A 121,896-nucleotide genomic window follows, 5' to 3' on the forward strand; every position below is an offset into this window, starting at 1 on the left:
GACGACTTCAGGTTTGCAAGCTTGTAAATGTAAGCGCCATTCATTTCATCAACATTTTCACTTAGCATGCACGATGCGCTCCTCACGTACATCAGTCTTTATGCACGTGCTGTACGGTGATCGCTGGCCAGACCCATATAAAGACGGCCGGCCAGCCCAGCACCATAAAGCAAACACCAATAAACCTCGGTCGTAAAAGAGCGCGGCGCCAGCTCAGTGATAGCCGCTGTGTTTCGATGACATAACTCACCAAAATGACCACCGTATCGCACGGCTGATCTATCGTCCAGGCGGCCGCAATTGGTTTATTTATTTATCGGCCACCAAGTATGATTAAAGTCCAACACTACGCGACAAATTGGCAATCAAGGTTTAACGAAAACCACCAGCTTATGATATCCAGTTGACTCGGTCGCGCCTCTTGATATCCCTTTGTTAGAAGGCGCAGTGAATGTTGCTTTGAAATAGTAAGTAGGTAGCTATTTCCTAGATGCATGAGGGTAAAAAACGCTTCGGAATTTATACCACACTGCAGTGCATGCTCCTATCTATTGAGCCACTTGGATGCGTTCATGGTATAATTGTTCGACATTTCGTTGATCTTGTCAAATTATCTTATGATTAGTCACTTGGATGTATGGGAAATGTAACAATTTTACACCAAGATACTTTTGATTTTACTATCACTTAGGACTTTGCACTTCCATTGCAATCAAATGAATACCCCGTCACCGTTCAGCAACAGAGCCATCAAGTAGACGGTGCAGGCTCAGCCCTTATCTAGGGCCGCGGCACACGGCACGGTAGAGCGGCTACCGTTTGGTGTCACCCCAGCGACTCTCGTCCTGGGGATCTCTCAGAGGAACCGGGGCGCTCGGGAACCGTGAATGATGGACGGCACAGTCCCTTGGACTGACGGCGCGCCACCGGCATCGGACACACGCACAAACACTTGAGAGAGAGAACGACAGAGGGAGGGAGGGAGGAGACAAACACGCAGACACATAGACTGCAGCCTGGTCCATCATTTCTGTGACTGTGCGTGCCCCACTGTCCCCGCCCTCCATTGGTTTCCCGCACAGTCGTCCCGCGGTGCCATTATTCATTGGCGAGCAGCAGACAGCGCCCATGATGGACCGGCCGCTTTATGCAGGACATTTGTTTAGATTGAGTCGGTTGGCGAATGTGTCTTATTTCCTCTCAGATTGAATTGAACGCTGATGGATGGTATGGTAACGCAGATTGGATCAGAGACCTTCCACAATGCGCAGGTTATCTGAATGAATTGTTGGCGGCTGCTTTTATTACACATGAAATAATAAAGAAGTTATGTTTATTTCTTATCAATCAAACGATAAATGTGCTAATGCAGGGGATTACGATGATAGCTCATACATATTTTCATTTTTACGTTATATCATTGAAACCGATGTCAGCAAAATGCATTATAACTTTATCTGTCAACCTGACAACAGTCTCTGTGTCGGGTATTATCATCATAAAGGTCCCCGGGTGACCGCGACATTTCTCTTCATCCCACTACCATCGGCCGACAGTGATCGACCTTTCGACAAAGGGGAGCGACCGGCAGGGTATGACACCGATCGGCCGCCTATACATCGGCGTCACACCCCACAAAGCCGTCCGTGCATCGCGCGGCCCGAGAGCGGCGTCCAGAGCCCCAACTGACGGCCAAAAGCTACCCGGGCAATGACTCAGTGGTCTGATGGAAGGGGCGGCCTTCAGCGGGGTAAAGACGCTTTTGTGACGCTTTGTGGGAGAGAAATTGGATTAGACTAGATATTGCACACGCTGGACGGGTTTATAATTGAATTTGAAAAACACTTATATGTATTTAATCACCTTATTTAGCAAATGATTGTCTACAAGCTAGTTCAGCAGAAGCGAATCCGTTTATTTAGGTACTACTTCTTTAGGGGTCAAAATAATCCATTCATTAAATCCACTCAGCATAATTATTATGATTGCAGTGATTGAGGTAATTAGCTCCATCTAAACGAATCGTGTTCACTCAACTTCGCGCCTCATCTGGCAGCGCCTCTTCATTACGAGCACCAATAATCAAATAGCCCAGTGATATGAGCAAACTTGGAGACGGACCACGTGCCTCCAAACTGACATCTTCACGTCACCCCGGTAATATTGCAGCGGCGGACGATGTGATGATGTCTGACCTAGTCCCGCCCCGCCCTCATATCCGGCAGGGGAGGGGACGGGGCGGCAACAAAGCCGGCCCTGCGCCCCTCTCATCCACCTTTGCCGGCCGCGGACGACCTGACCACATCTGTAAGGAGTGCCTCCGGAAGCCGTAAAACGTCTGTGGCGTGTGTCAACCACGCCAGGCAGGTCCCAGCAACGGCGCGGCGCGGCGGTGGGGGCGGACCCAGGCGGGGGAGGGTGGGTTCGAGCCGACGCGGGGTTGGGCGCACTGCAGCAGGAACGGGTACAGGCTGGGTGGTGCAGGGCGCAGACTTTCCCAGCTACTGGGCATGTGGTTTTGTTGTCAGCCGACTGGCTGCAGTTTTATTATCCGGAAAACTTTCCGACTCCTGTCTCTCGCCCACAACAAGCTGTGGTGGCGGGAGCGAGGGCGGGGGCGGGGTCGGGAGCGGGGGCGGGGGGCCTGTTATGCAGGCCTGCTCGTTATCTTTGATCCCGAGCAGCCGACCAAAGCCTGACGGGTAATTAAGTGGCCAGCGAGACCCGCCAGATAAAGGAAAGCGCCATCCGAACGGAACTCGGCCTCTGTAGCGTAATGTAATTGCGCATAAACGACAGTAATGGTCTACTTCCGCGCTCATTTATCTTTGAATTCATATACTAAATGAGCACTTATGCACATCATAAAATACAAGAAGTTCAAGATGGTACTATAAGTATAGGCATACTCTGTTGTATCTTATTGATCCGTTCGGATCTTCTTGATCATGCCTATGAGTTGTGATTCCGGAGATCAGTTTCTGAATACCAGACTCGACTCGAATACAATCATTCAGAAATATATGGAAGGAAAGTACGTCCTTCTAGCCGCAAAGTTCGCAGCCGTGTCCCTCACCCTGTCTAAAAGTATCTGTCTTCAGCGACAGCGACCATACCAGCCTTTTTTGCCCACATGGTTTGACTTACGTTGTGGGTAAGGAGACGCTGTGTACAACAAATATAACTGTAAGCACCGAGTACTCAATATGTAGTCATAACTACGCATGGTATTTTAGTGATATTGATTTGCGCAAAAGCGTGTCCTTTCCACAATCAATAGGTCACTTGCAGCGGGGACATCACTACGCTTTAATGAAATACCAGCGCCCAAGTGCCCGACGCTGATCCCTAAATTAAAGTTCTGATGAAAGATGCATACATAATGCGCCGCTCTACTGGTCTATGAGTCGTAAAACTTGGCTGGCGTGTCGAGTCAGTTTCAAAACGTTATGTCCCACACGCTGTCAAGGCTGCTTCAGCGTGTTAATCCAAATAATCACATTTCTTTTGTTAAGTTGAATAATCTAAAATCCGTAACGCATGCATGCAGCAATACAATTGTTGTTATTTTCTGTTGCCTTTAGCTTTGTGAAAAGCTTAAATTGAGTCGCTGATGCTTATCCTGCGGTGTGGAGGAGAAGGATTTCAGTATCCTGAGGATAGAAACACGGATAGGTGCTTTTTTTTGCTTATTAAAGCACCTATCCGTGTTTCTATCCTCAGGATACTGAAATCCTTCTCCTCCACACCGCAGCCCCCTTCCGGGCTGGACAGGCAACTTTATCTCATGCGGGCTGCTCCCTTGGAGCGGCACCGCTGCTCCCGAGGGAGCGCACCCCGTAGCCGGGTGCAGTGAGTGCCTTGGGGCTGGGTGGCCTGTCTTCGGACGGGCTCAGCCCCGGCGACTCACTAGGGTGCCTGCCCAGACCAATGTCTCCCCCTAATTCCTATCATCCTTCCGGCTCTGCAATGGTCTTGTCGACCGAAAGGGCCTAACCCAACAAAACTTAAACTTAAACTTAACTTAAACTTAACTTAAACTTATTAAAGCTAGAGGCTGTGAAATCTTTGCATATTCTTCTACTTGAAAAGCGAAAACAGTTTAAAACAATACCTATTGTTACGACGTATACCTACTTTTAAACAGCCAAAATTTATTTATGCTGTAAAAAATATCACAAAAATTGTGTCTTTTTTCCCAGGTAGCCTCAAAGCTAAAAATACTAATACAGCAAAGAAAAAAATCGCCAAGATTAATTCACAAAAGCAGGACGAAGAATGAGGGGAGGGTGGACAGACAGCTATAGACAGACAGAGAAAAGCTTCGGCCGAGGCCGGGCGCGTAAACAATGTTAACGAGAGGCGCCAGTTAGCGCCCCAGGGCGACATCTGTCAGGTCTGATTTCAAAAGACAGTGGCGAGGGAACAGAGAGGGAGGAGAAGCAGGGAGAGAGGGAGGGAGACAGACAGACGGACAGACGACAGACAGATAAACAGACAGACAGACAGACAGACAGACAGACAGACAGACAGACAGACAGACAGACAGAAGGGAGAGAAGCGTCTGTCTGATGTCGTGGATCGGATCACAATCACGCTCGATCTAAGTGCCCACGCAAACAATCACTCGAGTGTGTTCGAGTGTGTGACCATCTCTCCGGATGGCGGGCTCTTGACGGCTGACAGGACCCGGAAGGGCTCTCTGCCCCCTCCCCCCCCCCGCCGTCCATCCCCCGTCACTGGCGCTGGGGGAGGGCGTCACTGCCCTCACCCGGGCCCGTCAGCCCGGAACCAGCAGTGAATGAAGCGCCACTGCGTGACCAGCGGGAATGAATAGGGGATAGTTGTTGGGAAACACCGCAACACTGACATGATGTAATGGAAAATTGTGTTCATGATTTATCATAAATAACTTAATCTTTTATGTGGGTAATATGGCTACATGAAGTAAACATTCGCTTATGTGCATCGTTTTTTTGTGCATGTTTAGGTACCCGAAAAAAACGTTGGAATCAAATACATAAGCATCCTATTTTTAGTTTTCATCACCCCCAAAGCACTGTATAATATTGTATGCCGCTGCAAGGCTGATACACCATCCCATCCCGTCCTGATCCGTCCTGCCGAGCCTGGGGCCGTAACCCGTGGCGTCCCAAGCCCCGAGGGCAGTGACACGGGCTCCGTCCGTCCGAACAGGCGCAGCAGGACGGTCGGCACCGGGCCTCTGTAAATACGTGCTCGCACGGACTGAATGCAGCAGAAAATCGCACGCTGTGTGCCCCAGTATAAGGGCTATGGGAGTGTAAAGAACAAGCCTCGCATTTCCGCTATTCATTGCCGTGCGTGAGGCCCTCAGACAGTGTTATGAGGCTGCCTGTCGGCGTAAATGGTAGGCACCCGGCTGAGCAGCCTGCTGTGGAGACATGTCCGTCCGTCCACAATGACGTCCATTATTGGTACGTAATTGCGTGTGTACGCGTGATGAAGCACTGTGTCTTTCACTCACGTGAGGCCGTTTTGCCAGTAAGACGGCTTTACTGTATAAGGTGACCTGCATTGGGAAGCAAAATAATATTTCAGGAAAGGAAGCATAGGTATTTTATTCAACCATCATTAACATTGGCTAAAAATCGCCGTTTTCACGACGGCCATCTGGATCACATTTGGTGCACATCTGGTGCAGATTAGGTGCAGATTTGGTCAAATTAGGTTCAGTGTGTCTCTTAGTAGCTATCAGCTAGTGTTGCAATATTTGCTTATTTGCAGCTTTGTCATATTATCAGAGAGTATCATCGATTTAAACACTGAAATAAAATCATAAAAAAGATATTTGCTGTAAAAGAGATAAGTGCAGATTCGGTCAAATTAGGGGCCCTCGCCGGATAGCCCGTCGTGAAAACGGCTAATAACTGGCTGATCGCATAAACCGAGGCTGCAAATGTATAAGAGGGAACTGTCGTATGTTGCTGCCTCGATGTCTTTCAACTGACGCTAGGTACATATCAATAGTGTGCTTCACGATAGTGTACCGACTGTCGACTGCCCATGCAGCTAGCGCTGACCTGTATTTTTAGCCTCCGGGAAGGTGGCTACCGGGTGGGGCCGTGTGTCCCGGTTTTACGGCAGACTTCCCATGAACGGCGGCGGTGTCCGCACTGTCAGGAGTTTCCGGCCAAATCTCATCTTCCCGTGAAATACGGTGACATAATTCTCAATAAGAGACAATAAGTGGCTCCTGGATGCTAGATTGGTGGCATGAATGGTGTTGTTTTACAATGAATTGTATTTATGATGCACTGAGCGGCTCTCTGACAAAAGATGGCCTTTCACGGGGAGAGTTGACTCTGCAGTACTTATGCGACAGCATCAGAAGCTGCATTGTCGGCGGCATGCATTTAGCCCAGCTTAATCCTGCCGCATGTGCAACAGTCCACATGCCTGAATGTTAACGATATAATTCATTTCCTTGCTTATCTTCATCTACGCTACCCCATATAACCACAAGCTGTAAACAGACCGAATACAGAAAGCATTGTTCTTGAAGCTAGGTAGGTATATTTTTAGTGAACCATGCGATGACTTTGGGACGCTCCACAGACATTTTTTACAGTTCTCGACATCTTTCTAAGAAGATTACTCTTTTAGTTGCCGTTTGATGAGCCTGGCCTGAAATAAAATCAATCAGTCCATATAGGTATACAGGGTGTCTCAAAAGTTCGTTGACACATTTCCCATGTCAATAAAGCATATAAGAACCGGCCAAAAATCTAAGGTTTTGGTGTCCGTGTGTACACTAGACAAATATGCATGCTTTGACAACTGATTCGGAAGGTTGGAAACCAAACCCTTTGCTGTACCTATCTCCAAAAATATTTGCCCATACCGATTTTCTTCGCTCCGTCAGCTGCCGGAGGCTGATAAAAGGTTACCAGCTTTCAAGCTCTTGTAGGGGAATCCCCTGCAGTTTCTGCGTCGGATTTAGGTTTGACGAGCTCCCCGGCAACATCCGCTTCTCCCTGAAAGCCGACAGCTTGCATCGACACCATCCGTGAGTATTTTGTAGGTCTTCTCTGGCGCTAACTCCTTCATGAATGACTGGCGCCGACCTCCCAGTCCCAAGCACCATTTTCCTTTTCAAAACAACCTTATTCCTGAACAAATGGGAAGTGCCAGGGGCAAATTTTTCGCAGCATATCGTAGCAGAATGTGTCGGCCATCTGTTTCTTAGACACATTTTGCAAATTTTGCAAATCCCGAACGCTCGTCATTCCCAATGCCAAGACCTTCGCTGGGTTCCGGAGTGTTTTCCTCAGGAGAGGTTCTGCTTTGTAAACGGCCAAAACCTGTCCATCGTGCGGTTTTGTCCGGATTTTGTGTGTAAAAGAAAGCTATTTGCTCCAGATCTGCCTCTTGAAACTTCGTTAGATAAAACTTTACATTAATTGACACTCTTGGAGGGTCACTTGTCCTCGGCATTGACGATTTTCGCATGATTTTCTCTCAAAATTTAGCGTTATAGATATTATAAACAATTTTAAATGATATTTTGTCTTTATTTTATGATGACCTGCAATTTTTGAAACTGGGTAAACTCTGTCTGTGAGCTTCTAGTCAGTTTTCAATAGTAAGGACTGCATTTCCAGCTGCTTTCCGGAGCACCAGTCTGCTGCGGTACAAGGGTCGTTCAAAACGCTGTTAGTCTCGCATGGTTTTGTCCTTCAAAAATTTTAGCCACCGTTTTTATTAGATGACCATCATGTTGTACTCATCCTCGCCGACACTTTGCCATGTGTCATTTCCGACCTAACCATTCCCATTACTCCTGAAGCAGAGAGTTTCTCAGCCGACCCGAGTATGCGACCTCCATTTTCATGCCTGATCCATGGTCAGAGGTGAACCCTTTTTGTGAGCTCATGAAGGGTCGAATGCGCTTGAAAACAAGGAAGCTGCTTGAGGAAGGTTGTTACCAATGCCCATGCAAAATTTCGACTGTTAATTTCTTGTTGATTCAGAATTATTGACAAAAAAGCATGGCCGGTACCTGTAAACGAACTTTTGAGACACCCTGTAATTTAACCCTCGCATGTGTAGGGGGGGGGGGGTCGGATGGACCCCCCCCATGGTTTTTCGCGAATAACTCGCGTAAAAAGCGGCCGATCGCGACGAAACTTTCAGTACCCTCGCATTGATCAATTTTACACCTACCCTGAAAATTTCATGACCCTGACCCAAATGACCTTTGACCTGTGACCTCTTTTCCGAGACCATGTTTGGCCGGAATCGCGATTTAGCGTATGTCGGCTCGCACTAGCCGCGTGTTTGCAAGCTTTTCGTGGTTTCAAACGTTCAAACATGTGATTTGATGTTACTCCCGTGTGTGTCAAGGTCACCTGAAGGTCAGGTCAGGTCATTGACCTTTGGTGACCTCGGGTGACCTCGGGTCACTTTTTCGAGTTTTACATGTTTCTAGGCTAGTTTTTGGAGCTGAATTCGAATTTAGCAACCATTTGAACATTTACGAAGTAGTTATGGTGACTTCGTAACATGTTACGAAGCTGTCAGAGGCGGTTGACACGTACTACGAATACCCGTCACGACGCCTACTGGTTGACCTGACCTGACCTGACCCGACCTGGTCTAAATGCTTCAAGACATCATCTGTGATCAAAACTAACACGATATTCGTGATCAGCACCCCGAAAAACCCCTTAGCAGCCACACTTTACGACTTTCTAACAGGTCCCGATTTTCCCGACTTTGGGTCATTGACCTGACCTGGAAGGTCAACCAATGACCTAGGACCTTAAAATTGGGTATCATCGGCTTCCTCTCGTCACGGGCAACACGCTCGTTTTTTCCGCGAAGCTCTAGCTCAATCAGGGGCCAAACGGCAAGGGGGGGTCCAACCGACCCCCCCCCCCCCCTACACATTAGAAGCTGGAAAACGCCGCACACATGCGAGGGTTAAACCATTTAAATTTTAAATGACAAATTGGCTACATGCGGGGACGTGGGTGTGATACGAATCGACACGAATCTATCCTGCATCTAATCCACGGCTGAGCCCTTACTAACACCGAGCAGCTGTCCGGTCGCTGACCAGTGACCGGCCCGCTACCTCTGACGATCGACTCGACTGTGTGGCGGTCACCCCCACATAGTGACCTCTGGTGGCAGGGGACAGAAACACAAGTTCCGGCCAGGGTGCAGCAGATGGGCAGAGAGCAGCACCAGCTTTGTCACAGCCAATCCAGCTCCTGACTGTGGTGACTTTGAGAGATTTGTAGCAAAATGAAGGGCCTGTCACCATTTATTTTCCTTGATATTTTTTAGCATTGCAAAGGAGAGGACACATTTCAAGTGACATCTGCATATGCCCTGACTCCCTGATATCGTACCTCATATGAAGGGACCTTTCCATGTGCTATTTAATGGTCACCACCACGCAGCTGAACAATCTTGAACCCTATGTCACCTCCTGCCAACCCAATTCCAACCTACCTTTTGATAGGGAAGAAGCATCAGGCAGTGGGATATCTAACATCGAGGGCAGCCCGACACTACCGCCGTAGCGAGTGTTGCCTGAACTACCGTAGGTGGCGCACCGGTGGCAGTCGGCACACACCACCCGGACCAGTCTCCGGCACTGAGAGACGTCACTCGGGCTAGCCAAGTCAGCGTACAGGTCTCGCGGGTTTTAGCGACAGGTTTTGCACCTATGAAATTAAGTATTCTTCAGGCTATATCTTGGTCGACTTAAGCTTTTGAGTGTTGAAGATGCGATCGACTTGTTCGTTCACAAGCCTGCCATGGTCGTAATGGCGTCATCGTAGATCGATTAGTTTCTGAGACATAGCCGGAAATGTAAAGGGCAAAACCTACTGCTCAATCTCGCGAGAGCCGTACTAAAGCCCACCGGGGTTAACCATTCGTACCGCTGTTTCCATCCTCAAGAAAATCAAATCCTTCCCCACGCCTCAGCCCCCTGTTCCGGGCTGGACGGGCAACTTTATCCCATGCGGGAAGCTCCTTAGGAGCAGGCCCGTAGCAGCCGGGTGCGGTGTCAGAGGGCTGGGTGGCCAGTCCATTGGATGGGCCACTGGGGTACCAGCCCGGACCAATGGCGCACTTGTTACTCGCAATACGTTTCTGACACTGTGTCTTATTTTACCCATAGGTACCTATTCAATACTGCGAAAACCCTGAAGCACACGAAATGGAATTATTTGAAGTCTTCATTAGGTGCAAACATTTTTTGGAGAAGTTTTGTTTTCCCATTGATAGGCTGGACCATGGTAAGAGCTTATAATATGCAGTAAAATTGTTCCATTTAACATGGAATATTACCAATGTGTGGTGTTTTGATAAATCCGAAAGACTTCAGAACCAACTCACCAGAACTCTCATTTAAACTGCTCACGAACCAATCTCGCATGGAGCACGTAGCAAATCTATCTTCAGCCTCAGTAACTCAAAATGAAACCTAATCGCTTTCCTATGCTAAATCGAGCCGATATAGCTTGCCACTTAAACGGAAACTTCGATTTCTTAAAACCAACGTTACAGACATTCGCCGCCAGCCGTACATGTATTGTACAAACAAACATAAATGCAATCGTCTGCGCCGCAGTGGCACTTGCACGAACCGAGCTCCTTTCCAGTTACTGGTCTATGGCGAGATCATGTTCCATGCGTCAACTTCCAAATCCATGAGCACCAACGCAGACTGACCCCGCCCGCGACCTCGGTCACGGGCCGGGGTCAGCCCCTGGCGGCGAATGTCGTAACTACGGTTTCTTAAAACCAACGTTACAGACATTCGCCGCCAGCCGTACATGTATTGTACAAACAAACATAAATGCAATTCCGTGGAGAGAAAAAAATCACAACGTCGCGTCGTAGCACCCATCACACATATGCACCGCCATGTCACTCGAACAGACGCTGTGTAAACGACGGATCTACGCTATTGTGAACATAATGATCCAGGAATACCGACCTGGTCTTCCATCTACCGAGACGCTGCACATCGTCTGCGTCAAACCCGAGCTGCACCGCACGGGTCGCGCCAGTTGGCCGAAAATCTTTCGGCGTGTGACCTTTGGCGAGACCAAAATCCTCCGCAAAATAAATACCCTGCTGTAAAACGGCAGCCACCGAGCTTGCAGAAACTGCAGCATATGGGCGAACTAAACTAATGAAAACAGGCTTCGAAACTGGACATCGACACGACTCTGTTCTAGCTAAATAAACACGCAGGGCATCGATAGGGTCCGCTGACTTATTGGGGCTAGGCGGGATTGCGACTTGAAACCCCGTGCGCTGAGCGTCGTTCTTTATCCCCAGAAAGGTAACCTGCAGGGTACCATCTGAACGGAACTGAAGCTGATCAGTGGACAGCACAAACGGCGACGTTACCCCCGAGCCTGCATCGAACCTCATCGACAGGGGGGGGGGGGGGGCAATATCTGAGGGCCGCAACATCAGCGCGATAGCTAGCAGACATATCGCCTTCAACCGGAGCAACTTCAACGGTAGCGACTCGTTCACAGCCCACGACTCAAACAGACGAACAAAGGCTGATACATCCATCACGGACGACCGTGTCATGGGTGCCCGTGTGCCGCTTTTCACAATGGCCTGAGACAGACGCACGAGAAGGGGATCGTGGAGTGGGTTGGCTACTCCCATCACCTCGTACAGTGCAGCCAAGGCTGCTGACAAGCAGCGTAACGTAGAGTGGGGTCTGTCAGACACACTGCACTCGCCTACCAGGAAACCAGCCACTACCGCGCCATCTACCGGTGGAAAAATCAATTCACGTATTCTACAAAATTCCTTAAACTTACAGATGTACCTGTCATAATTCGCGTGAGTGGAATGAGCCAAACACAGAGGGAACTGCTCACGTGCAGCAGGAGACCAGCCGAGCGCCTCTAACCGGGCTCTCCAGAGATCCGCCAGGCGAACAGAGTCCACCGTCTGTTGCGGTGCGGCTCTATCTGCTGGTGCGGTAGCAGTGGAATACAGGCCTGCGTCACAGGCGGCAGCCGCAGCGGCGGGCAGACGCTGAGCCGCCGCAGCCGCTCCATCCATGGCTGGCCTGGCCACATCGGGGCAATCAGCGTGGCCTCGGCACGCTGCGCCTGCACCGCGTCCAGCACACGTGCGACCAGCCGGAAGGGCGGGTTTATGAAGTTGTTGTGCTGTTGCCAATCGTTCTGACCCAGAGCGTCCACACCAGCGGTACCGGGGTCCCTGAAGCGGCTGTTGTAGACCGGTAGCAACGCCGTAGACAGGGAGGCGAACCGGTCGATCGTGTGCGGGCCGAACATGCGCTCCAACTGCTGGAACACAGCCGGATGGAGTGTCCACTCGTGACGCAGCGGAATACGTGACAGCTCATCGGGGTCTACATTTAAATATCCTGCAATGTGGTGCGCAACCAGCATGACCTGATGCTCAAAAGCAAACTCCCAAATATTCTGAGCGATGGCGTCCAGGCGACGATCAGCTGACCCAAGCTTGTTAATGAGCGCGACTACCGTGATATTATCGGACAATATCTCGACGGTTTTGCCACGAAGCGTAGAACAAAATGACAGTAAGGCAAAATAAACAGCTAGTAACTCGCGAAAATTGGACGTTTCTGCGCTCACCTCTGGCCGCCAGAAACCCGAGGCGGTTTGAGCGACCGGGGTGGAAAGTGTCGCTCCCCAGCCAGTCTCGGACGCGTCCGTGGAGAGCTGCAAGTCGCAGCTGGCCGGCGGCACCAGCAGCCGGCCGTTCCACCCGTCCAGCGATGTAAGCCACCACGCCAGATCCTCTCTGGCCTCGGGCGACCACGGCATTGCCTCGTCCCAAGACATCCTAGAATTCAACAGACGGTAAATGTTCCGCAACTTCAGCTTGGCCGGGAACACCGCTGCCATCATACTGATACACCTACCCGCGATGCGAGCCAGCAGACGCGCCGACACAGTGGGCCGCTTTAACATCCTACCTATATCCTGCTTCAGCTTCGACACTTTGCATTTAGGCACAGTAATGAACGGCAATTCACCCTCGGACGCACAGTGCACATCGAAACCCAAATAAGACACAACATTTGACGGCTCCAAACACGACTTCTCCCAGTTGACACACAATCCTAATGAAGCTAAAGTATCTAAAAATATTTTCACGTCACTGGCCATTCTATTCTTCGTTGACGTCAATAAAAAATCATCTACGTAGGCCATGACCGACAGGCGTTCGGTCCCTCTCATATACTCTATGACCACCCGAATACATTTGTGGAAATAGTACGGGCTAGCCACCAAACCAAATGGTAGAAAACACCACACATACCAGCATCCACCATACTGGAAACCCAGATACGTTCTGAACTCTTCACGGACAGGGAAATGATAAAATCCGTCCTTTAAATCTACAGTGACCGCCAGCTCACCACCTCTCATAACCTCTGGCAGGACAGAAACACCTTCTGACGAAAAATGTGGCACATCACAGTGAGAATTCACATATCTCAAGTCACAAATGAGGCGATATTTGGAATTTTTCTTTGGAACAACCTTCAAAGGGGAGACACAATGCGGCACGTCAGCTACTTTTTCTATAACACCTCTCTTTTCTAGCGCCATCAGCTCAGTTTCCAAAAACTTTTTCTCTGGTTCATTAAAACAGGGATTTTCAAAGACACGGGGCTCTGGAATGTCACGCACAGGCACCGGCACACCATTCATAATCCAGTCCAGAACTGCATCAGGCGCCCCAATGCGCACCCACTCGTCCTTATGCAGCGGCATAATTCCCCTCACAACTCACGTGATGGTTTACTCAGCTGAGAATGTCCCTGTGACGTCATCCGGCTGCTGCGCTCGGGCGGCCAGGTCACGAGGCCCGGGTGCGTACCCGAACCGCCCGCGGCGGAACCTCCAGTCAGCTGATCCGGAGCCCGAGCCCGCCGCGCCGCCGCCGGGTCGCTGACCCGCCGCGTCCAGGCGGTAGCCTCTGCCCGGACCGCCAGAAGCGAACGGGAAGAATGAGCCCCGCCCGCGGAACCTTCCAGAGCCACTGACCTGCCGGTTGTGTCGCGCTCCGGCGATGGACACGGCTCGCTGCAGATTTTCCAGCGCCCCCGGCGTGAAAGCTGCCGGGTTCTGCTGCAGCGTCTGGAACAGCCTGGTCGTCCCGTCATCAAACTGGTTCGCCACCAGCAGGTTGGTATACTCTTCTTGCAGGTACCGGAGTTGTGCGATAGCTATAGTCGATAGTTCAGAGAGGACGGGTTCTCTGCTTGTACACTGAGAGAGCAGTTTCAATACGGTCTCCTGATACCGCGCACACTTCTGAATGACCTGGAACTTCGGCCAGTCAGCCTTGCTGACGCCTGCTCTTCAATCACCGACCACCAAGTCCGGTGGTAGTCTGACCTTCGCCAGACTTTCGCGAATGCTCTTAAAGTCTGTCTGCAGATCACTGCTCGCGCCCACTTCAGACTCACCGAGCGGCTGCGGCTGAGTGTCTGCGCATTCTTGAGTGTCGACCAGCCGACGACCGGCGGTGTCGGTCTTCAAATGCTCACTGATTGCACTCCACTGAGCTTTCCAACTTGTCAAACCTCTCAAGAAGGTTGTTGAACCGTTCCTCCATGAGGAAACAAGCCGCCTCGAAATACCGGCGGCTCGCGCAACACGGAGCGTCGCGGCTCGTGCGGAGCACCAACGCAGACTGAGCCCCCGGGGTCAGCCCCTGGCGGCGAATGTCGTAACTACGGTCAACTATTTTAATTCGGGCGACGGCCGGAAGCTATCGCCAAAGCGGTCCTCCGTCTCACTGGGGGCCACTAAAAACTCTCAACTGTCCGCCGTAGCGGGGTCGACCATTAGCCGGCGGGATCCGAGGGGGGCTCGGTGGTAGCGGCGCCGGAAGTTTTCAGCCGGGGAGCAGACGGGCAGGCGACGCTCCTCAGACGAGGAGCGTCTGTCTGCTGAGGGCCAAACGGAGCAGACAGCCAGGCGACGCGCGTCGACGACGAGCTTCTGTCTGCTGGGGGCCAGACGGAGCAGACAAGCAGGCGACGCTCCTCAGACTCAGGAGCGTCTGTCTGCTGAGGGCCAGACGGACCAGACGGCCAGGCGACGCTCCTCAGGCTCAGGAGCGTCTGTCTGTGGGAGGGCCAGACGGAGTAGACGGAGCAGACGGCCAGGCGACACTTCTCAGACGGCGAGCGTCTGTACGCTGAGGGCTGGATTCGGGAGCCGCGGCGGTGCGGGAACCCGAGCACCGACACAGTCAGGGGGAGGAACAGGGACCCGAGCAATGACACACTCGAGTGTTACAGTACTGTCACACAATCAGAGGAGTCCAGCCGGTCAGGTCACCAAAGGCGTCAGGCTGAATGGGTATTTTAGGGATTTAACCATCTGGAAAGCACACTGTGGGGCAATTATGAGCCAGCTCACCCGTCACAAAATTCAAACATTGTCTACTGTATCCTATTCGCTGCATGTCATAGGCGAATACCAATACTAGTATTCTGATTTCTGAATTATATTTCTTCATTTGATGCTTTAAGCTTCTTCTTTTATCTAATACAAATAGGTACCTATGTTTTATTTATTTTCATTTGCTAAGCGTTTATAATTGTTAAAACAGGTGACAATATATAAAAGACCTAAAACATTGGAGGCTGGAGCTATGAATTAGAGGCAAACGCAGTCATTACCTACCAACCATGAATTCTGACGACTTTTTGCATAGGTATGCTAAACTGTTTTACGTATCTAAAGCGAATACCATCCACCGTCCTATGACTGGTTTCCTTGCCAAATGTCAGCGTTCCGCGGACGAAACATTTCAGCAAACGATACAAGTGATTAATGTGATCTGAAAATAACCTTTTAATAACTACAAAAAAAAAACGTTAGCCCGCACCCATTTGACAGCCTGTTAGCGTTAAAGACTAAACCATCTACAGAATGGTCCGTGCTGTTTTGCAGATTCACGCTTGAAGCATAATAGAGGCTTCCTTTAATAATTGATGAGTTATACCTCTTGTTTTCCTTTTTGCGCACCGACACCACTTCTAAGCTATTGGAAGCATAAATACCGTGAGATTAGGCCCAGGTATTTGTGTTGACATTTGACAATTACTTCAATTGATATTTATCAATGAAACACCAATACGTGCTCTTAACCCGTTTAACTAATCATGCCCCGAAACAGACCAGATTGACCAAGCGCTTAACTCGAGTCCAAAACCAAATCACAAGCATTTCCAATCTGGACAGTGAACAATCGAATATTGGCAATACCTTCCGTAAACGAGCTGAGAGCGTCCAAACATTGGCTGGGGAATGTCTCAAATCCCCAACCAGACATAAAATAAAGGAGAAACCACTGCTGAAACTTTGAGCACGGCGGGATAGGTGGTGGAGCCGTCCTCGCTCTCGGCAGGGCAGCGAGCGGGTCTGTGTCACGGTATCAGTCACAGTGGACTCTAGGCGGCGGGCAGGTCCGTGTCGCGGTATCAGTCACAGTGGACTCTAGGCGGCGGGCAGGTCCGTGTCGCTCTCCGAGCGGCGCAGGCGAGACCGTGTCGCTCTCGCAGGCGGCGTGCGGGTTCGCGCCGCTCTCAAAGGGCCCCCGGTCGCCGACGGGGCCGGGGGTGAGTTTGGTATTCCGGACGGCGTCTGTCTGTCCGTCGGCGCGCCGCGTCGACCGTCGATACCGTCGGGGATGAGAGGAGCGCGTGTCGGCGGCTGCGGACGGCGGCCGCTCTGCGGAGAGTGCCCCGTTTCCGCCCGTCCGGCAGCGGCCCGCAGAGACCCGCTGATTTGTCTGTGTCGATGGGGGTTAATGTACGGAGCGCCGTCTATGCAGCCATATGAAAGAAGTGATTGATAACAGTCCGGAAAAATGGAGCGGATCAAAGGAGAAATTAGTGCTGATGGAGCGTTCAGGTCAAGGAGGCACATATGGATGGTCAGAAAGCAGGATACCATCTGTCAGAGTCACGTGATGCTTATTTTGCCATTCAGCCGATTGATAAATGTGTTCCCAGACTCTGACTCAATGACAGCCAACTTGAAGTAGCGATGAAGCTGGAAGCAGCTTTTTGTCCTGCAACTATGAGCTAACAGCTGGTGCTTCGGGCTGCCCCGGACCAATTACTTCAGCAATCGACAAACGCTGATCAATCACCAACGTCAGCAAAAACTAATACCAGCCTCCATCAGTGGCCCCGGCTCCATGAGGCGAGCTGGCCGGACTGTGTCCACGGGGACGGCAGCCTCAGTACCTACCGGTCTCGCCGGGCCTGGGACGGTGTGCGCCGGCCGACGACCCTGTCTGCTAATACCGCCATCATTTACAGCCCCGTGCTGTCTGACCGAGCCGGCCCAGCTCGGCGGCACGCAGGGGAGCCGCCGCAGCTCGACCGCCCGGTCGTTACCGCACGCAGAGCGAACCGCAGCCCGGAGAACAGGGATTAGTGCAGAGGGCCGGCGGCTGCTGCTGGTCCGTCTGCGCTGGGTCGGGTTTTAGTCGTCTGAGAGCTGTCTGTTTCCATTGGAAACTGCAAGGCGATCTGTTTCAGCGGGGCTTTCGAGGTGACTTATTTCAACTCTAAACGGTGAAATCTACATCAGATAATCGTTAAACATCGGTCGGTTGGAGCTCAGACACTGCAAACGAGCAATCTTCTTCGGAACTCGTAAAATCCGTTATGATAATGAATCCATGCGTAGTACTACGTAGGTCGTTGCAAGCGGAAAGGTCGCCGAAGCATAACCGCATCAAAATAAATGTGGCGGCTTTGAAGCTGTCCGAAACGTCCTACAACCAACAAATATGCAAAACATGTGGGCATGTGTATTAACGGGAAAATGCAATGGTCTGAGAACAGTTTATTGTCATGCAGAGCGGCACTTTCGCTTTCCCGCGGTCTGTTGATGGGTCGTAAGTGCGGCGTCTGCCTAACGCGAGGTAGACTGCGCCGCACTACACTGGTGTGCGGCGGAACAGCTGGGTGTGGAGCGACAGGCGTCAGCGGAGAGCAGCGGTAGCCCACGGCGCCACGCAGTGAGGAGGACTTTTGGACAAATCGGAAGAATCGACGAAGTTCTATATAAAATGATGTAACTCTGAGGCTGATTTACTTTATCGGCCAACCCTCATGTCAAAGACCATGTTTTGTTGTATCAGACGTCTCGTGCCCCAGCCGGCGCCTTCCTCATGTTCTACCGACCGCCACAACACCGGTGACTTACACCCCGCCTGTGTCCCGACCTGCGGTCAGTTCCGACCGTGTGTCGTCGATCCGTCTGGCACGGCACTTCGTGAGCGTGTATCGAGCTGGCACGAGGCCTGCTCCGATCAATGACCGAATCGTTAGCGTTTGACCAATGACCATTGTCAGCGACCTTGCAGAAGTGACCCAATTCGCCCTACTCAGCGCGTTTGTGACCAGGTATTTGTGGCTTGCAGAGGCCATTGTAAATGGTGCAAACGTAATTATCGGGGTGATTGTGCAGCTAGTAACCGACAATTCGCCGAGGGCCGACACATAATCGATAAAAGAAAGCGAAAGGTTTTCGGTATGGGCTCTTCATGCAAATGCTGGACAGTACATACATATAATAAACGGTTAAGCAAACTGCTTGCAATCAATCATTTTAAGTTATTAATTTGTTTCATTGTTAAATGCAGACATGACTGAAAATGAACAAGCACATATCAAGCGATTTCAAGCAAGCAAGCGATTTATCATTTCTGCGTCCAGGCATTGAAATTTATGATATCGACATTTTGAACTATCTTGCATACCGGGACTGATAATGTTCAAGCCATCAAACACTATGCGATGCTGAATTTTCGGAGCCAAGTTTCATGTCACCTTCATCGATGCTGTCAGTCCGTTGGAGTAGTAGGTATCAACAGCGATAGTGAATTTCATCATGTAAGGAGCGGGCGGATCGAGATGACTTTCGGTGTACGATATCAACGGTATAGTGAAACGTTAAACATTACGGAATTTATCGGATTATACAAATATTTTACCAAGGACAAAAGAAACTTGTTGATCTCTTTTATTGCTAAGACCCCACGGGCCATTTTTCTTCACGAGAGTTTTTACAAGCACATTACCCAAAATACAGTTCAATATTCCTTACACAATTCACAGTCACACTGTCAGCAAATGCAAGTCAGAAGCTTATAGCGTAATCGACGTTGAATATACACTGCGATGAATAATACGTGCGATGTACCTGTACATCGCACGCGTTGTTAATTTCTCCCAAAGAGGTTTTACCTAATCAAGTTGAATAAATGCCCATTAGCCAGGTGACAGAGGTCACTATGGCTCTGCACACACTCGAGTACCCGACCAGAGCCGCGGTCAGCCACGTGGATTCCGGGGCTACTGGGCACGCCACCGCCGGGGTCAGGTGGCCCGTAACCCGTCCACTGTGACCCCGCTCGGGTCAATAACTCGCGTGGACCCACACTACGCTCGTCAGCCCCCGCCGCCGCCGACAGACCGGCTGCTCCAACGTGCAGCCGCAGCGGTGGTTCGGGACTGTGTGAACTATTTTGACATTCAGATGGTCATCCTGTCATTTCTATCCGGCAATATGTCATGCTATGACAACCTTTCTTCCACTCGGTCAGAGTGATGGCGTTTTTATTGCGGTGAAAATAACGCCATAAAACTGTCAGCGCCGCGCCCCTGGCCCCTTCCGGAGCCGTCTAATGCCCCCGGCGATTGGCTCCACTCATCATCGTCCTGACTGATCCACCGCCGACACTAACGACCGAATAGTCGTCCCTGATCAGTGATACATAGATCCGCAGCGTTACAGGATCAGTGATGCTCACTTAAATCGACCAGCTCGATATTCAGCTCATCGCCAGGATCAGGTAACTGACACGTTTCACCATAAGAGAGCACCGACTAATGTGAGCAAAAACTATAGCTTTTTATAGCTTTTGAATTTTTCCACGGTTAAAATTAATGTGCATCCGTGCATTGACTGAAGTGAGTAAACCTGTTTGCACAGTATAGAGTGACCACAATGCAGACAACAGTGCACCTCAGTGAAGGGACTACAGCCTCGCACACTGCTATGTGACGTATGTCTTCATTACGCGCCCTCCGCCGGCGGCGGTGGTGCGTGACCAGCTCTGCCCCGAACCTCATCTCATCCTACATCAACACCCTCGTCTGCCGAGCTCAGTTCGGTCAGGCAGGGGGAGCCATTCGCGCTCACCCGGCGCCTACAGATCGCTCCCAATGAGACACATCCGACATTGGAGCCGGTGTCACCGCGAGACTGGCAACCAGCCAGATCAAAGGGTATGAGAAACTGTGGAGAACAATGAACATTCACATCTTAAAATGAACTGATTATTTATACATTTACATATATCCTGTTCGCATTCAGTCAAAAAGGTACGATTTTATTTCCGTTATTGAGTTGACCACACATCAGTAACTGCAGCTATCTGTTTCAGCAGTTCACTGGTGAAAGTTTTATGACTAATTCTGCCACAGCCTGCCATGCCAGTCAGTCATATTGAAATAAAGTCAGACACACCAAAGTGAGCAATTGTTACGCTCAGGCCTAGGTGCGCAGATGTAATGCAATTACTGGATCAAAGGACGCCTGTTCCGCGAGCGACGGGCTCTGGGAAGTGGCTGCCCCCGCGTTATATTTCCCGGAACGAGGACGAGCGAGTATAACCCCGGATGTGGCGAGGTAAATCAGATTTCGTGGAGAATAAAGGGGCACAGTAACAGGCAGATCCTCATCTCCAACCTGTAATGCCTGGTTGACAGAGAAGCGGCTGTATCAGTATCTTTCCGTATGCCCAGTTCCTCTGTCTTAGATTCCCCTGAAGCTGACGTATTGCATATGCATCATGCAATCTCTTCCCGTGGGTATAAAATCAATAGTGCAATTTACCACACCATCTCTTTTCGTTGAAGAAACGTATGAGAAAACTTGCAATCAGGCTGGGGCGAGTTTATCACCCACGTCACTCAGCCACCGCCCGAGAACACGAGGGAAGTCAAAGACAAAGGATGTCGCGTTAAATCAGGTTTCTGTATCCATGAACTGATCGATGGCAGTGCAAAACTTTTCGTTCTGCTTATTACCCTGCTAAAAACGGACTCCCAAAATATGAACCCATGATATGAGCCCAAAAATGTTCGGAAAGCAATCACCAACCGGCTCAATCCGGAGGCTGAAATCTACCCGGCTATTTATATCAATCCTCAACCAGAAACTGCAAGTCGAAACTAGCTTACCAGACCTGAGCGCCACCGAAACCGTTCGCAAAACATCCCGGCCGAGTTTCACGGGCTGATCCCGCCTGTTGGCTTTGGAGACGGACCGAGCGAGCTCGATGGTGCCTGAAGTCTAGACGGATGCGCCGCTATCGATCCGGGAGCAATTCATTCAGCGGGGATGTTGTTGGAGAAATTCATCACGGCTGGGTGTGTGGCCGCCTCGATAAGTAGCCATCACCAGCCGATATATTTTACCGCGGGTATTGGGTACACACAGGAGTATGTGCTTTGTTTTGTTTGTGCTTCACTGGCGACTGCATTTTTCAGTTGCGGCTGCAAGAACGAGAGAGAGAGAGAGAGAGAGAGAGAGAGAGAGAGAGAGAGAGAGAGAGAGAGAGAGAGAGAGAGAGAGAGAGAGAGAGAGAGAGAGAGAGAGGGAGGGAGGGAGGGAGGGAGGGAGAGAGAGAGAGAGAGAGAGAGAGAGAAAGAGAGAGAGAGAGAGAGAGAGAGAGAGAGAGAGAGAGAGAGAGAGAGAGAGAGAGAGAGAGAGAGAGAGAGAGAGAGAGAGAGAGAGAGAGAGAGAGAGAGAGAGAGAGAGAAGAAGGGAGGGAGGGTAGGAGAGAAACGGTGGGGAGGAAGACAGAAGGAAAGAGAGTAAGAAAGAGAAAAAATGAAAAGAGAAAAAGAGTAATTAACAGAATATTGTCATAGGAAATTCAATTATATTTTTAGTGTTATGCAGCAGGAATGGTAGAATTTATACAACCGCATCGAGTGGGATCAATTGTACCCAACTGATGCGAACACCTTCTGAGGCATTGCTTGGTGGGCCGACATGCGTTTTTGACTGCCAGCGTTCAACAACAGGTCAATATATTGATCGGGCACAGCTGGGCGGAGGCAAGTGGCATTCACCGGTCGTGATCTAAGCTGTCAAAGGGCGAGAAATCACGCCAACTCGCACGTGCGTAGCAATTGTAGGTTGAAAGGAGCTACATCTGTGTTTTCCCTTCAAACGTCGAACAAAACACTCCAAATGCAAGGTTAGATATTGAACAATATCTATCAAATCATTCCCAAAAATATCTAAATTTTCGAGCAAAAGAAAAGGCTGAAAAATTATTTGCTCATCACAATGAATGTTGGTAATGTAATTAACATTAGAGTGGATTTATTTCGCCGTCATTCCTTTATGTTTAGTCCTATTATCGTGAAACGTTACCAAGCCATGTGACTAACAAAAATCGCACGGCATTCTTCTACGCAGCCATAATAACGCAGTTCGCATTTTCCGCTTCCTCGCCGTCCGCACGCCTGTTCGGCTCTTCGCCCGGGATTATGTTGGACGATTCCGGACGTGCCGGCCTACGTGCTGTGTCAGGTCACACCAGTTTGGAGCAGCTGTGCGTAAAGCCAGGGACTTGGCGGTCCACTTTGCCGACAGGAGAGCGGGGGAGGGTCGCCCGGCCGCGACGGTGGCCACCTCAGCCGAGTGCTCGTTTTTCAGGCGCCCGCAGCCGAAAGGGAGGTTGGGTGTTATGGCTGTGTCTCTGGTTGTCCAGTACGATACGCTGTTTTATTTGCTGAACTAGCTAGGCATAGTTCTAAGTAGCTCAATGTACTCTAAGAATATGTAACTCATATTATCGGTAAACCGCAAGCTAGATGGAGAATCAACAACATTCGAAACCATCTCACTCATACATGAACACATGAACCCGGCTTCTCAGACGACGGTTTGACTGTATTTACGGCCACTACCACCACCGTACTGACGGGCACCATCGTCATCCGACCGGCGGCCTCTAAGGCCACTAATCTGCCCCGGCACTGCCCGTCCATCTCCGGTGTCTGCCATCGCCGCTCGCTTCATCGGAGCGGACTGGCACTGAGCCGCTGCTGCCCCCCTGCCAGACTGGACATCGGAGGGTCTCGAGCGGCAGCCGGCCGTCCACCAGCCCAGAGGGTCAGACGGCAGACACTGGGGAGCCCATCCCGTACACTGAGAACACAACAGCCGCCCGCTGCCTCTCTATTTCCGGGAGCAGAGAGTCGACTTTTAGCAACCAATATCGCCGGCTCACTGCTGAAGTCGATGGGACTTGTGACCGAGGGCCGAGGGTTCTATTTCGGGGCAGAGGCGACTTTGTCGACGGATGAAGTCTGACCACACATCACAGAGTGGTCCACAACACACCGGTAAAATAATAGCCTACAAAATGATCAACACATCAGTTTGAAACTCAAGTTTCAAGAGTTTACAGGAACGAATTTCAGACTCGGCATAAAACATCACAGAATGTAAAATGTAAAGACCGCATATGAATAAATGAGACTGATAGTTGAACATGAAAAGGAACGAAGCGTCAAACAGCTAAACCATAAAAAACATGACACGTGAATACCATTTACTCATCCATAAAATATCGCCGGCAAATATCTATGTTTTCCAGACTGATTGGTTTTATAAGGATTAATGTCCTTCAGTTCTAAGTATAAGTTGCCATTTTCTGAGCCAGCTGGTTGTTCGATATTTTCTAATTAAGCTCCGGGGTGGTTAATTAATCACCTTGATAGTCAGACGAATGTTGCTCGATTAACGCCAGCAGTTACATATTTCTTTGTGTGAAAGTCGGCGACTCTTGAATGCTAGGCCTGAGGCCACTTTCACTGCAATAAAACTGGAACAAAAGACGTAAAAACAATTTAGATTTGCGAAAATATCGACCGAAACCCGACAGGCATTATCTTTATAATAAAAATGTGGAGCTATCGGTTTAGGCGGAATTTTTCTTCCATTTTATTTTACCTATCCCTCCGATGGGCTACAAGTTTTCACTACCCATCGCTCGTCCATCCTAAAGGGTATATAGGGCCTTGCTAAAGGCTGAAACAGACTCTTTCCGCGCTCAGGAAATCGCATGCGAGAGCCTATTTAAATACATTATAATTCTTCTCGCATCAATCGCTTGCGGGAGGTGCGTGCGATTGATGCCAGTGTGCTTCCATGTATTTGAATAGGCTCTCGCAAGCGATTTCCTGACTGCGGAAAGAGTCTGTTTCAGGCATAAGGCTATGGTAGAAGTCAGGGCTTAACCCGCTTCTGGTCACTGGCTGGGGTCGACAGTCCGGGGTCGGGCGACACCGATAACTGAACCCGGGTCCTCCCTCACTGAAACCTTACCTTACCGCTGTGCCCCCAATGTTATTTCATGATGCTATCTAGTTTTTTAATGTTGAATCGGTTTTGTGCATCCACACATACCGCGGGGACTTTGCATCCAGTTTCTAATTTGTCAAGACTAGTTCAGACCACTTTACCAAAACTTTTCCCAATGGACGGGCACAGGAGACAGAATACATCCCTCCGACCCGGTGCCTCACGAAGAGCTAACAACCCTGGGGATCACGCCGCCACCAATCATCACCTTCCCGTCCCGGGGATCCCGCAGTGGTCTTCTACGAACGATCGATAGGCCGTGACCACTGGAGCCGGTACAGCTGACTCTCGAGCGGCCCACCGGCGCGGGGCCGTCTGCCCGGCTGCAGCGGCCGCAAACTGCCCGACTAGCGACACCGCCGCGGCTCACCCGGCGACCCCTGCACGGAACTGCCCGCACTAAACCGTGCCCGAAATGTAATCAAACGAGCCCGTAATCGAGCCGCTCTCAGTTCTGTCCATACACCCCGCCAGTCTCTCCAGACGCCGCCGTAATAAAATTGACCGTTCGTTCGCATCTTCCCACACCGCTAATTGGCGACCGCGGAAAATGAGTGATAATTCGGCACTTGGTGGCCGGTTCGCTTTCAAAGTGCACCCTGAGATCGCCTCCTGCACACAGAGCAGGGTCAGGGGTCACGCTGGGGTCACGTGACGTCATGAACGTTCACCGACCCAGCGCGACCCGCGCGAGCCCCGGCCAGCCACGCAAAGAGGCGAACTGTGTCCGCACAGCTGGGCGGGCGGCGGCTCTGGAGTCCCGCTGGGAGCAGGGGTGGCTGAGAGCCACACTACTTCGGAGTTGAAACCATCCATCGCGGCGACCCAAGGGGAGGGGTGGGCGCGCGATGGAACGTCTGCAGGTTATGCTTCCAGCTCGGTCTGGGCACACTTTCACTTTAATATCGCTGTGTGGTGTGTAACGTGTTATGGTTGTTTCCGTCAAAACACGTGTGCATAAAGGTGCATTTTTCTTGCGTACATATTGCTGTGCTGGCTTCAGACTTCCATTCCGGCAGAAACAATGATAGATGCATAATGTCAAAGCTAAAAAAGCATTGCAGTGCAAACGCTGACACGCTCTAAAACATCGCATGCCTGAAAACATGTTAAATTTTATCCTTGCATCATCTTTGTAATCCGACCAAAGCCATGCGTTTACAACAGCTGGCCAGATATTCTTTACATCCGGAGAAACGGAACGGAACTGCATGTCTCCTTCCGGAGCGGGTCATCAGACTAATGGAGACTCCGATTCATATGTGCATCTCTCACGTCAGAGCTAAATAAATATAAAATGGCGTCTACGTCTGGTAGATTTATCAGACACGATGAGTGACCGATTCTTTCTGGTCACGTTTCCAAGTCGACGGATACACGTAATCCAGTTTCCTGTTCGCGCCCTTACCGAGATGAGATCATGAGATGTGAAATGCGAGACGTCGTTTGGCTAATTTAGTACAAATTTTTACATCTCAACCGTCGCTGGGTCTCTGCCTTCACTGGATTCGTCCCTCACCGCCGAAAGGACACATTATTTGCAATAAATTGTGTTGCATCCTACATGCATCAAATTAAACGTTGTTAAATATGAAGTCAACAAAAGAACGTGTTTTCCAATTGTCTCACTGAAATGCTAAGCACATGAACTTGTCGGTACAATGCAAGTTATACCGAGTACCGACGGCGACAACCCCATCTAACCTATTCTGTAATATGATCAAAGTAGCGATAGCCAGCTCCACGTGGAAGCACGTCTGTTACACACACACTAAAACGCCTGGAGGAAGTCAATCAAACTACAGAGAACTTTCGCAGCTGGCTCTCCGTCTGGCTTTCTCCGCGGAGTATCGCGTGGTTTAAAGGGACCCTCCCACCTTCAAAAAAGTTAATGAATTGGCATGAAAGTGATGTCGCTCGGTTCAGAAAGAGCAAAAACGAATATCTACCAAATTTCATCGAAAAATATTCACCGGTTTTCAAGATATTAGACTTTTACTTTTGTTTACTTTTTGGGATCTCCGCTGTTCCTAGCGACTTTATTTGAAAGTGCGGCATTTGTTGCGCGCAGAGCAGCATATACCACCGCGTGCTACAAAACGTTTTAGTCAAACATTTAACGGACGTTCGAAAGCCTGATGACGTCATCAGATTCCCGTAATGGTTAAGAGATAGGGACCACGCTGGTCCCACCCTGCAAGTAAAGGGAAGAAATTTCTTGAACACCATAAAGCTGCGGGGGTTGCGACCAGGATAAATGGTGGTTTCTGAGCCTGGCCGCAAACTTGGCTATCTCAACTCAAAACTAATGTTAAGGTGGGAGGGTCCCTTTAACGACCGGCCGCACTCCCAGCTCGGGACAAGTGCGAGTATCACGAGCTGTGGCCGATCGATGTGGCCGGTGTGAACCGGCTGGGTGTGTGACGTCACACGAATGTGGAGGTGGTGGACGCAACAGAGTAGAAGTAACGACAGTGCACGAGAGGAGACATGTGGTATTTCTGACGTAACTCGAACGTGCGAAGCGGTCCATGCTGGCACGGTAACTTAAATGAACACAAGGCGGCGTTCATTTGAAGTAGGTACAACATAAAACCTAACAATTCACAGAAAGCAAACAAATGTGAAGCCCATAAAAATATGTGGCAGCATGAGCGTATATTGGCTGAAATGCGCCGCCACTCCAGCTCATTATCCGCGCCCACCAAAGAGGCCGTATGATAACGTAATGATTAAATATATTCAATTTCTTTTTACCTCTCTCTTTACACGTATGCTGAAGCTGATGAAACAACACCTTCAAAGGCCCAGCAGTTTACAATCATGAACGTTCAAACGTGATCTGCTTAATTTCACAGCCAAGATAAGATTTTCTATTCACCGTATAAAACCGGGCGCATACCTAAATATAACCGTCCCAAATTGCGTTATTGCTTGGAGGTAACGATCTGTGTCGCCATAGAGGGCGCCGTTCTCGTTACTTATTTTCCATTAGGTCCGGTAATGTGAGCGGGGAGAGTCGGCGACTCTTAGCGTATAGCCGAGAGCGGGATCCCCAGGAGTTAGGCAGCTCATGGGCAAACTGCAACAGGTCCTGGTCATCAATGGAAGCAATAGCACCGGTACTTCGGCAGCACATCAAAGGTAGTTTGGTGGGACTTTGGAAACATAGGTATTAACGACCTGTCGCTGCTTCTTCCTAAAGCACATTGACGAATATAAGCAGACCTATCCCATCGACCGTGTCATTCGATCAAAACACCTCACTCTCCCCTCCCCGGAATCTCCCAGCCGTCAGTCTTCACTTCAGTTTCCACATCCCGGCGGCCGAGCGGCGGCGCCGTGATTGCCACATTTCGCGGCGCCTCTGCGGCTCGCCTCACTGCACCCGAACGGCTGCCCTGTCTGCACGCGACCTCTCCGTGGCCAGACTCCAAAAATACCCGAGTTTTTCGAGTGCGGCGATTAGAGCGGCCGTGCGGCGCTGGATGGCGCGCGGCGATTGGTGTCGTTTGTGCGCCCAAATAGCCACCGTGCGCCGCCGGCCGGAGGGAGCCGAGTGGATATTTCACATGTGACCGGATGGCCGATGGTGGCCGACCCGCGGAGATGGCGCGATCAGCCGATATGGGGCGATTTGGAGCCGTCTTGGCGGTGGAGTGATGGGTGCGACCCGCGGAGGGACGAGCCACCGGTACCGGGGCGGGGTGTGGATGAGTGGCTGAGTGAGGATAGGTGCATATGCCGAGTGCCTGGAGACGCTCGATGACTGTTACCGCCAGCACAATATCTGCACGCGTGATACACTTGGCAATCGCGGCATGAGACATATCGGGCTAGAAGAGTCTGTCATCGACCGAGGCACCAGTTGCACGCATTGCAGCATAACTCTGTCATGCTTTTCAAATGAAGAAAAGTAATCAGAGAAGGATGGCAAAGTTACGGAACCAACTTCGGAGCCAACTTTAAACTCTCGTAATTCAAACGTAGTCGCTTAGGCAGTCAATGGCACAATAGCATATTTGCATGATAGTGAGAGGATAAGGGTGAGAGTGAGGAGAGAGAGAGAGAGAGAGAGAGAGAGAGAGAGAGAGAGAGAGAGAGAGAGAGAGAGAGAGAGAGAGAGAGAGAGAGAGAGAGAGAGAGAGAGAGAGAGAGAGAGAGAGAGAGAGAGAGAGAGAGAGAGAGAGAGAGAGAGAGAGAGAGAGAGAGAGAGAGATATGAATCTTTAACCGGCACGTCTGACCCCCCATTTACTCGGCTCACAGTCGGTTTCTGGCGTCGGCCCGACGCGGCTAATTCGGTCTCAAATTGGTCCAGCCTGTTCCTCACAGCTCCAGATATAACTAAACTGTGTTCCCAGATATAACTGTGTTCAGTCTAATGTATGCCGTATGGTATTTGAGATGAGCTGGCATAAGTCCAGAGGTCACCATTGTAAGCGGAAACTTCATGTTGGTTCAAAATGTGGACCATATTTGAACGCACTGAATTTATGTAAGGGTAACGATTTGCATCCGTGACGTGCAACCGATCAGCATTTTTGATTTAAGTAAAGGCATTCATCCAACAGCATGCATTCAAGCGCGTGGTAATGAAAGTACAAAAAGTACGCATGGTTCACATAGTTCCTAGAATAGAGATAGACTCTAAAAGAAGGTAACTCATTTGCACGCACCAGTCAAGCTCAGCATTTCTAGCCCTACTGCAGTTCTCCAGCTGGACAAATTCAGGTCCCTGTCCGCCAGAAACTATTGTGGTCCCTCGCTCACACATCTGCGCTCTTCTGTCTGGCAGTGTCGGCGCGGTAATGGGCTGCTCTCCTACAGCCCGCTGTCTCACGGGGCGGTCCCGGGACCGACGACACCGACTCACGGGAAATCACATTAACACGACGACGTTTGTTTCGCGCGCCGGCCCCGACGGACGACCCGGGACGGTCGTCTGAGCCGGGAGGCGGGGCAGCGCGGCGAGACTCAGGTGGTTCCGGCCGCGTACCTGGTTCCAAACGAGAACCGGAGGGTGCGGGCGGACGGGGGATGCAGCTGCTGAGAATGTGTGCCGGTGTGGCGACTGGCGGCGGTAACTGGTGCCACAGCCGGTCACCGAGCCGGCGAAATAGACGCGTCGATAACTGACCAATTAATTGGGAGGCTTTGGGAGCCATTGGATGCCACGTTGATTGCTCACTAGGCCCACGATCTAGCCGAGTTGCATTTTCAGATATGCAGAAATCTCTTATTTCAATATAGAAACAAATAGCATGCATATAAGCCATACATTTTCGTAATAATATCGTAACAAATAATTTATATCCTTGTTTAGACGTTATGCATAGTGTTCATCTCCAATCCCCATGTATGTTGCATCCATATTCGAGTTTCCTTTCATTCACTTATGCGCTGTCGCAACACCTAATAAAGCCAGCCTCCCTTAGCCCTACGTACGCGACAGAAGTCATTTTTGCGCCAATGTGCCGTATATAACACGCATACCGGGACAGGTGTTTGCTCGACTTATGCCCTCGGTGAGCGCTCAGCTGGGATTGCGTGTGGGCGCTAATACGGCGGCCCTTACCCTACGGACATTGACTGGAAGGAGGTCTCTCCAGGGGAATAGTGCGTGTGTGTCACCAGCTAATCAATACAGAAGGAGGAACCGAGTCACAACCAGATCCAAAATAACAGGCTTTGCTTCCAGACTTTGTAGAAAGGCTGACCTGCGAGCCTGTCGCTGAAATATTTATAAAACTTGAAGGTATTCTCGGTTTGTCCAAATAAAAATGCCTTTCAGGCTTTCACGCACTGCGAAGAGGGTTGTAGTAAAGTCGGCAGGTCTTTCCTTCAAAGAGCACGCTAAAAGGTGCATCGAAATTCGAAAGGACTGAAGCGCTAAGCCTCTAGGCTCTACCTACAATCGTAAGCAAGCATCCCAACATGGGATTGAGTCATCCCGGAACGACAGGGACAAAGGAACGGGGATGGATAACGGACGTCATCGAAAGTGTCAGGGGTAATGGGGCAATTGGAAGGAAACATGTAGCCGGGCAACGAGAAATTATGGAAGCGGCGAAGAGAGAATTGGCAGCATAATCGACGTGGTGGTGCAAAAATCGGTTATTGTTCATACGTGAATTAGGTACGTTTACGTGAAGTCTACGAGTACGAAGAACCTGTTTCCAAGTTCGTCGCCGGATAATTAGACCGGTTCGCCAGCCGGGTGGCCACCGAGCAGGTATTAGATGCGACTGAGAGCGACAGGCGGTTTCAGAAACTTGGGCGGAAGTTGGCGATGAACAGCGACGTTTAGTTAGCTCGCAGATACAGATCAGTACCGGCCTATGTGAGTTTGCTGCACGGTCGCTGAACGTTGACACTTAAGGTGTCAGAGCTGCTCCAAATATAGCCGTCCATGTGATGCAGCGTTATTAAGGTCATATCTTGTGCTTCGAGATTTATTCTACACAGCTACTCCTGAAATGAGCCGTAATGACGCTAGCACGGGCTAATTGACGCCGTCAATTATGTCAGGCTCATGAAGAGACGAGTCATGATTAACTGGCTTTGCGGTACGCACATTGTCCGCGCCACCTGCTTAATTGATGGATAACTACACGCATGAATATGTTAGGTTTAAAAATGCATTTATTGTCACTGAGTAGGTACCTGCAGCGGATGTTAAAACTGAATTGAGGGTCTTGTAATGCCCTCAGAATCGAAAATCACCTACTAAGAATCAGAGCTTAAACAAGGTCATCAGATGTCAAATCCACGAGCTGATTCGGGATCAGGCTTCTGCAGCTTGGCTATAGAGACGGCAAAAAAGGCTAGACATCAGAAGCTAACGACCGTCCAGTATCTTGACGCAGGGAAACGTGATAAGAACTGAGGGCATAAGAGCATCACCATTTAGATGCGCACTCTGTGAACCTATTGGTATAATCGTAGACTTCTTTATGTGAAGTAGTATGTGGTATAGTACGTAGCGTAGTTAACTGTTAATCAATACCACTGACTAACCATGGGTCTCAGCAGCCGATGATCACTGAGCCACTGCCGGCCCCGTTCTCAGCCGCTGTCAGCCCGACCTCAGCCCCTCCTGCAGGTCAGCCCGGTCTAAGATGCAGTCAGCTCGCTCCTCGGGGCGGCACTGTAAGCGGTATGCGCTGTAAGCCCGCTCCCCATTGCGGTACTCACCGAGTTCGGGCTGCTGGGCGTGCTGGAACTGCAGCCGCTGACAGTGGTGCAGCAGCAGGCCGGTGGCCGCGTGCAGGCCGGCCAGCGCCAGCCGCGCCAGCAGCGCGCAGACGGCCACCACCCAGGCCCAGCCCGTCTCCGGGTAGTAGTGCAGGTAGATGGTCGGGAAGCGCTTGGCGTTGTTGGAGGTGGCGCTGTGCTCGCCGCTGGCCTCCTTGGTCTCCGGCAGCTCGGCCAGCTCGGGCCCGGACGCCTTCGAGTCGGCGCGGCAGGGCAGCGTGCAGTTGGACGAGAGCGTGCTGCTCTGGGCGGCCAGCGCGGCGCGGCTGCGCTCCACCGAGCCGGCCACCGAGCCGGCCGACTCGCCGCCGTCCCCGCCCGACTCGCCGCTGCCAGAGTCCACCGTCTGGAAGCGCTTGAAGAACTTGAGGCCGGGCCGGCGCAGCGTGTCCGGGACGCGCGTGTAGGTGAATATCTGCTCGAGGTCGGGCAGCGGCGCCGGGTCAGGTGGCGGCGTCATCTGGAACATGGAGCGCGTCTTGCCCACCTTGTCCAGCACCACCCTCATGCGGGCGCCGAGCGGGGGCGCCGGCGGTCGCTGAGGAGCCGCGGGCGCTGCCGGGGGCGCCGCGGGGGGCGGGGCGCGCGACGCCGCGCAGCCGTTGGGCACGGCGGGCGCCGGGGGCTGGCAGGTGCACTGTTCGGGCGGAGACGGAGGCCCGGGGGAGGTCAGCGGCCAGGACTGGGTCCGCGTGAGGCGGGGTCGGCTCCACATGACCGCGTGATGGAGAGACGGTGGTCACACAGCCGCTGATACTGTCATGGCGTCACCTTTCACTGAGTGAAACGAAATACTTGAACTATGAAGAAAGGAAGCACAACCTGTTGCTGTTCAATGTTCTTTCAACGCTACCAGTTGTTCACTATAACGGCTGCAGTGTTATTCACTCTTCAACGATTGTTTCACGGGCGTAGGAACGTCATGAAAAGTGGGTGGGCCACCCTGTCAAGGGGCCTCCTTTTTCAGGGGCCTCCTATTTTCAGGGGCCTCCAACTTTTGCCTCGTCCTGCTGGCTGCTTTCAAGTATGACCTCCAAATCTAGCTTCTGAGATCGGGGCTCGGGCAGATGTACCCAGGGGCGTAACCGCTTAAAGGGACACTCCCACCTTAACATTAGTTTTGAGTTGAGATAGCCAAATTGGTGGCCATGGCCTGCAAATACCGGTTTGGGCACTCACAACATCGACAAATGCTTTAATTCGGAGATATGGAATTTCAAACTTGCAGTTTTCGGATTCTAAGGGGCTAGTGCATTGGTATGCCCCCTTAGAATTTGTGACGTCAGTGGAGATCTAACGATTTTTAAATCTTTTACTAAAACGTTTGGTAGCACGCGGTGGTATATGCTGCTTTGCGCGCAACAAATGCCGCACTTTCAAATAAAGTCGCTAGGAACAGCGGAGATCCCAAAAAGTAAACAAAAGTAAAAGTCTAATATCTTGAAAACCGGTGAATATTTTTCGATGAAATTTGGTAGATATTCGTTTTCGCTCTTTCTGAACCGAGCGACATCACTTTCGTGCCAATTCATTAACTTTTTTGAAGGTGGGAGGGTCCCTTTAAGCGAACAGTGCGGAAAGTCCGCACCATTTTTAAAACTTATTCCCCCTCCGATTTTTTTTTTTAGAATCTATTTGCCGCAAACGGCGCATGACCCCTGAAAACCCTTACACAAATGTCTTCCTCGTTTCCCAGGTGCCCCCATTAGCTTCATAGGCGCCCTCTTTGGCATATAAGCGCCCTATGTATAGTCATCAGAGACATCCTATATGTCCCACAGTCGCCCCGTTGTCGCATACAATGTGCGCTTATCATAGGCGTCTCTCTTTTATGGACACTTGAAGGCGCCTCTCTTTGCCATGCCGGCGCCCATGTTTCTTATGAATGCACCCCCATGGCATTGATCAATGCAGACCTCTATTGCATGTGGACGCCCATATATTATGTAGGCCTCAGAGGCGCCCCTCTTGCGCATTGAGGTGCCCCTATGGGCTTCATAGGCGCCCCTCTAGATATTGCACGTAGGTGCCCTACTGTCTCAGAACCGCTCCCCTTTGGCATGCAGACGCCCATCTTTCGTACGGAGGAGCCGCTGTGGTTCTTAGAGACGGCATGTTGCTCCCAGACGCAGATGGGGCTCTCGGAGTCGACAGTGTGGGACCTTCAGTCGCTGATGGGTGCCCGCCAGATGTGGACCCTCGGAGACGCCGGTGTGGGGCCCTCAGAGATGCCGGTATGTGGCCCTTAGAGACACCGGTGTGGAACCCTCAGATACTTCAGTGTGAAGCCCTTACAATTGCTGGTGTGGAGCTATGAATGCGCTGGCTTAAATCCCTCAGAGACCGGTACATGGACATTAGAGCTCAGTGAGAACTTGTGTGGTGCCTTCAGTGGCCTTGTGGAGCCGTTAGACATCAACATGGTGCTCTCAGGAGCCGGTGAGTCCTCAGAGTCACCGGTGTGGGGCCTTCAGAGCTCCGAGATACTGGTGTGGGGCCCTCCGAGGTGTCGGTGTGGGTCCTTCAGATGTACCTATAGAGCCTTGAGATGCACAGGCGTGGTGGCCCACAGAGGCGCCGGTGTGGGGACCCCAGAGCCACCGATATAGGGCCCTAAGAGACACTAGTATGACCCTCAAAGGCGCCGCTGTGTGACGCTCATAAACACTGGTGTGGAGCCATCACAGGCGGGTGGAGCCGTTAGAGGCCGGAAAGGGCCCTTAGATGCCTGCAAGGAGCCTTCAGAAGCCGGCGTGGCACCCTTATGGGGATAAGCGTGTCTACTTAGGAGCCCTTGAGGTGCTCTCATGAGCTCTGTGGGGCCCCACCGGGCCGAAATATGGCCACGGCCAGTTGCCGCCGCATGGCTCTTCGGACTATCATTCTCAGGGGCCTCATCTGCCTAGTTTGAATAGAAGGGCCTCTCAGACAATCAGTCTCATGGGCCTCCTCTGGCTAGTATAGATAGAAGGGCCTGTTAGACCATCAATCCTACCTAGGGGCCTTTTCTGGTTAGTATAAATAAAAGAGCCTCTCAGACCATTTATATCAGGGGGCTCCTGTGGACAGTATAAATAAAAGGTCCTCTCAGACCATCAGTCTCGGGGGCCTCCCTAGAAAAGTGTAAATGTGGATAGAAGGCCCCCCTCAGATTCGTTAGGAGTGGACCTCTCTGACTATCAGTCTCAGGGGCCTCTTGTAGCCAGTATGAATATAAGAGCCTCTCACACCATCGGTCTCAGGAGCCTCTTCTGACTAGTTTGGATAGAGGGCCCTCCCAGACCACCGGTTTCAGGGGCCTCCAGTGGCCAGTTATATGAACAGAAGGGCCTCACAGCCATCAGCCTCGGGGGCCTCTTCTGACTGGTGTGAATATGAGGGCCTCTCATACCATCAATCTCAGGGGCCTCCTCTGCCTAGTGTGAATATAAGGGCTTCCCAGGCCATCAGTCTCAGGGGACTCTTCTGACTGGTGCCGGATTGAGGGCCTCCCAGACCGAAAGTTTTGGGGGTCTCCTGTGGCCAGTATGAATAGAAGGGCCTCTCAGTCCATCAGTCTCATGGGCCTCTTCTGCCTGGTGTGATTATAAGGGCCTCTCAGGTCATCAGTCTCAGGGGCCTCCTCTGACTACAGTGTAGATGGATAGGCCTCTTAGACCATCAGTCTCAGGGGCCTCTTCTGACTATTGAGGATAGAGGGGCCTCCTCTGACTAGTGAGGGTAGGGGGCCTCGGCTAGATCGCCAGTGTCAGGGGCCTATTTTGACTAGTGTGGATGGAGGGGCCTCCCAGACCACCAGTCTCAGACGTCTGACTAGTGTGGATAGAGGGGCCTCCCAGACCGCCAGTGTCAGGGGCCTCCCCAGACCAGTGTGTATATTAGGGCCTCCTCAGATCCACTAGGGCCTCTCAGGCCATCAGTCTCAGGGGCTTCGACTGACAAGATGAACAGAGGGCCTCGTTGGATCCATCACGGCCCCTTGGAGTCCGTGCGTGGGGATTCGTGGAACTTATTTTTACCGAGTTTGTTTATTCTGGAAGGTGACGACGTCCTCTCAAATCGAGACGAGGGGCCTCGAGTAAAAAGTGGGTGGGCCAAAACACATGGTTGGCCCCCCACCTCGAAAAGTGGGTGGGCACTTGCCCACCTGGCCCCCCCCCCCTGTTCCTACGCCTATGGATTGTTTCATTTTGCACTCGTTTCGCAGTCACAGCGTTGCTCCCTTCTGTCACATCACGTTTCACTCAAATCGTCTGCACCAAGGTCGCACGCTGTATCGAATCAGAGCTCGCAGACGTACGGATTAGTGTCTGCCACATCCTCAGATCCGCGACGGTTCTTCAGCCCGAAGCTGCAGGCCGACGTTTCGCCCCTGTTTCACATTTCCACCAGCACAAAGTGGCACTCGAGCACACCGTTTCTACGACGTTCCGTGTTCCTCTCGCCTCAGTGCGCGCAGCGCGCTGACCGGGCGAGCCTGTTCATCACTCCGCGTCGACAGCAGCTGACAGCTGCTGACGTGCACACCCGCTCCCGCCGCGTCTCGGCCGCGCTTTATCACTGGGAACCACACCACCAGACAGGTCCGGCGGCCGGACCATCCGCCGAGCCGAAAATGTCGCAACAGAAAAGTACAACCGTTACAAATCGCACCACTCGCTATTTTAGTTCACATACACCAATGGTTACGCAGCGTTTTGCTAGACGTCACTCAACGCACAGCCGGCCAATCACACACTCCACCCGGGCTCGGTCCGCCACGCCGGTGCCACCCATATCGAGTCTCGCCTCATCTACTCGACACCACCGCCACTCTCTCAAACGTTCCCACTGCTGCTCAGAGGAGCGCGACGCGACTCTGTCTGGTGTCGGTACCGACGTCAGCCGTCGCTCTCGACGCGCAGACGTCTGCACGTGGACTGACGGCCGGACGGCGGGCGGCGCGCCGCCACGGCGCTGCTCTCGTCGGCGCCGGAGAGGCGCGGGTGCGCTCACCTGCACTGGTGGGGGCGCTGAACCGCCGCGCCGCGCCGCCGGCACCGACAGCCGACTGACGGACGGGGGTGGATATCCACCCCTCCCCCTCCCCGGTCTGCCGAGCAGTGAGAGGTGGTGGTGTACCCCGTCTCCCTCCCCCGCGCCTGCCGAGCGGTGAGATCAGGTGGTTTGGTGTACTCCTCCCCCTCCCCAGTCTACCGAGCAGCGAGATCAGGTGGTTTGGTGTACTCCTCCCCCTCCCCAGTCTACCGAGCAGCGAGATCAGTACCTAAGAGTACCCTGGTCCGGTCCCCGAGTGACCGATGTCGGTAGTGAGTGTGATGGATGACGACCGACGGCCAGGGAGTGCCACTGTTCGCGGGGCAATGCCGTCGCAGATGCGTGGTTATCGGCGACTCAAGAGTCTTTGCCGGAGAAGGCGGTACAATGCACGTAAATGAGGTTATTTATAGACATAGAACGTAAGGCATATTGCAATAAAGGGAAGCGATTTTCTTCATAACCAAATAGATGATAGGTTAGGTAATAGGTAGGTATACCTATAAATGAATATCACGGCCCGTATTTTCTCGACGGCCACGTCAACTTGGCTATCTCGAGTCAAATGAAATGAAGGTAAAGGTGGCACAGTTACTTTATGAGGAGGAACAGTAGGGGAGAGTGGGGAAAGATGCCCAGGGTTTTACTTTGTCATATATTATTAAAAAATGACGGTCGGAAAGCAAAAACTTGGAGTTTCAACGGAGGCCGACATCATTTTTCTTCTAAAATATCACACTTTCGTGCCTGAAATATGATAACTTTTTTTGCTATTAAGCATTTTCCTGGAGAAGTGAAAGGGGGCATCTTACCCCACAGGGTGGGAAAGACGCCCCCTGTCGTTGGGGAAGATGCCCCCTACACTATAAGTGACATAAATGGGCACGTGAATCGCCTGAACGAATCAGTAGTCCCTTCGAGCCTGCAGTAGACATCAAACGTCATCGTAAGGGCCCTCAAAACTCAAAAGTAGTCGAAAGGGGCTTCAGAGGTCATCGTCAGGGTCATCATAGTCCAGCACGGCCAAACAAGCCACCGTGGTGGCGTTCGGAGACCACTGTGGGGCCCTTAAAGGTCTTCATGATGCTTGAGGGCCCTCGAGCTCATCGTGGGGACCTCAGATGCCAGCGCGGCCCGTGGAGCCAACGTGGGAGCCCTTAAAGGATGTCGTGAGGGGCCCTGGAGCCAGTAATGGCGCCCTCAGAGGCCATCGTGAGGGCTCTCAGAGTCAGATGCCGCCCAAAAAGTCGCTGTGTGGGCCGAGGGACCGGTATGGGGAGCACCCGACCGTACTGGACTCTCAATAGTCCCAGATCGGCTTTTGCCTCCCATCACAAGTATGTAATAAATGATTTGACGGGCTGCTTGAAGGACAGCCTACGGATTTAGGGGACGTCTTTCCCCATCAGGACAGGGGGCATCTTACCCCAAGGTACCGAAGTAACATTAAATCAGTACAATTTGTTAGCCATAAAACTACACCCTAAAACAAACTGTTTGGGACACAGTACACGCATGTTAGTGTATCACGACTATAGCAAGGGACGCAAAATTCATCTACCTTCTTTGATATTTACAATGTTTTGACACCAAAATATTTTTTGAAAGCAGCAAATAAAAAACATGCAATCACCAGCCAGCCGTTGCCCAACTGAGCTTCGCAAATTTTTGTTCAGTTAACAAGGCAGCCTTCCGCTTTACGCTAAGAACATTAATTTCCAGGTTCGATTCTTTGTTTCGCCGCTAGAGGGGGTGGGGCGTCTTTCCCACCCTGGGCATCTTACCCCACTCTCCCCTATTTTATGAGACATGCTATGCCATCATATATGAAAGATCTCACGCTGTTCAGTAACAAATTGTGTGAAGATTTCATCCGACGGAAGGCAGATCACCCGACCTCATCGAAGTCTTGCTGTTGCCTATTTGGGAGTTTAGGGCTAAATGTTTTAATTTTTCAACGAACATCATATACATCATCAGGTTTTTTCCGGACAGTTTCGTGACTTGTATTGTCACTGCGTCGGCGGTTATACGCCTGAAGCTCGTATAACCGCCGACGCAGTGACAATACAAGTCACGAAACTGTCCGGAAAAAGGCTGAGTTTATCTAAACATTATTGAATCTGCTGAGAAATAATCATCAGGTTTTGATATAAGCGCCAGCCATCTGCATAGATATCGGTAGGTACGTGCACGAAGATAGACGAGACGCCAGCCGCGACCGCTGCAACATCTCAACTTAAAATCAATAGCTTAAAAGTGCATTGTACACAAGGAACCGATTTTGCAATGAACCCATTGTTTATTAAACACAATAAAGCAGCACAATAGCATGCAAGATTTCAATGCACTTATACAAATGCTGCCAGCATTATGTAAGTATAGTCAATTTGTACGTGACAACGTGCCACAGAAACACCGACCGTATGGGACGTGCAGATAAATTGACGTGTGTTCCGTGCAATAAGTCACCACGGGTAGGTACGCGGATCGCGGGACACTAATGGATGTAACTATGTGGCTCTTGCCGGCCCCGGCCCTAAAGACGCAGCTTTTGACCCATGTTCAGCATTGTAATAGAGGCCATTGGAGTCCGGTTCGAGTTGTCATCCGGTCTCCTGCCTTGGTAATGGTAATGGTTTGTGTAGCCGTCAGCCTAGCAGGCAAGTCGCCTTTGCTCGTTTATTTTTGTGTGCACAAGTGCGTAGAAATAGGTAATAGAGTTTTATCAATCAAAGCAGCTTTATCGATTTTCAACGAAAGAAGAGTGTGCACGGACGAAGCCGAGCTGACCGGCCGGTCACTCGAACAGGCCGAGCTCGCAGGCGTTCATCAGTACGCCCCACGAGTGCCAGTCGGTGTAGAGGCCGTCTGTAAGCGTAGCATACGCCAGGTCGCGACCGTCGTCGGGCTGGCCCGCCTCCCAGACGTCAGCCGGCAGCTCCAGCGGGTTGTTCTCCAGGTCCGTGTAGGTGTACGATGGAGCGGGGCCGTGCACCAGGACGCCGATGTAAATCGCGCTGGGGTGTTCCAGATTTGCTGGGTTGAAGCCGGGTATGGCGTTGGCCTCCGCGCCCAGCTGGGAGACGCAGTTGCGCTCCTCGGCCGTGATCGGTATTGCCATCCGTCCGCCCGGCTGCTGGGCGCAGGCCGCCTTGGCCAGGTCGCGTCCCATGGGCGGCAGGATGCGGTAGGCGGTGCGGCCGCAGGTCGAGTAGCCGGCCGGCACCGACCGCAGCTGGCGCACGAACGTGCCGTCCAGGCCGGCGTACAGAGCCGAGAACAGCCGGCACGTGGAGCCGGCGTGGTGGAAGCCGACGCAGCCGCTGCCGGCGATGTTGCAGTGCATGCCGCACAGGAGCGGGTTACCGGTGGTGAGCTGGGCCAGCTCCGAGCCGGCCGTGTCTCCGTCGGGCGGCTGGCGCAGGTACAGCGTGCCGCTGACGGCTGCCGCACACCACAGCAGCCGCAGCGGCGCCAGGAGAGACATGATGGGACGCTGACACGGCTCGGCCCGAGTCAGGAACTCAGCGGGGACTCACGACCTGGGACGGTGCTGATCGCTGACCAGAGGCTGATTGCTGACCGCTGACCTCGGGCGGTGCGGACTGCTGACCGGGGTCTGACCGCTGACCTGGGGCTGATTGCTGGCTGCTGACCTCGGGCGGTGCGGACTGCTGACCTAGGGCGGTGCGGACTGCTGACCTAGGGCTGATTGCTGACTGCTGACCTCGGGCGGTGCGGACTGCTGACCTCGGGCGGTGCGGACTGCTGACCCGGGTCTGACCACTGTCCTGGGACGGCGCCGGACACTGCCTATGGCACCGACAGCTCGTCAGTGCGGGTTTGCTGACCTCTGACTGCCGACTGCTCGCCGTCAGTCGCAGGCCACAGGCCTTCCACAGAGTCCCGGTAGTCACTGCAGTGTCGACCAGGCGACTGAAGCCCCGGGGGGCGCCAGGGGCCGCCACGTTCCCTGTGGACTCGGGCTGACGTACAGTGTTCGTGACACGACTGTTATGCACAAAGTAAGCGAAGCGACAAACATTCGTTATTGTTTCCAGGGGCGCGGGAACTACTTTCCGACTGGAGGGGGGGGGGGGCACACCATAATAGAGATTAACCTAGGGTACCCCCAAATCTAGTTTTCTCACCGGTTTTAGGTCACTTATTTTTCACCCCTCGGCTTTTTCAACAAAAAAAAGAAAACATTTGCAAAAAAAGTGTGGTATTCCGTCTCAAAGCTGTGGGGGCACCGCCCCCACGGCCCCAGAGTTGGGGGGGGGCAAGCTGCCCCCACTGCCCCCCCGGCTCACGCGCCTATGATTGTTTCTGTACGCCGCGGCAAAATACCTAATGCTTGCTGGGTGATAGGGATCTGCCAAATTGAATCTAAATAGGAAAATCAACTCATCAATGGAAACGTTACTTCCATCGACCACTGAAACACAATTTGAGCTAGGAAAACAATATCATTTATGTTTAATGTATGTCGTAAACAAAAACAACAAACCTACCTACATGATAAACCACGGGAAATTTTTCGTTTTACTGGCTATTGTAGGTAATAAAAAACTATGGCGTTTTGTTTCGAAGCTAAATCAGCTTGACCGCAAAAGTCGTAGGCATTATTTTTGGTCCCACAACTAAGCAATAGAAAATAGAAATATTAAGTATAATCGAGTATTTTTAAGAACATTTGAAAGTCTATTATGCAAGCTAGCCACTACATAATCGATTACGTAAGTAAAAGGCGTTTTACGAGCTAAATACCGTCTAGCTATATGCCCATGTAGTGGCTATATTTATGGTCGTACCTACTCACAAAAGTCTTCCTATTTGCCTTTGCAAATGGTTGTGGGCTAATGCGGTGCGGCCATGAACTATCGCATTCGTATCTGACACTGCATTCAGCAACTAGACCGTCAAAGGCGTTCATGACTCCTAAGAATTGGTACTTGGTGTCACAAAGCCCACCAATTGGTCCCCATTGGTCGCGTACTAACACAGCTATCAATGCTCAATGGATGCTTTGTTACAGAAAGAACACCAAGAGGCTCTGAGTAGATTAATGAACCAATTCCTAGTAGTGCTTTCTTGGTGTTGTCATTATTGTTGAATGGTCGCACTGACTACCATGCTCAAATAATCGCGCAAGTCGCCCGGCCAACAAGTCGGCGCACCACCGCGCTGGTTGGCTGACGCTGATCACGCCCCCTGGGTGAGGGCTGCAACGAAATGCACCGACAATCAGTCGGACGGTTGGACGGTAGGTGAGGTTTGTTTGTTAGGTAGTTGACGGCCAGCAGTCAGCCCTAGGTCAGCAGTCCGCACCACCCTAGGTCAGCAGTCCGCACCGCCCGAGGTCAGCAGTCAGCCCTAGGTCAGCAGTCCGCACCGCCCGAGGTCAGCAGAGTGAGCAGTCCGTACCGCCCGAGGTCAGCAGTCCGCACCGCCCCAGGTCAGCAGTCCGCACCGCCCGAGGTCAGCGGTCAGCAATCAGCCCCAGCTCAGCAGTCAGCAATCAGCCCTGGTCAGCACTCAGCAGTCCGCACCGCCCGAGGTCAGCAGTCAGCAATCAGCCCCAGGTCAGCGGTCAGACCCGGGTCAGCAGTCCGCACCGCCCCAAGTCAGCGGTCAGCAATCAGCCCCAGGTCAGCTGTCCCCAATCAGCCCTGGTCAGCAGTCAGCAATCAGCCCCAGCTCAGCAGTGCAGCACCGTCCCAGGTCGTGAGTCCCCGCTGAGTTCCTGACTCGGGCAGATCCGTGTCAGCGTCCCATCATGTCCCTCCTGGCGCCGCTGCGGCTGCTGTGGTGTGCGGCAGCCGTCAGCGGCACGCTGTACCTGCGCCAGCTGCCCGACGGAGACGCGGCCGGCTCGGAGCTGGCCCAGCTCACCACCGGTAACCCGCTCCTGTGCGGCATGCACTGCAACATCGCCGGCAACGGCTGCGTCGGCTTCCACCACGCCGGCTCCACGTGCCGGCTGTTCTCGGCTCTGTACGCCGGCCTGGACGGCACGTTCGTGCGCCAGCTGCGGCCGGTGCCGGCCGGCTACTCGGCCTGCGGCCGCACCGCCTACCGCATCCTGCCGCCCATGGGACGCGACCTGGCCAAGGCGGCCTGCGCCCAGCAGCCGGGCGGACGGATGGCAATACCGATCACGGCCGAGGAGCGCAACTGCGTCTCCCAGCTGGGCGCGGAGGCCAACGCCATACCCGGCTTCAACCCAACAAATCTTGATTACCCACACGTTCTGTACATCGGCGTCCTGGTGCACGGCCCCGCTCCATCGTACACCTACACGGACCTGGAGAACAACCCGCTGGAGCTGCCGGCTGACGTCTGGGAGGCGGGCCAGCCCAACGACAATCGCGACCTGGCGTATACTACGCTTGTGAACGGTCTTTACACCGACTGGCACTCGTGGGGCATACTGATGAACGTCTGCGAGCTGGCCCTGTTCGAGTAGTGGCCGGAACCGGCGGTCGCTCGGCTTGTTCGAGTAGTGGCCGCAACCGGCGGCCGCTTGGCCTGTTCGAGAAGTGGCCGGGACCGGCGGCAGCTCGGCCTGTTCGAGAAGTGGCCGGGACCGGCGGCCGCTCGGCCTGTTCGAGTAGCCGACCGGCACTGGCAGCAGCTCGGTCTGAGGCTGAGCTACTCGAGCCGAGACCCTTCTCTCGTCATAAACCCTGTCTCGGTGTATTTCCTTTGAAGCAGCTCGTCATTGACTTGCGGTGTTCATCCGAATGTTTTACGATTAGCTGCTCCTGGGCATTAGCGGATCCGTCCAGAAAAGGGTTTCATCAGACGCTGGAAGGTGGGGCCGGGGTATACGTAAAAAATAATTGGATATTTTCCACATATCTTTGGACCTTTCTTCTGTATCTCTTGCTGCACAGTTTAAAACAAGCCTGTTATAAAACAAAATATATTTTGTGTTCTTTCTATGCAACGGAAACGGATACATTTATTTAATTACGGGTGCTGAGTGAGGAGCAAATGTCCCTCATCAATTCGCCAGTGCTTCTGGCGACTGTCAGATTTACTTGAGACCATGACCTATTTGAAGGATCTATCTTACCGTAAAAAACTTTTCGGCCGATGCAGTTAATAATAAATATTGTTTTCCAGTTCCTGACGTGTGACAAACAAAAAGTGGAATGAAATTGAAAGGAAGATGAAAGAGCACCTACGCGCAGCGCCTTTACGACAGCGCAGGGTGGCCACTGAGCACGCATTGCGGAAGTCAATTTTCCGTCACCGCACAACATATACCAAACTATTTTCTTTCACCATTCTCTTTTTGGGGATTGAAAGGGGAATACAAGCAGCTATGCACTTAAAACTTGAGTTATAAAAAGGTAACGGCGTTTCACAGAGACTTGAGCCAGCCTCTGTCTTCGGCAGCTTTACACAACCTCCCACACACGCATACAACCAAGTCCGCATATTCGGTCAGTATATTTTCTCTCTCCGTGCGGGAGCCCCGGGTCGCCGCCCTGGGCCTCCCACCCGGAATGTTGTGACATAGTGAGTTCAGTCATTCTCAGGCACAAGCGGCTAATTCAGAAGGCGACATCCCTTCGGCAGAGAGATCGAATAGGCGAGTGAGCCCACCCTTCACTGTCCCTTGGTCATTCGGACGCGCCGCCATTGCGAACAATTTCGCAGAGTAACCACAGAAGCACATAACATACCCGCCCACGGCAAAACGCAATCATCTGGCCTGTCAGTCTGCTCTGCAGAAGCACTGCGATACGTAGAGCAGCTAGTCGCGTCCAGTCCGGCCCGATGTACGCCCGACTATGTCAAGGCGGGCGCGTGTCCACATCCACACAGCGGACTGGGAGGACCCGATACACGTCTGACGACTGTGCAGCAGGCCGCAGTTCAGATCAGCCCACATCAACATACACATCCGCCGGCCGGACCGTCACGGGCGGGCGGGCGGGCGCTCAGTTCAGCACCGCCTGCGGGCCGGACCGCCAGAGGGACCGGCGGCCGTCTGCCGGTCTGCGCGGGGTACCGGCGGCCGTCAGCTGGACCGGCCGCGGGGGACGGGCGGCCGTCTGCCGGTCTGCGCGGGGTACCGGCAGCCGTCTGCCGGTCTGCGCGGGGTACCGGCGGCCGTCTGCCGGTCTGCGCGGGGGACGGGCGGCCGTCAGTCGACCTGGACCGATGGCGGGATCGAGGTGGTAAACGAGGGCGTCTCCAGTTCCTCGTGCTTCTTCATCTTCGTGCGCTGAAACACGACAGAAGTTAGGTATAGAATGGTGCGGGAAAAGAGTCGGACACGGAGTTTTGCAGTGAGAAAAATGATTGGTAAACGACACGGCATGGCGAGGAATAAGTGATATGGGTCGGAATGGAGGATTGCAAGCCTAGGATTAAAAGGGATCCTAAAATAAACCCCGGATTGTTTAATGAACATCGCCCTACCAAAATTTGGCATACATTTATAAAACATCAGACTTCAGAAAAGGGGCTTATTATATCCTGCAAACCTCTTACCAAAATAATGGAACTCACCAACCGACGTGGTTCCAGTGCCGCCTTTGAGTCATCTCCTGGATGGCCGTAAAGGCGACAGCAATGTCACGAACTTTGGTCGGAGACAGACAGCCGGGCCGGCGGCGGCGTTTCTTTGCTCTGCCCGGGGAATGAAATCGACCCCGCGCGACTCTGACCGTCCCCCATCCGTTAGCGTTGCTGGCGCGCGGAAGGCAGCCGCGACAGCGGTCCCGCAGACAAAGCTGGACGGTCGTGCCGTATATAGGACAAACGGCGCACCAAAGTAACCCAGCCGGTGATCAGCGGCCTGATGGGAGCTGGCATCACGAGCGCGCGGCTCAATCGCCGACCGAGATTGGACGGTAAACTGTGCTCGGCCAACCTGCGGCTGGCAGCCGGGCCGATTCATAACACAACATTGGTCACCGAGCGCCGCCCGGCAGGCCGCGTCAACCTCTGTGAGGACGGCCAGAATTTAACAAGATCTATGGACTGAATATGATTTGTGTGCCGTCTGAGGCTGCGGCCGTGACGCCGGATGTGCGGCTCGAAAATAGTCCAGCGCCGTCTGAATACGAACTACGTCACCAAAATGTGGAGAAATGCGAAAGGTCATTGGTCGGAAACGGCATGGGGACAGGCAATGTGAACGCGCAGTAACGTCAGTAGGCGTGGATAGGAATAGCAATACGCCGCCAACATCAAAGGCTAGCGGCAATAACAATGTCGCTACCAAACATAAGAGAAACACGCTTGACCTGGAAGTCGGAAACATAAGCATAATAAAAACGAATGTTCGCGTGAGCACATTGCAATTAAATACTATTGCAAACTACTAGAGTAGCCATGGTGGGCAATTTATGAGATGGTTGCATGACCAGACCAAACAGGGTGCCTTTGACATAAAACCATGCACTTCACCATAAAACGGAGAACTTCGGATTCGGCATCACTTCGCTCGCTTCGGCATCAACAAGCAGCAGTGGCCCGCCGCATGTTTTGTGACTCAGCATTATGCAGCTTATGCTAAATGTGTGGCGTTACGCTAACTCGCTGTAGGTTAGTCGAGTCGTGTGATTAGCCGAGCTCACATGGAAAGGAGTCCCCTGTTTGTCTCCCGAGTGTCCTCGTCTGACCTGCTGCAGCTTGTAGTTAGTGTGATGTATCATTGACCTGCTGCAGCTTGTAGTGTCGTGTTTCGCTGACCTGCTGCAGCTTGTATTACCGTGTACCACTGCCCTGCTGCAGCTTATAGTATGGTGTATTGTATCTGACTGACCTGCTGCAGCTTGTAGTGGTTGATGATGTCCTGGTCGGCCGGACACGACTGTGTGAAGGCGTCCAGCAGGTACATGTGGTGCATGTAGCGCCACAGGTTCTCGAACTCGGCAGGAATCTCAAACTCCTGGAAAAACTTCCCTGCAAACGAACACACAGAAACCACGACGGTCAAACGCCACATTATCCATACAAACGCTCACACTTTTATAGAACGGGCACTGGGTACGTCATCATCATCATCATCACTTCGTTTATTGATCAAGGCATGCAAAAATAAAGTTGAACAAACAGATAAGACATGATGCAAAAGCACACAATGTACTTATATCGAGGCACCATGTCTGGGTAAGGGTAAACCAAGGGATAAAACACCGGCCGACGCCACGGCACCGGCCGCCAGGCACCAAAGTCTGGTGTCAGCCGCCACACACATGCCATTTCACCGTCTACAACCTACCACGACAGAATCGGGTCACACCCTGAACCGACGGCGCTACTACGGCGCCGTGAGCACCTCCCCATCAGCGTATCGGCGCCGCCACCACATCGCGGCCAATACCGCCCTCCCCCGCGAGCCACGGCACCGAGCGTCACCCCCCCCCCCCCCGGCTAATGACTCGCCCTCCATCCTGGCAGGGCGGCGACAAATCTCGTCTCCGGACCGTTCGGCGGCGGCGTCTGTCCGCCAACGGCCACCGCACTCACCGACCGAGCGGCGGCACTTGGGCACACGGCGTGAAAAAGCTGCACAAACTCGGACCGAAACACGGCAAAAACGGAGACTGTTAGGCAGGAAATCAATGTAAAAAGTGGCTGTGACATCGAAAATCATACGAACTGTGATCTTACACCGTTCCATTTCATATAACGCTTCAACATTTTCATGGGCGTCGAAACCGGGGGGGACGGGGGGGACGCGTCCCCCCCCAGTCGAGGAATCCGGGGGGGACGTCCCCCGCAAAAATATCCTCATGAATGATTAAAAAAGTGATCAACGAAATTGGTGTATTGTCGTTTTGGGATGAAATTGCGGATACCTACTCGTATACAAATTGAATCATGCGAATTGCTGACACTGCACTTGCTTGCAGGGCTGCGGAGTAGATTGATTTTGGTAGCTCTGACTCCGGCTTTTAAAAAATCGCTCGGAGTCCCCACCCCATCTCCGATCACGGCATCCCTCGGCCCGCATCGGAGTGAAAAACATGTGATGTGATGCTTTTGTCTCTTTGAACATTTCTTGGCACGTTAAAAGATAACATTACCTACGAGGTGCAGCTCTGGACTGTCCGTCCCAGGTCCTCGATAGGGAGCCAAAGCTCCAGTTGTAGGGGCGACCATATTCAACAAGGGCTGAAGATCTGTCCCAAAGTCTCAAGCTTGCAAAGACCACACATTTTATGTAGGATATTCGTAATAGTCAAGACCTTCAGCTCACTCTCAAACGGCCCTCTTCCCGTTCAAGGCCATCCGACAGCAGAAGGTCTCACCATGTCCTTTGAACGCTTGATGCTTGAGGGTGAGAGGACCTCGTCCTGGTCTGAGAGAGCCCAGGAGGATGTAATACTCAGTATGGTCCTACATTGGTCTTACCATGACCCGGCCTTCAATCACCACAGCCAACAGAATCTCCAGCTTTTATCCGACCCATCCTCGGGGATGACGTTGACTCTGACTTCAGAGTTGAAGTCTGGTACGACTTTGGTGACTCCAACTCCGTATCCGACCAAAACCGTCGACTACGACCGAAGTCGACTCCGACCCCGCGGTCCTGCAGCTACACTGCACAGAGTTTCAAACTTCTTGGAAATAAGCTGTACCTATGGTTGACAGAGGACCACACGATTTTTTAGAGGCAGGGCTGCTGGACTTGGTGACCAGATCCTAACTGTCCTGGTATCAAACTTATTACTCGGGATGCAAAATTTATGCGTTTTGGGACTGTTTTGCCAAGAGTTTTTGCCAATTTTCGCGGCGCTTCGCGCCGCCAATTCATGCACAGATAGAAAAGAGTGTGACTAATAACGCCTCCACGCGAGAACATGAGAACATGTGTATTGTGTATGCGTTATAAGTAGTGCATAGGCCTGAAATTGTACGGTAACTAGCTTTTGGGTTTTTAGTCAGCCAATCCGTCCCCCCCAGTCAAAAATCCGTGGCGACGCCCCTGAACATTTTCCATAAAACATGGTAAGCCGCGCTGTGATGTTGAGGTTTTCGCTGATTTTTCCCATCAAAGGACGGCACCGGAATCCAGGGTAATGGTCGCCGACGTGAGAGACGAGGGTGGCGGCGGATGGTGCGCGGGCGGCGCCGCGACCCGGCCGCAGTCTCGAGCGGGGCCATCAGCAAGTTACGAGCGGCGGCGGGACGACCGCCACGCCGATCATGGTCATGGCGCCGGTGGCGGGGGTTACGGGGAAAGGTCACAGGTCAACGGGGAGGGGGGGTGCAGGTCACAGGCATGCCACAGGTCGTCGCCCAAGGGAAAGGTCAAATGTCGTCGGGAGAGGTATCAAACCACAGTGAGTTGCTGGTCTCGGAAAGTGTCATAGTTGATTGATAAAGTTCAAATATTTCGGAAAAAGTTCACAAACCACAAGAAGTCCAAGGGAGAGGGTACAGGACGTCGCCGATGGAAAGTTCAGCAGTCACTGGAAAGGTCAACGAAGGGGCGAGAGGTCGCTTGGGGATGTACAGACGGAAACAATGGCGCATAAGATATTAGGAAAGAAAGAAGAAAGCTTAGCTGCGTGGAAGTTCCAGGTCCACTGTCTAGCATTGGCAAAGAGTCGGTAATGGGCAAAAGCCTTATTGCTCTGCTATAACGGACCAGTAGTCACAGGTCAGTAGCCGACACATCCAATGGACCACTCTATCCTGACGGGGAAGACGCCAGAGCCGGCCGCTGCGCCCGTACCTGCCACCCGGATGTGCTGCAGCTTGGGCATCAGCTCGCAGTCGAAGCAGCACAACGTGTCGCCCGTCAGGAAGCGCGTCTTCTTCTGGCCCAGGTGCTCGTCGATCTTCCGCAGCACGGAGAGCAGCACCTGCTTCGAGTGGTCGTCTCCCTTCAGCAGCATCAGCTTGAATTTCTGTGGGTCAGAGCGGCAGGGTGCATTGGCTAGATCGCGGTGAAGATGGAAGAGCAGCGAAAGGCCAGACGAATATAACAGCGATGGGTCCGGTGATATATTCCGGAATGACTGGAACATCGCCGGTGCCTGTCAGTGGCTTTTTCGACAGACACTTTTCGTCGGTGACAGACACTTTTGGTAGTCATACGAGGTATCAGAGGTATCAGTTAATGTCAACTGAAGAACCCTTTTCTAAAGACCGACACATCTCTGCGCTTATAACAAAATTATGAAAACAATGTAAAGTCGTGAATAAATATACATACTCTACTCGACCGACCGAAACGTTCGACAGAATGCATACAGATCTGCGACCATTTCATATCAAGAGACGCATGCATCTTCATAGGCCGCTCGCAGCCATGGCTACTACATATTTAACAGAGTTCTGAGCGTACCATAAATCCACTCTACTGGAGTGGTCCCCCGGGCCGCGCACAGACGCGCCGTCGACCGACCGCTCGCAGTTCCCTCACCCACTAACGGCTGGATCTACAACCTACAGCCAGGGCGAGAAGGAACGGGATGGTCTCTTGAACAGACAGCCGCTTACGAAGCTTCGAATTGTAATCACGGACGATGCGGGACTATCATCTCACTTATGTTGCAGCGCAAGAGACTAACAAATCCCAGAGTAACAAAAGGAATGCTCCAAAAGCTCGTCAACCAAGGAATGTGTTTCGGAGCGCCAGACTGTTGGACAAGTCTGTCTGTCATGGGACCGCACATCCATTTACAAATCACCTGATCAGCCTGTCCATTACCAGCGCGGCGGACGGCAGTGCCATCCCGTGCCAGCACACACGCACGGGACGGCACGGGTTCGGGACACGCACAGGTCGGTCAAGCACGGGACGGTACGGGTGCAGGACGAGCGCCCGCCCCACCCAGACATGGGAAATGCTGGGAAAGAAGCAACCAAACAACGATCGATCTCTAAAAATAGTGTACTCGTGAGCCTCAACATAAATTGTACACACATTGTGTACGTTGCCCGCTCTATGTGAAGCAGCCCAGCGTCAAAGCGCCCTCCACGATCTCCGTTAGTAGGCTGCGAGTGGCTGTCGTCCGGCTCTCCGTCCGGCGCTATGTAAATTGGATGGCTGTTGACGTCCGTCACACGGGGCCTCGGCCGTTCCCCGGCCCATCTCGGCCATCCAGCGAGTAATAACTGCAGTATGAACGGCCCGCGCCATTCGGCCGGAGCAAACAACCCCGGGCAGGGACCCCTCACGACCTCACGACGGACTACCGAGGGGCTTCCTAGGACCAGCGAGGCGCGCCACCGCTCGCTGGGTCACCCTGCCAGCAGCACTGGCTGTATCTGACGGCCTCTCCGCCACTGGAGGCGACAGGGCCGACCCACGGACCCGCCCCGTCCGGTGGAACCGAGCCAGAGGGTCGACCAGCGCTCTGTCAGGGCCGAGCCGTCACACACACGCCCGTACGCTGCCCCGGTCCTCCGCCCGACCACCGTAACCCCGGCAACGAGCGGTCCGCTCACACAAGGTCCACACGAGAGGGGAAACGCATCAGCCTTTCAGCCGTCAGTACCAGACTCGTTTTCTCCGTGGTTGTGTCCGCGCAGCTGTCATCAGCGTACGAGCGGGGTAAGGGAGGGAGGCGGGGTGGAGTGGCCATCCTGCGTCCGCCGTATGAATGCCCAGTAGTGGGGGAGATGTGTTGATATGCGGGGCGGGTTGGTCACGTGCCGATGGCTCAGGGAGCTTCAAGGGTGGGGAGGGACGGCGGGGAGGGACGGTGGGGGAAGGGATATCGACCGGTGCTCGGAATCCGGTCGGCCGAGTGGGACCGCAGGGCTGAGATGTTCTGGGGAGACGGGACTCCTGAGTCCCAAGTCTGAGAGGGGTGGTCCGGGAGAGACGACATCCTGGGTCCGGTCATCAATGACCACTCACATGGTACGCAGTAATTAGGCTGTTTCTGTCATAAATGGCAGATATGTTGAACAAAGTTTAGGCACCATACTGGTGGTTTTGGGATACAAAAGTTGGTTGTATCAAGTGCCTTAATTTTTTATCATGAAGAGGTAAACATCCCTACGAAAAAGCACCATACTGCACTCGATTTTCTACTAAAACTCTTCTAAAATCTCTCGCTCCCTTAACCTCTTCGATTTTCTCCTAACCATGTAACATTCCGCGGAGCCGAAACCATCAAACAAGCCAGGCGCATTACAGGATCTTGCAGCTGCCTTTCATCAGACAGCATCGGATAATGAAAAGGAATGGCGCGGACAATCTCCGCAATCAGGAGGAACACATTGCAGCGATAAAACACATTTTGGCTCTGGATTCACCGTGGTCATTTTGACGCGTGGACACCCACACCGAGTGTCGCACATGGATTTGAGTTAATCCCATCGTTTGGGTATGAGCTAACACTTTGGGTGAGAGCTAACCCTACCGTTTTGGTATCATTGGGTCCGAGCTAACCCTACCGTTTGGTTCTGAGTTATCCCTACCGTTTGGGGCTGAACGAACCTTGCAGTCTGAGTCTGAGCAAACCCTACCGTTCGGACATGCTCTGAGTGCCACCCCGGCGGTCCCAGTCCGCCACGTCAGAGTCCAGACGTGTACTGACTGACAGACACGGGCTGGAGTTCAATCAGAGTTCAGACACGTGCTGACTGTCGAAGATGTCATCCAGTTCAACACATCAGATTTAGAACCCGACACTATGAGATGACAAGTCGTCGGCACGCCGGAGCTCTGCGCGCCGAGCACCGATAAGCCGGAACGTTCCCCATCCCAGTACCCGACACGCCCGAGGAATATCCGCCACCGTCCAGAAATATATGAGGACGAGTCCTCGTATTCAGTCCTCGGGTGTCGCAGTGGAACGGCGCGCCTAATTAGCCGTCTAATTTGCGTAGTTTGCCAGACCGCTCAGATGCGACCAAAGCCCACCACACGCCAGCATAAACCAACAATAACCCGGGCCAAAGTGTGTCCCAGCCCAGAATTGTGACCCAATCCTTGGGCTCGTTCGGCAGAGCTCACTCACGCTGTAGACGTTCTCGATCTTGGTAGCCACCTCCTTGTCCTGTACGAACAGGTTGTGGCCGCCGGGCACGTTCTTCATGATGTGCCGCTCGATCTTTTCGTTTTCCAGCACGGCCAGCCCGTTATCCACCAGGATGGGCGGCAGCGTGGCGTCAAAGTTGGACCTGCGGACACGGGGAGGGGGCGTCAAAGTTAGCTGTCAAACCTGTGGACACAGGAAGCAGGAGTCCAGGTTGGACCTGCGGACGCGGGGTAGCGCGGTGTCGGCTGGCGGGCAATGGTGGATTGATGGTCGAGCGTGGGAGTGTCGATGACGGCGGTATACAAGTGGAGATAACGGGTAACGGTTAAAGTAAGGATGTTTGAGAAGCACCTTTGATGACTTTATAAACCTGGCTTCGTTAAATGCTCGTGTCGTTCAGGACTCATTGATATTTTTTAGCTGTGTTACTGTACAGTAAACCTAAATAAATCATTGGTGGACCAATTAAACATTTTTAGACCTTCTAATAACACTATTTTCCATTCCCAGCACGCACCATCGCTTCTCGGCCATTCAGCCTAGCTGCCCCCGAGAGCCGTCGCCCGTCAGCCCACTAACAGTGCAATAAGGCGATCGTGCGTATGCATTTCAGTGTTGAGCTCAGCCAACTTTGAACGGCCTTTTGTGCTAAATCATAGTATCCCCGCTCCACTTCCGGACTTCCTCAGACACCGCTCACCCCAGGCCAGTCACCCTTCTGACCCGTCGCGGGGGGGGGGGGGGGGCAGCGGGCGTGCCATCCCTCCACAAGAGGCCGTTTTGCGCGCGGAACGGCTGACACATAATCAGCGACCCCATTCTCGGCCGAGCGAGCTCTGAAGACGCTCCACTCAGTGCGTGGGGGGGGGGGGGATGAGCTCCGAGCTCCGAGCGGGAGAGCCGCTCCCGGCGAGAGGAGGCTCTGTTCAGCGGAGAGCCGCTCCCGGCGAGAGGAGCCTCTGCTCAGCGGAGAGCCGCTCCCGGCGAGAGGAGCCTCTGCCTCAGCAGAGCTCGGGTCGGGTGTCGCAGCTGGAGCCGTGACATCGCGGAAACCAGGGCATAAAAATCCGACAGATGGATCGCTGGAACCCAGCGGCGGCGACTTTATGCTGCAAAACAGTAAACACCTCGCAGAGGCCTCCAGCCGGGTCAGGTCCAGACGTCCCGGGAAAGAGTTATTCGCGCTAGCACGAAGCAGCTCAACGTGACTATCGCAATAAACTACATCGAAGCTGGTAATAAAAAAAAACTGCTAAAAAAACTGCTTAATGAAGAGTTGCATGACAACGGCCTACCGAAACCATACGTCTCCCCATTCCTCTTCCAACTCCCTGCCTCTCCCCGCCGTTTGAACCGAACACAACTGTGCGCAGCGGGCGGCGTTCGGTGTCCGATTTATTGGGCGCAATAGCGGCGGTCATATATATCGAGCAGCTGGCCGGCTGATCGCAGAGTATCGCCGCCAGCGCCGGCCCCGGCTGCTCCATAGATAGCGCGCCGGTCTCCGGGGCCTGGTGTCGCCCCTCATCAGCCAGTTCCGGTGAGACGCACCGGTACGACTCACCAATGAATGCAGAGAGGATTGACACGGGATAAATGTGGAATACCGCGAACGTACCGATTGGCATACGGTGACCCGGGTAGGACGATGTGGGTAGGATTCAAAGATGGGACTCGTGTCGTGTGGGGTCAAGATGGCGACGGAAGTGGTTGCGTTAAACTTCGTTAGAAGTGTCACTGGCTATGCATGGCAACTGGGTGTGAAGGGTGTGAAAATCGAATATTAATGAGCAAATGTGGGTAGGCACCTCAAAATTCACCCGCGCTGATATTGAAGATCGAGTGCTGCAGCACTTAACCCGCGCACCGACGGGGGTCTGCGCCAACTTAGTACCGACGGGGGGGGGGCGGATGACCGCCCCCCCCTGAGATCTCGAGAACGAAGCAAGATAGCGACAAGCGGTAAACGGCATCGGATACGCACGGACAAGGTCTACAATTTTTACTAAGGTCATTTTCAGGTCAGGTCAAAGATGACGTCACAGGGGTCGAAAAAGTCAAAATGGCGGCGCTAGATATGGAGAGGGTTTTTCTCGAATAACTTTCGAAGTAGTCAAGATAGGAACAAACTAAGGGCATCATCGTGATCCTCTCGTCAATCCGCATCGAATGATATATATGTTGACCTCGAAAGGTCAAGGTCAAAGGATGACCTCAGGTCACGTGACCTCGAGGTCATCATGTATATCATTCGATGCGTCTTGACGAGCTGAACACAATGAGACCATCCGCGCGGCTGTATCTTGTTCCTGTAAGGAGTTATTGGCAAAAAACCTTTGGTGACCTTTGATGACGTCACATGACCTTACAGCTGCCCAACAGCAAAACAGACCTCAAGGTAGTGAAGGTTGATCGTATGTGAAGTCATGTATGGTATATGGGGCCATTCCGACCCGTTTTAGTGGTAAAAACAGGGAGTTGATTTTTCCCCCATTGACTTATAATGGGGAGGTCGCGAAATTGACCTGACCTTAGGTCACCGACATCAAAATTCCGAGATATACAAATTGTAGCTACTAATGACCTAATAACATCCTGCGACTTTCAAAGGCCTCCGACATCTACTGTAGCTCTGGCACGGTGACAAAGTTGCAAAAAAGTGACTTGAGGTTGGGTCATTCAAAGTGACCTGGTGACCTGACCTTAAAAGTTAGGAGGTTCAAACTTGCACACCATGTGTAAAATTGATGAGAGAATAGTCATACCAAATTTCGCGGCGCTACGCGCCGCGGTTTTCCCGCTATCCGCGAAAAACCTCAGGGGGGGGGCGGATATCCGCCCCCCCCCGTCGGTGCGCGGGTTAAAGGATCAGGAGACACCTAGAATGCAATGAGGCAGTGAGACGGCAATGCTCTTCCGAATATCGATACCTACTGACTATCGAGTGCTAGGGCAGACAAAGGAATTGGAAATGCCTCGGAAGTAATAAGCCAGTGAAATGGTATAGCTGTCGGGAATTATTGTTGCATCGGCATGCCCCTACTGTTTCGAGCGAATCAGTTTTGAAACTGTTCCGAACCAAATAATAGATGAGATGGCGTGAAAAATGGCAGGTGTGTGTGTGTGAAATAAAAGTGATAGGAAAAAGTGTGGAGACGATCCGAAACCATTATACATAAACAGCGTTGTAGGAAGGAGTCGTAATCAACTCATGCCTTGCGTAGGTATATCAAATTTGACACATCCGCAAGCCATACGCGAGCGCGAAACGAGCGCCCCCCAGTTCCATTGACCATCTCGCGAGTCGCGACACCATGGCATTCGCGACGATTCCATTTGTATGCCATTCATTTGTCAACCATTGCGCTGCTAGCGCAATAAATTAATGCCTCCTTGCACCACTGTTGAGGAGCAGGACCAGCTCAGCTCAAAGTTGTTACAATTCGACACCACGTAGGCGATAAACCACGCCACTCAATGCGACCTTTTCGTGGTCCGGTCCACTCCCCTGGGCCCGGTCCGACTCCATTCAGCACGCGGCAGGCCGAGCGCTGTTTCTGCCGTCACCGGCGTAGAGGCTGGTGAATGCCCTTATAGCACGTCTCATAGCACGTGAGTGTTCAATGAGACTTGTGAAAGCTTTCACTGGCAATAGCGGCAGGCGACAGGGCCTAAACAGGTGCTGATTGCATTTGTCGGAGCGCATTGTTCGGCACTTTTCAATGCGTAATATCTAAAATGGTTATAATTTCAGCAATAGGTATACGTCCTCAGATGTCAAGTGTGAAGTCATAGACCACTGTTCCAGATATTATTCCTTTCTTCAGTCTATTCAATATTCAAAATCACAATATATCACTTCCTGTATTCCATTTTTCATGTCACTCCCAAGTCCCCCCTCGAACCCAGATTTTATCCAAAAACAATCACAATATTTGCGGGAGACATTGCACTGCTCGGCACCTCCATGTTGAGGTCATTTTATAATTGCTAGCAGAACACCGCAAATACACAACATACTCCCCGGGGTGGAAGTCAAGACAATAGTAACACATAATAGTACACAATGACGAGAGCATAGGAGCACGAGCACCCATGCCCCTTCCTGGTGGATTGACTTTCACCATTTGCGCTCACTCAGACCTCTGGAGACGTCTGGCTGGCTGATGCGGCCTCCAAGAGATACAGCTTCTGTATGGGCCGCCTTACGATACCACGCCCAGTGCGCACCGAGGCAGCACGGGATCGTCCATCCCGTCCAGGATGCACGGCACAGATCACGCCAGTTGTCCAGGTCAGGCGATTGGGAGAGGTCTCGCCTTCGATCAGCATGATGTGAAACACATGATGTGATTGCAGTAAGCTATGATGAATATATAGACTATGCCGTCTTACAGAACAAAAGTGGTCGTGGGCACGGGGGTGTAGCGATTATGACGAGAAAGGAGCTAGGCATGATTGAAGTGGACCACCGTGGCAGCACTAGGATTCAGGCGGCAATTGTAAAAGGCATGGAGATTGACATCCTAGTCATTGCTGTATATTTGCCGACTGGCACACTTCAGAAGACAACCATTGAGTTTCAAGAGACAATAGATAAGGTGACAGGCATAATTGAGGAGTATGGTGAAGAGAAGATGATCATTGTTGGAGGTGATCTCAATGTGGACCTGACTAAAAACGTGCATCCAAACAAGAAGTATGTCGAAGCGATGCTAGCTGACTATGGATTAATGATTCCCTGCAACAACATAGAGGGCCATATCACATTTTACAAGAATGAAATTGAAGCAACATCACTGCTAGACTATTTTATGGTTGACAGAGGTCACTCAATGTATGTAACAGAGTATAAGATTCCAGAAAGAAGCGCTCTCAACACGTCAGACCATGAGCCGATATGTGTCTGTGTTGAAATGAAAAGGAGATGTAAACAGCAAAAAACAGAGGAGCAAAAAATTGACTGGGAGAAGGCACGAAGGAATGGCAGCATTGAAGCCTATCGGCGTTACCTATGGAAACATAGACAGACGCGAGTGGACATAGACAGTATCAACAAGACCATTATAGAAGCAGCGAGAATGCTACCAAAGAAAGGAAGAAGGAACAAGGCAAGTAAGTGGTGGAACAGCGCTCTCACGGAAATGAGACGAGAATGCTTAGCAGCTAAAGACAAATGGAAAGAATGTCCGGCGGAAGAAAAAGATATTGCGAAAGCGACATACAGAAGTAAAAAGCGGCAATATATCAATGCGCAAAGAATGTATAGGCTACGTGCCCGAAAGGAAGATGATGCTAAAAATGAGATAGAATGCCAAAAACTATCAAACAAGTACTATCAAAGAATACAAAAATGCGTACGAAGAAGCAAAGTACAACGACTGAAAGTTGAAGGAAAAGAAATCTACCAGCCCCTGGAGATTGCTGAGGCGTTCCTCCACCATTTTGTTAGAACAGCCATGCCAATAGAAGACCCGTGTTTCAACAGGAAATGGAAGGAACATGTCACGGCAGTGGTCAACTTAACATGTAACAAATACCAGGAAAAAGGACGAGACTTAGAAGACTGTAAGCCAATAACAGAAGCAGAAATATCCAACATTATTCGAAGACTGAAAAGAAGAAAAGCACCAGGAACAGATAATATTATGGCCGAGCATCTCATAGAGGCAGGAGACGCTCTTATTCAAGATATAGGAACCTGTCTCCAGGATATAATGAAAACAACAGAGATTCCAGAGAACTTCAAATGTGGGCTAGTCACTCCAATCTACAAAGGACACGGAGGTAACACTGAGCAAACAGACAGCTACAGGGATATATCTGTCCTGACTACTGCCTGCAAAATATTCGAAAAGGCTATAATTCACAGACTAGGTGAGGAGCTCAAAGAAGCCGGAATACCGTCTGATTTACAATTCGCGTACCAAAGTGACAGGAGTACTTTGCAGGCAAACTTCATCCTTAGAGAAGTAATATCTGCAAATAGAGATATAGGCAAGACAGTATATGTCGCCTACTTGGATGTGCGGAAATGTTTCAATTCGATTTGGCACGATGGTCTCATCTATAAGCTAATCACCAGCAATGTTCACCCAAGACTGGTATTGATACTCTACAATCTTTACAAAGAATTCAGAGTCAGAGTGAAGGTTGCAAATGAAAAGTCTGGGATGGGAAACATGCAACAAGGACTAAAGCAGGGTGGAGTGTTGTCCACTAGCCTGCTCTGTCTCTACATGCACGATAAGATACAAACTCTGCAGCAAGCACGTGTTGGAGCAAGAGTTGGAGATATACAAGTACCTATCATTGCATATGCAGATGATGAAGTTCTCATTAGTACAGATCCGACAGAGATGCAGTTAATGCTCGATGTTGCATACAGTCATAGCACGAAATGGAGATATCAGTACAATGCAAGTAAGAGCAAAATCATGGTATATGGGAAATGCGTAGATGGCAGAAGATGGTTACTAGGAAAAGAGCACATTGAAGTAACCACAGAATATACCCATCTGGGTGTCCATATGACCAACAAGGCTGAAGGAAGAAAGAGAATCGAAGAGGGTATGAAAAGGGCGAGAAGAGCGATGTTTGCAAGGTGCCCAGAAGGCCTTAACGTTGCCCGTACAAGCCCACTGTCTCTTTACACCACATGGAAAATATATGCTGAACCGATACTCCTGTACTCCATGCCAGTGACGATTTTCACAAATCAAGAAATTAACTACCTGGAGGTGATGGTGGTAAGACTTCTGAGGGCTATGCAAGGATTACCCAGAAGAACCCAGAACTTAGCTGTGTACATGATGCTTGGAGCGTTACCCCCTAAGGTGATGATAATGAAAGCAGCTATGCAATTCATTCAGTTTCTCGCTAAAGCAGCGCGGGAGCATGCACTGACGGAATACATGATACTGCACGGTGCTCTCAACAAGGACAGGAGCTCGAGCATACTAAGGCAATGGGAACATTACTTTACCGCATTGAAGCTACCAGGCATAATACAAATGATGACAACAAATGGAGTACAGGGTAAGAGCTGGTATAAAGTTTGCAAACAAGCCATCAACGCGTATACTAAAGCAATGATTATAGAAGAAGCTAGCAAGAGACAAACTATACAGTGGATCGCCGATATTGCACAAAATATGGAAGAATACGAGCCAGCGAATCAATTCTGGCCGAAAAACAGACTAAGTGTTATTGGCAGACAAGCGACAGGCACGAGGATACGACTTCTAACGGAGCAGTCGCTTCTTGCCACAGGAGTCTTAAGAAGGCACGCTGAGCGAAATGAGATCTGTCCATTATGCATGAAAGCAACAGAAACTCTTGAACACTTTCTTTATGAGTGTGTGGAACTGCGGCAAGAACGTGAGGAAGGACAGAGGAGGTGGAATGCGAGGTTAAATAGGACTCTACCTGCGAAGCTGACTGTCCGCAATGCTGACTCAGAAGAGGCCTTGTTGATCAATTACCTATACAAGACAAGGATACAAAAGGAACTGCAGTCTGCAGGTCGACAGCAGTTGAAACGAGCAGGACAAGAAAAGAATCCTGTCCTCATCCTCCCAGTCTCTCCTTGCCCGGTGCCACCACTAGCGTCTTGCACAGTACCTAACGTAAAGGCTGAGATAAGGAACAGCAGAGGGTCATCAGGGAGGACAACCTGATGGTGCACCCGATGGGTGGAACCGACGACTGAGAAGAAGATCAGCACGAGATCGCCTGATGTGGGTGCTAGCTCCACTTCAGGTCGGTGCTGATCTCTGAGGTGCCTCAGATATTCACGCTGCCAGCGATTCCACAGGGATTCCATGACTCGGCTCTGGTAACGGCGGCGGCGTGTCAGGCGCTGGGCTTCGCTCTCCCGGACGGGACTCGGACCAGATTCCAGAGAGCAGTGAAGGAAGTCTGACGGTCTCAGCGGTCGCAGGTCATCCGGGTCATCACTGACTTGAGTGAGAGGACGTTCATTGATGGCCCCCTCCACGGAACAGAGCACTGTCTCTAGCTCCTCCCATGAGAGAAGTGCTGCACCAAGTGTGCGGCGCAGCGCGTGCTTCGTAAGTTTCACCATCGACTCCCAGAAGCCGCCCCACCATGGAGCCCGCTCCACGATGAAGCTCCAAGAAACTCCCTCCGTGGCCAGGACGGCAGAGGCGGCCTTGAAGTAGGTGGCGTTGTCGCTGATAATGCTGGTCGGACTGAGTCTGCGAGCGGCAAAACGACGGTAGGCGCGGAGGAAGTCTTCCGTCCGCAGGGAACCCACCAGCTCCAGATGCAGGGCGCGCGTGACGGCACAGGTGAAAACCGCTATGTAGACCTTCTCGGGCTCGGATCCAAACGGCCGCTTCACATATAGCGGCCCAGCGTAGTCGATGCCAGTGCAGCTGAAGGGTCGAGCGGCTGTCACCCGGCTCCGAGGCAGAGGAGCCGGTCTCATGGCGAACGGTTGGGCTCGGAACAAGTGGCATTTGCGGCACTGGTTCAGGGAGGCGCGCACGGTTTGCCGCCCCCGGGGGATCCAATAGCGATCTCTGATGGCATCCACAACTTGCTGAACTCCAGCGTGACAGAGTTCTTCGTGGATCTTCATAGCCAGGAGATAAACCAGCCGGTGACCAGGCGGGAGAATCACCGGTCGTATCTCCTCTTCTGAGAGACTGGAATACTGAAGTCGTCCATCCTTTCTCAGTATGCCCTCTTCTAGCACGGGGTTGAGAGCCTTCAAGCTCGACTGACGCGGCAGGTCAAGACCCGCTTGGAGGGCATCCAGGTCTTGGCCGTACTCGGTTCGTTGGGCGTCCATGACCCACAGACGCTCAGCGGTGCTGATTTCACTTGTCGACAAAGGACCGCTGAGGCTTGTCGCCAAGCTGCGGCCTCGAGCCCATCTTAGCACCCAGGCGGTGATCCTTATCAGCTTCCTCCAGCTGCTGTAGCGGTTGATGTCCATCACTTGTCCGATCCCAGTGGATCTGGCGCGAGTTCCTACCGTTGTGAGCGCCATCTTCTTTGCTTCCACTGTACATTCGGCTGGCTCGTTGCTTGTCGGAGTCTGCGGAGGCCAGACTGAATTGTCGCCTTCCAGCCACTCTGGGCCATGCAGCCAGAGGCTGCTCCTCAGCTGCGCCGCCGGTACTCCTTTGGATGGCAGATCAGCAGGATTCTGATTGCCCGGGACATGCTTCCACAAGGTCGGCGGGCAGAGGCTCTGGATCTCGTTGATTCTGTTTCGCACGTATACTCCCCACCGCTGGGAATTGCTTCTAATCCAGTGAAGCGCTACCATCGAGTCAGTCCAGCAGCCGCTGATTTCGGTGGTGATGTCTAGTTGACTTTGCACGTAGGTGACTAACCGGGCACCGATCACGGCCGCTGTCAGCTCGAGACGAGGCACTGACATGGCTTGGCGTGGGGCGAGACGGGCCTTAGCCATCACCAGAGTGGGCGCGCGTGAGTTGTCTTCCGGTTTGACGTACACAGCTGCTGCCATGGCCTCCATACTGGCGTCGCAGAACATGTGTAGCTGATAGCCGCAGTCCCCGCCGGTCGCGTAGGGACGTGGGATGCTGAAACCGTCGATCTGCTCCAGCTCCAGAAGCCACTTTCTCCAGTCCTTGCGCACGTCACTGGCTACCGTCTGATCCCAGGAATGGCCAGCGATCCATAATCTCTTCAGCAGAAGCTTCGCTCGAACCAGAAAGGGAACAAGAAGGCCAAGCGGGTCGTAAAAGCGCGCTGAGACGCTTAGAATGTTCCGCTTCGTTTCCGGTGCTTCTCGACCGAGCTGCGTCAGAAAGGCAGTTTTGAACACCAGCTGATCGTCCCCTGGGATCCAGCAGATGCCCAGCACTTTACGCTCAGCTGTTGCCTCCTCGCCAAGAGGCTTGTGTGCCTCCTTGTCCGTCTCAAAGCTGTAGGTCCAGTGTCTCATATTCATCTTGGCATCATTGAAGATCTCTTGGGTCCGCTGTGACAGCTCTTCAGCCTCTTCCTGTGTATTCATGCTGGTGATTAAATCATTACAGTATAGGTCGCGCCGCAGGCGAGCGACCAGCTGTCCGTCTGCCTCCTCATACTGCTGCAGATGTTGACGTACGCTTGCCTGAAGCAGGAATGGCGAAGCGGTCACTCCGAACACCACACGCGTCATGCGGTAGGTGGTGGGGCGGAGATCGGAGGCATCCTTCCTCCACAGGAACCTCGTGACATCCCGGTCATCAGGATGTAGAGCCAGCTGAAGGAATGCCTTCTCAATATCAGCGGTGACTCCGATCCTTCTCGTTCGAAATCGGAGCAGCACTCCGGTAAGGTCAGCAATCATGTTTAGACCAGAGAGGACGTGATCGTTCAGCGAGTTGGGATGGCCAGCGGCAGCGTCAAAGACAATCCTGATCTTGTCTCCCTTGAAGACTGCATGGTGCGGGAGTAGATGCACCTTCCCAGTGGGGATCTGGGGTGCCTCTTCAGCGTGACCTTGATCGATGTAGTCTTGGATTGCATTGTCATATTGCCTCAGTTTTCCAGTCTTCCTCAGGCTCCGCTCGCACGCCTCCAGGCGAGAGAGCGCCATGGCTTCGTTTGAGGGGAGGTCCCCGGTGTCATGTTTCCATGGCCAACGGTTCTGATAGCGCCCGTCAGGAAGGCGAGTGCAGGTTTCATTGAACTGCTGCAGGGCAGCGGCTTCCTGCGTTTTCTTCACGCTGCCATCTCCTACACCATCACTGCTGATCCCGATGCCTTCCAGCGTCCACAAGTCATCCAGCGTCGCCTTCACCGACTCCGTCTCCGTGTGCACGAAGTTGGCCATCATCTCTTGTGGGGCTGGAGTGGCGCAGCCTGACCGCCCGCATACGATCCAGCCAAACCGCGAGCTGATCGCCATTGGCCCGGACTGACCGACGCGCATGTCACCGTCAAAAACGTCCTGCAGGACGTCCTGGCCGAGGAGAATCTCAATTTCACCACCACTGGCCAGCGCAGCACCTGGTTCCTCCGCCAGCTTCAGACCTCTCAGGTGTTCATGAAGCTGTATTTCTTCTATGCCGATGACAGGCGGAGGGCCACATATATTGGGAATCTTGTAGGCCTCGACACGTAGCAGTGACCCATCCTGTGTGGTCAGTCCCACTTCCACCTTCTCACTCAGCTGATGCGACGCCTTTCCTCCTCCGAATGTGCTCACCTGGAGCGGTTGTCTTGTCTGAATCCGACAGCCCAGCATGTGTGCTGTGTCAGATCTGATGAAGGTGGCGTTGCTGCCTGAGTCACACATGACTCGCACGCGGCACGTGCTCTTCAGTCCAGATGCCTCCACTTTGGCCGTCTGCATGAGCACGACACGGTCAGGTTCGGTGGCTGTGCGACTGGCCGCCGTCACCGTGGCTGATTGAGCGGGTGACGTGCCGCTGCTCGACTGGCTGCCCCTCGCTGCTGCTGGCACAGACGACCGGTCGCATAGCAGGGGATTGTGCTTGCCATTACAGATCGAGCAGCGCGCCAGGCCCTGGCGGCAGTCAACTGCTCAGTGAGAGGCCGGCTTCAGGCACCAGAAGCACCCCGCTCGGCGCATCAAGCGCTCTCGTCGCTCAGCCGGCGTGAGGTCCCGCGTCTTCCTACACTCTTCCGATGGATGAGGGTACCCACAAAAGACGCAACCATCTTGGACCGCCGTCGGTAGCGCAGTTGCTGAACCGTAAGCCTGTGGAGAGGGCGAGGAGGATGAATCACCACTGGCGTTGGCGCGTCTGGGCCAGTTGTAAAGCGAGCGGCCGTGAGCTTCTAAGAATTTTGAAGCCTGTTCACCCAAATCTTTCAGGTCATAGTCAACGCGCTCGCGTAGATGCGTCTGCAGTTGTTTCGGACATGCTTCCATAAACTGTTCATACACAACTAGGTCTTCTAAATCCTCGCCAGCCAAGCTCACCCAACGGCGCAGGTAGCCCGTCAGCCGTTCCAGATATTGAGGTGGGCTCTCATCCGGCTCGGGTCCGCTCTCTCGGAGCTTACGGCGGTAGCCCTCCGCCGTCAAACCGTAGCGCTGTAGCAGGCCTTCCTTTACTTGCTGGTAGTCATTTGCATCACGCTCGCTTAGCCGAGAATACACGTTGAGAGCCCTCCCGGTCAGAAGAGCACTCAAGTTAGTGGCCCATTCCTCTCTGGCCCACCCGCACCGAGCTGCTGTCCTCTCGAACCGCGCCAGGTAGGCGTCCAAATCGTCCTTGCCATCCACGAACGCAGGTAACTTGGGCTTCTTGGCCGACGCCGCCTGTTGTTCTGTTGAACTCGCTCTCTCCGCTCGGATGCGCTCCAGCTCTAGCTCATGCTGTCTCTCTTTTTCTCTCTCTTCTCTGGCCGTAACTTCAAATTGTCTCTCTTTTTCTCTCTCTTGTCTCTCTTTTTCTCTCTCTTCTCTGGCTGCGATTCTCTCCGCTCTTTCGTCCGCCTTCTCCTTCTGTTCAGTGGCATACGCCAAGGCTTCTGATCCACTCAATCCACACCTTTCTGCCAATTGTATATACTCCTCCATCGTGTCCTGTCACGGTCACCAAATGTTCCAGATATTATTCCTTTCTTCAGTCTATTCAATATTCAAAATCACAATATATCACTTCCTGTATTCCATTTTTCATGTCACTCCCAAGTCCCCCCTCGAACCCAGATTTTATCCAAAAACAATCACAATATTTGCGGGAGACATTGCACTGCTCGGCACCTCCATGTTGAGGTCATTTTATAATTGCTAGCAGAACACCGCAAATACACAACAACCACTAAATATCTGGTATATTATAGTCACTGGTCTATGGTGGAGTTTGGCCTGCTCTTTATGGGCTAGGCCCACTCGTTAAACCGTAAGTGTCAGGATAACCGATATAACCGGTGTCTGTTCATAACAGTTCTCTGGTGGCAGGGTATGTATGGCTTCAACTGAAACCAAAACAAATCACTAAGTGTGTGCCCAATGTCCATTGTGCGCAGATTGCACAGACCAGGCCCCGAATAACAACGGTTTAATCAAATCCTGACAGCCAAACGATGTCCATTGGGCAGGTACCTAGTTTTAGTTGCATGCAATAATTGCATGAGATTGGCCGAGATTGTCGCAGGCGCTTTAGGAGGGCGCTTTAGGCTCTTATAATGTGTGATACCACGTCATACGTGCTGTACTTTTTTTCCTTTAACATCTTTACCATTCAGCGTATATGTATTTATGTATTGACACTTGGACAGAATAGCCGTGAATACGGAGTTCCAAACGAAATAAATGATGATGATGATGATGAGGCCGAATGGCAAAACAGACTTTTGAGTCAACCTGCACGCCGAAGACTGGCTAATGGTGTTGCATGGAATTCATGGTAAATATAGCATCTGACAACTTCGGACAAAATAACGGAATTCAGCAAGACGCATGATTCATTTCTTAAGAAGCAAAATATGACTTTCTTGTAAAATCTTCAGTGCATTATCTTTTGATGATTCCAGTCGAGCCGGAACAATGTTTTGGTACAGGGTCGTTCGTTTGCGTTGGCAGGCGTGATGGTTAGAGACTGACATTATTTGACTTCCCCTCATGCCATTGCTGCAACTGCGAAATAAAGATCAACAACCCAACAACCGTCTACTAATTGACAATAAAGGAATAAAATGGGTACGCCAACGCAGCATTGCCATGACTGATGATCTGAGAAGTGGCAACTCCCTCACCCAGTAGGGAAATGTAATAATCTCGTACTCAGTGCTCTACAATCAAAGGCACGTTACTAAAGGTCAGTCATCTGGGAAATCCAGCATTGATGGCACGGGCTTTTGCAGGAAATGGAAACCACAGCCGTCTCCATAAAAGACCTCATAAAAAGACCACAGCACGCTGAGACCGGTTCGCCGGCGATAACCGCTACTACTAGTACCATCTAGCGACCGACAACAAAACTTCAGCTTGGCTGACCTGAAGTCAGGTGGCGGTTTGAGCATGTCGACGGTGGTGACTTTCAGCGAGATGGTCTTCAGTTCGGCGAGCAGGTAGAGGTCCATGAAGTACTCCTGGCAGAACAGACAGGCGCCCTTCCTTCGGCCGTCGATGGTAGACGCCTGTGGGACACGATTGTCACCGTTAGTAACGAGTGCCTGGTAACGACTGGACAGATAAGTGAGAAAATTGGTAACGAAATGTAACGTAGAAAATGAAATGTATTTTGTAGATACACGGAACGCAGCAGCTGTCGACTATATGGCCTTCAGGAAAGCCAAAGTGTTATTCACACTAAGTACATGATAGCTCACACAAGTGCATTTTTCCAACAAGGATATTAATCCAAAATGGCAAAAATATTAAGCCAGCTAGAATATCTGCAATGGAAGGAATCCAGTAGCATCATAAGCGATTGATGTCACACAACACAAGAGCACGCAAAACGAACCAGATAACATAACATAACATAACTGCCGTCGGGAGGAAAAAAGCCGTATCTGGGGCACTTTTTCGAATTGAAAATTGTTCAGGAGAGGCAAAAACGCGTTTTTTATTATAAAATTCGTTAACTTTGCTCAATAACGAAACAAAACATACTGCAGTGATCGGAAAGAAATTTTACATCCAATGAAAGTGGTTATAAAAGGGAAATTATGTTAACCTTAAAGCAAAAGGCGAAAAACTTTTTTGCTTCCAATTCAACCCCGAGTTTGCGGAATCTTTATTTCACGAAAAAAGCCGTATCGTGGAAGAAAGCCGCATCGTACGAGACACCTGAGCAATACTGTCATGAAAAAAGCCGTATGTCTGATACATTGGTTGACCGATCGGGAATAAAGCCGCATCGCCATTTTTGTTTAATCATATTGTCGTCAAAAAGCAGTATCATCGGTGTATTTGTATTGACAGCATATTGGTTCATAAAAGTACTAAATCAGTTCCGCTGCTGGTTCTGTGCCACTGCTTCAGCTCTCAAGTATGGATATTTAATAGAACGCTCGATACAAAAACAAACATGATACCCATTTTAAACTACATCGTCCATGCATAATCGCATTATTGTCGTAACTTTAGGCTCTTGGATTCTGATTGCGCAGGGTGCCATCAAAAAACAGCTTGACCAACCGACCAGGGACGTAGCCAAGGGGGGGCACAGGGGCCATGCCATGCCCCCCTCTAAAGGCGAAAAATAAAATAAAACTTAATAAAAAAAAAATAACCACAGCTGCACCACACCCCAAGAGATAGTGGGCCAAATCCGAGGAGTTTTCCTTTTCTGGAGGGGCACGACACTAGGCCGCGACCTGTGGCCCCTCCCTGAGTAAAATCCTGGCTACGTGCCTGCAACCGACAAGGGGAATCACGAATGCTGTCTTTGTACGGTGCTTCAATTTTCGATTACACTGGACTCCAGAGTTAACTCTGAGCCACCGATATATTCGGAGAGATGAGTGTGCCGGTCTGCCGCTGCGCCGGAGCCACGGCGACAATGTCGAGAGAACCGAGATAGTGTAGTTTCCCATCGTCGATCTGCAGACCTCAAAGCACTTCAAGGGGGCAAGAGACGATGAGTGGGAATGTTGCTGATTAGCTGGACACAAGGTTCCCGGAAAAGGGACGCTGTTAAGTCACGTGGTGCGCAGCTACAAGCACAGAACCGCCCGGCTCCTGAACCAAAATAGAGGATGGTGTAAGAACTTCAGGAATTCCCGTAAAGAAACTGCATCTACAAAGCCTGTGCGAAACCTCTAGGGCGACAGCACTGTGCCGCGGCTGAGGGTGTAAGCAAAATGCCGCCTCATTGTCGGAGATCGCTAGACTGCTGAGAGCTCCACACGTCTGCGGGAACGCCCTTTAGAGGGCGCACCCTCAATGTGCACTCGTATTCACATTGCTCTGATTATAGCGCCTACTGCAACAGAGCAGAGGGCTATTCAGTACGTCTTGCTGCATCCTCCACCGGTCACAGCTGTGCTGGTAGGCTCTGGGCAGCTGCCCGTAGAATATGACAATGTTGGGCTTGTGTGGGTGCTACAAGGTAGGTAGCCTAAATTTCTAATATGATTGAGCATCATGGGTATGAGGGAGCCGGAAAGAAGACGGTAAAGTCATTGACCAGGAATGGAAGTGACAGGGGATGACGTCCCAAAGATACATGGGCGTGGTCACAATTATCACAATGAATGTGACGAGATGGGCAATAGCAATCGACCTTTCACGGTATTCCAACTATATCTTCAACGGTTTTACGACAAAGATTGTAGGTCGTCGTACTACGCGTGCCGGCTACGAGCTGCATGTCTATGATGATTACCGGGTGGAACTTAAAGGAAGACTGCCACCTTCAAAAAGTTTTCTCAGATCGGCCTATGATTTATTCCCTGGACAAAACAAAATTTTAGAATTCACCTGACAAAGTATCATCACGTGAATCGCGAAAAAAAATGTCGATTATCATACAATTATCAATCGGTTAATGTCTAGCGACAATGTTTACACATCACTAGACTTCAAGGTCATAAGATTATTACATTTTATTTGAAAAAGTGAGGTATTTTATGATTTACTACTATATGATTTCATAAGAAATTGGCCATGTTTAATTTATTTTGCATTTAAGTTCGTAAAACATTTAAAAATCATGGCTCATTTGGAATGGGTCTGCCGCCCATGTTAAACCCCATTTCCCACACTTTTTTGGAAAAAATGAACTACTGAATATATAGGTTTAACTTTTATTTTGACACTCCAAAATTCTTCTCTGATCTCGAAACAATCAAAGTTTTGACATATATTTACCAAAAGATAAGAAAATTCGTGTTTCAAAGTTATCGATAAACAGTAGAGATGTCGGTTTTCTTGGACTAAAAAAATGGCATCAAACTGAACTTTGGTCTCCGATTTCTCGCAAACGGGTTCGAATTTCGGAAAACCGACTTCAGTCTGGGACATAGGTGGCTCAGCTCTAGTGAAAACCGTTTTGTGGAAAAAAGGTGGCAGTCTACCTTTAACATGATGCTATTTTGGTTGTGGGGTGGGGTGGGGACAGGGAGGCCAACTTTATCATGGGGGAGGCCAGGTCGGGTATTTTTTATTGGAATTTTAAACCAAGCTGGGGAAAAGAACGGTCGGATTATAATGGCGCTCCCGGCTGGTTAGCACATAAAAACACTGAATGCCCGGCACCCTGCTGACACCACCGAGCTGGCAAAGACGTTCTGTTGGCCTCAAACTTCTCAAGTTCACTCCCTATTTTATTTCAATTAAAATTCCCCTATAAATGGTCACATATTGCTACGATCACGTAGCATGTTTGTGTAAATGTTCAACTGTTCCGTCCAGGTTATGCCGAAGCCATGCTAAATGAGTAGATACGGCTTTCTTCCAAACTGCCTGGACCAACGATTCGGCTCATATTTCACAGGCCACCATCAAATAAAAGCCGTATCTACAAGATACGGCTTTCTTCCTGACTTATCAGTTCCACATTCTTTGTTGGAAATTTTGTATAAATGCCGTATCTGCCGAATTTAAGGATACGGCTTTCTTCCTGCGTGTTCTGCTATCCCTGATGTAACAAATCCGTTTTTGAATTTTTATATTATATATAATATTTTCATTTTTAAGTGTACACACGTTTGAGCAGTACCATTAAACGCATCATGAAAAGAGCTTTCCAACGATATCAAAAACGAAAAATCGATAAAAATGCGACTTACGGCTTTTTTCCTCCCGACGGCAGATAACATGTATTCCATGTAACAGCAGGCCACTTGGGCCCAACGAGGTTACAGGTATATGAACAAACACTGTATGTAAAACACGGTACAATTACACCATTTCATCGAACACTAGCCCACGCTGTTTATAATACAAGTCTAACTCCTTTTTAAAATTACTTAAAGGAAACAGTTCACTTTCCTGAAATAAGTATTTTGCTATTGATTTATGATTTTTTATGCTCAAAATGATCATGAAATAAAATAAAACCTTTTTGTAAAAACATTTTTTTTCTATATTTTAATATAGGACGAACTATATTCTACGTAAAATAATGTTTGACGCGGAAGCTTATTACGCGTTGACCAATCATATCGCGTAGTTCAAACCTACGCACACTGCATTGGCTGTAAGCAGCATGCTGATTGGCTGACGATGACGTGGCTGCATTCCTGTGCAAGGCACACATTCCTCTGCAAGGCACTCTTTTCGGAACGAGAAATGGAATATCTTCGTCTAGGGTGATCATTGAGCCGTAAAAGCTCCTGATTTGTGCTAGTCTCAGCTCAAGCTACGAAACTGCTATTCCAGTTCAAAACCCCATGTTAAAAGTGAACTATTTCCTTTAAGATGGAACTATTGATAACTCTAGGAGGTAAACCGTTCCAAGCTTCTATGACCCTACTGGTAAAAAAGGACTGTCTTAACTTGGTTCTGGAAAATTTCTTTACTAGTTTGCACCCATTTCCTCTCGTGGAATTTGTATTGAGTGTAAACATCTTCCCAAAATCTAACTTATCAATCCCTTTGTATATTTTAAAAAGTTCAATCAAATCCCCTCTTATCCTGCGGTAATGAAGTGAAAACATATTTAAGGAAGCCAGGCGTTCTCTGTAGCTCATTTCACCCAGCCCACGAACCATCTTTGTTGCCCTCCTCTGCACACGCTCCAAAAGTTTTATATCTTTTTTTTAGAGACGAGTGGCATGCTTGTGCACAGTATTCAAGATGAGGCCGAACTAATGAACAATAGAGTCTTTTCATCACTTCTTTACTTTTATATGATACATTTTTATTTATAACCCCCAACATTTTTAAAGCCTTTTTTCGAGCTTGCACATAATGGCCACTGAACTTCAGATCATTTGTCACCAAAACACCCAAGTCCTTTTCTTCCCTCACAATTGCCAACTTAGTTCCATTCAAATAATATGTATCGTTACTTTTTACTCCCAGATGAAGAACTTTGCATTTATCAGCATTAAATTCCATCTGCCATTCCTTGCTCCATTGTAAAAGAGCATCTAAGTCTGCCTGTAGTGCTCTTCTATCGTCATCTGAAGTAATATTTTTAGCTATCTTGATATCATCAGCGAATTTCCATATGTTACTTGTTAAGTCAGAGTCTATAAGATGTACAAAAATAACGAAAAGCAATGGTGCTAAAACAGTTCCCTGAGGCACACCACTTTTGACAGCTTTCCAGTCAGCTTGATGGCCATTTAAAATGACTCGCTGCCTGCGACCTACTAGCCAGGCCCCTATCCATTTGAGAAGAGGACCGTCTAAACTATTGGTGCCAATCGGAATTTCTTTTCTTGGAATTCCAATTTTTGTCCAATTCCAATTTGGAATTTGGACGGAATTCTTAACATTTTTTGGAAATTAATCGGAACACAAGGCCTTTAAAATTTAAAATTTTAAAACGGAGGCCTTTAAAACGCTTTTAAACACTTTTAAAATTTACACAAAAAATGCAAAAATCGTTAAAAATTGGAATAGCCCCCGCTTTGGACAAAATTGGAAATTTACTTGGCAATTTCTTGGAATTGGATCGGAATTGGAATTGAAATTTCATGAAATTGGCACCACTAGTCTAAACCATGACGCTCTAATGTGATCAAGAGTCTTTTGTGTGGAACTTTATCGAATGCCTTGCTGAAGTCCAAATAAACTACTGATACACTGTTACTCCTGTCCAAAAGGTCTGTCGAATATTCAAGGAAATCTAATAAGTTTGTCAAACAGGAGCGTCCACTACAAAAACCATGTTGAGATGGAAGTAAAATCTCGTGTTCCTCAAAATGAGCAACTATTTGACGTTTTATGATTCTTTCTAGCACTTTACACACGACCGAACTTAAACTTACTGGTCTATAATTGATGTACAGAACTTACAGATGATCAATGAAAGACGTTCAACACGTGTACAATACAATTACACAAACATGATGCAAATATCCAGCATGCAGTGTCGTTCATATGCTAGAAACAACGAAAAATAACCAAGTTTATTTCATAAAAAGTCCAAAAATATGCAGCTGTAAGCCAAATAATACAAAACTTGGCTTTACAGTCGCAAACTTGAGACATATTGAGACATATAGGATAGTTCAAAGAGCTCCGGTGTTGGAGCTAAATGGGCGTTATAGCTTCGCGCCGGAGACTCGATGGAGTTTACGAGACGGCCTTGGTTCACGGTAAGGCACCCTTTTGTCAGCCGGCGACTTTGATCCCCGTTCTGCCTTTGAAAGGGACAAAGCGAGCGAATAAGGGAGTGATCAGGAGAGGAAGGGACAAGAGCAGAATGGAAGAAGCGACTGCGAGTGTACAGATGGGGGGGGGGGGGAGGTCGTAAGCTTGGTGATGTCTGCCGTAACACATAACAGTTATTGACTAAATGGATATAAAATGCGGAATAGGTATCACTCGTTGGCGGGTGGCCACACAAACAACAGTGGCAGTTGGGCGATTTAGGACCTCAAGAGGCCAGAGAGTGTCCGACCATTCCTACAAAAAGTGCATAGTTTACCAGTTTCCTAAACAAACTGGCATTCCAATGGATTTAAGTCCACAGTATCAATTGGAATTCCGATTGCCATTATATAAATAGATACGTAAAAACATATAGCCGCATTGGTTAGTTTTTTTTTTTAACCCTCCGATTTCCATTTGCGAAGCGAGCAATCAGCAGTGTGAATATAAATCACACCAAATTTGTGACGCGGCGGGCCACGGGGTGGATTCTACAGTTTTCGCCGGTGACACAGCATCCCAAAGAGCCTCCAGACGGCATAGCGACGTCTAAAGACTAACGACTGGCCATTGCCGGCGGCTGATGACCCCCTCCCCCGGCCCGCGGCGTGGCGGCAGCCGGACGCCGCCCGTGTTGACTGATGACTGGCGGCCAGATAACCGCGCCGTACGTTGGTGGCAGCGTGGGGCCGGTAGTCGGGACTCCGACGTGTACTCAGTGTGGGCTGTGTTCGCGGCGTCTACCGGCGGCCGTTCGATAGATCACACGTGCGGCTAGCGAGACACGTGTGGTCACTGTGCGATGCGTGAGCTGTTGTGCGGTTCGTGATATACGTGTGGTCCGTGAAACAAGTGTGGTTCGTAAGCACGTTCGGTCCCTGTCAGACACGTAAGCTCTCCTTGAGCTCCGGAGCGGTCCGTGATATACGTGTGGGCCTCAAGACACGTGAGATTCATTTGGCCTCCGTGAGACCCGTGAGCTCCGGTGCGGCTTGTGAGGCACGTGTAGCCTCCGTGAGACGCTCGGAGCGTGACAGGTGCGTCCCGCAGGGTCTCCGACAGGCAGACTCATCGAGACTCATCCACTGGGTGGGTATCAGTAGCATCGCATCGGCAGAGTTGAACAACTTTCAGTGGCCTCTTGAGCAGGGGTGAGAGGGGGTTAGAATAGGAGGGGTACTGACAACTCCAACTCGAGCCACACTCGCACAACCCCAAGCTATATTTGCTACTCAGTCTATAGAAGCGCCATTATGACTGACAAGCTGCTGTGATATGGGAGATTCATGTGATGTCTGTAGCCAGAACCCAGCACCATACAACAGACTTTGAGCTTTTGACCCTGGCAATTATACCTACCTAACAATGGACACCTGCAGAAAATGCCTTATAATCATATCATGCCCATGCATTGTGCAATGAGTTCAACATTAACATGCATGTGTCTTGAGAAAAAGCAGAATAAGGAAACATAAAAATGTTGGTAGTTGGTACTTGATAAATACTTATTAAAATGATAGCTATGCCATGCACAATGCAAGATTGCTGAAGCATTTATCAATCCTTAAAGATATCATGGGAAAAATATGTGACAGAATAATTGAAAATCAACAATATTTTCAAATAAAATGAAATACCATAGTCACCACTTACTGATTGTCCTCAATAATAGTTTTACCTGAAATTAAGATAATCATAATTGTGAGCCCAAGCCATTGAGGCTTTGGTTATCTGCAGAATTTCAGAAATGAAGTGGAATGGTCCTGAGAGGCTTTCTATAGTCTGGGTTCACATAAACTATGCAGAGCGGTTTATTTAGCTGCCTTGAAAGATAGCCATTAACTGGTACATGCTTTGGATTGCCAAAAATATTTTTCGATTTATCAGTCCTGTCTTCCATGCCTGCACCAGATAGATATATAACTAATAACAACTAGGATCTTTTCTGCATCTAATTGGTGTTAGCAAGTTAAGGCAATAATAGTTTTCCAAGGTCCACTAATTCATTGTAGTGTGAATCATGGTAGATTCAGCCAGACCTGGGCCCTGTTTAAGCATGTCCACAGCCACCACAGCTTCCAGTAAAAAAGCAGGTCTTAGCTATCATCTATCATCTAGCTATCATGAGGATGGCAAGAACTGTCATTTCTGAGTCGCCTGAATGGCCAGCCAGCTAAGCCCCGCATTTTGTACTTTGGGAGCCATGGCGGCTGCAGAAACTTGAACAGGTCCCTGGCTGTAGCGTGCTATGGCAGGGAGCCAGACTTGAGTCGGACTTGAGCAGGACTTGGCAGTCCAAAACCATACCAACTATAGAGGGCTGCGATAAAGACTCAGGGCCAAAACGAACTTGAGCCAAACCTAATTGCTGACTGGGTTCATCCAATCTATTGATTAGGTACTTTGCTGAAATCAGTATAAGCTCAGAAAATGTCAATGATGTGATACCATTACATAAAATGGCCTTTAAAGGAAAAGGGCCACCTTCGTGAAATATGAAGATATCGTTGTTTTTCATTTTGACATTATTATTTTTCATTTTCTTTTTAAAACTGGTGCCAGAAGTGCACAATTCGCGAAATAGTATTTAAAACTATTTATCATATTGGTACTATGTTGATACTCTCTACGGCACCTACTGTATGATGGCATAGCGATGACGTCACACTCAAGCCAATCAGCGTTCAGAAGACAGACTCGTCGGATTGTGTCAGATAAGCTGATTGGTTAAAGCTGAGCTGGTTGGAGCTGATTGGTAAAAAACCAAAGCCTCGCCGCGGGTGGCTGTATTGTCGGATAAGAACGCATTCCTGGGATAAGGACGCATTCCTGGCGTATTTTCTTTTAAAATTGCCGATAACTATGAATGGAGGCCGAAATCGGCCGTAAGGAGGTAGACAGATAGGTTTTCGGACACGGGCTACAAGATGGCTATCTCAGTTTCAATCCCCATGTTAAAGGTGGCCCTTTTCCTTTAAAGGGACCCTCCCACCTTAACATTAGATTTGAGTTGAGATAGCCAAAATGGGGTCCCTGGCTCACAATTACCGGGTTCGGCACTCACAACATCGAGAAATGCCTTAAATCGGAAATATTGAATTTCAAAATTGCAGCGTTTTGATTCAGAGGGGCTAATGCTTAGGAATACCCCTCTGAATGTGTGACGTCAGCGCAGATATCTAACGATTTTTAAATGTTTGACTAAAACGTTTTGTAGCACGCGGTGGTATATGCTATTTGCGCGCAAAATCTGCTGCAAACGCCACACTTCTAAAATAAAGTCGCTAGAAACAGCGGAGATCCCAAAAAAGTAAACAAAAGTAAAAGTCTAATATCCTGAAAACCCGTGAATATTTTTCGGTGAAATTTTGTAGATATTCGTTTTCGCTCTTTCTGAACCGAGCGACATCACTTTCATGCCAATTCATAATCTTTTTTGAAGGTGGGAGGGTCCCTTTAAACAAACAAGTTACCTTTATGATAAGTTCCACTTCTGGAACATTTCCAGCCTCATTTTCATTTTGACTCTGACCAGCCACATCCGCCATGGCTGCAACTAGAAATTTAGGGCAGCACAAGTGTAAACAGTCCTTGCAAAATGTTCACTTAGATCTTCGTGTAAAAGTCAAAACACCGTAATTTCAACCAGCGCCCACGAAATCCACTCTCGCTTCACCCGCCGCCGCGCCCAAAAACTGCTTCGCGCCACTGCAAATAGATCGCCACTTTTGTCGATAAAGTAGTGACCTTGAACATGTGATAGCAAAAACTGTTCTAAATGTTTTGCGAGTCGTGCTGATGATGACGTTCAACCAATTAAGTCTTTCGCTAGCAGGAAGCTCTGGTATTCATTGGTTGTTGTGAAAGGATGTTCCTGATTGTAAGGTTAGTGAGCACATATATCTTTCTACTCGAGAAAAGGAATATTTTTTACAAAAATATGTGGGCTGAATCGCGAAAAAGGTAGGCCAACTGTGATGATATAATCGATTTTTTTGTTTAAATTGCAGGATGCATTGTGCATTTAAGGCAACTTGATATAGCTTTGTTGTGACTTCTTAGATGTGGTTTCTGGCATTTCACCACAATTCACAATCTGAATCCAAAAGCACTTCCCTTGTCCACAGAACTGACGGTGAGTTGTGAGGTGGCAGCAACTCTGATGAACCTTCTGAGTGGCTTCAAATGTGCATGCAAGCTACCACCATAAATTTAGGCATGCGCACACAATACACCTTGGTACCTTCTACTGGTTCCGTGCTGCTGTTTCAGTGCTATAAGTCTCGTAGTCCCTACCATATTTGTGATGTAAAGTCTTAATCGTTTTCCATTGATGTTGACGTGTGATATTTTTTAGAATATGACCTGAGTTATATTTATTAATTTCAGAAGAACGTCTATTTGGGCTGATTGTGTTTTCTGCTTTGTTTGAAGTGTTGTTCTAAATATTTTAGGATTTTGAGTTTTATTCAAACCTTCAGGGACATATTCATGTAATCCACTACCTATTCAATGTTTTCTTTTTTGTCAGGCAGATTAACCTAATTGAAACCATAATCTCTCTTTATCATACCAGATTAAAACTCAGACTATGTCATAGCTAAATATGTCAATCATTTGGTGCATATGACCTCATAAAGAACTTGTTCATGTGTGCTCTTGATTTTTCTCTATCAATGTTCTTGATTTGTGCAATGTTTTTTTTTCAATATGCATGAGTGCTGGAGTTCACTATTAGTATTAGCAACAGTGACAGTACAAGAAGTCATCACTTTTAATTATTTCAGTGAATAGGAGATACCTACCTACCTACCTACTACATTAGGGTGACCGGTTTTGCAAAAAGTTTCGAAAAGTTTTGCTCCCCAGGTCCAATCTAACGTATTTGGGGGTGCTGATCACGAATCCGGCGGAAAAAATATAAAATTCGAATTTTTTTTGACCGCCCCGGCTCTTTGAATATTTCCGGTTTTCTCAATTTTTGCATGTTTTTGAATAATATGATGAATGTAATGAAAAAATTTTAACAATGTATCGCTAAATGCATGTACCAGTCGATTCGGCATACAGCGGCGTCGAAATCGGCACGCCGCCTGCTTCACCGGCCTCGCAGGAAAGCATAAGGCTCGGAAGGTTTGCGTTAGTTACCCGATTCTCTCCATAGATGGCGCTGGCGTAGCCGCCCGCCGGCCGGTCGTTGCCGTGCCGTTCACAGCCCCGGCGGTCACTTGCGACCGTCGTGGTCGTTATGCTACGTCTATCAAAGCACGACAGAAGTGCTCACTTCATTTTTATGTTACTTCAGACACATTTTAGACCTAATGTTGAATTGGATAAATGACTATCGTGCATTGGCGAAATAGTGGAGTGCGCTCGGGAGCCATTTACAATAGCGAGGAGCGTAGGTGGATTGATCTGAGTAACACATGACACTGCGTTCACTGTTGATATGAAGTTTATTCACACTATGTAGTCGGGTGACAAGAGATCAAAGTGACTAACATACCTTGTGTACGACACATGGATGAAGCTAATGCTACTTTTTTCATTTTGTTTCGGTAGGCCCGTTTGTTCAGAGCGTAGCCGTCCTGTCGGTCTGCGCCTGTTACAGCTGTGACTGATTCGGTGGTCAGCTTTACAGCCCTTTCGGTGGATGGCAGGGGGGTATGGCATGGGTATGGCAGGGGACCCCCGTTTTAAGGGGAGTCTGTAGAAAGTCGCGCAACTCATCCTCGCTCATGTGTCAATGTCTCGGCCCTCGTCAACCGCTCGCTGCACGTTAACCAGTTCCATATAGTTGTTCGCTTGAACGTTAATTTCCGGCAGCCGGAAGTGCCGAATGGGCTGCTGCTGTGGCGGTGGGGGTGGCAGCTTTGGCGGCGGTCGTGGCGGCGGTGCCGGCGGTGGTGGTGGTGGTGGTGATGGCCGCCGCCGTTTCAGACGCCGCTGCTGCTGTTGTGGCGTCGGCGGCGGGGCGGCGCCGGTATTACATGTCGGTAGAGCAGCCCTCTGACGAGCTGTGCCTGCTGGCACGATACATAGTTTGTGTGTATGTGCCCGGTATAATTTGCATCAAACAGAAATCGGACGTGGTGTATGCACCCTCTCACGTGTGCCAGCAGCTGCGCCGCCAGCGGCTGAACTTCACTGGCGAGTCGCTGGCGTGCATGCAAAGTAGCGCGAGAGGAATGCTTACATGGCTCATGAGGAAAATGTGCTGCTCGCCATGCTCGGCGATGAAAATCATGGCATTAGGGCAGATGCAGTCCGCATAATCCGGAGCATTCGTCAAAAAGGGCAGCGACAGGAGCAGCCGCCGTTCCCGCCCCCGCCACAGCAGAAGCAGCGGCGACAGAGGCGGCGGCCACCGCCACCACCACCGCCGCCCCCGCCGCCGCCGCCACAACAGCAGCAGCGGCGTCTGAAACGGCGGCGGCCACCACCACCACCGCCGGCACCGCCGCCACGACCGCCGCCAAAGCTGCCACCCCCACCGCCACAGCAGCAGCCCATTCGGCACTTCCGGCTGCCGGAAATTAACGTTCAAGCGAACAACTATATGGAACTGGTTAACGTGCAGCGAGCGGTTGACGAGGGCCGAGACATTGAGCCCCCTTGTGTACGGCACATGAGCGAGGATGAGTTGCGCGACTTTCTACAGACTCCCCTTAAAACGGGGGTCTCCTGCCATACCCAATCCACCGAAAGGGCTGTAAAGCTGACCACCGAATCAGTCACAGCTGTAACAGGCGCAGACCGACAGGACGGCTACGCTCTGAACAAACGGGCCTACCGAAACAAAATGAAAAAGTAGCATTAGCTTCATCCATGTGTCGCACACAAGGTATGTTAGTCACTTTGTTCTCATGTCACCCGACTACATAGTGTGAATAAACTTCATATCAACAGTGAACGCAGTGTCATGTGTTACTCAGATCAATCCACCTACGTTCCTCGCTATTGTAAATGGCTCCCGAGCGCACTCCACTATTTCGCCAATGCACGATAGTCATTTATCCAATTCAACATTAGGTCTAAAATGTGTCTGAAGTAACATAAAAATGAAGTGAGCATTTCTGTCGTGCTTTGATAGACGTAGCATAACGACCACGACGGTCGCAAGTGACCGCCGGGGCTGTGAACGGCACGGCAACGACCGGCCGGCGGGCGGCTACGCCAGCGCCATCTATGGAGAGTCTGGTAACTAACGCAAACCTCCCGAGCCTTATGCTTTCCTGCGAGGCCGGTGAAGCAGGCGGCGTGCCGATTTCGACGCCGCTGTATGCCGAATCGACTGGTACATGCATTTAGCGATACATTGTTAATATTTTTTCATTACATTCATCATATTATTCAAAAACATGCAAAAATTGAGAAAACCGGAAATATTCAAAGAGCCGGGGCGGTCAAAAAAAAATCGAATTTTATATTTTTTCCGCCGGATTCGTGATCAGCACCCTCAAATACGTTAGATTAGACCTGGGGAGCAAAACTTTTCGAAACTTTTTGCAAAACCGGTCACCCTACTACTACATACACTCATTGTGTATGTAGTATATACACATACACATAACACATACATATATACACATAATATACATACACATACCTGCTACATGTACATACTCATTGTGGCGGTGGGTCAGTTGGTGTGTGAATGTTTTCATAAATTTTGAACAATATTTACTTTGGAATGAGTTTGCATGTCCTTAGTAGGGGAAGGGAATTATGGAGTCGTTTATTCAGATGGATATTTAATTTTACCTTGAGTTGAAAAGCCTGCATTTTGTAATAGGTACATCTTTAAAGAAAATCATGTAATACAGTGAATAAAATGCATTGTGACATCTATGGATAAATCAGTCCACTAAGGCATATTAACATTTTGCAATGTTGTTTTGCAAGAATATTTTTTAGTCTCATTAACAATGTTCACAACTCATATTACATTAGTAATTATGTTAATTCTGCTAATGTAAAAGCATTCAATGATCCACACTGCAGTGCTGACATGGTATTTTACCATTTGTCTGTTTCAGCTCGCTTTCTCCTGAATCTCAACACCATGCCCTCTCATCAGTGAGGGACTGCAGAAGTTTTTGGCTGTGGGTCATCCAGTCTTCACCGGATCTAGCCACCAAGGCATCCTTCGGTGAGGCGGTGTCGCTAGTGCGCACGCGGCCGCGTCCGGCCTTCGGTCGTCGCCATGGACGTGCCGCCTGACCGCCAGGTAGCCGACTACTTCATCCACTGCGGGCTGCCCGAGCAGCTGTGCGAGCTGGACGCGCCGCTCGAGGACTTTCCGCTCAAACCGTCCCACAACTATGCGCCGATCACGGACGTGGCCGTCATCTTTCCGTCCGAGGAGCCGGTGCCGTCCGGCTACCGGTGCATCGAGAAGACGCCCACAGGTCGGTGGCCGCGCTACGGGGCCGCGGGACCGGGGGAGAATGGCAGAGGGTAGGGTGCATTATGGGGAGGGCTGGTACCTTTTTTTCTGATGGATGGCTGGCTCTTTTGGGTGACCTATCACGTTATTATTCTGGACCAGATGTCAGAAGGGTAAAAAGAAAAGATCAACGTTCTGCCGGGGTTTGACATTTCACGGGTATGAGATAGCCTGGCTTACGACCATAACTGGCTAGCCTTGGAATGCAGCGGGATGTCATCGTATTTGCATAATGTGCATTTATGTGCCCTCACTGAGCACATGTGTTCCGTCTGCCGGCGTCTGGCTGTGAGTCAGGGGGCGGCTCTGCAGCTAACGTGCCTGTGTTTACGTTTGACAGCGTGTGTCCGTGTCGCCAGGTCTGTCGGCCGACCTGAACCACGGCAGCATCCGCAGTCCCGAGGTGCTGCTCTGCTACAAACGCGGCTGGGACAAGCCACCGCTCGTCGACATCGGGTTAGTTTCGGAGCCGGGGGTGGGCGCGTGACCCTGAGTACACAAATAGACACAAATATACAAGCATGACATGTTAGAATAGTATGTCCATCGCTGGTTTTACCGACAAAGAGATGCCCTGCTTTGTCGGAACCCGTCAGCGAGCAGCCTGTCGGAGCGTTTGATTAATCGATATCGCCGGTTCTGTTCTGTTTTTGCGTCGTGAGCTGACGCACCGCTCCCGGCTGACCTCGGAAACGCAATAGACGCGGCGCTTCGCTGTCGCGTTGATACCTTTCAATCGCCTGTAGCTGAGACAAGTCGTGCGGCTCGGCTGGAAATTCGATACTGTCAGTCATGTCGTCACTGATGTGATCTGTCTCAATCGGAGCTGGGTCCCACTCCATGGCAGCCGGCCGGGAGGGCTATCTCCGGCTGACCGAGCAGCGGCGGCGGTCCGACGTGTTGCCGCTCCGACGCTGCACGTTTTCCTGCGGCATGACTCCGGGATCGGCCGCTTTCTCCCGCGTCCGGCGTGCTCGGTCCGCCCGTTTTTCCACGCTGTGTCGTGCGGCCGCCGGACCGCCCAGCTGGCTGACTGTTTGGTAACGTGTGGTAGCGTTGCTGGGAGACGGCCGGCCGACAGAGCCCGGGTTTCCTGACGGCATTATCTACCACTGCAGACGACCGGCCATCACCCGAGGCCGCCGCTGTTTAAATAACAGTAATTTGACTCGGGCTCGTGCCGAGTTGATACAGCCGGGTGGGCGGCCCCAGCCGGCCGCGCCGGGCGGGAGCTCGGCGGATGCGCCGCGTTTCGGGGCCTGATTGTATAATTCGGTCGGATGAGCCGGGCGGCGGCGGCGGCTGCCGTTTGACGTCCGGCTCCCGGGGGCCCGGGGGCCCGGTGGGTCAGATTGGATTGGCCCTCCCCGCCGGTGGACACCCACACTCACGCTCCCGTGGTCTGGTGGGTCAGATGGGGTGACCCGCCGCGCTGTGGACACCCACACTCTCTAGGTCTATTGTAGGAGACGCCTGCGGGAAAAGTCCGATCTCACATCGAAACCGCTTGAACTTTCGGGTCACGGCTACGAGTTCAAAGGAATCAATTTACACAGAAATCTCGCTACTCTTAACTGACATTAATAATGTGTTGCGTAGGTAAAGTTTTTTATTCTTCAAGCGTATTGTAGCAAACTTCGCCGATAAAAATATTCGCAATCGTCATGTGCCGTCACGCTGATATCCTGGTTAAACGTTTCAGCTTTTTTGTGGATGTTTGATAGGCTTTTTAGTTTTTGCTTAGCGCCGGCTTCTATTAATTGATTTTGGCAGTAACGTAGTCGTAAACCATCGTTATTTGGGCACCTTGTCCTTGAGGGGGCTGAACTCCGATTGACTCATGATTCCCTGCGACAGAACCCGGGAGTCTCTATTTTCTTTTTGTTTTATTTATCCTCGTATTTCCCCCTTTGTGCCTCCTCTATCTCCTTCCTTGCCCCCCCCCCTTCCTTCCTTCGTCAGTGGGCGTCTCACCGTTTCTCTCTCCCCTCAGCGTGCTGTACGATGGCAAGGAGTACGTGATGCCCGACTCGCAGGTGGTCGAGTTCACTCCCACCGGCCGGATAGCCAACGTGAACAACAGCACTGCGCGCACGTACATCACGTACAGACGTGCGTCCGACTCCTCGCCCTGCAACGAGCTGGTCGTCACAGACATTTGCGTCATCGTGCTCACTAAGGATGAGGTGAGACGGGAACGGGTGAGCAGGGTTAGAAGTGGCGAGGTGAGAGAGCTGCCCGGGCTAATCTTCGGAGAAAGGAGGAATTGTGTTAAAAGGTGTAAAGGTGTGAATTTTGTTATGATCACGGAAAGGGGAAAGCATTTTTGTGAGACGAGACGTCATGTTAATCGACGAAACGGTTGTGTTAACGGAAGGCATGGTCATGGACAGCTGAATACCACAAGAGTCGTGTTCATAAACGGTGGACTGTGGGGATTAGACGAGACAGGGTTTTTGACACTATTAATGGTACAAGAGGCCGGTAAGCCCGTTTGTAGTAGTGAGATGAAAGATAAGCTTATGTTTTCAAGTGGAATGTAGAGAGATCATCATTCTGACAAGTACCGTCAAGATGCGGTGCGTGTGTGGTCACTGTTGCCCTGCCGATGTGCCTGAGAGTATCTAGTCGGCTGCCGCGGCAGAGATACGAAATTGAGTGAGCTAGCCGCCCCGTTATCCGCCCCCGCTGCCGTGCTCCCTTCCTGTTGACTCTATGTATCAGCCCGGTGACGCGCAGTCAGTGATCCGCCTCGTTTATCTAATAATGCCCACAATGGGTCGGCGCCGCACGCCGGCCCATGTCTGCCGGATCGTGACTGACATGTCTCTCTCCTGAGTCGGAGTAGTGACTGTATTACCGTCCCTCCAGGTACCGCCGCACACCTACTGTATCATACCGAAGACCCTCAACAAGGGCATGGTCGGATCCGACGTCTACATCTGCTACAAAAAGTCGATGCGACAACCGACGAGGGTCGTCTACAAGCCAGGTGCGCCGTCTATAATTGTGGCAATGTTTCCTTTCATCTATTTTTTATTGAGGATTTATTTCTGTATGTCATTCGGGAACGTAATGTTTTAATCGTCTTTTTTGGAACACAGCAACTCTTCATATGTTCTATCACCTCTCCCGTCGTACTATTTAATTCCGCACACAAGTGGTACGTCCCCGCTCTGACCGCTGCCTATGTCTCCCTCAGGTCTGCTGGGCCGGTTCCCGCTGGAGGACCGTCCCTACTTCCCGCTGCCCGAGTCAGTGCCCATGTTCTGCCTGCCCATGGGCGCCACAGTCGAGTGCTGGCCCTCGCAGGCCGCCACGCCCAAACCCGTCTTCTCGACGTTCGTTTTTACCGTGGCAGACGGCGCGGAAAAGGTGAGAACGCCGCCGCCGAGCTGGATTGGGCGAAATTGAGTTTCGACGAGTGGTGATTGCCTGTGCGGCTGACGGCTGTCTGCCGAGCGGCAGTTATTGGCTCGTTGTTTATTTGGTGGACTGGTCGGCTGTAGTTCGGGTCAGTCGGGCGTGCGGTGCTGGCGCCGATAATTTCGATGTGTCACGAAATTTTTGATTAAAATGATTGAACGAGTGAACCCTGAACGCGGTGGTGGAATATTGAATGTCATTATGTCTCCGTCCAAAGTTGAAACAGAAATAATGAGGCAGTTTTGCCAGTTCTTCACAATTCTAAATTTCGTCTATGGTTTCCAAAGAATTCAATTATTCTAGCTAGCCTGCGTTCCCAAAACTCCGTGGCGGCATCGGTTTCGGATGGTACTTCCTGGTGTGTATCGGGTTATCACCCACCCCGCGCGGTGTCGTGTACTGGCCGACAGCGCTCTCCGCTTACCGTGGGGCCTGTAGTAAAACCCGTCTGATAGAGGTGTGTGACCGATAGCCGCCCCCTCACCGGGGTGTCTGGGCGATATCAGCCGCGGGGGCAGCACTCGGGCCCGGCTCCACTCATCGTTCAACAACGTGCCGATAGATAATAGGATGGTTATCGGAGGTATTTTACCACGTGTTTTAGTGCAGCGTTGATGTTACGCTACGGCATGCAATATGACATGTTGATAACTTGTTGCTGGTGGAAACGGGATGCTTGTGTTTCTATTGCTATTCGTGTCACCAGTTGCCTTTTATTGATTTTCCGATTCTGTTGAGTAGAAGTTGGATTGTTTCGTTTTTCTTCAATGGCAGTGTCTGTGTCGCTCTGAATATCAACGTTTTTGTTTGTCCTCCAGCCATTTCTGTAATGCGGTCGCCTGCTGAGTATTCTCGATGTGTGAAACTGTGAACCGCTTGTTCGGCGAGTCCACTCCCAGTGACTCTGTACCTCTCCGCCCCAGGTGTACGGCAGCTCCATAACGTTCTACGAGCGTTACCCGGACTCTCGTCTGACGGAGCAGCAGCGCCTCCAGCTGGGCATCGACACCCACCACCCCTCAGAGATCTCCGTCAACGCCAACAAGTCGATCGGCGTGCTCTCCCACTGGCCCTTCTTCGACACGTTCGAGAAGTTCCTGCAGTTTCTGCACCAGACGGCCATCTCGGGCAGACCCACGTCCGTTCCGCTCGAGAGGTGCGCAGAGGGAGAGTGGAGTGGGGAGAGGGGCAGAGTGGGGTAAGGAGAGGGAGGGAGGGACCTCGGTGCGGAGTAGGATGGTCAAAAGGGGGAGATCAAACACTGCACGTAAAGAGTAACCTAGATTTGCCTTTCACCAATCCAAATGAACCCAGGACTGTGCTCAGATGCCTGTTGGTTAGACCAGTAGCTATCGTCACATTATCACACAGTCTCACATACGCCCGCCTCTTCCCCGTCCAGGTACATCAGCCACATCCTGCTGGAGGTACCGTTCCCCTCCGTGGCTCGGCCGTACGTGCACGTGCAGCTGGACGGCGGGGCACCGATCGTGGTCGCCCAGCCGTACTTCTCGCCACTGCCCCAGAGCGGCGCCAGCTTCTGTAAGCTGCTGAAGAACCTGGGCCCGGACAACAGTCTGCTGGTGCTGCTGTTCACGCTGACGGAGCAGAAGCTGCTGCTGCACAGCCTGCGGCCGGACGTACTCACCAGGGTGGCCGAGGCCGTCTCCATGGTAAGGGAGGGGGGTACCCCCTCAGAGGCCGTCTCCATGGTAAGTGGGTACCCTCAGAGGCCGTCTCCATGGTAATCAGATGGCTGGGGTTGTGATGGTCTATTCTGATCAGCGTGTGGAAATTGGGGATGATGTTATTTTTAGCTAGTACCCAAGCATACGATGAATCTACATTCTACTTGGTGATCTTTGTCGAGTCTCATGGGTTTATCGATGAACATTGCCCGTTCCGATTTTAGGGGCATCTCGTGGCGCTGCCTGATTCATATGTTTGTTTGTGTAGGACGGTCATCACTTACCGGTTTTATCCATTCGCAGATGATCTTCCCGTGCCTGTGGCAGTGTCCGTACATCCCGCTGTGTTCTGTTCGCAGATGATCTTCCCGTGCCTGTGGCAGTGTCCGTACATCCCGCTGTGTTCTGTTTGCAGATGATCTTCCCGTGCCTGTGGCAGTGTCCGTACATCCCGCTGTGTTCTGTTCGCAGATGATCTTCCCGTGCCTGTGGCAGTGTCCGTACATCCCGCTGTGTTCTGTTTGCAGATGATCTTCCCGTGCCTGTGGCAGTGTCCGTACATCCCGCTGTGTTCTGTTCGCAGATGATCTTCCGGTGCCTGTGGCAGTGTCCGTAGACCGTACACCCCGCTGTGTTGTGTTTGCAGATGATCTTCCCGTGCCTGTGGCAGTGTCCGTACATCCCGCTGTGTCCGCTGGGCCTGGCCGACATCCTGTCTGCGCCCGTACCGTTCCTGGTCGGTCTCGACAGTCGGTATTTCGACATGTACGACCCGCCGCCAGAGGTCACCTGCGTTGACCTCGACACCAACACCATCTTCGTGTGAGTATCTACTGCGCACGGCACGGTCAGGGCTGTGACTGAAATGAAGAAAACAGATTCATGCTAGCTGTTATTTTGAAGGTCCATTTAGCGTCGAATTTAGCTTATGTCAAAGCTCATAACGCTGGATCATCAGTTCAGCAGTGTAGGCTTTTGCTGTTTTGTCTAACGCATTTTGATACATTTTTCTTTGACTCTGTGTTTGATGAGGCCTGGCAGACTAATCTCTTGAACACGGGGTCCACGCCCGTCCCCGCGCGCTCTGACCTCGTCTAACCCGTTTCTTACCGACCGTACGCTCACAGGGCCGAGGAGAAGCGTCACCTGGTCACCAAGCTGCTGCCGAAGAAGGCCTGCAAGCAGCTGCGCCACTCGCTGGAGGCCGTGTTCGACAGACTGTACTCCATGTCCAGGAAAAGGGTGAGATACGTGAAATTTTATGATGATTGACTGGTTGTGGTATCAGTCTTGTGTTGTCATCATGTCATCAGTCTGAGACAGGCAGGGTCTCAACTTGAGATGTTGTATTTTAAATTTTATTAGTTCCGGATATTTTTATTAGCTACTGATTCGTGATGTGTTGTTATCATGTGGCTGTGCCCTTCTGACAATATGCTGTACCCATCGCGGTCCGGCGAAGGGAAGCAGCCCGGAGATGGTGATTCACTGCGTTCCTTTCTAACGTGTTATATCCCTCCCCGTGGTCAGGTGAAGGGAGGCAGTCCAGAGATGGACCTCCGGGTTCAGAGGATGGAACACCAGCTGGAGATCGAAATCCAGGAGGCCTTCCTCAGGTGGGGCCCTGCTCAATGCACATCATGGCAGCGCTGTATTATGTATATGGGTGTTTTTTCCATAAAATAGAGCATGAAAAGACCCGTGACTTCTACCAAGCTGTGTTTTTTTATTGCGTTATGACTTTTGATGGATGTGCGGTTTCGAATTCTTTTTACGTCTTCTCTTAGCTCTATCACAGTTCCAGTTTCTATCTGAGCTCCGACTTTCACCGTCTGGAGCTTATGATACCCCGTCTACGGCAGGTTCATGGCTACGATTCTGCGCGGGTACCAGGCGTACCTGAAGCCGATCAAGTCGAAGCCCACCACCGGCACCACCGACCCCAGCTCGCTGTTCAACCTAGACGGTAAGCCAACCTGGGCGCTGACCATGGGAACGAGCGAGGAGTGGGGGATTTATATTTTTTGGATAGGATATAGTGCTGGTTTAGGACTTCTGAGAAGGCTTAGTTGATAATTATCAGTGTTGATATGCAAGAGAACTTTAAGTGCCTTGCTGTCTGAAGACAGCCATAACATTTCCGTATATCGTCCATATTACTGACTCCCGGCTGCCACTCTTGCCAGGTTTCCTCAAGTCACGGGACAAGGCGTACCAGCAGTCTAAAATTGGTAGTTCTAACCCCCGGCCGTTACCGTTGGCAGGTTTCCTCAAGTCTCGGGACAAGGCGTACCAGCCGTTCTACCAGATGCTGACGACGACGCAGTCGTTCATCAGGTTCATCGAGGAGCGCAGCTTTGTCTCCGACAAGGACGCCTACCACGTCTTCTTCGACGAGTGTCTCGCCAAGGCGAGTGCCGGGCTGGCGGCTCTCGCAATCGTAAATGCCTCTCTACTTGATAAGATGTGACTTGGGCTTTCTTGACAGCGGCATCTTGTTTTCAATGATTTCTGTTTCAAAGCAAGCTATCCCGGTTTCGATCAACCACATCTGTTCAGACTGAACCCGTCACATGCTACTCTGACGTGCCCCCTCTCGATGTTTCAGGACCTGGACTCTCCGGACTGCCGTCTGCTGGAGTCGGAGACCCCTCAGAGCGAGAGGACAGTGTTTGTGCCACCCCCGGAACAGATGGAGGGCAGGCAGTTTGTCTACCACGTGAGTTCGGGTGCTTACATTCCACTTTTCGGACAACGTGATTTAAAAAGACTGATTTCACTCTGTGAGCTTATTTCTTCGAATGCATTACCACGTTTGAAGTGATTAGTAAAATGAGTCGACAGAATTGCTTATTTCACATCGACGCGTTGTGAGCAAAATGGTATGCAAATGTCGCTAACCTCGTTACCCATTCATAACGGACCCCTTCTCAGTCAGTGGTCATTCGCCTAACCCGATCATCTTCATCAAACTGAGTTCTGACCCAAACCTCCTTCCTTCCCCTCGGCAGGAGTTTTGTGAGTTATGTCTTACTTCACCCGTTAACTTCTTTCTCTCTCCTCTCCGGAGGAGTAATTGTGAGCTGTTCCTGGTGCCTCCCATTAACTCCTCCCCTCCCTCGGCAGGAGTTTGGAGAGCTGCACCGGGAGCTGTTCCTGACCCTCCCATTAATTGCCCCTCCCCTCCCTCGGCAGGAGTTTGGAGAGCTGCACCGGGAGCTGTTCCTGACCCTGCCATTAATTGCTCCTCCCCTCGGCAGGAGTTTGGAGAGCTGCACCGGGAGCTGTTCCTGGCGCGCGCCACCTCGCTGCAGGCGCTGCCGCGTCCGCTGCCGGCCGTCGGCTCGGCCGCCCAGCTGGCCGGCCTGGCGGCCTCGGGCGCGGCGGCGCCCTCCCCGCTGGTGCGCCGCACCAAACACGAGGTCATGTCGGCCCGCAAACAGGCGCTCAAACAGGCCGAGACGCCGGCCCTGTGGGCCCGCTACCTGGTCGGAACGTGCTTCAGGTGAGCGGACGGGAGGGTGGCGTGGGGAGAGAGGGAGAGAGGGAGTCAGAGTGGCTGAAAGGAGGGATGGGGTGAGGAGAGGCTGAGGTAGGAGGTCTCGGCTAATGCCGTAAGCTTACTGGGAGGTTTGAAGTCGTACTGCAATGCTGAAATGATTAGAGAAGTCTGTCCGGCCTGGTCAGACAAGGTGAGCGCCCTGATGAACGGGGAATACGGGATTTCCGTGACTTGGTACTGAATATCTCGTGCCGTGCCGTCCGCCGTCGTGACTGAGCCGTTTGCAGGATGTGTACGAAGACTAGCCTCCTCACGCCGTGTGTCTGTGCTGCAGCCTATGGTTCGTCCACCTGCCCAGCTACGTGGAGGTGTGTGACAATAGCAAGGCAGCCATGGACGAGGCCTTCCAGATCATGGTGGTCATGCAGAAAATACTCAACCAAAGCGTCGACGAGGTGGGTGAGAAACGGAATTGGAAAACGGGGCACGGGATAGGAAAATAATTGGACTATATTGAACATGGTGAGTTGGAGCTATGAACAAAGCATTGCAGGATGACATGGTACACTCGGGGGCAGATTGATGTTCCACTACTCCCTACCCATCGGGCCCCCATGGCTCAGCACTGGCTGCTGCCAGTGTTGCCTGCCCTCAGACTGCTCAGCACTGCCTGCCAGTGCCAGTGCTGCCAGTGCTGCCACTGGCAGCAGCCAGTGCTGAGCCATGGGAGCCCGATGGGTAGGGAGTGGTGGAACATCAATCTGCCCTCGAGTGTACCTACAATGCGAAGAATTGTTTACCATTTTGTAGGTGTTGTGCCACATCAGCCGTGTGTGCTGTCAGCTGTGCCACGGTATGCTGATGTAGCTGTGCTCTGTTACACACAGGTGTGCTGCTGTGTGATGATACAGCTGTGTGCTGACGCCGCTGTGTGTTCTGTTACACACAGGTGTGCTACCGTGTGATGATGCAGCTGTGCGGTCAGCACCAGCTGCCCGTGCTGGCTGTCAAGGTGCTCTACAAGATGAAGCAGCTGGGCATCCACCCGAACGCGCTCACCTACGGCTACTACAACAAGGCGGTGCTGGAGTCGGAGTGGCCCACCGACACCATCGCCATGGGACGCCTGCTCTGGAGCAAACTCAGGTACGATTGGTCCCTCATAGAAAAACTCAGACGCTGCTGCTAGGTAGACTAGTCCAGAGCGAATTCAGGTGTGCACTGCCCCAGCTCTGGAATGTAACAAATCCAGGTACGCATGGTCCTCTGGAACAAACTCAGGTACAGCTGCAATCTAATCCGAGAGCCTTTCTGTCTCCTTTTCTGTGTCACCGGTTGTGTCTGACTGGCCCCCTATCTGTCTCCCCACAGGAACGTGGTACTGGCGGCGGCCGAGTTCCGGGCCGGTCCGCGCCGCTCCGACAGAAAGGGCTCCTCGTCCCAGCTGGGCAGCGGCGACCCGGCCGCCTCCAGCCAGTCGCTCGGACACACCATGCTAGGTACGGTTCACGGGGGCGACCAGTCGTTCTAGGTACGGTATACGGCGGCGACCCGGCCGCCTCCAGCCAGTCGCTCGGACACACCATGCTAGGTACGGTTCACGGCGGCGACCAGTCGTTCTAGGTACGGTATACGGCGGCGACCCGGCCGCCTCCAGCCAGTCGCTCGGACACACCATGCTAGGTATGTGATACAGCGGTGGCCCGTCGTTCTAGGTGCGGTACACGGCTTTCAGCCAGTCGCTGGGTCATGCCATGCTAGGTACGGTACGGGTATACATTACACAACCTCCTCCAGCCAGTCGCTCGGTCACACTATGCTGCGTGCATAACAAGGTGGCAGATCCCTCCTGTGTCCCGCCCACCTTTCTGATATCGAGATAGTGTGTCATCAGATGTGCGCTTTGCTTCCCAGTTCTACCTCTGAACTGGGATCTACCCCGGCCCCATCTGTCTCTGATCGTCTGTACCTCTGTGCTGTGTCCACAGAGGCGGACCGGGCGTCGTGCTCCTCGCTGGGCAGCAGTCGCTCGGCACAGTCCTCCCGGCCAGACGGACGAGCCGGTGAGTTTACGTTACCATCACAACTAGAGTGTGATGGATCCGGGTAAGGGGTTGTTTTATCGGCTTATCTGGAAATTGCTATGTGATTCACGTGACACGTCTTATTTTTACGTAACGAAAACAGTTTTTCCATGATTTGACCGGGTATCAGGCGGAGCCTCAGTGCCGTGTGATCCTACCTCGCCCCTCCTGATCTGACCTCCCTTCCCTCATCCCCAGCGCGTCCCTCAGTGGCGCGCGCGCTCAACTTTGGCCGGCTGGACTTCTCCGAGTCGGACCGGTTCCGGTCGAGGGTGGGCAGCATCGTCAAGACGTCCGGCTCGCGGATACCCGGCTCGCCGCAAGTGACCAACTGTGAGTGGGGGTGGGAGAGCGGGGATGGAGGCTGTGATGGACTGAGTGGGCTGGGAAGTGGGAGGGTGACGGTGACAAATTGTTAGTGAGCGGGGAGGGCGGAGTGGGAAGGGCGGCGGTGACACCAGCGCAACTCTGGGACCAAGTTGATGAAAATGGTCCGCAGGTCGCAGTCTTGCCAACGGTTTTTAGTGAATAGGGAGTCAATGGCTGCTATTTGCTGTTTGGATTGTGTGGTCTGTGACTTGACAAGTGTTGTTACTGCCGTTTCGTTCTTATTTTCGGAACTGAGGTCTCATATAGCTTGGATCTGCATCTCATGCCCCCCCCCCCCTTCTCAGATGACAGCTCTGCCGGCGTTCTGATGGTCTCCTGTCCGGAGGACGCGCCCTCTGCCGGCCCGCTGAGCGGCGGCAGCAGCGCGGGCGGCTCGGCGGCACCGGCCTCCGCCCGCCACCCCCTGGACTCGCCACACCAGGAGGAGCTGCGGGCCAGACACCTGAGCTGCAGCGAGACGCCCGAGCACCAGCAGATCTCACTGCTACGGTGAGAGAGTCTCCGGGACTCTGGTGATGTTAGACTGTGGTGTTAGCTGTTAGAGGTGTAGTATATGATATTAGAGATACTGAGAGAGACTGTCAATACTGCGGTTGAGATTGGTTTCACTGGATGCTGGAGCTGTGATTTAAGTCAATTACCGTCGGTGTATTGACTTATTTTCTCTGTGCGTTTTAGGTCGACCAGTTTCGCGGGCGATGACCAGATTCTGGCCTGTCTCCGTGAGATGGGCCACGACAGTCTGGACTCCGCCGTCGCCGCTGCTGCCGCCGGCGTCCCGGCCGGTGCTGGGGACCCCGGCGCGGCGCCCGGCCCCGGCCCCGGCGGGGGTGTGTCGGCAGCCTCCACCCCTCCCCCGGCCGCTCCGCCGGCCGTCCGCTCGCGCTCGGCCAGTCAGGACATTAGCCTGGAGGAGCGCATCAACGAATACTACAGCGGCGAGGGCGACCGGCGGCGCAGCGACAGCCGGGAGCGCAGCGCCGACACGCGCAGTGTGGACAGCCTGGAGCTGCCCACCGACCCGCTGGGGGTGTGCGGTCTGCAGGCGCGCACCCCGGTCACAGAGAACGACCCGCTGGGGGCGCTGGGCCTGTCAGAGAGCCCGACCCGTACGCCGCCAGCGGCTGGCCGCCTGTCCGCCTCGCTCTCACAGGCGTCCAGCTACCAGAGCAGAAAGGCCAGTCTCTTCAAGGTGAGAGTGAGAGAGAGGGTGGGGTTGGTGTGATGAGATTGGTGGTCGTAGCGGGAGGGGTGAGGCAGGGAGTGGGTTAACGAGAGCGTGTATGCTGAGTGAACGAATGATTGAAGTGTGTTGTTAGAATGTCACTTATTTGAATAATATCCCATCTCATGCGCCTTCTCTACTCGCCCCACATCCGACCCCCATCTGACCACCTGTCCATGTTGGTACCCTCAGGCGGAGCCGTTCTCGGACGGGTTCGACCGGCCCGGCGACCAGGTCGAGAAGAACGGCAAACTGCCCAGTCCGGGCTCCGGTTCGGCGCTGGCCGGCTTCCGACTCCCGTTCAGGTACGGTGGCGCCGTGCGGTGGCTGGCTCGGCGCCCGGTGCGGCGTGGTGGGGACCGTGCATGTGAGCAGTTACAGTGGTAACGGATCGCTCGACTGCGGTTGGATGGAGATAGGCAGCGTGGGATGTCCAAGTGACTCTGCCTGCAGTCTGATCATTCAGTGATAAATAAAGGGTCTTTCTTGTTAGATTACTTTTTTGTTGGGATAATAACCCTAGATGTAAGTAACTTTACCCGTGATATATGGGTGGGCAGTTAACAAAAAGGCCTTTTGATTTTATCGGGATAATAATTGCTCGGGTGGGTCGAACCCTTGTTTGAACTATCCTGGTTAAACACGACTAACGCAAGAACCTATCGGAACGCTTCGTTCATGGTTCATGGACTGACCGAATCTACTTGATAGGCTGTTGAAACGTTTCACTACGCTAGAACTGCTAGGTCTGCCTTGATCGTTGCCTGACACCGTTCGCTTAGCGCTCGACTGCTAGCCGTTACCGATTATTTCAGCATGCCGTTTTCCCTGATTTTGCCTAGCCCTGCATTGAGTGCGCCTGGCAGTCGTAGCACGTCAGCTCGTGTGTGTGGTAGATCCAGTACGGACAGTGTGTCGCCACCCTGCATGTCCTGTTACAGCGCCAGTAGTAAGCTAGGCCTGGCCTCCAACCTGGCCTCGTACAACCTGCGCCGGGCAGAGCGGCGGTTCCGCCGGAGCATCGACACCATCACACCCGAGCTGGACGGGCTCATGAAGACCTACAGGTGGGTGCGGCGGGCCAGTGGTGGCTCAGTGAGCGGCCGTCAGCTGATGCGGAGCTATGGTAGCCTCGGTCAGCTGGTGGTCTGGAGCTATAGGGCTGCTATGGTGCTATAGAAGCTGTCGGAGTTGCAACGCTATGGTGAGCGGATTTGGAGCTATGGGAGCTACTACGGTAAGATGGTGGTGGTCTGGAGCTATTGGGGTTGCTGCGGTGAGCTGGAGCCGCGCAAAGCTTTGATGGGCTGGCCCGCATTCGCAGATTCGGTAAAGTAGGGCAGAATGTCGTGAGAGCATCCATCTTTGGTGAGCTGGTAGATAGTCTGAGACTATGGTTTCGGGTGAGTGATGGGGAACTGCAAAGGTCTGTGTGAGCTTTCAGGGTAGTCTGAACTCAAGGCTCTCAACTCCCAAGGCTCTTAAGGCTAAAAAGGAGGAGACGGTGGCGAAGGAGCTAAGGAAGCTTCGATGGCCTGGTGCTGAGACCCGAGTATTGGACCAGAGTGATGGGTGGCCGCAGATGGGTGAATTGATGGCTGTGGGAACTGGGGAGCTGCTCTCGATCTGCCGGAGCCTCCGTCATTAGGCTGCTGGTGCTGACTCAAATGAGTCAGTTGAGCTTCGGTGAGCCGGTGGAAACGTGTGTGGAGACAGGCCGGCACCCAGGGGCTACCTAGCTCTTTTGGCACTTTGAAACACTTTTGGTTAGTTTACTTTGCTTTAAGATCGTTCGCAAGATGTATGCCTTGCTGGCAGAATGTTGTAGCCTGTGGCATGCAGTGTGCTTGAATTTCGCCGTATCAGTTGACGTTTTCTCGCGATGCATGCCTCTTGCTGTTCTTATTTGATCGCTTGATAGGAATATCGACCTTGTTGTGCTCCCTTATGCTGTAGGTAAATCGCCCCAATGCTCAAATAATATTCCGCCTAAATTTTTTACTTACGTCTCTGCCTGACCTTGATGGTTGAATTAGTGACAAAGTTTTACTTGATCTGATGAAAGTTTTGAATGTCCCAGCTCCATCGATCTCCACTTACATCTGTAGATTTTACCGATGTTTTATCAATTGCGTTACATTGTCAAGCACCCTGTGTTCGCTATGTAGCTGACCGTTGTGTGACCTTGTGCCGCCGTTGTGGCCCACAGCCCTGCCAGTCTGAAGAACCACGAGCTGGTCAAGTCGGGGGTCAGCTCCATCCGCTCAGCAGCAACCTCGATGTACAAGAAGCTGGACGAGCTGAAGGAGGTCATGTCTAGCCAGAGTCCGGCGCTCACCAAAACCATGAGCCTGTGAGTTACTAACGAGGCGGAGAGCATGGCTGAGTTCGTGTGAGAGTGAATGTGTGTGCGTCTCTGTGCGTATGTGTGTCTGTGTGTATATGTTCGCGTTTTCTAGTTAAAATGTCCATGTGACTGGGCTACGAAGGTGAAAAGTTGAAAGTTTTCCTCTGCCACCTTCACTGCTCGACCGCGGTCAGGCTGAACCTGGCTAAGTACTGCGCTTCCTGGCTGACTGGCTGATCACCTTGGTCTGAGCACTGCCGCCTGGCTCGGGGGAGGGGAGAAAGGGTTCAAACTGACAATCGGGGCCCGATGGATGGCGGGTGCCATGACTGTACCGACTGCTGAGACCGACTGCGGGCGGGCGGGCGGAGCTCCCGGCAGCACATGAACGAGTGCCGCACCTGCGCTGAGAGCTCTGATGGAATGAAGTGGTGTGCTTAGCGTATGAATCGGTGTGCTTGTTTGGCTATGACGCATCCACACTTACGGCAATAAGTCCATTTGGAATAATGAAGCTTCCATACATCTATCAGATGACGGTCCTTTGGGACTTCTTGGCGCAAAAACTACACCACAAGCAATTCTGCTACTAATTTCAATGTTTTACAAGTGTTTGGCATTAAGACACCTGCCCCCCCCCCCCTGTAAATGGCTGATTGGCTCCACTATCTCCGTGTATGCCCGGCTGCGCGCGGCTCTGATCTCACCTCAGTCCGTGCTGGTTCGCAGGCTGGGCACTAGTATGCCGTCGAATTTCCAGTACACTGCGTACAGGTACCCGTCGGCGAGCGGCCGCGCGCGCGGCGCCCCCGCATGGCTGTTTGTCCCGCTCTATCCGACCGGCCGGCCGGTCCGGCGCTACCCGCATGTGTCCATGGCTGTCACTGGGGCACAGATTCGCACACTGACCTGCGCCGGGCGGCGGGGAAGATTGACAATGACAGGGGCTGATTTGTAGTGAGCTGATGCCTTGCAGAGTTGTGTTGTTAGAAGGGAAACATGTGAGACAGATGTTTTGGTGTCCTGATGGTGAACTGTTTTAGGTGTGGCAAAATATGCGCTAACGAACCCAGTTTGACAGGCTTTGTTTGATGTTTGTTTGCTTCGATGGTTTTTGTTTTGTTACTTCATCTCCCGGGTCTTATGATCAGTTTTACACAACACATACACATGATTTGTGTAGCAGGTCCTTCATTTTATGACAGCTCCCCACCTCGAACAATTCGCTCTGCCGTCTGTGTCAAAGCGAAGAGATCTGTATTCGCAGGGGTTTGACTTACAGTGTTTGTTTAGTAGTCGATGGCACAGTGATGTCTGTGCTGCATTGTTCTCTTCTATCCTTCTCGTAGCTAATAGGCATGCCAGCATCAGCTATTTGGACTACCCTTTTCTCGCTTCTTTCCAATATAGTCTTGCTCGTCTTTTAATATCACCGAGTGTCGCACAATAACAGTAAGCATTACAATTTAGTTAATACCCAAGTATCTGTCAACCTTTTCTCTTTAACTTTACATGACGGCTATTATTTCAATTTCCATTCAGGACAACTATTTACAGGCCTTGTCGGAAATCTGAGCCGTTCGCCTGGACTGTCTTGTAAAGTTCCAGTTTATCTACTAATCTGTTATTCGCCTATCGGCAGAGCAGCCTGTTTCTGTTTCGTAAGGAGTTGATTGCATGCTGTCAGTTTTGTCCGTAGTTTTCACCTTACAGACATGTGTAACCCATCCCACTTCTGACACCAATAACGCCCTCCCCAGACCTGACCCCCTCCCCCTCCGGACCACACCGGCTCCCGGCGCCGTCACGACCCCCCCCCCCCCCTCCCCCTTTATCAGGACCAGTATCGGCGAGGATGACGTGCTGGACGACATGCGTCACGCCGGCTCGGCAGAGGTGATCCCCGGCTTCTCCGAGGCCTGGTGCGACGGCCTCTTTAACGACACTCACTCCAGCTCCGGTAGGTGGCACACCGCCAGCGAGAGAGAGCGAACGGGCGGACGGACGTGTCTCTTTCCCTTTCTGTTACTGTCGCTGCCTCTCCATCCATTCATAAACTACGTCGCGGTTACCGATTGGGTTCCTTACGGAACTAGTACACGAGTGTCTTGGAACCTCATCTGTGTGTGTAATTAGACGTTATATGTATGTCTGAGCCCGCGTACAGCAGTACCATGACCCGCTCCCCCTCCCTGTCCGCAGAGCTGGCGGTGCCGGCGCCGCTGCCGCCCGCGCTGCCCGCGCCGCTCGCCCCAGTGGCCGTGGAGCTAGCGCTCACCTCCTGCAGTCGCTGCTACAAGTGCCAGGCCACCGTCTACGACGAGGAAATCATGGCCGGCTGGTCGGCAGAGGAGAGCAACCTCAACACAAAGTGAGACAGACGCCCGGCTGAGCCGCAGCTGATTAGTTTGTCATGAGATACAGCTGTGAGGCGAAGTACGAACGACGTGGCCTACGTGTGTAAAAATATTTGTAAAAATATTATGATTTTGCTTATTATGGGTCCGAAGTTCGAAGGATCTTGTCACTTATACTGTAACGTACTGGATAAGCGTCATATTGGAATATAACTGATCAGATATTCGTCTGATACCGACACCCACCCTGCACAGTCCCGAGTCGTCTGACCCGTCCGTCCCCGTCTCCTCGTCAGGTGCCCGTTCTGCCGTAAGCCGTTCGTGCCGCTGCTCACAGTGCACGTGCGTGACTTCCGGAACGTGAGCCGCGAACAGCGCGCCGCCGAGCAGCTCCAGCAGACTGAGGGCACCGGTGAGTGTGAGCTATTTCTCGTCACCATGCCTACAGTCTGTCTGACCGTAGCGGTGTCCTTGCTGGCTCGCTTCAAACCGCCGCGCTGGTACCGTGGTAGGAAACTGCCTGCAGGTGAATTGTGTCCCTTACTGCAGAATGCCCTGGTCAGACAGTGAGGGTTAGGTCCGAGTGGTGTACGATGATTACAAGGGCTGTTAGACTCCTGACGGGTGTATTTAACTCAACAGTGGGCTTTACTCCTCTGGTGGGTGTATTTAACTCCACAATGGGTGTTACACCCCTGACTGGTGTACTGTATCCCCTGCATTGGGTGTTGCACTTCGACGGATTCCTGCAGCGGATACTTGCATCTCTGATCAATGCTTTTATCCTACACTCATGGGTGTTGCACCTCTGACGTGTGTATTTCCACCCCCAGCGGGCGTGCTGCTGGACCCGATCACGCTGCCCTACCTGAGTCCGCTGGTGCTCCGTAAAGAGGTGGAGAATGTGATGGACCACGACGGCCAGGGCTGTCTGTCGGCGGCCACCTTCGTCGACGAGCACCCAATCATCTACTGGAACCTGGTGAGGCCGGGCGGGCGGTAGAAAATGATGATATTTTGATCGGATGCAGTGAGGGACGGGAAATGGGAACTGGCAATGCACCGAGTACTGGTGACGGAAAAGCGGTGGGGGTGCAGTACCTACTCGTGTACTACTGTGGAGCTTTATGTTTGACAGATGTTCTCGTTTGCGTAGGTAACCCCTCCCCGTGTCCCCACAGGTGTGGTACATGCAGCGGATTAGTGTGCCTTCCCACCTGCCGGGCCTGTGTCTCCACTGCCGGCTGCTGGAAGAGCGGGGCGCTCCTGCCGACGGCTGGGAGCAGGCCTCCTGGAGACACGTCCAGGTCCGCTGTCTCTGGGACAACCCCAAACTGCACGACGAGGTGAGATGGGGAGAGGGAACGGCCTAGGGTGGGGTAGGTATGCACCCGGGTGAGACGGCGTCAGGGAAACAAGCGCTGGGTGAGGTAGGGGATGAGACATTTGCTTGGATCTGTGCTGCATTGGGAGGGATTTTCAGGATTTTGGACCGCCCGTCTTACATTTACCATACGGTTAAGTCGATATGATTTTGCGTCTCTCCCCGCCTGGCTTGCGTACACTTGTGATGCGTCCCTCCCTGACATGCCCTGTTCTTCCCTTTGCCTCCCAGATTGTGCAGCCGATGTACGTCCAGTGGAAGGAGTCGCCGCTGCGATCATCGCTCGTCGACGCCCTCGTCACCGACGATCTGGCCTTCTCCAAAAAGTGAGAGAGCGTCTGACGTACATACTTTAATGGGGTGTGACAGTCGCTTGCATCTCGTATCATGGATGGCTAACAGCGTGTGTCGATTTTACGTTTTGCTGTGTGCATGCTACGTGCAAAGAGCAACTGAAGTGAAAATGTCTTTAATCTTCGTCCTCCCTGTTACAGCACTGTCCAGTCAGTACTCTCCTGCGTCCAGTGCACCACGCTGGACGCGGCGCTATGCACGCTGAGCTCCAACATCGGCGCGCGCCGGATGCGGGACAAGCACTTCTCCACCTACCGGGACATCATGTTCCTGGCGTTCGCCGCCATGGGCAGGGAGAACATCGACCTCAGTGAGTAGGACAATAACTGAATCTCGGGGTTGTGGTGGATATGGGATGGAGATGTGGAGGGCTGCTACAAAAGGGCAGTGAGGGTTGACTTATGGAACCATAGTTGGTAATGGAAGTTGAAATCGTCGATTAGATGGTTTGGAGGCCTCTGGGATGTTATCTGGTGTTTCGAGAATGATGGAAGTTTTTTCTGTTTGGCGAGCATATGAGATGAGCTGGTATCGGGTGATTTTGAGTGGCCCAGATACCAGTGTGGGCTATAGGTGGTATTTAAACATGAATACGAGCAGTTTTGTGGACAGTTCGTTGTGCACCGCTGTTCCTGTCCCGCAGTTTTTACCCGCGGATGCACATGTGTTTCTCGCATGCCTAACTCTCCTCTCCTCTCTCAGTGTTGTACGACCGCGAGTACCGGCGCGCCTACGAGGAGCTTCCCGAGGAGGACCGGCAACAGCTGAACGAGGCCGACCGGCCGCCGTCGAACGCGGCACTCCTCTGCCGCCGCTTCTTCCGAGAGCTCGAGACCTGAGACGACGTGAGTTCTGAGGTAGCTGGGAGACGTGAGTTCTGAGACAGCTGGGAGACGTGGGACGTGAGTTCTGAGACAGCTGGGAGACGTGAGACGACGTGAGTTCTGAGACAGCTGGGAGACGGTAGCTGAGAGCCACCGGCGGTTGGACGCGGATGGAGCCGTGTCGCGTCAACCGGGGAGTACGGGACAAAAACCGTAAGTTGAAGTGTTCATATATGTCTTTGTGATTAGGAAGGGATGTTGAAAGGTTAGACCGTTGGAGCGTAGTTGAGTGAGCGGCTTTCGGACCGGCGCGGCCGGTGAGAGCTCCAGCCACTCTGACATCCAGGCCGGTGTCCTCCCGCCCCTGTCAGCTGCCCAGCCCCGCCGCAGCTGCTGGGTCAGCCGCTGAGCTGCCGCCGTTATTTCTCGTCCACCCCTCGCACGACCCGCGGTGACGCTGACGATTACTAGCAGCTATCTCACGTCCCTCCCCTCCCGGGGCTATGTTGACTGGCTCGGGGTCTGCGATGGCCTGACGTGAGAGCTTTCACCGACGCTGGTCGCGGTGGATGCGGCAGCCGTGTATCGTCTCATGGCGTGTGTTCTAACGTCGATTCGTCACGTTCTCAGCTCCCAGCGGTCGTAATTCTGGCCGCGTGGCGCAGTTGTTTTGGACGTTGAGAATACTAATGTCTGGTGTGAGTGGATGGTCTAGCTCTGACAGGTTACCTAGGCGTTATTCCCGTTATACGTGATCAGCCGCCCGTGGTGTGCCCGTGAGCCCAGCTGTCAGTTGTTCCTGTGTTCGCTGACCCGCCGCTCACGGCTGCGTTTTCTAGCTATTTAGTCGCGAGTTTCTGCGGCGTCCCTGACTGTGTTATTGTGGTGTGTTCCCGGCGGCTGCCGTGTGTGTTCCGTTATTGCTGTGTGCTCCGTGTGAGTGTGGGTAGGCGCGTCTGCCACAGAGTCCGGTTTTAGTGCGGGCTGAGGCGACATGGCAGTTAGGAGCTTATCATATCACCTGGCGCCGTCAGTTGCTAGATTGAACAGAGGTTTATCGGCCTTTTGCAGCTCTGATAGCCCGGCGACGGGCGGGTTTATCGACCGTTCACAGCTCTGATAGCCCGGCGACGGGTGGGCTCAGAGTTGGTCGTTCGCAGTTCTGACGGTCGGGTTCAGAGTAGACCGTTCGCAGTTCTGACGGTCGGGTTCAGAGTAGGTCGTTCGCAGCTCTGACGGGCGGGTTTCAGAGCTAACCGTGCGCAGCTCCGCGGTCAGCCGCCGGCAGCCTATATTCCATGTTGTCACGATGCTAGTCCTCTGGGTGATATGGCCGCTGCTAGCTGTGTTTTCGATAGTTTCTCACCGTACGAACGAGGCGGGACGTTTTGGTTTTCTTCGCGCATGTTTTGATATTAGGGACTTTGTGTTGCGCCGAGCCGTCCGGTGGCTGAGGACGACCGTGTCGACTCGGGGGCGGCGACTGTGTGGTCTTCCATGTCTATTCTGTACGAAACCCTGCCGTGTACCGCTCCGGGCTTGGTTTGTTGCTGCTACCGCTGAGCCGTAGCGCTGCTACCGTAACACAGCTGCTACCCTCCCCCGAATCACTAATTAGGGCCGACTGGTGCGCCTCCGTCCGCCGTCAGAAACAGAGTGTGTTCGTGGGTGTTCTGCGCGCGAGCTCCGCGCCGTGTTGTCACGTGCTGTAGACAGATCTAGCTCGACTCTATGGTGGCCGTTACGGGCGCAGTTGTCGCGTCTGCCGGTAGGTGGCAGCGCTGTCGTGTGCTCCGTCGGGCGCCGGTAGATGGCAGTAGCGGCGCGTTGTGCCCGCGCGGTAGCGGTGGTTGGTAGCGGGCTGCATTTCGGGAGATTTATATTGACTGTATCCGTGTCCATATTTGTACTGAAAGCCATCGAGTTTCGGGAGAGGCCTGTGTGCGGAGTGTGTTTGTGTGTTCACGTGTACGAGTATCATGCCAGCCAGCACTATACATACCTATATAAACGTAGCTTGACTCGTGCTGCTACTGCACTGAACTGAAAATACAACCAGAACATTATTGGAACGGCTGTTTTCGCATATAGCAGGGCATCGATTCATGTATGTACTTGAACGCGATTTTTGTGGGAATCATTTGCGTATAAACAGGAGACGACGGCCATTCCAATGCTCGAAATCCGGGGCGGCTTAAAGCGAGCAACATCGATAAGTTCAATCTTCATTATTCAGCGGTGCTTTCTCAGCGGAAGTGCTGCCCACATAATACACATACTTGCGAGGCCACCGTGTTATCAGAACGTCCCTATGACTACCCAGAATCCTTCTTATGTGCCCCAACCACCCTAAAACATCAGAAAACTAGACAGTGTCACCCCCTCCCCCTCCTTCGTCCTCCCCACCTCAGTCGTGCACCGATATCATGATCTTGATGCCCCGTCCGTCGAGCGCCGCCTGGAAGGCGCTCTCGCTCTCCTCCAGTGTGAACCGGTGGGTGACGAGGGGACCCAGCTGGACGCGTCCGGACGCCACCAGGTCCAGGGCCAGAGGGTAGCTGTCGGCAGAGACGGGCAGGTCAGGGGCGAGAAACGGGAGGACCAGGGCCGTGGGGGCGCAGGCGGCTGGTGACTCAAGGGTAGAGAAGTAGGTATGATTGACTGGACAGAAACATGCTTCGTAAGTGCTCAACGTCTGTCTAGGATCTTGTTTATCCTCTGATAAGTTCTCTCCACGATTTGCCTATTTCAAGTCATGAACTCATGCATGAGACCGTTAACGCTAGTGGAAAAGTCCCCTTTTACACTACCCCTGTGCACGATAACGCTCCCGTATGCACCCTCTGAGACAGCACAGGGTGCCTCAGTCCTCAGATCCTTACTATCCACCCCGCCACTCACCAGTTGGCGTACCGGAAGACGCCGTTAATCTCCAGCTCCTTGGCGGTTATCGTCACCATGGGCAGGTCCATGTCGGGCGGCCCGCGACCCACGAACGCCAGCTTTGCGCGCGGAGCCGCCGCCTGCGACACAATATACACAGGCAGTGAGAGAAGTTGGAGCAAGAGAGGGCAGAGGAAGCGACGTAGGGGCTCGTTTTACTTAGGTACCGCTGGCGTAGTTCGTGAGTCCTATCCTTGTTTTATGCCAACATTCAGCATACAACAACGGACAACCTCTCCATTGTATCTGTATCCCTGCACATCAAACACAAATCTCTCTAAGCATCCCCACTCCCGCTGACCTGGAGCGCCATCCGCACGCTGGGTGCGGCGCCGCAGCACTCGAGGATGGCGGTCGGTGGTCCGCCCAGTGCTGCCACCACGCGGCCGGCCAGCTCCTCCTCACTAGCGCCATCTATGAGCACGGTGCCATCCGCGCCCTGGCCGGTGGCAAACTCGAGCCGGGACGGCGAGATGTCTGCAGGGCAGACGGTGAGGTCAGCGGGCTCAGAGAGGGAAGGCGAGATCGCTGTCAAGGCCGGTTATTGAAGACAGCTGAGGTCATCGTGGTCATTGAGGTCAATCATAGGTGTAGCGAGGTCACTGAGGTCAGGTGGGGTCACTGAGGCTCACAAAGGTTCGATTAGCCGGGTCGTGGGATTACAGAGTAAGCAGGATAGTGCACTCGAATAATCCATATTCCGACTCGCGTCGCCTGTCAACTTGAAGTGATTTCCTCTCGATCTCTCTCCTCTCCCTCTCCCTTCCCTCTCACCAGTAACACAGACGCGGGCGGCTGCCAGGGCGCGGGCCGTCAGCAGGCTGACCACTCCGATCGGTCCGGCGCCGCACACCAGGACCCGTGAGCCGAGCCCGACGCCGGCGCGCTGGCAGCCGTACACGGCGACCGTCAGCGGCTCCAGGAGGGCGCCCTCCTCCAGAGACACGTGGTCCGGCAGCCTGCAGACAGCGGGCGGCACGGGATATCACTGCAGACAGCGGACGGCACGGGATATCACTGCATACAGCGGACGGCACGGAATATCATTGCAGCCTGCAGATGACAGACGGCACGGCACGATGCATCACTGTGGACGGCACGGATATCACTTCAGCCTGCCGACAGCGGGCGGTAAAAGAGGTCACTGCCGACGGCATGAGAGACCGTAGCGGACGGCAAGGGATATCACTGCCGACAGCACGGGAGATCGATCACCGCGGATGGCACAGGAATTTCGGACGGTACGGAAGCTCACGGCCAGTCAAAGTAGCTGTAACACTCTCTAAAAGCATCCTATTTGGATATTGGCATTGAGCTGGCGATGTCCCATGAGGCAGCCGCATTGAGACGGCGTCTCGGCCCGTCGCGTTGCTCTCACTTGTAGCAGAAGTCGGCCGGGTGTCGGTACAGCCGGGTCAGTGTTCCGTCCACGGGCGGGGTGGCGCAGAACTGCACCGCCGGGCACACATTGTAGCGGCCCGCCTTACAGATGGGGCACAGCCGGCACGGTACGCCCGGCTCGATGGCCACGCGGTCCCCTGGCGCGGAGAGAGGGCAGAGGTCATAGAGCGACTAGCGAGGTCAGAAGTCAGAGAGGGTAGAGGTCACAGAGCAGGGATAGAGGTCATAGAAAGGTCACATAGTGAGGGTGAAGTCAAAGCTAGGGTAGAGGTCACATAGCATAGACAGAGGCCACATTGAGAAGGCAGGGGTAACACGTAGTGGTGTCAATCGGAACTTGAATCTTCGGAATTCCGATTTTGTCCAATGTCCAATTCGGAATTCGGTTGGACAATGACAGCAGGCTTTGGACAACTTTGGACAATCGCTTGCTACACCTCAACATTTTTATAAAGTAATCGTGTTTAACATTGATTGGCTATAAGAAAGCTCAGCTTTCGATAAGATTACCACTTTTGAGCTGGTAACGATACATTTTAAGCAAATTAAATAACGGTGTTGAGTGTAAACTATTGCGTAGATGTCGGACATCTTTGGACAAATGGCTGGCTTGGACATTTTTGGACGGAGGGTCGACGTAAGTATTGGACATTGGACAGACATTGGACATATGCTTTCTGAAATTGACATCACTAGTAACACGGCGAGGGCAAAGGCTGATTAACGAGGTCCCAGAGGTCACGTCATAGGAAAGAGAAGGCCACCCAGCTAGGGAAGAGGTCTTACATAGGTCACATACAGATGACAGGTCAGCAATACAGCTGCATAAGGGCAGAAGTTTCATTGGAAAACTCAGCATACCTACGTATCCGCCTGCGTCCCCTACCTGACCCAGCGCGCTGGTCAGCCGAGCCGTCCGTCCGTCCCGCACCCACCGGGTCTCAGGTGAATGACCCTGCCCTGACCCGGCAGTGCCGCCCGCTGGCCTCAGATGGGTAACCCCGCCCTGACCCAGCAGTGCCGGTCCCGCACCTACCCGGCCTCAGATGGGTGACCTGGCTGCCGACCGTCTCCACCACGCCGGCCGCCTCGTGGCCCAGTACCATCGGCGACTGGACGACGAATCGCGCCGTGCGGCCGCGGTGCCAGTAGTAGACGTCCGAGCCGCAGATGCCCACCTTGTGGATCCGGATCACCACGTCTGCAGAGCAAGGAGGGGAGAGGGTAAAGAATGGTCGGTGGGGCAGAGGCGACAGGCAGACGTGAGGCAATGTCAGTTAGTGACCTGATCTAACCTAAAAAAGACTTGTGCGTCAAAAGACCCGGATCGAATCAAAAGTAGAAGTAAGTAGCTCTTACAAGCCAGCCGTCATGGAATGACCATTCCAAACCCTCCCCCGGAAGAACATCCATCCTCGCTCCTCACCCTGCGGTCCCGGTTCGGGCAGCTCCTTCTGTTCCAGCCGCAGGTCCCGGGCCTTGTGCAGCACCGCCGACAGGTTGTCCCGGCTCGGCGCCATCGTCACCCGGCGCTCTACTCTGGCCCCTCCGCCGCTCGGCAGCCACTGCTCGCTGCTCCCCGGCCACTTCTCCCCTCTGTCCGCACTGCCCTCACACCATCCACATGTGGGAGCGCTGACGCGCGGCCGCTCCTTGGTCCTACTGATGCGCGGCCGCTGCTCGTCAGCGGCGGCCGCCCGCCAGAGGCGCCAGATGGCTCTCAAACGGCCCGTTCCAAGGTCACGACTCCAGTACAAAACACAGCCCCGCCTCTGCCCCTCCCCCCTCCCCCCGCGTCCGATGTCTCCCAGGGAATGGAGCGGCTGTCACAAAACTAGAGTTATGAAGAACGTGAACAAGCGTCCTAGAGCGAAAAGAGGAACAGAGGTGAAGTGGAGCCTTCGCTCTTGCGAGAGACAGCGGCTCTCTATGAACGGTCCGTGTCGAGGTGGTTCGTGCGTCTTTGCCATTCAGACCCTATTCATTCCGCAAAACTGATCAAAATGCATCATGAGCATCTGGACCAAGGCCGTCACTCGAGCAGAGATATTTCACGAATATCGACGCCCTCGGCACAGAACCAGCGTATCACTCTACCTACTACGATCCATTAGTTCGTCACGTCAGTCATAACAGAGACCAAACCATCAGCTCGGATTGTCGCACTTTATTATTCAGAATACACGGTTAGAAAATCGCGCGCACGATCACTTTCCTGTTCGCCGGTTCTCGTCACACACATTTACTCACACGCACATGTACGCCGCCGCCGACAGGGGAGAGAGGAGACGAAACAGAGGCAGAGGGAGAGGAGGGGAGCGGACCTGGGAGAACCGGAGAGAGGACGGGACGGGCGGCGCTCAGATTAGGCCAGGTCAGGGCAGGTCAGGGAAGGGGAGATCGTATCACAGAGTGGCGACTCTGGCCTCGCCACCTCGGCCCGCGATCCGCTGCCGCGGCGCAACGTCGACAGCGACGATGACGTCACGAGCCGATCGACGATGACGTCACGGGTCGCTCGGCAGTGACGTCTCGGCCGGTCTGCCGGCCGGGATGATGAGCAAATGGGACGGTTGTGAGCGGCCTCTGCGCGGCGAACAGCGCCCTTCTGACGGACGAGCGGCGGGCCAGGGACTGACGGAGCGCCAGACGCCTCCAGCGGGCCGCAGACGCCGGCCCCAGACCGGCGCCAGGCGCGCAACCAAACCAAGACGGACCGATGGTACAGCAGGCATACATTTTGATCAGAATGCTTGAATCATTGACTAGCTTTCTCTCAAAATACTGGACACTAAACGCTACAAACAGGCAAAATCTCGCTGTGACAGCGCGGCCACTGTCGCCGTACCGCTGCGCGCGCGCGTCAATAAATAGATAAGTAGGGGGCCGAACGGAGACACGCCGGGCGGCGGCCGAGGTGGCGGGCGGCCGTTTGAACTTGCTGAGGTAGCCCGTCCAGCGGCGCGGGGGCTACGGTTGGCTGAACATGGGCTGGTGTGAGTGGTGTGGAAACGGCCGCCGGTGCGGCTCCGGGGTGAAGAAGGCGCGCCGGTCCAGCGGCGGACGGCCAGACGGAGACCTGCGGAGCACGACGGCAGAGAGTCACACCGCGGGATAACTCGGCCGAAACTCCGAAACTACAGACAGGCAAGTATCACATACAACGGCCGCTCATCATATCATGCGACACAAAATCACAACACAGAGCGATACGATAAAGCGCGCGGCGAAATATGGAAGTGAGACAGACGAGCATCCGAATGACACGACACTCCTTAACTCTGTGCACCCTATACACAACTCACGCCCGAACCATAACACGGCCAAATCCCCCCTCCTCCCCCCCCCCCCCGCCCACACATCTCGGTACGTCCGCAGCCTGCGCCTCCACCTACCCGTGTGACTGTGACGTTGAGGCATTTGGCACAGACTGAGAGCCGCCACCGCGGCCCGCGTCCTGGCGTCGCATCATCAGCGGAGACGCCATCGAGTTGTACCTGAAACGACGCGCGGTGTGGTTCGTACAGGGGCGGGGGCGAGCAGATGGGCCGGAGGGCCCAGTGGCCAGCGCCGGGCGGGGAGCGGGGCCCGGGTCAGGAGCCCGGGCTGCTGCGGGGCGGCGGCACTGCGGGGTACCGTAACCAGCCCGTCATGGGGACGAGAAGCTCAAAGCTAGAAGCTTTAACAATAAGCGTGTCTGGAAAGCAATGCCACTTAGCCACTTCAGTAACTCAAATCACACCGTAGAAGCAAGCTAAAGATCGATAGATTCATTTAAGACCACACATATTTGCAATTCATTCACCAGATAAGTGGCTTTCTCACGATAAATAAAGCTAAGCTAAGCCTGCTGATGCTACTGGCGAGGCTTTTTGACACCACCACCATCGCCTTTCCACCGACGGGCGCCGCCGTACGTACCTCGGCTGGCCATCCGCGCACGGATTCAGCCCCAAAAAGTTGTAAAGCCCCGAGCGTTCTGAGAAGCGTCCGCGCGGCGCCCACGACTCAGGCGTGAACCTGCGCGTGCACCGGGGTCAGCGGGTCAGACGGTGGGCGGTGGGGGAGGGGGCGGCCGGCCGGCACAGCCCACAGCGCGCCATCCGACACAATATCCGACAGAACGCCCAACGGCCACTGGTCATCAATGTGTGCCAAACGTTCAGTAATGTGCGCCAACTGTCTATATACAGGATATGTCTAGTGGAGGCACTAATTTTAAATACACCACGAGCCGGTGTTTTACAGCATATGTTTATTTTGTTCAAGTACTGTTTATTTGGGCCGCCCCGGATATTGTGTCGGAGTCGGTGCCCAGCTCTGGCCGGCCGGCCGGCAGTGCCGTGCGACAGGCGTGGTGCGGGTGCCCACACAGACATACACACAGAAGGCGGGGGGGGGGGGGAGTTTGTGCACCACCGCGACGCCCGACCACCACCGTGGGCGTTGGGGAGGCGCTGGTGCCGCTCATGTAGCAACATCCTCCTCCGCTGCTAAGGCATCGCCACTCCCATAGCAGCTCAGTGATGACATATTTGTTTGGACAATAATTACGAGCGAGCGAGCGCAGCGAGCGAAGTGAGTCTTTTCAATATAACGGAAAAATCTCAGTATGAGCGGCCCGGCCCGGCCCGGCCCGGCCTGTAACGCTTTTGAGAGGCTTATATCTCAGCAACCGCTGGACCGATTGGCCTGCGGTCTTTTTTGTTGGGTAGCCCCATCCCTTCTACCCCGTAACTGACTACTTTTGATACATCTCAGTGACCGTCGTGGCACGTGCCACGTGAAAAGTCAAGGGTGTTCAAGCTGTTTTGCAAAAGTAGTGATTTTGAGAGGCTCATATCTCAGCAGCCGCTTGGGCGATTGACTTGCGGTATATTTTGTAGGGTAGCAGCATCCCTTCTACCCAAAATAGGATACTCTCGATGTATGTGGGTCACCCCCAGTGCACGTGCAAAATACAACAATAAGAGGTGCCAAATTTGTTCCCATTTCAGTAACTCGGTAATTACTGGGGCGATTTCGCTGAAACTTGGCATACAGGTAGGCACCCACCATACAATGCTTTCCCATGTGTTGCGGTTAGGGTGCTACTGCACGTGCGCACGTGCAGGGGGCGTTTCCAGATCTCGAAAACGGCTGGGCCGATTGCGCTCAAATTTGGTACACGTTTGGGGACCAGTTAGTAGGGTGCCGTGCAAAAGTCATTTTGGACCCCGTTTGCACGTGCGCACGTGCAGAATGCCGCTTCCAGATCTCAGGAACGGCTGGGCCGATTGCGTTCAAATTTGGCACACCGCTAGCAACCGGTTAGAAGGGTGCTTTGCACAAGCCCGTTGGAAGCACCCTCTCGCCCTTCCGCACGTGCAGGGCTCACTATCTCGCTCGCTCGTTCTTCGCCCAAAAGGCGTTTTACTGGTTAATTAGGAGCATATGGAAACGAGCTGATAGGTTTGTTAAATACGTAAGCGGTATGAAAGAGAAGATGGCATCAGATAATTTATCTAAATTTGTTTGAGAAGCTGCAGTGTTAATTATGGATGTTAGCAATACCGACTACTACACAGTTACACACTGAGGTTAGCATATCTTGGCTGGGAAGACAAAGAATTTCATATCAAATCAAAGGAAGAGTGTAACCCCAAGACTCGTCTGCAAAAGGCGTGACTTCAAATTTCTCTTTTTAAATTAATATAGACAAAAAGAGCTTAAGAGGACACTATGCTATTACACGAGCTTCCTGACTCGAGTACACCCGGTATTTCTACAACTCCTTTAACTTTGTTCCGTTGACGACGGGACACCCCACACCAAAACCATGCGCGGCTGACCCCGGACGGCAGACCTCAGACCCCCCATAGGACCAGTCCATCACCGCCGTAGTGACCAAAGCGAATATCACACCGTTTACCGAGTCCCCAAACCAAACCAAACCACCAGCACCACCCGTCACCACCGTCCGCGGTCCGGTCACCAGTGGTGCCCGCTGCACCACCGGTCACACTGTCTGTGCACGGGCTGTGGCCTCCGCTGACGAGCATGCATAATGACCATAGGACAGCAGACAGACATGCAGCCCCGACGACACCAGTCTGACTCCTGAGAACGAGTCACGGCACACCCCACTCTACCCGAACATGGGGAGAGAAGAGAAAAAAGGAACCGGCCGCCGAGCTGGAAACGTTCGGTGTCAAACTGTATGTATACCCCACACAACCAGACACATCCAGATACTCTCCCAATCATTCAGAACAGACACAACTCAGACCGACACAGTGTCTCAAAACTAGTCAATTTGGGTGGGAAACAACATCAAAATGAAAATCATTTTTAACTCTCATCCCCAACCTTTTTTAGACCATTTTCCACTCAAGTTCTACCAAGGAAAAAGCAACTGCATAGATGGTCGATCTACATCCTGCACCCTACAAAATTTGTGTGGAAATTTATACTTTTGAACCCTTTCCGCTCGTTTTTGGCCTTGCCTGGCCATTAATTTTCCACTCTTATCCTTTTTTGGTGAGGAATTTTCCCCTGACACCCAACACAAATTCTTATTTTGGGACACTGGACCGACATCCCGTCTCGACCAGTCGCATCTCACAGTGACCCACAATCACACACACGTCACACGCCCACACATCCCAGGTCCGTGACGGTCTGTCACGGGCCGTCACACTGTCACAGTCCGTCAAACGCGGCAGGCGTTACCGGGGGGCGGCGGCGTCGCCGTCAGCTGGGACAGCGGCAGCAGCAACACAGCCACAGAGAGCTCAGCGACCACTTGAGCGGCCGGCGGCTGCCAGCGGCGGGCGGACGCGGTCAGCACAGACAGCACGCTGACCGGTCAGCGAACAGCCTCACAGCGCGCTGACCGGTCAACACAGCCCGCTGACCGGTCAACGTCGGTCCGAGACACTCAAAGACCGACAGACAAGACATGGCACACGAAACGGCTTGACGAGACACAGACAGGTCAGTGGGCACAGACCCAGGCGCGGTCGACCGCGGGCCCTGTCAGGAGGAGCGGTCAGGAGATGCGATTCAGCAGGTAAACTGAACACAGTGTGGTCGGGATGTTAGCAATGACAATTTTAGCTCGCAACTGAGTGACGAACAGAATCAGCTGCATACACTGTTGCTGAACATGGGCACACGAGTCAGAGTCGTTAGATTAGGGTCAGGCATGCCCTGTTGTAACACTGCGCCATCACAAACCGAGGCTGATTATTATGCTAGAGCGACCGTCAAACAAATACTACGGACGATCCCGTACATATGTTACTGTGAGGAATACCAGAGCACTCAGTACCGTCTGGTAGCCAGTGTGTTCTGGACACGGAGACACGCCCACGGGCCATGTAGGTACTGAAGTACAGCAGACAGCAGCATTGTATCCAACGCCTGTTCTCCTTGTGTTCCGTCGCCACTTAGTTCTACCAATAAATAAAGTCCCATATTTTATCCAGGATTGGTGAGTGATATCCCGGACTAAGCATAGCGTCCCCTGGTCATCCCAGACCCCAATTGGCCTCTCTGGTCTCCCCCCCCCCCCGTAGGTATCTCCGGCTCTGGATGCGTCCATGGTCCCCCGCACCCGCTGACTGACCTCTCCGGCTCGGGGTTGCGTCTCCGGCTGTGGAAGGGGTGGTGGGGAGAGGCGGGCGGCGGCGTTCGTCTCCTCGTTGTCGGCGTCTTGATACCGGAGGTCTGTGCCTGCACATCTGAGGACAGGGAGGGGTGAGCTGTCAGACAGACAGGGAGCGACTCGGAGACAGGGTGGGGTCGCAACAGAACAGCGGCGGCAGGATAACACGCAAAGAGTACGGATTTAGCAGCACGAGAAGAGCGCCTCTCTGAGCACTAATCTCTACACCAGGATCAGTCACTGAACCAGGACCTGACACTGAACCAGGAGCTGACACTGTACCAGCAGCTGACACTGAACCAGGAGGTGACACTGAACACACTGAACCAAGAGGTGACAATGAACCAGGAGCTGACACTGAACCAGGAGCAGTCACTGAACCAGGAGCTGACAGCTGCCACCCACCTCTGAACCAGGAGCTGACGTCGACCCGCATCCGTTCCGACTTCTTAATGAACTCGTGGTCCAGCAGCCGCTTGTACTTGGGTCTCTGTTTGTAGTCTTTGGTGAGACAGTCTTTGACGAAGCTGCGCAGCTCGGGGCTGAAGCCGCCGCCGTCCGGCAGCAGCGGCGCGTCATACTTGAGCACCTGGCGGTCAGGAGAATAACTGATGGTACCGCAGGCGGCCACAAACGGAACGGTGGCGCAGGAGGCACAGAGGAGAGCAGGGAACAACAGCCTCTCGGCAGGCCAACGTTACCTCAACTCACGCTAGATCTCAACGCATTTGTGTAATTTCGATGCAAGGGCGTGGATAAAACCTCATACGAATGCGTTGAAAAACCTAGTCTACAGAAAAGTAACCTTGACTTTCACTAAGAACATATTTTTCCCAGTTGCAAGTGACTCGCACGACACAACTCAAAATGTCCTCACTTCACATGCATGAGAGTCACCGTTTCTGCTCATCAAATAAAGCGCCTACGTCCCCCCCCCCCCCAAGACTGTCAGCGCGCCTGTTACCCTCCGCCGTACCCTAGTGAGCGCCTCGAACTCTGACGTGCAGTCGGCGTAGGGCAGCACGCCGGTGGCCAGCTCCACCAGGGTGATACCCAGTGACCAGACGTCGGCGCGGATGTCGTAGTCGGGCCGGTCCGGGTTGGGCGGCTCGATCCGCTCCGGCTGGGAGAGGCAGAGGGCGTCAGACGGGCAGAGGTGAGGGGTGAGGGGTCAGAGGGGCAGGGACAGGGGCGGAGGGGCACCGCAGGACGTCAGAAGGGCAGCGGGGCAGAGGGACCGGGTCAGGGGTAGAGGGGTAGGACATGTCGTGGTACAGTTTAACCCTCGCCCTGGCAGGGCATTTTTCATAACACGGCTTGGCAGGGGGGGGGTCGATGCGACCCCCCCTCGCGATTGGCTCCTATGGAGCCTAGAACCACCAAATTTGGTAGGTAGGTGGGCCCCCTGGAGTTCTCGCCCCTGTGCAAATTTGGTTGCTCTATGTCAATATTTAGGGGGGTTTTGGGGGGTATAAATGTAAAAATTTCGCTAAAAACAGGTCAAAAGTTTTTCGCTTATAACTTTTGATCTAATTAAGATAGAGCAAAAAGAAAAGCACCATTGAACTCAGCACGTCAAGGCGCGTCGAATGATATACTTTTTAGCTTGCTTAAGTGTACTTAAAGTTTTTCTTAAATTTTAAGTAAACTTAAATTGTTAAATTAAGTTCAAGTTAACCAAATTGCATCATATCGCATATCATTCGATTCAGCTGATCACCAGGAACACAATGATACCATTTTTTAAGCTCTAGCGTCATTATGTGCCAAGTTATTGGCAAAAACGTCATTTGACCTCAGTTGACCTCATTTGACCTGACCCATGGATAAGTACACCTAACAAAGAAGCACCAAGTGACCTGCTGTTAAGTACCGTGGTTTCAAAGCACAAAAGTGATAGAACGAAGCGGATTTCTCCAGTATTTTCCGAATTTAGTATTTTCCCATAGGCTTAACATTACGACGTAATGACCTCTAACTGACCTCAGGTCAGTGACCTCAAAAAAGCCGGACTATATGTTATACAACTCGGTGAACTTAGCACATCCTGAAAGTTTGAAGGAAATCGGTCGAAAACTGTGAGTTGGACAGGTGCAAAAAGAAAACTGAAATTTGACCATGACCTTGTACCGGTTTCGCTGACCTGGTGACCTGACCCAAGGTCACCCGGACCTGAAATTTTCAGGTCATATGTAAAAAGGTTGCCCCATAGGCTGTGCCAAATTTGGCGGCGCTGCGCGCCGCCGTTTTTACGCTATCTTCGAAAAACCTTAGGGGGGGGTCGCATCGACCCCCCCCCCTGCCAGGGCGAGGGTTAATATCTTGGAGGTCTGAGACCAAACGTTGCGGTTAAGATACCACCAAAATCGAGCACTGAGTGGATGGAAGAATACGCGATGAAAGATGGAGAGCTCTGATATTCCTGGCACTTGTAGTCAATTATATGAACTCCTAAACAAAACTGCCAACCATGACCGATACTACAGTCACAACGATTACTGATTACCGCACAGATGTACCGATTACCATCCTTTAAAACCGTTCCTCTCCGTAGCTGTGCTGTGCACCGCTACACCTGCACACCCGCTCAGCGGCCAGCCTCCGCTGCCACCAGTCTACTCACGGCCATGTATGCTGCCGAGCCGGCCGTGCGCGTCTTGGCCTTGGAGTCGACCAGCCGGCCCGAGATGCCGAAGTCGCACATCTTCACCTGTCCCATCTCGTCCAGCAGGATGTTGGAGGGCTTGACGTCGCGGTGGATGACGCCGTGCTGGTCCTTCAGGTAGTGTAGCGCCTTCACCGTCTATGGACAGGCAGGGTGCAGCGGTTGGCGGGGAGCACGGGGAGCCGCATATGGAGAGGAAGGCAGCGAAGAGCTGGCGCACGTAGGGTAACGAGGCTGTTCGTCGAGGAGGAGCTGTGGGCGGAGGTGTGGAGGACGCAGGGGGACAACCAGAGGCGCGAGAACGACTGGAAGGTATTGCAACTGGGGAAGGACACAGCTTTGGGACAGAAACAAAACGGTGGCAAGGGTTCAATGTCTTTGCTCTAGCCTCTATCTACAATGTCTGATGACCTGCCGGGCTGCATATGTAAATATTTAGCTGGGATAGTTTTATCGAACAGCTCAACAAATAATCAGTGAGGCACTAGTTTCGGACAAACAGTTCACCCTGAATGATTTCTCGTGAATCATTCAACATCCGTACAGTTTTTAAATCGCCACTGACACCATCAGTCACGCTAACTCACGGAGACGGTGATTTTGCCCAGGATGGGCTCCGGAATGGGCTTGTTGCCCAGCTTTTTGAGCAGTTTGTCGAGGCAGGTGGCCATGAGCTCCATACAGATCCAGACGTCGGCGTCGGTGATGAAGCAGCCCAGGCATTGGACAATGTACGGACAGTCGTGCGACTTGAGCACCACGTCCAGGTCCATGATAATCCGTTTGTTCTCCTCCGGGTTACCGCTGCGGCGCATTTGCTGTAACGGTCCGGGAGGTGGGTCAGACGGGTGGTCGCGGTGGGTCTAGGGAGGGATGTCAGAAGGACAGACCCAGAGCGGGGCCGCGGAGGCGAGTTACATGGTTAGCAGACAGATCAGATGGAGTGGGGGGGGGGGGGGGTGAGCGGGTCGGGTAGGAACATCAGATACCTAGATGGGCTGCCCATCAACAGCTACACGCAGCACAGGAAAAGGCACATGGCAGGTGACAGGTGAGCACTTCTGTGGTGCCAAGTTGTAAGGCTGCAGATAGACACTAGGCTGTGATGACTCTTTTATAGTGCCTGCCACCACCGGCTCTCGAACTAGAGCGGAGTTTTTACGACTTTTAAACTCAACATGTGACTAGCGTTTTGGTATTTTAGTACAATGTGTATGCGTGTGGGTGCTTGTGTTTTATATGTTTTTACTATTGTCATTGATTAGAAGCTGACACTAATTCATCATTGGAATGCTTCGCTAATACAATATACAATACAATACAATACAATAGTGAATATTCTAAAAACCGACTACTTACCTAGTACGGCAGGGCAGAGCCGTCTTTCTGAACTCGGAAATTCGTACGGTAATCGGTTGAAGTTTGAACACTCTATCGAACGAACAGCAGATATCGGGGCACTTACTTTGACGGCCAGCACCTTTCCGCTGGGTTTGTGGACCATTTTGACGACGTGTCCGCAGCTGCCGGTGCCCAGCTCACCGACGTGCTGCAGGTCCTCCGGCGAGGCTCGGTACCGCTGCAATCAGACCGACCCAGCGCCGTCAGTGGTGAACCGGCGGGCGGCACGATAGACAGCCTGCAAGTTATCGGGAACGGGACAGAACGGCTCTGCTAACTTCGGCAGCGTCGTTATATTAGTGGCAAAGAGTTTTGAAGCTGGTCATCAAAATAAGCGGCGACGTCGATACCAATCCCAGCTTTCCGAGAAGCTTAATCAAGTAACAAAAGTCACGAGGGTATAAGGCCCGAATGCCGTGTGGAGTATATGATCACAGCAGAGAGCTCATCATTTATTGGGACCTCAAAGCCGTCGTGACAACAATCATTTATTGCAGTTGCACTCCACATTCCTGTATCTCTTTAAAACTTCAGGGGAGGCAAACAGTACGAGAAAGGCACATACACTTATGAAACCCTAACCCAGACCACCACGAACGACTACGGACTAATCAGCACCGTACGACTGACCATCGTTGAGCGCCCAACCATTGGCGGGGACTAACCAGTGACCAGCGCCCCACCGGGGACGGGGACGGACCACCGTTCGGCCGGCGTGGGGACTCACCACGCCGTCAATGGTGAGTATGCCGGTGAGCTGCATGATCTCGTTCATCTTGGTCTGGATCTCGGCGCTGTTGATGCGCCGGAACGGCTGCTGGTGCGACGGGAAGTGCAGGTTGCGCGGCGGTCGGCGCTGCTCGTCCGACCGCCCGGGCGCGAACTCGGCCGTGATCGGTACTGCGCGCGCACACACGCACAGTCAGACGGAGCCAAAAGGAGCGCACCAGGAAAGTCAAAGGTACCCGTCCCAAATGGTCGGACACACCACACCAGGGGAGTCAAGGCCCAAAGGTAGCCCAATGGGCTGGACAAAATGCACCTGATGGGTGTCAGAGACAGCTGGTAGCTGGGCTGGAGTCAGAGAGTCAGTTATATTGATGTGGCTTCTCGGCATATCTGACAAGGGTTCAAGAAAGACATGATAGTTCAACATATGGTCTACATTGTTGTAGCCAGTCGAGTGGTCAGAAGGGAGTTTCGCTATTGTCAGGCTTGTGTTATTTGAGCTGGTGGATTGGAGTTGTGCCTTTCATGAACTGGATTGGAGGATATTTTCTTCAATTTCAATGAGTCTCAGAAGCATTAAGAGAGGATGTGAAAATAAAAGAAGACAATGTATATTTGATTTTAATAACATCAGTCAGGAGGTCAATAATATTTCATCCTTGCAAAGTATACTTGTTATACAGCCTTGTGCACAAAATCAGCTGTATAACAGTTGTGTTAGTGTAACACAAAATGGTTTATAAAAGGGGTTAAAGGTGATTCATTCATGCCAATATGATGGCTACACCTACCAGGCCAGGCAAAGTGGAGTTCTGTACCGTCTACAGTCTTTTCAAATATGTTCAAAGCTATGTTATAGACAAGAATGTCACACTGCTGATCAGTAAGTAGCTATACCAAATGCTTGAAATGTTCCATGGCAGGAAGGTTCCAATAACACAGTTCTTGTCACATACACACATATCAACATTACACTAAATCACTGAAATATCCCTACATCATACAATACAGATACTGCTAATGTGCAGATATTCATAACTCATATTATATATGTGCCTTAACAAATAAGCTAGCTAATTGGTAGTTAAGTAGCTAATTGACATTCATTACCTACAGTCGTCCTCAAAATTATTCATACCCTTGTTAATTTACGACATATTTTGCTTTTTTGATGAAAAGAAAACATTTTGTCGAGCTTATTTATGACTTATATATGACCAACAGGGGAATGAATAACAGCAACATGCAACTGACAAAAAATTCAGTTTCAGGTCTGTTTTATTCATGAATCTTTGAAAACACTCATGTTCAAAAATATTCATACTCTTGGTTTTCAGAGTTCAGTGTCTTTCTTCAGTAGTCGATAGCATATCCTTTGTTCCTTATTACTGCTTCTAGTCGGTTCCTGTAGGTGCTCACAAGCTTGCCACACGTTTCCTGTGGGATTTTGGCCCATTCTTCCCTGGCGAAAGCCTCCAGCTGGGTCAGGCTAGTCGGTTTCCAGGCCGTCACTCGGGTCTTCAAGTCCCGCCATAGATTCTCTATGGGATTCAGATCAGGACTCTGACTAGGCCACTCGAGGACGCTGATATCATTGTCCTCGAACCATTCCTTGACTACTTTAGCCGTGTGTTTGGGATCATTGTCTTGCTGGAACTTCCAGTTGTTGCCGAGTTCCAGCTTCTCTGCAGATTCCTTCAGGTTTTCGTCCAGAATTTGGATATAGTCCTCCTTTATCATGGTGCCCTGGATCCTGACGAGGTTTCCTGTGCCGCGGGAAGAGAAGCATCCCCACAACATGATGTTTCCGCCACCGTGCTTGACGGTTGGCACAGTGTTCTTGGGATTGTAGGCCTCTCCTTTACTCCTCCAAACATATGCAGCATCCATGTGCCCAAACAACTCCAACTTCGTCTCATCAGACCACAGGATGTTTGCCCAGAAGTTGGAATCTTGCTGCATATTGCCTCTAGGAGAGGCCTACAATCCCAAGAACACGGTGCCAACCGTCAAGCACGGTGGCGGAAACATCATGTTGTGGGGATGCTTCTCTTCCCGCGGCACAGGAAACCTCGTCAGGATCCAGGGCACCATGATAAAGGAGGACTATATCCAAATTCTGGACGAAAACCTGAAGGAATCTGCAGAGAAGCTGGAACTCGGCAACAACTGGAAGTTCCAGCAAGACAATGATCCCAAACACACGGCTAAAGTAGTCAAGGAATGGTTCGAGGACAATGATATCAGCGTCCTCGAGTGGCCTAGTCAGAGTCCTGATCTGAATCCCATAGAGAATCTATGGCGGGACTTGAAGACCCGAGTGACGGCCTGGAAACCGACTAGCCTGACCCAGCTGGAGGCTTTCGCCAGGGAAGAATGGGCCAAAATCCCACAGGAAACGTGTGGCAAGCTTGTGAGCACCTACAGGAACCGACTAGAAGCAGTAATAAGGAACAAAGGATATGCTATCGACTACTGAAGAAAGACACTGAACTCTGAAAACCAAGGGTATGAATATTTTTGAACATGAGTGTTTTCAAAGATTCATGAATAAAACAGACCTGAAACTGAATATTTTGTCAGTTGTATGTTGCTGTTATTCATTCCCCTGTTGGTCATATATAAATCATAAATAAGCTCGACAAAATGTTTTCTTTTCATCAAAAAAGCAAAAGATGTCGTAAATTAACAAGGGTATGAATAATTTTGAGGACGACTGTAATTGCATTCTTTCATTGCATTTTATCACCAAAACCCACCAAATATCCATGCATGTCATATTAACAACTAAAATTAGTCCATAAAAGGTTCTCATTACAATTACCAAACCATAAATTCACAACTCGTTCATTTTCTAGCATACATACATGGTCTTGGTCTCCGACTCGGTTGGCCTTCCTTCGGACGAGAAAAATCCAGGTTAAGGCCACGGTCTGCATCCCTGGATTCATTTTCCTCTTGTAATCTATTGTGAACATCTCTCACATTTAATCTTAGGCCAGACATTGCTGAGGCTGAAGGCCTAGTTCTTGGGGTTGCCCCCGTTGCTGAGGCATTCATCTCGATCTTGAAGATTCACACTAAAACACGATGCCTTCGAAGTCCCCAAATGTATGGGGAGTGGCAACTTCGTCGTCGTATATGTATCGTTATCGTGAGCGTCGTGAACGGCGTTTCGATTTAATACAAAATATTTTCACTATCTACTTCACGATATATTATCACAGAATTAAACACAATACACAAAACCCCACAGACATTTTTCGATAATAACAAAACATGCGCTAGATTTGTCGCAATTTACTTATCCGCAAAACTCTACCGGACTGCTTTCTGTCTACTAGTTTCTACCGTTCGTCATAAAAACAGTTGCGCTAAATAATTATTATTGATGACAACTAAACTAATCGCATCTGGTAAGTGATTTCCAAGCAGGGAGCCGAAGAAACACACAGGTTATGGGAGACAGGGGCAATGGCCGATGGGCATACCAGGGGCACACGGTATAGGTATAGGGCCTTGGGGTATACGGGCCCGTATCGTATCCCCCATACGAACCTGCAGGAGGCCCATTTGAGGTGGCTTTCGGCCGCTTCAAGTGAAGGTTATATGGCCTTGGAAGGGCCACTGCAGGTTGCGGTGGTCCCACACGGTTTCTTAGGCTTCCGTGCGGCTTCTGGCCTGGGGTCATTAGGACAGCTTCTAAAAACCCTCACGACGGCCCGAGCCGCAAATTTTGTCACTATCGTGTTCACATGATCGCAGGCGTGTCGAGTGCTATGCCTAAATATGAAAGTTTTAGGGTGCTGACTTCATTCATGTCAAGGTCAGGCCACGAAACTCTCAGATCACGAAGCCAGTCATGAGGAAGGTCATGTTGCATATCGGGTAGGGCTGCTCGATTCGGCTTGTTTTCTGAGCCAATTGGTGACTTTACCGAATCGCTAAATTGATTTTATCGGGACTATTGACAAAAAAAAACGTTGTTGACCTGGCCTTCGCCCTAGATTTCGCCCAAATGAATGAATAGGCTGCTTAGGGGC

General features: G+C 51.9%; 5 protein-coding genes across 10 annotated transcripts; 1 reads left to right on the forward strand and 4 right to left on the reverse strand.

Annotated features, from left to right (window-relative positions):
• Nucleotides 1-10,574: 10,574 nt before the first annotated feature.
• Nucleotides 10,575-14,718, reverse strand: LOC122379108. Of its 4 annotated transcripts, none has more exons than XM_043361039.1 (3): nt 13,828-14,718; nt 12,660-12,870; nt 10,575-12,347 (listed from the first exon to the last, which is right to left on the reverse strand). In XM_043361039.1, exons 2-3 carry the CDS (start codon nt 12,867-12,869, stop codon nt 11,937-11,939), a joined length of 621 nt encoding a protein of 206 aa, XP_043216974.1. In that variant the 5' UTR covers nt 12,870; nt 13,828-14,718; the 3' UTR covers nt 10,575-11,936. The 4 variants fall into 4 exon arrangements, with proteins under 4 accessions (XP_043216974.1, XP_043216972.1, XP_043216971.1 ...); XM_043361037.1 differs by having other exon boundaries at nt 10,575-12,344; nt 13,828-14,618; XM_043361036.1 differs by having other exon boundaries at nt 12,660-14,717.
• Nucleotides 14,719-44,259: 29,541 nt separating this feature from the next.
• Nucleotides 44,260-76,761, reverse strand: LOC122379109 (chloride intracellular channel exc-4-like). Of its 2 annotated transcripts, XM_043361042.1 has the most exons (7): nt 76,510-76,712; nt 66,758-66,900; nt 52,774-52,936; nt 49,530-49,704; nt 46,608-46,747; nt 44,981-45,059; nt 44,260-44,887 (listed from the first exon to the last, which is right to left on the reverse strand). In XM_043361042.1, coding segments are annotated over exons 1-7 (777 nt in total). In that variant the 5' UTR covers nt 76,585-76,712; the 3' UTR covers nt 44,260-44,885. The 2 variants fall into 2 exon arrangements, with proteins under 2 accessions (XP_043216977.1, XP_043216976.1); XM_043361041.1 differs by having other exon boundaries at nt 44,260-45,059; nt 76,510-76,761.
• A 245-nt stretch (nt 76,762-77,006) lies between these two features.
• On the forward strand, nt 77,007-103,138 carry LOC122379132 (DENN domain-containing protein 4C-like). The gene is made up of 33 exons (XM_043361078.1): nt 77,007-77,171; nt 81,076-81,447; nt 81,845-81,941; nt 83,479-83,671; nt 84,357-84,477; nt 84,688-84,860; nt 85,835-86,067; nt 86,314-86,584; nt 87,246-87,421; nt 87,727-87,841; nt 88,130-88,215; nt 88,462-88,565; nt 88,864-89,009; nt 89,208-89,318; nt 89,860-90,104; nt 90,436-90,556; nt 91,051-91,247; nt 91,473-91,600; nt 92,090-92,164; nt 92,384-92,518; nt 92,860-93,064; nt 93,254-93,767; nt 93,993-94,105; nt 94,742-94,867; nt 96,010-96,153; nt 97,986-98,107; nt 98,350-98,518; nt 98,801-98,916; nt 99,338-99,486; nt 99,686-99,850; nt 100,120-100,214; nt 100,383-100,552; nt 100,945-103,138. The coding sequence occupies exons 2-33, from the start codon at nt 81,243-81,245 to the stop codon at nt 101,079-101,081; spliced, it is 5,157 nt and encodes a 1,718-aa protein (XP_043217013.1). The 5' UTR covers nt 77,007-77,171; nt 81,076-81,242; the 3' UTR covers nt 101,082-103,138.
• On the reverse strand, nt 103,130-107,130 carry LOC122379110 (sorbitol dehydrogenase-like). Its single transcript, XM_043361043.1, has 7 exons — nt 106,837-107,130; nt 106,447-106,611; nt 105,388-105,547; nt 104,784-104,968; nt 104,311-104,486; nt 103,968-104,089; nt 103,130-103,624 (listed from the first exon to the last, which is right to left on the reverse strand). Exons 1-7 carry the CDS (start codon nt 106,928-106,930, stop codon nt 103,474-103,476), a joined length of 1,053 nt encoding a protein of 350 aa, XP_043216978.1. The 5' UTR covers nt 106,931-107,130; the 3' UTR covers nt 103,130-103,473.
• Nucleotides 107,131-107,562: 432 nt separating this feature from the next.
• LOC122379122 (dual specificity mitogen-activated protein kinase kinase 7-like) lies at nt 107,563-121,313 on the reverse strand. 2 transcript variants are annotated; one of them, XM_043361064.1, is made up of 11 exons: nt 120,721-121,313; nt 117,852-118,024; nt 117,189-117,302; nt 116,311-116,541; nt 115,682-115,861; nt 114,035-114,181; nt 113,464-113,647; nt 113,020-113,134; nt 109,332-109,430; nt 108,806-108,907; nt 107,563-108,489 (listed from the first exon to the last, which is right to left on the reverse strand). In XM_043361064.1, exons 1-11 carry the CDS (start codon nt 120,911-120,913, stop codon nt 108,381-108,383), a joined length of 1,647 nt encoding a protein of 548 aa, XP_043216999.1. In that variant the 5' UTR covers nt 120,914-121,313; the 3' UTR covers nt 107,563-108,380. The 2 variants fall into 2 exon arrangements, with proteins under 2 accessions (XP_043216999.1, XP_043217000.1); XM_043361065.1 differs by lacking the exon at nt 109,332-109,430 and having other exon boundaries at nt 120,721-121,255.
• Between the last annotated feature and the right edge of the window lie 583 nt (nt 121,314-121,896).

This window comes from Amphibalanus amphitrite, unplaced genomic scaffold, assembly GCF_019059575.1.
Source record: "Amphibalanus amphitrite isolate SeventyFive unplaced genomic scaffold, NRLGWU_Aamphi_draft 000072F_arrow, whole genome shotgun sequence".
Taxonomy (NCBI): Eukaryota; Metazoa; Arthropoda; class Thecostraca; order Balanomorpha; family Balanidae; genus Amphibalanus; species Amphibalanus amphitrite.

Bases quoted from the DNA above. Each gene is read 5' to 3' on its own strand.
- LOC122379108 (XM_043361036.1), bottom strand. From the start codon at position 13,808: ATGCCGCTGCATAAGGACGAGTGGGTGCGCATTGGGGCGCCTGATGCA. The intron at 12,348-12,659 runs GTGAGCGCAGAA...GCTGTGTTCCAG, and splicing joins CGGGTTTCTGGCGGCCAGAG to CAGTTGGAGCGCATGTTCGG.
- LOC122379109 (XM_043361041.1), bottom strand. From the start codon at position 76,584: ATGGCGGATGTGGCTGGTCAGAGTCAAAATGAAAATGAGGCTGGAAAT. The intron at 66,901-76,509 runs GTAACTTGTTTG...CGTGTCCCACAG, and splicing joins AAGTGGAACTTATCATAAAG to GCGTCTACCATCGACGGCCG. The intron at 46,748-49,529 runs GTACGGGCGCAG...GTTCGTTTGCAG, and splicing joins GCAGCACATCCGGGTGGCAG to GGAAGTTTTTCCAGGAGTTT.
- LOC122379132 (XM_043361078.1), top strand. From the start codon at position 81,243: ATGGACGTGCCGCCTGACCGCCAGGTAGCCGACTACTTCATCCACTGC. The intron at 81,942-83,478 runs GTTAGTTTCGGA...CTCTCCCCTCAG, and splicing joins CCACCGCTCGTCGACATCGG to CGTGCTGTACGATGGCAAGG. The intron at 91,601-92,089 runs GTACGGTTCACG...CTGTGTCCACAG, and splicing joins GCTCGGACACACCATGCTAG to AGGCGGACCGGGCGTCGTGC.
- LOC122379110 (XM_043361043.1), bottom strand. From the start codon at position 106,930: ATGGCGCCGAGCCGGGACAACCTGTCGGCGGTGCTGCACAAGGCCCGG. The intron at 104,487-104,783 runs GTGAGAGGGAAG...TCTGCCCTGCAG, and splicing joins CGCCCGCGTCTGTGTTACTG to ACATCTCGCCGTCCCGGCTC. The intron at 104,090-104,310 runs GTCAGCGGGAGT...ATTGTGTCGCAG, and splicing joins GCGTGCGGATGGCGCTCCAG to GCGGCGGCTCCGCGCGCAAA.
- LOC122379122 (XM_043361064.1), bottom strand. From the start codon at position 120,913: ATGAATGCCTCAGCAACGGGGGCAACCCCAAGAACTAGGCCTTCAGCC. The intron at 118,025-120,720 runs GTATGTATGCTA...GTGCGCGCGCAG, and splicing joins GAGTCGGAGACCAAGACCAT to TACCGATCACGGCCGAGTTC. The intron at 115,862-116,310 runs GTGAGTTAGCGT...GCCTGTCCATAG, and splicing joins TGGGCAAAATCACCGTCTCC to ACGGTGAAGGCGCTACACTA.